The following is a 118781-nucleotide window of genomic DNA, read 5'->3' as shown; positions in this document are numbered from 1 at the left end:
ACCTTGGTGATTTTTTAGGCAGCATATAAATCAGTGGATGAACTTATAGAATATTTTCTCCAGTGTTGTCCAGAGCTATTAATAGAACCTTTATGAAGTGTTGAAAGCGGTATCAGAGAGGGCACCAGAATTGAAGCCTTCTATTTCTACTCTATTTGATGAGTGAAGGTTAGTCTTTCTAAAAGAACTCTTTATATGAGAATATTTTTGATTTTGCCACGCCATAATATCAAATATTTTAGCCGTAGAGATCAGACAATAGAATAATAAAGAATGAGTCGGAATTTATTATCACATAGTATCAAAGCTTGACGAGTCAAGACTAGTTAGAAGATTCGGCTTGTTGTGGACGAGAAAAGAGAATACTAAAACAGACTATTTAGCCAAACAGGGCATGAATGCAGTGGCGCAGTTTTTAATATCTTTTGTCATAACCAAAACTCATAGTACTTACCTTGGTAATTTTTTAAACAGCACATAAATCAGTAGATGAACTTATAAAATATTTTCTCTGGTGTTATCCAGAACTATTAATAGAACTTTTATGAAGTGTTGAACCGGTATCAGAGAGGACACCTGAATTGAAGCCTTATTTTTTACTCCATTTGATGAATGAATGTTAGTCTTTCTAGAGGAACTCTTTGTTGGATAGAATTTGAAGAATTCAAATTATGTATTTATCATTCGACAGTTGTTAATGTTAGCAGCATTTATAGAGGCAAATTTGATAATCTTCAAGTTTGTGTTAAATTAAATAAGACAAATGTGACAGGGGAAGGAAAAAATCTAAAATTATGCCAAAACATGGCCAATGTTATCTATCATACTGATATGCACGATAATTATAGAAACTAATATTTGGCTCTTAAACGTTACAACTATACCTTGGATTGTTTTGTCAAAGAAAGCAATCTGGAAGCTTTTTACTATGATGAAGATACCACGATATTAGCTTTAATGAGGCACGCATGAATTTTTTTATTATTTAAATATTGTAATTTGTGAAAAAATTAAATTTAAAGAGCATCTCATGTCTTGCGTCTGAGTACACTAACAAGTTCAAACAGCAATAAAAGAAAACTTTTTTAGCGTTAAATGAACTAGTCACCCCTAATTGAAGGTTAATCTGGAATTATCTCTTTTCAATTCGTATGTATAGTTAAGAACAAGTTATTCTGTTCACCTCTATTTTTTCTACCCAAAATATAGGCTAACAGAGAAACATTCTATCTCTAAAGAAAAGTAGCGAAAGATCAACATCTTGCCATCGTTTTCCTCATATCACATTTTTGTTAAATTGACATCACAATGTGTGTGTTAACTAATTTATTTTCAAAGACTTTGTAGGGTCACATATCATCTCCTATGAGTAGTTTAATGAAAGAGACACTAAGGAAAAGGATGAAGAGAATAAGAAGGAATGAGAGAAGTGGGGGGTAGTGGGTAGTGAGACCTAGAGCCGGGAAAACGGGCCGAGCCCGTCGGGCCGACCCGTTTAGGCCCTGAAATTACGAGGGCCGGGCTTAATATTTTTATCTGAAAATGAGAAATAAGCCTTGGAGGGCTGGCCCTGGAGGGCCAAGGGCTTAAAAGGGCCGACCCTGGAGGGCCGCGGGCCGGCCCTTTTAAGCCCTTTTATATTTTTTTTATTTTTTAAACTTTTTTATATAATATTAATGTTATTAATTTTTTATATTGTTAATAATATTTCAAATATGTAGTTATTATTATCATTTTAAAATTAAATTTAGTTTTAGACAATAATTTATCCAATTAAATTTTTAAAAAATGGGTTAATTTGAACTTTAATAATGATTTGATTTATATTATATGCGTTGATATTTTTAAACTATATATATATTTGATAATAGAATATTTTTATACTTATATAACTTGTGATTCTATAATTCGAATTAGACATTCATGAGTTTCAACAACAATGTTTTTCACATTAAAGTAAAATAATAGTTAAATTGCAAAATTTAAAAATAAAATTCTTATAAAGAAGAAAAAATTGATATTTTTGTGACAAAAGAAAAGCATACTTATGAAGAAAAGTAATTAATTATAGTGATGATGAAGTTTTAAAAGATTAATGATAGTGTTTATTTATTGCACAATTGCATTATAGATAAAACTTTTAGATGTTGTTATCTTGTTAATGAATGTTTTACATGTTCTTAGATGTTGATGAATATTTATATATGATGATATTTTATATTTGTGACTTAATTTTATTCATATTTATGTTTTTTATTAATAATTTCATTGGTTTATTTTTATATTTTTATAAAAAAATATGATAAATATAAAAAATAGTTTTTTTTTAAACAGGCCAAAAGCCCGCGGGCCGGCCCTGGCCCTGTAGCTTAAGGGCCGGGCCTAGCAAATTAGGGTATTTTTAAAATTTCAACCCTGGAGGGCCGGCCCTTTTAAGCCCGCCAGCCCTGAAGGGCCGGCCCTGGAGGGCCGGGCCGGCCCTGATTCCCAGCTCTAGTGAGACCCACAAGAAAAAAATTTAGAAAAGTAAAAGAACGCAGTGGAAAAAGAGTAGAGGATAGTGGGCGCTTTACTAAGAGTGGAGCTGTGATAGATCAAGCGTCTCACTTCACGATGTCTGATCCACTTCAACAAGCCACAACAAACAATAGGAGAGGATGTATGTTTGGGATGGTTTAACAGAAATTTTGATGGCGTTTATAAGTATTTAATAGATTAAAATTTCAAGAATTAACACATTTAATGATTGAATAAAAAGAAGGGGGAAAAAAAGCCCATGAAAAATTATAAGGACCTCCAAGTCAATTTTTCCCAATATATTTTATTTCATTTTTTTTCCCGTAGAAATTGTGACAAACTCTTATGACTGAAATTATAATATTTCATTTAAGCATTATTATAATAAACTTACAATAATTATTTTGTTTTAGCAAACAACACAAATTAAGGGAGAGGAAGTAAGCTAGCATTGTCATCTAGCATTGTCATCTTAAGTGATAAAAAGAAGAAAGATAGATGTAAACAATCAATGAATTAAAAGGTTGATTTCATGTATGAATTTTGTGGTGTGAAAATTGAGGTCAAGCCAAATTTAATATTTTTATAAATACTCCCTTCGCTTCAAAATACAAGTTAAACTTTGTTGGAGGGAGTTTTTTTAATAAGATAATATTTACTTTTGTCTAAACATTTAATGATTTTTTTTCAATTTTACCCCCATATATTCTCTTTCCTCTTTAATTCATTTATTATATTTTTTTTACTTATTCTCTTAATTAATAAAGGCATATTTAAAAATAAACAAATACATGTTTTATATATTTATTGTTTTAAACTGATTTTAACTAATTTTTTGATAAATGTAAATAGATAAAATTTATCTTATATTTTAAATAGGAGGGAGTAATTTATAAAATTAGAAAGAGACGATTGAAGTTATTGAAATCTATATACTTGTCATGTTGTATCGTTTGCTATACAGAGCTCTATGGTTAGCCAGTATTATTGTCCTACTAGTTCTTCGAGGGTCTGCAACTTCCCACTAGTTTTTTGAGGAGGGATGCATGGTCTACTGAGTGCTTTATGGTATTTGGCTGGTCTATATTACTCATGTGATGAGCTTATGAGAGTAGCCAGTCAAATGAAAAGAACTTAGCTCATGGGTCTCGTCAGCGGAAATGAGGAGCATATAAGGGTGGATTTGGGTTCATAGATTGCATAAGATATAGAATCTTTATTGATATTTATATCTTTTGAATAAATGAAATGTATGTTATCTGTTATGATATTATCGACTACATGAGACTAGTAGAAATATCTAACTTATATGATTATTGTGAGTTTAACTGTTAAATAAATATATATTAACTATTATTAACTCTGCGTATGAAACATCATTCATTAAACCCCTTTTAGTATGCGTATAGAAGTATTATGGTTCATGGGAAATGTTAAATAAGCCCGTGACTAAATTTTTGAAACTTGATTCTCAGGTTACTATTAACTAGTGAATTTTATATTTTTGGTTCAACTTTAAAAATTTATAACTAATTATAGAAAAATCATATTAAGGTAATCTAAGTCTCTATTTAAAGATCTTTTAATTCTCTACAAGAAAAAAATATAAATCAGGCCTTAGGCATTTTCAATTCTTACAATTAGTTCGTGAAATTTTACTATTTATTGGTAAAAACTGTATTTTTCAGTTTCTCTACCCTAACTTTAAAAAATAATAACTTTTAGCACACACATTTATTTTAAATAATCTACCACTTGTTTCAAAGCTCAGGATGTGTACTTTAAGCATCCCAAATTTTATAGGCCAATTCTATTGTTTGTCTCGCTTTTGCTTTGTCACAAATTTGTAGGTCATTTAGGAATAATTTATTCTTTTTACTTGTATTAATAATTCATATTCATTTATTTATTCCCATCTAATCATTCCAACATTACATAATTCATTCTCATATTTTAACATGTTCCATTATCTATGTCATCATCATCATTTTACTTTACATAATATTATTAGCACCATCCATATATACATTGACATAGAAATTATATAATGTAATATAATATATTTCCTAAATTCATTTCATTTCATTTTTTTTTTTTGCTTCTACTTTATGCATCCTATTGCTTGCTCATTAACACCTATTAGGGTTGGTTAATAGAGGATGGGATTTAAAAGAATCTCAATAGCAAACATTAACCACATATATGGAAGACAAATGCCAAGTAGATGACATACTTGGTCTCATACTTTCATGCTTATAAAATGATATGCTTTAATGTTCAATGTTTCATTTACACATGGCCATAAAACATGCAAGAATCTATCTAATTATGAATATTTAAGAAGGTTGTTTCAAGCACTAACTCTAAAAAAATCATTGCTTATATACTTTCTAAGCCTATGGCTATTTCCGAAATCAACTTCATTGTTTAAATCTTTCAAGAATTGTCATGAGTTTCTTCTCTATATATATTATTTAGAGTCAAGATGCAAATCTAATGATGGAGTTTTTTGCTAGGGGCACCAAACACCATAAGCTTTTCTTAGGTGTAAAAATATACATGAAGTTTTCAAAAAGATGTAAAAATACCATGGCCATTAACTTAACATTAAAAGGGTGCAAAAATACATATGAAAATTTTTAAATGGTTTAAAAATACACACGAAGTTTGCATTGTTTGTAGTATTTTTGCACCATTTTCTTGATCAATATGTTTGCTAAATAGTCAACATTAGTTAACTTAACAGCCACGGTATTTTTACTTCATTTTAAAAATTTCAGGTATACTTTTGCATCCAAAAAAGGCTTAAGGTGTTAGGTATATATGGCTAGATTTGCAATAGTAGGCAAAATACTTCATAGGTAGATTTACACAATAACCCTATTATTTACCATATTTTTCTGCTCTACTTCTGTGCTTATAAAAAGTACCAAACTATTGGAAAGAGTTGTTTATGTGGAAGAAATGGCGTTAGGGTTCTTGTAACAATAGTCTCTTAACTTTGATTACTTACCCAAATCATTCATTTTAACCAATATTATATAAGAAAGAGAAAATGTTGCACAAGGTCACTATAGTAGAAAAAGTTTTAACTCGCCATTTGAAAAGATTATTATGATCATAAAAGAACCTTTATTGATTCATCAAGATAATCATGATCAAGAAAAGATAAAAACTTAACTTCAAAGTGCCTATTATGGTTAAAAGAAATAAACTCCTTTTTAATTAACTTATCCATGATAGAAAGGAAAGCAACTAATATTTAAAAGCTATCATGGATAATAAAACCATTAAAAATCAATTGCATGTTAAATCATGATAGATAGAACAAAACTGATCTAACATAATTATAAAAATCAACCCCTATATAACGTTGTAATATAACATATGGGTTTTGGACTTCACAAAACCCAGAATATCAATTCATTAATAAGTCTAACTATATACTTGTTGAATAATACTCTATTATTACTCGAGAACAAAAGTAGTCAACATTTGAAAGATATCAAATCAAAATGTGGATCTACAAATACCCTACAGTCCTAATACCCTCCAGCCAACTATCATCATGCAATTCCAATATCGACTTTAGTTAGAAGTATTACAACACATCGGAGTGTGCAAAATAAACCCTAATATGGCGTCAAAGAAGTTTAGTTTGTCTACAATCTCAAAGGACATGTATAGTATCTTCCAACTCGCATCAAACGATGCAGAATTCTCATAATAGCATAAATTATATTTTTTAAAAAACGTTTTCTTCATAAATCTTTTTTTATTTTTACCTCTAGGGACAAGTAAATATTAAACACTAATGTTAAATTTTCGGATCGGATCTGCTCATTTTATTGAAAGCTTAAAAATATACTAATCAAATATTCAAAAATTATGATAAGTTGACTAGGTCAAATAACTTGAATAAGTAATCCAATCAGTTATGATATAAATTAAATAGATATTTTAATTTGTTTTATCTAAATTAAATATATATTTTGTTATATCTGAAATTAATTTTGGATTCAAAATTTAAATTCATAATAATGTTAAAAGGATATTTGAAAATTTAAATTTAAATTGATGGATATAGTGGATATCCTAGCCAAAACTATAAGTAGAAGCGTGAGTTTTCCTGGTAATTGAGTTGTTCAACTGTCTCTTCTCTCTTATGTTCTCTGAAGTAGTTACGGTGTGCATTTCTTATTTATTTGTATTACTATTCATCGAGAATAGCTATTTTTCTTCTATTATAAATATTGATATTGATAAACATTGATGCTACCATCTTATTTTGTCCTACATCCCAATTGATAATTTCATTGGCGATACTTAGAGAATGTTTAGATAAGATCAAAACTATAGTTTCAAAAGTATTTTTACCGTATACAAGATAAATATGTGGAGAAATTTGTCTCGATTTACAAAAAAATACTTCTGAATAGTGCTTATTAAGTTACCTAAACACCCCCTTAATTTATGTTCATGACAATGGTTGTGGGCAGAAGACAATGCTCATAACACTGGTGTATTTTGTTGGGCCAAAAAAAGAGAGGATTGCAATTAGGTCCCACATAAAGGAATTAAATACAAAAAAGTCCTTTAAAATCATGAAATTATTCTAAAGTCCCAAGAGATCTTTTTGCAATAAATTTCATTTGTTTAATTACTAAATTACTCTTCTTTTTTTAAAAAAAGTTTGTATTGACAACTGAAAGAGCAGTAATTGACAACTTAGGGTGCGGTGATTAACAACTATCGCAGCTGGTTTGATAACTTAGGGTGTGATATTATGAGAAAATGTACTGTCAAACTAGTCGCGATAGTTGTCAATCCCCGCACCCTAAATTGTCAACCACTGCTCTTTCAGTTGTCAATACAAACTTAAAAAAAAAAAAGATAATTTGGTAATTAAACATATAAAATTTATTACAAAAAAGTCTCTTGAGACTTCAAAATAATTTCATGATTTTAAGGGATCTTTTTGTGTTTAATTTTCTTGGGTGGGACCTAATTGCAATTTTCTCCCAAAAAAATGATTTTTGTATTTTATGTATTTGTTATAAAAATAAGGGAGTTAGAGAGTAAAAAGAGGATAGCAAGACAAGAATTGGGAGAGAAAACAAGGAGTACTTCTCATATACATATATGGGTACAAATGCCTTGTATGTGGCTTCTATTTATAAGCCCCTAACCATAAAAGTCTAATCCAAGAGTTACAAAGAAATGAATAAGGAAATAATGACAATAAACATGAAAAACTCCTCTAAAGTTATTCATTGGGGGGTTATGGGTTTAAGACATTCAAAGATCAAGAATCCTATGAAGAATCCTAAGAGTTGGGGGTTATGGACATCCACATATATACAATATTTATAACACTCCTCCTTAGATGTCCATAACAAATATTGTGCCTCATTAAAACCTTATTAGGAAAAACCCATTAGGACAAAAACCTAGTGAAGGAAAAAGAGTACACAATATATATTAGAGCTGTCTCGTTAAAACCCTTGCCAAGAAAAACCTTGTGGGACAAAATATTGGTTAAAGGAAAAGAGTACAACATGATCTTTACTCCCCCTAATGACAACATCACTTTTACTCTCCCTATCAACAACATCACTCTCTATCATTTTATCGTAATAGAGTATATTAATTTCTCAAGTTGTCCAATGCTTTTTCAAGCATATCTTCTTTTTAGCTGAACTATGCATAGTACGTCGTCATCAAATTATATTGAAATATATTCCTCTAACATATTTTCTAGATAAGTGGAATTATTAATATATTCTTTACTTGCACTAAGAAAACTGCAAAGAAAGCTTATTCTGAAAAATACTATAATATATCTTGTATCGGCATAATTAATTTAATTTGAATAAAATGATATCACGTAATAGTTTCATAAAACTACATATCCAATCTTAGTTTTGTTATTCACATGCATACCTGTAGAAACTTATCTTTACCATAATATTGACAATATATGTAAATACTATTATAGAATAAATATATAGGACTTCTAATCTATTTAGTTGAATATATTTTGCAAACAAAATTATCATAACGAAATCAATCATTTTGCAATCATTGATGCATTCAATAACTTGATCTACGGGTCAAGTAAGATACAAAATTATTTATTTTCTAATACATTTTTCTAAGCTAGATATGTATACTCAGATTATCTTATTTAACATAATATTTTAAGTATTGGATGATTTTCTTCTATATAAATGCTTCTGGCATTTTAAATCCCTCAAGAATTCTCATGTAAACTTCATTATTTAATAAGCCACATGTATAGGCTAAAACGATATCTTACAAACTCATATTTCATTTTTCATATACTACCAAACTAGTAATATATGCAAAAATTATTGCATCCACCACAAAATATTATGCCTAATCATAATAACTGGACCTTTGTGAAATTCTTTATTTTCACAAAAATATTCATATGTCACATAATAACTTTGTATTTGATGTGTTTGGACTGCAGGTTCATAATTTTCACATATTAAAATAATAATTATATTTCCATTACATCTTTTTTCTTTTCCTTTTGCTTTTGACCAAATTTCTATATTCATATAAGATCCTCTTTAAAATCACATGATATTATTATCAAAAATGTTGTCGACAACTTTATCTTTTCGGTTTCATTTTTCCTCTTGTGACATAACTTATTGAGATCTCTTTATTACTTTTCAGGTACCTGAACCTCTTTTGGGACTTTTTTTTTCAATAAGTTATATCTTGGCACTCTTCTAGAGCGCATGCCTTCTTAATATGACTTCTAAATTTCATGCTCCTTTTTATCCGATATAATTATATTAAAACCGATTAATCTCTTATGCTTCAGGCATGTCTCACTTTTATTTATACTAATTGGAGCATTTTCAGCTGGAATATGAGATTTAGTAATAGCATCTGGCACATATTTTGTAATATCTCATGAATGCATTCTTTGATGAACTTCTGGTTCATACTATCATATATCTGAGGATCTATACTTGATAATAATAACGCATTCTATATGTTATCATTTCCAGCTACTCAATTTCTCCCCCTCATGTTGGGAAAACTAGAACTACCCTCAACAGTTTGTGTAGCCATAAATCCTATTTTTTATTCATTGAGATCTGTTGACTTTGTATACCATTCCGCTGTCGTAGGTCCCTCACTTTCATTACATCGATGTGGATTGCCCCGTGAAATAGCAATAGAGCTTTTCCAGACATTTGTAATTCGCGGTCTTTGTTACTCGACCAACCATCAAGAGAAGCAAATACAACAGGTACACCAATCAGTAAAATTGATTAAGTATAGATAATAATAATGCATTCTATATGTTATCATTTCCAGCTACTCAATTTCTCCCCCTCATGTTGGGAAAACTTTGTTCTTGTTGAAAAACCTTTGTCAAATAACAATAAATTAATCATACAATATAAGTCTCTTAAATTCATTTGTTTCGTTTAGAAACATCCTTTCATTTCATTTAGAGACAAGAAGGAGATTCTTTCTCAACATATATCCCAATTTTTTTTTTAAATATCCATCTATGTGCATTGTGGTGGGTTGATAGTAATAAATATTGCACATTTAAACTTTTAAGATGGAAATATTTAGCTCCTGACCAAAAGCCAATTTTTATTGGGAGAATTTGTTAGCTTGATATGTATAAATGCTATAAAATGTCAAATCAAATATGCCAACACTGAAATGAAGATCTTGTTCGCAAAAGTATTGATCTAGCTACTTCTGAAGACTTTAATAAATTATTCTACTAGATCATTCTATTGAGTAGGCTTTTCAGCAATTTTCTAATAAATATTGGATAATCATTCAAAAGCTAAGATATAAATTCATTGGTGTTTGCTATAGAAATTTTCTGGATCATATTTTTCTGGAAATGTGCACTCAACATATAAAATGATCTACTCAATTAGTCTTGTAAACTTCAGGTTGCAACCTAATAATAACACATGTAACCATCTTATAGATGTATCTATCAAATTTATTGAATACTTGTATGGTTTACATGCTATCAGTATGGGCCCATATATCTGAATTTCATATATTTCCAGAAATGTAGAGATCTATTCCACATCATAACTAGTGATATCGACATAATCAATTTTTCTTTGAGAACAAGAACTATATGAACTCTTGAATCATATAATATGTTGTCTATTCATGTAGAATGTTCTGGTTCTTCAATGGATGTCAATAATAATCATTAATGATTTGTTACATCATATATATGATTCGTGATGATCAAACAAGGCATACCAACTATAAATCTAATTAAACAAGTAAACTTCTAGTTTACTATAATAAGTTTCTTATATAAATAAAACTCTATCTAACATCAACTCACACTTGTAGTAATTCAATTGGGCTATTGCATTTTAGATCCTTTATAGAATCAAAGTTCTGATGTAGATCAATGGGTCATATTTTTCACTATCAATTCTTTGTCTGCCCAAAAAAAAAATTTGCATTAGTTCTTCAGGAACTATATTAATATTTTTACACATAGTTCTTTAGGAACTATGTAATTTGAAGAGATTGAGGAGACAAATTTGTCTTAATAACATCGTAATACATAATAATGAATAGTTATAAATATCATAAATTTAATTTGCAATGTACACAGAGTTTACACATGCTATAAAAAAATGATTTTGCCTAACCAATCAAGATTAATATTAACTATTTATAATAATTTTTTTATAAAATTAAATAACTTTCTATTCTCTCAATTCAAATGTGACATATATCATTTTTATTTTTCTTCAAATTTCATAGTATATAAGACCAATGATACATCATTTCAAAAAAAAAAATTGAGGATTACCATACCTCTTAACGTTAGAATAGAGGAATATAAATATCTAATTTTTTATTATGTTATTTCAAAATGTTCAAAACTTTAAAGATTAAATGGTATTTGAACTAGTCTAACATTCACAAAATTATAATTATCATTTGCACATGCTTAATTTTTTTCTCATAAGCAAATTCACATAGTTGAAAGGAATATAAAACGTAAATGATCTTTTAAAATAAAATTTTTGAGAACAAAATGTAAAATTAAATGTATTGTTCAGAATTTTTCAACAATAATCAAGATACCATATATCATTTATTTAATTTGCAACACTCAAAATATGTCATTTGGAAAAAAATACTTACATACTATATGAATGCTTAATTTTTCTTTCTCAATTAATTTCTTATTTAGTTAAACTCAAAACAACTTCAAATGCTTATAATAAAATTTATTGTCAATAAACCACAATAAATCATTCAAACCAAGATCATACAAAAAGCATATAAATAAACAAAATATTAATAATATATCATCTCTTTAATTTGTACATAAATAGTACAATAAAATATCAATATCATAATATGACCTTTTTTTTTTGGTTATTCTATTGATATGAAAATAAATTATATTCATATTTCATATTCTTAAATATGCAAATAACTTGGCACAATCAATAAATATTTCAAAGTGACCAATAATTACTTTTTGGTATATTTTGTTTCATACCACTCTTGGAATATTTATCAATATCTTAATATTAAATACTTATAATAATATGTTTCTACCAATCAATCACAAAAAAAATTTAAAATAATGTCATATAGCCTTCTAGGCTTATAATTATATTTTTCAACTTTGACTAATTTGAGTATATTTCTTCACAAGATATTACTTTAGGCATCATAACTACGTTGCATACTTTTCATAATATCTCTTGATCTTTTGGTTTCATAACCAATTTTAACATTTACCTTCAATGGATATACTTGTCCGTATGACTTCTGATCATATTGTAATATTTGCCCATAATTGTTTTTAACTATAGAAGTATCACCACCTTCTCAATTATGGTTTAATATTTCAAATAAAATTGTTTTATGCCATTTCATGTTTGAATCATTAGCCTTCAGGGCTTTGATGTTTGTCACTATTAGATCATCAAAATACCATAGATTTTTCTTGTCATTCCATTTAAAGCCATCCATAGTGTTCTTTCACAAAAGAATAATTGCAAAAGTGATATGACTTCTGGTCATCTAATCACATATGGCTTTTAGCCATTCAATAAAATGAAATTAAATAATATTCTAATGAAATAAATTAAATAAATTCAAATTCATAATCAAATATAAATAACAAATAAACCCAAATATATATAATATTATATAATCATATATATATAATATTGTGTTAGATATAAAATCACATAATATAAACCAAACTAATATATGTAAACAAACAATGTAACAAGAAGTATTGGAAAATAAATATAATAAATAACATAATATCACAATGGGAGATAACAGAATTAAAATGTATAAAAAGAATAAATTAATAAATAAAAAAACAACATAATATATAGCAAATATAAAAAAAAATTAAAATTAGACATGATAATAAGATAAAAAGAATAATTGGGTAAGGAAAAATTAGTAGAAAGTATTATCATATACTATAAGAATATATTAATTTGTAAAAGACTCACACCTCAAATCTTCAGAGCAAACTCTTGCTGATAACGTGTTATAAAAATAAGGGAATTAGAGAGTAGAAAGAGGATAGCAAGACAAGATTTGGGAGAGAAAACAAGGAGTATTTCTCATATACATATATAAGTACAAATGCCTTGTATGTGGCCTCTATTTATAGGTCCCAACCATAAAAATCTAATCCAAGAGTTACAAAGAAATAAATAAGGAAATAATGACAATAAACATGAAAAACTCCTCTAAAGTCATTTATTGAGGGGTTATGGGTTTAAGACATTCAAAGATCAAGAATCCTATAAAGAATCCTAAGAGTTAGAGGTTATGGACATCCATATATATAATATTTATTACAGTACTTAAATAAACGAATTTAATAGATAAACTTCAAGAACGCCCATTGTTTGGGTTCGACAGCTTGAATCTCATGGATTGAGCAATCCAATCAACCCAAGCGAGCAACCCTCCCCGTCTTCCGTCTTACACTATGTTTGGTACGGGGTTTTCGGAGGGGAGGGGAGGGAAGTTGCTCCCCTCCCCTTGTTTGGCTGGTATAATTTTTTAGAAGGGGAGGGGAGCTCCTCCCTTCCCCTTGTTTGGTTAAGATGTTTTTTAAAGAGGGGAGGGGTTCTTCTCCCCTCCTCTTCCCTTCTAGCCTCCCCTCGAAAAGTGGGGTTTTTTGGAAGGGAGGTGAGAGATAATATTTTAATTCCTTATATGCCCTTTCCATTTGTTAACCTCTAATCAGTCATAAACATTTTTACATAAGAGAGTTCTTTTGAGTATCTAATAAGAGGTTATTAAGATAATTATCTCCAAAATTAGCGAGCATTTGTAAACTTTTTTTCTCCTCTTCTAATTCTAAGAGGCCGTTGGTATTTTCTTTCACCTTCAAGGTCTTTTCTCTGATTTAAATCTATCACTTGTGACTTTTTGTCTTGATATTCTATAAGTGTGTGACTGTATCTTGCAAATCAAAATTAGTGAATTGTATTATATATATATAGTTATATATTAACAAAATAAAAAGTGAGAAAATTCATTTAAATTTTATGAGGCTAAAATAGTCAATTTTTTATTAGAACAAAATAAGGTATTATTAAAATTGCTCCCTCCCCTCCCCTCCAATCAATCCAAACAGGAGATCATTAAAATCCCTCCCCTCCCTTCCCCCTCCCTCCCCTCCCCTTTATAGCTACCCTCCCCTTTCCTTCCCTCCCCTTTCCTTGATTAAAATCCCTCCCCTCCCTTTTCCTCCGTCGAGCCAAACATAGCATTAAAGCCCGGGGGCAGAGCCTTTCCCTTCTCATCCTTGTCTAGCCCTGTATCATTCTGTGTAGGAAAAAGAAAATGTATTCAGAATCTAAGGAGCCTCCTGTACCACCGCAATCGGAGCAACCAGACCACGGTGATGAAGAATCCCAGTCGCTAAGCAAAAAAGCTGCTAAAAAGGAAGCAGCTAAGCAGGAGAAGCTGCGCCGCCGCCAAGAAGCGGCCTTAGCCGCCGCCACGTCTTCTCTTTCCATCGATTCTGAGGAAGACCCTCTCGCTGCCAACTATGGCGACGTCCCACTTTTGGAGCTCCAGTCTAAGACGGCGGTCAACATCTCCGATTGGACTAAAGTCGAAGATCTTAACAATTCATTGGAGAACAAGTGGGTTCTGATTCGGGGCAGAGCGCAGGCGATCCGTGCCGTGGGGAAGAAAATGGCGTTTTTGGTTATCAGAGAGAACGGGTTCACTGTGCAATGTGTGGTGCAGGTCCAGCCCGATCAAGTAAGCTCTCAGATGGTGAAGTATACTACGGCGTTGAGCCGGGAATCTATTGTCGACGTCGAAGGGGTCGTCTCCGTGCCCGGGGCTGCCATCAAAGGCGCTTCACAGCAGGTTAAAATTATTCATTGTTGGGTGATAAATTTATCTTGACAAGAGTACTTATTTATCGACTGGAGATGGATATGTTTCGTAATAATGCCTTTTATGTATTTATCTTAGGTGTATATCGGCTAACCTCAAAAAGATATTTTTCATATAATTGAGCATCTTGCTAAGGTTACCGTTTGCAATGATGGGACGCTTCTATTGCTCTTTCAGGTGGAAATTCAAGTGAGGAAATTATATTGCGTGAACAGGGCTGTCCCAACTTTGCCTATTAATATTGAGGATGCTGCTCGAAGTGAAATTGAAATCGAGAAAGCTCTTCAGGTAGACTGTTCGGAGATCTGCTTATGCTTGTGATTTGCTTAATGTGAAACCTGTCTATTGTACGGCCACCATTCTTGTCAGATTCTGTTAGCTATCATTTCAACTTCTTTTGGCCCCACATTGACTGCGTTAATATTTTCCCCTTTTCATATATACTGAGTAGATCATTTGACGGGTGCAGGCCGGTGAACAACTTGTTCGTGTCAACCAGGATACACGTCTAAACTATAGGGTTCTTGACGTTCGGACACCGGCCAATCAAGGAATTTTCCGCATTCAATCTCAAGTTGTAAATGTAAAGCATATCATCATCGAGTGTTATTATGAAGTTTTCCTTTGTATATTTAATTTATTCTCTATATAATCTCAGTTTTCATTTTTTTAGAATGCTTTTCTTTATTGTTTATGTCAAGAGAAACAGACTAATCTACTTGTTCAAAACATTTTCATGGACATTATGCTATGCTAACTGATTTAATTTTCTTGTAAATGAATGCCTCTTCCGGTATTCAGGCAATTCTTATAATCTGAGGGCTTTGTTGAAATTCACACGCCAAAACTGATTGCTGGGTCTAGTGAAGGAGGTGCTGCCTTTTTCAGACTAGATTATAAGGGGCAACCCGCGTGCCTTGCCCAGTCACCTCAGCTGCACAAGCAAATGTCAATTTGTGGCGATTTTGGCCGTGTTTTTGAGATTGGTCCTGTTTTTAGAGCAGAAGATTCCTTCACTCATAGACATCTGTGTGAGTTCACCGGTCTTGATGTTGAAATGGAGATTAAGAGGCATTATTTTGAGGTAGGTTTGGCGGGAAGTAATATGATAAGCATTTACTTATGAAATTGTTTGATATGTATAGTCTAATGTACCATTTATTGGGCAGGTTACGGATATAGTTGATAGGCTATTTGTGGCCATGTTTGATAGTTTAAACAATAACTGCCAGAAGTATCTAGAAGCTGTGGGAAGGCAATACCCGTTTGAACCTTTAAAGGTATTTATGCATCATGCGTCAACATGCATAACAAATTTACAGTAACATGTGATGTAGTGATTCATTACATCGTTTACACAAGATGTTACTGTGTAATACCGATAACTAGATCAGTCATAGTTTGGCCTTATCTTTGATCTGATGAGAGTCTTGTGAATGTGCAGTACTTGCGGCAGACTCTGCGGCTTACATTTGAAGAAGGGGTTCAGATGCTCAAGGTATGCTTTAAATATTCTTTTAGACACTAATGACCATATAGAAACTGCAATGGGATAGACGTGGTTAGCTCAGCCCTTAAAAATTTGGCAGAACCCTCCTTTTCCCAAGATGTTAAAAAAAAAAAATCCAGATAGCACATGTTCTTATTTGTTGGAACTTGGAACTGGAGGATGATGTTGAAGTGGATTTCATATAGTGGAGTCAATCGCTTTGCTCACTGACCTGTTTAAGGGGCTGATGCGTGCATATGATGCACCGCTTTTAAATTAAATATTCATATTCTCAGTTTGTCTTGACCCTCTAAATGTAACAAGTCTAAATCAATCACGTGCACTCTTGTACCACATCTGTACATAATCAAGGCTGATGCTTAGAGATCATATTTGCTCAGAGAACATCATAAGCAGGATCGCAATTGTGAGATTCTCCTCACCTTGCTAACTCAGATGTATTTATGTCGTCAGCTGATTGGCAGTTTGATATGTGTATCTTGTACATGGAGCAATATTTAGTTACTATCTCCGGTTTTAATTATAAGATCTCGTTTGTAATCTATAAATGAGAAGTTATAATTAGGACCAAAGGTAGTACCTAGCACTGGCTCAGTTTCTTGCGTGTTATGACAGTAAATAAAGTGACAAATAAAAGAGGAAATGTATATGCAGTATGCATGTATTGTGATCAGGAACACACTACACCCTGTCATTTGAATCTGCAGGATGCTGGCGTGGACGTTGACCCTCTTGGTGACTTGAATACTGAATCTGAAAGGAAACTTGGCCAATTGGTTTTGGAGAAGTAATTCTGTTTTCTTTTTTTCTGTCTATTTTGATCTTTTTATCTGATATTTTATTTGATTTCTGTGATGAGGCATCATTTCAAAGATATTTAGCGGACTGTAATTCTCTTAATAGGTATGGCACGGAGTTTTACATCCTTCACCGTTGCCCACTGGCTGTGAGGCCATTTTATACAATGCCTTGCCATGACAATCCGGCATACAGTAATTCATTTGATGTCTTTATTCGAGGTAAGTTGAATCATTTGATGTGGCCTTGGTATGACAATCTGTCTTGCACGTCATTTTAGTTTCTATAATCTACATATCTTCCAAGGTTTTGGGTGATTGCTAGTTAACTAGAGCTCTGGTGGTATAACTTGTTTTAGGGGAGGAGATCATTTCAGGAGCTCAGCGTATCCATGTGCCAGAATTCTTGGAAAAACGTGCAGCTGCATGCGGAATTGATGTCTCTACGTACATTGATTCTTTCAGGTATTCATTACCACTTCTTACTACTCTTTCTCAGATCTGTTATAACCACTCCTTATTTTAGGTATTGGGACTGATATAGGTGGTGTTTTAGACTCTTGTACTCGGTGCGTCTCTTGTCGTCTTGCTTTTTTGTATAATGGAAGACTAAATATCTGTATGGTTGATCATTTTCAGGCATGGTGCACCCCCACACGGTGGATTTGGAGTGGGCTTGGAGCGTGTGGTGATGCTCTTCTGTGGCCTCAATAATATACGCAAGACATCTCTGTACCCGCGCGACCATCTCAGGATAGCCCCTTGATGACGCATTAACACATTCCAGTTTTCTTTATGTTACATGCAATTTTCTTTGGCGTGAATCCCGGCGACTATCTGTGGGTTTCGCAGCAGTGATCCTTATGACATCGCAAGACAATCGATATTTCTTGTTAAACTTAATTTGGCAAGCATATGCTTTTAAATTTCTTTAATCCTGGGGAATTATCGGCGTAAACGGGAACTAAGAAAATAATTAATCTCTTCGTGATTTTGCTTTTTGAATGCACAAAGCGCGAACAATGAAAAAATTTCATTGTCTTGTAATGCACGAAAAACGACTGTAATATTTTATATAATTAAGCGTTAAAATATGGGGCTTGTATTATGCACGGACCCTTGATACTTAATTTGTACATGGTTCCGGACGATTGTAGATTACAGATTACTTGGGGAGGATGAGGGGCAAGCCAGGCAATCCACTGCAACGGAATACGCACTGGCGTATCTTGTATCATCTTCGTAAATGAAGGGAAGCTTGTGCTTTCTGTGAAGCCACATCAAAAGAGATGGAGCCTATATTCCTTTGTCCCCCATTCACGTCCGTGTGGTTTGGTTTGCGTCAGTGTTAGGACTGGGGCCTGATCGTTCAATGCCATTGAGAAGCGAGCATGGCCAGCATTTTCTGGTGAACTCTGAAATTGCAACTTGTCAACAGCGATTTAACTCACTGATTATTTGACCCGCCAAGCTCATCAAATGCACGTTGAAGCTCTCATCATACATATTCCTTTAGATAAATTTCCTTTGAGCTGGCTGGTCCCCGCATATTTGTTTGCACCTTTATTCCCCAAAAAAAAAAAAAGCTCTTCATGAGCCTTTAAATATGAAAAAGGAACGATTGCAATCGCGGGTCGCAAGCAGTTATGCATAAATTGACCGTGTTTGGGACTATCTCAACTGACAAGCACCATTTTCAAACGGGAGCAGTAGCTGGCACTGTGTCTTTGGGTCCAGTTCAAGTCTTGCACGGCAATGGAAGTCTCAGTACATGAGCAGCACATGCTGGGCTCTCTTCTTTTACATCGTTATTGTGTTGAATCATATTCAACTTCTTTTCGATTTTAGTATACAATTTTTCAATTTCATTGTATGCTTTCTCTTATTTTAAATATAACTCATTTTTAACCATCTGAATACACCTGGAAAAAGAGAATTAAAAGTCAAAATATTAAAATTGTCATAAAGCTCGACTAAGTTTCAATATCATTTTTATTAATTACACTGGACTTTAATATTACAGTAATAAAAACATATACAGAAAAAATAATCGGTTCAAGCGGAAGTTTTCACCTAAAAGCGCTGGATATCCAAAAAAATTTTTAGATGTAAATTTATTCCAAAATTTTAAAATCATACTAATATGCCTCATACTGTTAAAAAACTTAATGTTAATCATTAAAATAATAACGTTAACTATAAATTTTGGGCTAAATTTGCACAAAAATTTGCACCTTAATTCAAAAATAATTAATGCTCTCAAACTATATACTCCTCTAGTCCTATTTATAAGGAGGGGTGATTTTTTTGACCTATTTACAGGTTATTTTATTAAATGTTTAACATAAATATATTATTTTGTATTTCATTTATTATAGTGTAGATATTTGTTTTCTTTTAAAGGTACATATAATAAATAAGGGTAGTTAGAAAGTTCTTATGTTTTAACGGAAACTTAATACAGTTTGCAAATTTTTTTTTGTGTAAAATATTTTAAAAATGCATTATAAATACAATAAGAAGAGCAACTTATAATTAAAATAAAAAATACCTTTTATATAGAACCAAGGGAGGTATTCAAAAAACCGTACAGTTCGCGCCAATCAAAACACAACTGTACCGACACACTTTCGTCGACGTAATGTTGTGCCTTGTGGAAGGTGAATATAATATGTAATAGATCTTACACTAAGAATACAATTTTTGAACTTCTCTACAAGTCATCATTAAAATTTAATGAAGACTCATTTTTTATAAGTAGACTCTGTTAAATTGATTTCGTTCTTAAATATAAAACCTATTTATCATATTAATTTTTTTAGATTACTCTGTTAAAATTCCATCAACCATAATCAAGTAGGAGAAAAAAAAATATTACAAAAAATAATCATACCATTTGATAAAAAAGTATTACTTCTAATCCTAATTTTAAAACTTTACTTACAATCTACAAACAAAATCTTATAATTAGAGTGAAAATAGTTTTTTTTTTATAATGAACTAATTTAACTTTGTTACAAGCGTATTTTGAATGAACATGCACGCACAAAAAATGAGCTCTTCCACAATTTCAATACGCATATGTGCAACCAGGTTCCAGAAATTGCAAGACTGCCATTTCCTAGATCAAGAAAAGTGTAGTTTCAAAGCGCTATACACAATTGCTGCCTCTTGTGATGTACACTAATGTTTTTAAGCCCAGGCGTAAATCATAGGATAACACATCAAAATTGAGGGGAGGAAAAAATGAAAATTCTATCGCCCTAAAATGAATTTAATTAGAGGGAAATAAACATTACAGCCTCCCAAGCCCACCAGAACAAATCTTTCCACTTAGAACACTGCTAATAACCAAAGCCATTACCAACAAAATCCTCTTCACCGCTACTTAAGGATTCAAGTACTTGACTATCATCATCATCATCCTCATCGCCTTCTGTCACAATCTCCAAAATTCCAGTTCCTCCATCAAAGTCTAAATCATCCATAATGAAATCCCCATCATCGTCGTCATTGTCAAGATCTGTTATACTATCATCATCTTCATCGTTGCTCAAGTCATCAGCATCACTCTCACTTTCCCCACCAAGTCCAGGGCCAAGTAAAGGATCCACATTTGCATCGTCGTCATCGTCGTCATCATCGTCTTCCTCCTCACTTTCAGCATCATCAGGATCAGAATCATCGTCAGTAGGTCTCCTCCTGCCAATTTCATAGATCCTGGCAGATGCAAACATCTCATCTTGATCATCCATTGTAATCAACCCAACAAATGAATCAGTTGGCTCAGTTGCAAAATCAAGCACGCAGCGATCCACTTGAATGGTAGCAATATCAGAATAATTGACCGCATCCACAGTGCGGAAAGCTGAAAAAAGATTATGTTTGACCCGACGCGTATGGACTGCTGACATTACATCCTCAATATTTCGCCTTAGGATTGCATAAATTACATCACCACGTCCATTGAATGTTATTGCCGTTTGATCTAAAGAAGGCACACTTCGTAGCAATCTGAATTTACGCAAATCCCAGACTTCTGAGTTTATAATAACCTGGTTAAAACAATTTTTGACAAGCATTGGTTAGATTACCACCATGCAGATAAAAACAAATACAAATCTGATGTTATAATTTAACAAATATTAAGATCACTAGATACCTTAGACACAAACAACAAAAACAACCTAGCATTAGTTGTATCAGGTAAGCACCCTTTGAATGAAAGAGAAAGGGCAAGAACACACTACTATTTCTATATTCCTCATCCAGTTTAGCCTCCAAAAATTCTACACTAAGAATCAATTTTATCTGCCCTTCCTACAATCTATTGTAAGATAGATAATCAATTCAGCATACCTCATTTCCAGCAGGATGAAAGCCCCCGCCCCCATAGTCTGTGAACTGATCAAAGCGATGAACAGGCCCAGGGGCCCGCCGATCCCATAAGACACCATTCCAAAGCAGCATTGAGTCAGAAGGACTAAAATGTATCATGGAATAGACATGACCCCTTCCTGTTGAATTTGCGAATGTATCTGATAGCTTTGACTCTAATTGAGCAGTTTGAATATCATACAAGAGGATTTCCCGTCGAGCAGACTCTGATGACAAGGCAGCAAAAACATTGCCACTATTGCTAAACCTGGCAGCTTTGCACCCATCAAATGAATGGGTAGGATCCATTGCTATTGCTGATGCATCCCACAGCCTCACATCTTGGGAGCTTGAAGAAAGCAATAGTTGAGTCTCTCCCGAAACAAAAGATTGGACAAGTGTCAAAGGAGACTGATGAGATGTAAAGGTCTCCACCACATTATTATTGTTGGAGTCAAATATTTTGAGCTCACCATTGTGGCTCCCAACAGCAATCCGTGATGAGTCCCCAATAAAAGTAATGCATGTCAATAATGCACCAGCATCATCCCGACATGTACGCCATGGCCTAAACCTGCTATAAACAAATTGTCGGTCCCTACGATTCCCATGCACTCCTCCATACGTATGCTTCAATTCACGCGTAGCAAGCCGAGCAGTCACATTAGATGGGGCATCAAGGCTTCGCTTTGGTTCAGGACAGACATGTGGATGCAAAAGAGATAGTGGAGGAAGAGTGGTAATAGGAGCTGGGCATTGGCGATGCTGATGTTTCAAATACTGAACTACTAGAGAGTCTAATGTTAAACGCTCTTGATTGTTAGGCTGGTCACTTGATATTTGGGAGGATGGTGTTACTTGACCAGGATTTGAGCTGTTTAATTGGCCTTCATCCACATACTCACCTATGCATCGCCCTTGTTGGCTTCTCAGGGTGGAACTTGGAGTAAAAAACCCAACAGCATCATTCTGCAGGCTGCTTTTACGGGTCGTACTTGGAGTTGGACAAATAGGTGATCGAAGTCCTTGATCCCCAGCATTTAGTCGCTTTCCAGATGATGACAATACTCCTATATCCTTCAAATCAGGTAACTTGCGTTTCATAGGCAAGATTATCGGGGTCTTATACTGAGACTCTCCATCAATGTTATGTTTCATTGAAGGTTCTGAGGGAGTTTCTAATGAACTTGAAGATTCAGAAAGCTCCTTCCCAGTAGTCAATCCTCTTCTTACTAGTGACTGCTGAGAATCAACAGATTGATGTCTTGAATGTAGGCCAAAAGAAGATGAGAAAGTCAGTGTCTTTTTCTTAGAAGAGATGGCTGAATCTTGCTTCATGCTGGAATCCTCATCCTTTGCATTATGCTTTAATTTGCTAGTGAGAAATCCAGACTGAGTCCGGCCAGAGGGCCAACTAAGTTGTATTGAAGTAGCTTCCTGTGAGGTGGCTGCTTGTGCAAGAGATGACGGAGCAACCAACGATGGCAAAGGATTCAACTGAGCCTCTTTAAGCAATGTAGAGGCAGTTAGGGACAACCCAGATGCTTGCAGGTGCTCATGAATTAGGAGCAAAAGTTCCCTAAATTTCCAAGGAAAAGCAGAATACAAAAAAAACGTCAGAACAGAGGAAGAGGGAACTGCACAACTATAGGAAAATTTGATGACCAAAAAAACAAAAAGAAGAATGATTCAAAATCAATGAAAAGCGACCAAATACCTAGAATGGTAAGTAATAGGAGTGGCAGCAGCTATTGCTGCTCTTTCAATACGCCTTAATGTAGGAGTAGCTGCATCAGTAGCTGCTAACGTACTAGCACGACCTGAGTTGGTCACAATCTACTCCCAAAAAAAAAAAAAAAGAGTTAAAAATCAATAGCATCCCTTATGCAGCGGGGCTCTGAATATTGATCAACATGGTCAACACCTAACATTCTCACTTTTCAAATGCCAGCAAAATAGATCTCAACTCAATGCTAAAAACCTCAACTGGATTTTCTTCAATTTCCTTAATCTCAATTTTTTTTTTTTCAGAAGCATACAGAAATCTCCCAAAGCGTGAAAAGATAAAAGTACAACATCAACTGCAGGTTTATGCATGTTTCCAAGGCAGGTCAACCTAGGTTTTCAACATTTCAGCACAGGTTCATGATAAATCAGGACAATTCAATATCTGTATATCAATATCTAATGTAAAATCTATAGGGAGTCACATTATTCATAAGTCATGAATAATGTGGCTCACTCAAATTTCATGCGAAGTATGAGCCCCCAATCTAGTTTTACTAAAATGACAAAGAAAGCATGGGCCTGACATGAACTGAAAGTCACCCCCGGAGTGTTTCTCCAAATATTTTCAGCTATCCTGAATCATAATCAAATTTCTATAAAAACAAAACGCTTCTCCCAACATTTTTTAATGTGACAAACAGTGAAAGTTATACTGAAATCAGTGATTACTGCAAAGATATAGAGCAGATAACACATAATTTTTATTTTAAAAAATTTAAATTTAATTGGGAAAAAAGGCGCACCTACAGACTTGCCAATATATGCTAAAGGTGTTTAAGAATTAGCAGTTTTCTTAGGATCGAACGGCAGGGCAAAGGAGAGACTCCAGAGCCCTCCTCGCCATCTAAAGCCCAAATTATCTTGTCCTTCAAAATGGGTAGATTTGGGATGGAACAGACAAGTGGTAGAAATGCAATCATAATCTCTGGCTTAAAACTTCCTAGCATTACATTCTAGTTCTAAGGGTTAACGTTGGAGAAAATAATTTACAAGCCATCCTGTGTTATAAACAACTCTCTCCCTTCATTGAACTCAAACAATGGAATTGCACATGACCATCCATTCCACTCTTTGCCTTTCCATTTCATAGCCTCAAAACCTCCCAAACATAGCTAAAACAAATGAACAGGACAAGATACTGAGAAGTAAGAAATAGAAGAATAAATATAAGTGAAAAGCCAGCGACAAGCACAACATGGCTCAAGATGGCTCACCCCAATTAGCTCAATTGCAGCCTGGGAAAGTTCAGTTTGCCACCTTCCCTGTTCTGTACCAGGTGTCTGACTGCCTGAATCTCTTATCAGTTCAGATAGCTTTTTCCCTACCTAAAAACACAAAACCAATTAATGCCAGAATAAAGGATAAAACAAAACTTTGGAAAACCAAGACATTCTTTTCAAATATAAATGGCTATAAGCTTGTAGCAAAGTCACCTCCAATTCTATACTTGACACAAAGTTTAACCCCATGTCAACAGGATAATATAAAGCATGTTGAGATGAGAACAGTTTAAGTGATAATGTTTCAATTAGAATGGGCAAGATAGTTACCTGAAGCTTCGTCAATATGTGTGCAATAGTATCATCTCTGGCTAAACCAAGTAGGACTCGACATGCTAGAGCACGGAGGCAGTCTAAAGCAGCAGGAGGTGAATATATACGTGGTTGGAGGAGATGCAGCAGGACTTTAATTCCATTATTAGAGCGGACAGCCTCTCTGGCTTGACGATATCCTTGTTCCAGTTGGGCAGCCAGACCAGCACAGCCTGCTCCAGCACCCAGAGATATTCTACGGTCGCCAACCAATCCTGAAGTTGCAGTGGCACCAGGAGTTTGTGGGGTGGTGTTAGCAATCTGTGTAGTAGCTGTGGCAGCACTAACTCGATCCATAACACCAGATTCTCCATTCTGCTCCCTTTGATCAGTCTGGTTAGAAATATGAACAGCTCTGTCTGAGATGTTACGCTCATTGTTTCTGTCTCTTGTCTCCGTAGGAGGACCACTTGTGGTCTGGGTAGAAGCTGACTGCTGACCTTGTGCAATTAGAGGTGGCTTATTGCTGATTGATGGTGGAGGACAAACAAGATTAACTAACACACTCAATGCAGGCTGAATAATCTGAAATGTAAACATAAATAGTTAATCTGAGACACAATATATAGGCATAATTGCCATGTCCACAGTTGAAAGATTTAACTTTTCCACCCCCCAAAGAATTGGGAGTAAAGACTATAACTGATAGAATATAATCTTTTACCTCAGGGTCCACATGACTAGTAGCAATGTTTGCTGCATCCAAAATGACTGCTATGCCAACACGATTATTGCTTAATGTTGTGTTCACAATCATCTTGCGACTGCTGGGTACCAGTGTAACGATGTGCAGGACACCCAATGCATATTGAAGCAAATCATGCAAATATCGTTCCACAGGTGGAGCCTACAAATGACCAAAGTAAATACTAACCAAATTGAAAACAGCAGAAGTGTAAAATTAAATGTCATACCTGACACAACTCCAGCATCGTAGCATGCCCATTATATGCCAAGAACTTCTCAACCGCAGGCCAACGTGTTCTAACAAATGCAGGACCTAGCTTCCGATCTTTCTGTAGTTGCAGGAATACTGCATCAATTGCCTCATTACTAATGTCCAGTGGCTTGTATGCTGCTCTTGCACTTGGAATATTCCTAGCACCACTACGATTGCTTTTGTTTGGGCGAATGGAATCCACCAGTAAAAGAAGATGTGCTCTAAAATATTGCCGCAAAGCAACACAAGTGTGATAAGCTATCTGCTTCTCAGATGATGTCAGGACTTCTGCAGGTGATCGATCATTTCGAAATGATCCACTTGAGAGGCTCAAGGCCCCAGAATTTACGCCTGATCTTACAGCAGCAGCATCATTTAGAAGGCCCAGTAACTTCTGCAATCCATCCTGAGCATCAAAAGCATCAAGAACTGCTCTAAAGACAAATGCAGCAGCAAAAAACAATGCTGCATTCTTCCGGGCTTGGTCTTGGGAGCAGTCAACTAGTTGGAGAGCCAATTCAACCACATGATAGACCACGTCTGATGGAAGAGCACAGACCCGTTCCATAATTCCCTTAAGTAACAAAATAGACATCAGAGACGCATTCAAAAAAAGACATGTAGATATCAGAGAAAGGAGTATGAAAAATACTAACTATTAGGCATGAAAAATATAAAGAAATATACAGAGGTATGAAGGATAAACATTAGGCATCTTACTTCACAATAATAACTATTATATTTAAGTACCTGCAAAGAACCAATAGTAAATAGGCAGGAAGAAAGTCCAAAATAAGTTTGAGCCATTCTTGGAACTGCAAGCAATTTTTGCATGCCCCCACGGTCCACAAACAGAGCAGCAAATTTCCGATGAGCCGCCAAAGCACAGATCAGTTTCATGATATCAGGCAACAGCAGGGCAACCTTAGATGCCTCCCGAAGTTTAGAATTCTGATGAAGAAGTGCAAGACACACATCCACCCCCTTCTCATGCAATACAGGTCCAAGAACTTCAACATATTCTCCAAGCATTTCAAGGCACTGAATGCAATATTTTTCCCTCAGCAATGCAAGCGATTGACTATCTGGGATGAAGTAATCCTCAAGCTCCTCACCAGATTCAGTTTCTCTGCTACATGCATTCTCTGTTTCATCATTGACGCTGGAATTCCTGCCATCAACCAAAGAGGAACATTATTTCTGGGACCAGAAGTACGATGCAGACTATTCACATCAGAACTCAAGTTGATGCAGCTCCTAAATATATATTCTTACATACCTTGAAACTTCAATTGCAGAAGCAGCATCAATGACAGTTGATGCAGCTCTGGAAGCAGCCAGAACAGCAGCTTCTTCATCATTAGTGGAGTTAAGTTCCTGAATTAATAGAGCAAAAAATCTTACCATTAGACATTCGTGACATAGAATGCTTATATATATAAATAAATAAATAATATATTACACAATCTTCAACATACATCTGAAGCCGCAGTCCTAACCAGTTCCGCAGCAGCATCACCAGCTGCTTTTACAGCTTCTTCTGGTGCATTGGCAGCTCGCGCTTCAGCTTCAGCTGCTCGGACTGCTTTCCTAACAAGATCAGAAATATCTTTGCTTCCAATATGGCAACCCTGAAAACAATCATCATTATCCTCTCTTTCCAAAGCAGAAGCTTCAGAATTGATCCTGGCAAAGGTCTTCCTGGAATCAGTCACCCTTCTAGCATCAGCATTCCTTATTATGCTCCTATCTCTGACATTCCTTCCCTGTCCTAATTGACTAACAGAACCCGGAGATGACAGAATAGGTTCACTTTCTACAGTCCCATCACTGAACCTTCCCTTTCCTCTGGGTCTAAACCATGCACGGTTTGCACGCCGCTGTGAAGAGTCATCTCTTGTGTTGTCATCATGATCACCAAATTTTATCCTTCCATCACGTGCATCTCTACCATGCCATCTATCACCCCCGTCAGCATCAGCACCTTCACCCAATCCATCAGGTATCTCACCATCAACCCAAGACTCTTCTAGGCAAGTTTGTACAGTAATGCCTCTATCTTGATCCATTTCAAGAGTTCGGTCATCTAAGGCCCTCTCATCAGCCATCCTTGTATCATCTAAATGACTTGATTCCAGGGCCTGACGAAATCTACCACGACCATCATCTCTACCTTTTGTTGAAGTATTTGTAGAAGCATGCTTAGTCTCAGTTAAATGACCAGTATCCTTCTGGCTGCTACTTGTTTCTCCCAGCACACAAAAACGAAGATATCGCATAAGCTTAGCTGACAAGCCAGATGTCAATACATCTTCAACTACTGAACCTCCACTGAAATCAATCCAAAAGTGAATTGAAAATTAAAAATGGAAATGGAAACTTAAAAAAATACATTTCAAGCGTGATAAACACCAACATGCTGTAAAAAAGTGAAAGCACACAAAAATTTGCGTGAAACTTCTAAATACAAAAACTATACATGCATACCCGGCCAAACACACAGCAAGGAGTCCAGTTGAATAGGTTTTCAACATTTCGGAATCTGAGGCTTCCCTTTGCCCTGGGTTATGCTTCAAGTTCTGTTCTTCCACAGAAGATCTGATATTTTCATCCATGACCCACTCTTTAATGTTATCCCGAACAGGATCTTCAAAATCATGAGGATACTGCACATTTAAACTTATCAGATTAATAGGACAGAATATGCAGAAAAAGAAGTGTAGAAGAAGAGATGATTTCATTAAAAAAGAAATTCAGGAAAATTAAAATGAAGATCTTACAATCCAAGTCAACGAACAGCTCAGAAGAAGCCTAGTAGCAGCAGCCTGAATGGAAGTAGTGTACCTTGTCTCTGACAAAAACTTAGACGATATCAACTCAAAGAATTCATCATTTTCCTGTAGATAATGAAAGAGATAAGGGTGGTTGTGAGTGAACAGCAACCAGGATAATCATCTCAGAACTTTACCTCACCAAAAGAAAAATGTGACTTGGGTCATAAAAAGACTATGGACTTGAAAAATTACCCTGATTAAGCTCCCGAGGCGCCCAACATTATGAGAGGCACGAGCATTACTAGAGGAGGAATGACCATTCTCTTCCATGTATCTGCATTGCACAAATAAATAACATTGACTGGCCCAAAGAATACAGTAATGGATAAGAAATAGGAAAGCAAGAAGAAAAATCATCAGCACATCATAAAAATGCCAACTAAAGCCAGTATACATTTGCTGCCCAAAAATGGGCACGCATTTAACAAGTGATCAGGATGTCAAATACTAGTATCATGTTATTTGTCAAGAAAACCAAATGAGAAATAAGACCAAAACGATGTAAAACAAAAAATATGCAGAAAATAAGTCACAATTTAGTCGAATTCTATAATTGCAAGTGACAGGACGAAATTAGCAGAGAAGATATTGCCCATGGAAAAGGATAAATAACTAAATAAGCATACCGGAACTCTTGGGTTTCAAGAATGGAGGCAAGGGCATGAAGCACAGCAGGTTTAGGGTTATCAGGCGCAGAGGTGATCTTCTCCATCAAGCTTTGAGCCTTCGACACCAACTCGTCCTCCTCCTTCTTGGACGCGTCTTCTTCCTCCCCCACCCCTTCCTCTAGTTGAGGTTGAGACTGAGGCTCTGCAACTGGGGGAGGCGGAGGAGCTTGGTTCTGATTGTCCTGCTCATCCATGGTTTCCTCTAGATACCAAGGAACAAAAAACCAGACCGGGAATTAAACCGATCGAGACAGTGAGTCAAGGGTTACTGGTCGGACCGAGATCAGACCAGGGTCGAACCAATCATATTAAAATAATATAATTTAATTCACAATATTACAATAAAACGGAATTCATAAATAAAATTAAGTTCAATTGAGCTCAACTGAATAAAACGCTTGGCTTTTAGTTTACAACTAGACGTTGCAAAGAATCTTCTTCAGCCACCCAAATATCCGGCATTGCTACCTCTCGGAAAGGAAACAAAATCCATATAAAATCAATTTAATCCAGTATTAATTTATCTACCGTATAGCAATATGTCAATCATGATAAAATGCTTCAAGCTACAAACATGAATATATAAAAGAGATAACATCATAATAGCCAGGAGTTAACAGGAACAGCCCCAACCATATACCGTATGTATCTATGGATATGGTCTGGAATTTTCAAATCAAAAAATATCATATTGATTATTAATCAATACTTTTTTCTTTGACCAGAACATTACCAATCAATACTTGAAACATACAGTTTTGGAGGTTCTTCGGTTTCAAGCTCAAGAGCGTTCATACTTTTTATATCCAGAATCAATTCAATTCAATCCAATCGAAACAAAATCTATATTATTTCAGCCAAAAAAAAATTCATCAACTACTTTCCTCTCCTGCTCCAAGTGTTCAGAAATCAAAATAAAATTTTCATCTTCTCCCTTCCCAAACCGTTCGACAGCCAGAAAGATAGAAGGAACAAAGGCACCTCTTTAATCCTAAAAACACAATATACCTGAAAGAGAACAGTTTCGAGCTTACCCAAAAATGAAAACTCAATGCATCGAAGGGTGAAGCGACAACGTTGACTGGGATTTGAGGGAGACCTGCGACTTTCGATTCTGCCTTCTGCGAACTGCGAATGTGAGAGGCGAGAGACTTGCGAGCTCAGAGCCTTAGACTTTCGGTTCTACCATCTGCGATGCGAGTGGCGAAGGCGAAGCAGGAGGTGGTGACTGGTGAGGTTGAGGGAGACTCAGGCTTGCGACGACTGGTGGCGAGAACGACCGAACAAGGAGCTCTGCTGTAGACCGTGCCGTCAGCGACGCTAGGAAGCAGGGATTTTGGAGGAGGCGATCGCGATTTTGGTTTGAGGGAGGGAGGACAGCGGCGCGAGCAGAGGGGAATCAAGGGCTTTTTGTTTTTTTAATAAAACGGTGTCGTTTGGGCGTTCTGGCAGGCCCAAAAAAAACAAACTGGCCAACCCAATGAACCGGGGATACCGGTTTAATACTAGTTTTTTTCTGATTAAACTGGTTTTTTACCGGTTCAGTAGATCACTGGTTCAATAATCAAACCAAAAATTTTTAAAAAAATAATCATCTAAATGAGGAATAGATTTAAATATTTTTAGATTTTATTCAGCACATGAAATTTATATCTAGTTAATTCTCAATCATAGATGGAGTAAAGCATTAGGGTTGTGATGGACCCGTTAAGTTACTTGGTTTGGATAGTTATATTTTTGAGAAAATAATTTGTTACCAAGTCTGTTTTAACTAACTTCCAGAAAGATTATACATTTTTTATGTGTTTGATGTTCTGTTTTTTGGAAAATTAAAAGTAATTTTTAAATAAATATATTAACTGTTAATCCTCTGCCCGCATCAAGCATTTCTTTCCTCATTCTGATTTTTATTTTAAAGCATCTGATGCACACTCACATTTTAAATGCTACAGTATTTCACTAATCTATTTCAATGATATATTCCTTCGGAAGTTTGTTTCGTTGATAATTTCATTTTGGCTTGTTTTGATATTCGTCAAAGTAGTACTCTTCTGATTCTATTTATAAGATATTTCTAGCATATTTCACACAAATAAAAAAAAATCTTAAATTTTATTAATTTTCATTTAAAATTTAACAACTTTTAACTTTATCTATATTTAATATATATATCATATTTCATGTAAACAAAATTAACACAATAATAAATGAGGTATAAAATTGTACATCTATATAAAAATTTTCTCTCAGTATCTTATAAATAGAATAAAAAAATATCTTCCTTCTATCTTATAAATAGGAGGAGAGGAGTATTCTTTATCAGTTGATCATATCTTAACGGCGTATCACTCTTCGTATGCAGCGGAAAATAATGAAAAAAGCTACTTTTATATAAGGATTCTTTTAATAAAAATGTCGACATATTAATTTGAATTATGCCATAAAAATATTTTCTTTTTGTCGTCCACGAATTCATGTAAAAACCTTCAGTGTATTATTTAAATATTATGTTAACAAAGTCCCGAGTAATGCTGCGAGTAAGAATGCAGGGACCTTGGCTGAAATTTTAGCTTCTAATTAATTGTGATTTGGCATGTACTGGTAAGGTTTAACTATGGACTTTTTTGTGCGGGCTAAAAAAAAAAAAAAGGATGGACTTTTTTGGTTTAGAAAAACTCGACCTTTTGGTAAACGTGGCAACGTGCGGGTTAAACATGTGTCAAAAGAAAAGGGAACAAAATAAAAAATTTAAAGGGGGACTGAGACGGAGGGCACAGAATCAATCCCTTTTCTTCCCCCCGGGGGGTTCATAAAACGACAAAACCAAGACCGTATGAGTGACTTCAAAGTTAAAAACTGAAAAATCACAGAAGTGTGAGCAAAATTACTCATGTTTTAAAATTAAAATATTTATATATCAGATAACAATGTGTTTATTCATTTTTTCAACATTTATAATGGCGTCAAACCTTTCCTAAAAAATTATCTTCCTATTATTCATGAAAGAGGAACATTTTTATTTTATTACGTGGAACATAAATAATATTTATTGTATTTTAATGTTATTGTTGGCGATGGCAAGTGGCAACGCAATAATTTTTGTAGATATGATCCCTTTTAATGTCTTCTTAACAAAATAATCTGTAAATATATTAATACTCCTTTAATCTTTAATATAATACCTATTTAATTAATTTGATTAAATTAAGAAAGTTAGGTAAGTTAGTTAATTATAAAAAATATGACATATTTTTCTAAAACACCTCAATCATTTTTCTTAATATTATCTCTCCTTCTTTTACTTGATTATGATTGAAAGAGTATTCATAGAGATAATTTAAAAAATTAATAAATATAAAAAATAAGTCTTATATTTAATATCAAAATTAACTCAATAATTAAATCATATATTAAGAACATGGAGGGTAATAGATAAGTCATGTGATTTTTCAAAAGGTGTTGGTTGCGCTCCCTTGGCTGAGTAAACAACGCCACCTGCCCAGCTCATGACTCATCTCTCAGTCTTTAAACTGTTCTTTTTCCTCCCCGAATTACTCATTACACGTCTCCCCTCGCAAACTTCCTTTATTTGTAATCTTTGCTATCTTTTGTAAAAGTGAAGGGCCAACATAGTCACGCTAGTTTTTGACCCGTGTGAGGGGGTGTGTTTAATCATATGATTACTAGCGAGTCTAATTAAAGATTAGTGGCGATAAATGGATGGCGTTGCGTAGGACAGAGTAATAGGCTGGTTGGGCAGCCTATGTTTTAACCTGTAGCCCGCCTGTTTAAAGTTACACGGGTACAAATTTGCCCATACATGAACCCATTTAAGCCCGTAATAAACGGGTTAAGAATAAATGGGCGGGTTAAATGGGTTACAGGCGACCTGTCGAACTGTCTTTCTTTTTTCTTTTTTTCTTTTTTTTTAAAGGAGCTGGAAATCTGATGTCGCCCTTCACGTGGTCGAGATCGGAGGTCAATGGCTGAGGTAGCTTAGCAGCAACGGAGGAGAGATGGTGACAGTGATGTGAGAGAGTAGAGAAAGAAGAGAGAAGCAGGTGAAGGAGGAAGGCAACGGGAAAAAAAAAAACGGTGATAAGTAAAAATTGGAAACTGGAAAGGATTCTGGGAAGAGGAAAATAGCGATGGCCTAGCAATGAGAAAGGATTTGAAAGAATTTGGGGAATAGCCGAATAGCGAAACTGAGCAATGAGAGGCGGAGAGCCGGAGAGGGTTTCTTTCGTTCTATTTTAGTTGTTTAGTTCTAAAATTTAAATGTTATATAAAAAATTGACAAAAGCACTTTTGTCAATATATATTTTGAGAGTGTGCCCGTAGCCTGCCCGTTTATTCTACTAGTTGGTCCATTTGAGCCCATCCATTTTGAGAGTGTTTAGGAGACATGAAAGAAATTGTATTCCAAAATTATGTTATAAAATTACAAAATAGCTATATATATTTTGTATAGAGAATATGGAGCATTGATGGATATTTTATTATATTTATATTTGATTTACTTTTTATTTTTGAATGATTATTTTTTATGAGATTAGATATATAATTTATTTATGACCAATGCAATTACAATTGGACTAGTTAACTCTAAGCATGTGCTTGGTACGAGGGAAATGGAGGAAAGGAGAGCTGAGAGAAAATTTTAATGAGCTTGATTTAGAAAATTAGAAAAGTGGAGTTTTAAAATTTTAACAAAAAGTATAAAATAAAAGAAAAATAAAAATTAATTAAAAATTTTTAACCCTATTTTTTAAATTTCTTAAATCAAATTTATTAAAATTTTCTTTTCCCTCTCCTCCCCTCTCTTCTATTATTTCTTTCATACCAAAATAGATCCTAAATTAGGTTTTGGTTGGGTCACTTATGAGTCCGATTTTAGTAACATGAGTTAGGAGATATCTACATTTTACTTACACTGTTGTGAGAGAAGGCCTTGTAGCGTTTGATGCATGGTAATATGACATCTTCACATCAATCCACGGGTCATATCTTGAAAACAACGTCTCTATGTGTTTTTTTTAGTGGAGTAGAGAATCCACGTCTATTTCTATAAGTGAATGAGAGATATTTGAAAAACGAAAAAAAGTCATATTTTTGGGGAAGTAACTTTCTTGAACATGCTCTCAAACACAAAGGTATGGCCAGTTAAGTGATTGTTTGTAATGGTAATAAAATTATTTCAAAATAATTCTTTAATTATAATTTATGAAACACAAGTGATTATTCAAGTAAAATTTTATCTCAATTTTATAGAGACATCTCTGTGATATTATTTCCCTGAAAAACCAAACTTATTTTGAATCCGAATAATAAAAATTTTCCGAAATGTGCAAAAAAAAAAAAAAAAAACTACACCAAAGCGAATAAATCGGGGGAAAAATTATTGAACGAAATAATAACATAAAAACTTTGAGCGGGAGAGGCATTAGCCCTCTGCATCTTTCTGCCTAAATTCCCCCTTTCCTCCGTTCGGCTTCACCGAGAGGGACGTCCTTGGCAGTCTACGCTACGGTTACGATGGTTGCTTCAAAGTCTAGCAGTGGCTATCTCTGCACCTACTTCAGATTCCTAGCGACACTTTTCTACAGATATCTACGGTGAGTCCTTAGCTGTTTGTTCTTCTTCATCAAACCTTCCCGCTATTACTGTAACTACTGCTTCGGTTCCATTACAAAATTTTCTTGCGATCTTGCTCTCGAGTTCAGGAGATTGATAAGTAATTAAATGGTTAAATAATTGCTCATGCTACTGTATGCAGGGAAGTTGTTTCATCTTCTTTTCTGAAATACAAATGTCTCATTATTTCAATATCATGTGATGCGGTGTTCTTTCAATGGACTACAGTTAACTGACTATGCTGAATCTTTGATGTGGATATTACCTGAACAAACGGACAGTAATTCCTTGTTTTCATAAGTTCCGATGGTTCTGCTAGGCCACGCAGCCATATCAAATGAAGTCCAAGGTGTAATGGAGAACATGCTTAAGATAACCAAGAGTTAGCTGATCATTATTAACTTTACTCGATATTCAATTTTTATCGACGAATATCTAATTACCTTTTAGGCATTGTTTCTCTCAATATAACGTAGTATAATTATCGTGTTGCCTGTCAACTATCAAGTATCAGGTACATTGCCAAAACTTGCGGTCTTGGTATCGTCACTTAAAATAGCAACATAGCAAAGAGATCAGCCCCTGGTCACTTCTTTATTTTACGTTTAGAAGATATACAACTCATCTTTCTCTCTTAAGACGCTCAATTTTTCTACTTCTGAGCCATCAGCCATAAGAACCTTGCTTCCTCTTTTCCCAAACTTCTCTGCGCTCACAGTTCAACAATTCATCTTGTCATTGCATTCTGCTGCACCACACTATGTTTGATTCTAAGATCTATGATCAGAAGAATAGAGCTTAAGCGTGGCCTTTGAATTTTCATCAAACTAACTTGGTGCTTAACCTTTGATTTGCTCTGTGAAGTAGCTTATATCAAGTCCGACTCGTTGCCTTAAAAAGGCTCTAAAAAATTGCAACCCGGCTTTTTATGAAACTTCAAACTAATCTCTAATCATGGAATGAAATCAAAGAAGTCTTTCATATTCATACTTACCTTTTTATGTTTTATTTGACGCTAACTAGATGGACCCCCTACATTGCAGAGTTTGAAAAATAAGTTGTACTATTGTGAATAATGTGCCTTTCTATGGATTTTTATATTTTATATTGATATTGTTTTGGGTGTTTTTAATTTCATTTTGTATTAAACTCCCCCCTGCACACATTGCAATCATATGTAATCTTCTTCTAGAGTCAATCATATATAAAGTTCCGCGAATGTAAATATACCTGCTAATATGAATAGTTCTTCCATTGTATCTGGGAGAAGTATGAGTTTTGGGGGGTTTGATTTTCCGTTTTGTTCTCTTTAGGATGATGTCCGTGGATTTTCACTCTAAGTGGGACTAGGCTGGCGCTGGATTAGAATTTCCTCCCCTTCCTGCAAAACAGTGGCAGAGTTTTACCAATAACGTGCAAAGGTTCATCTACTAATACTAATTATCATTTTCATTCTAATACTATATCTGGTTTTAATATAAGAGCTAGTTGACTAATTTGAGTAGATTAAGGAAGTTTATTAAGTTAGTTATTTGTAATAAATAGGTGTTATCTTCCTTAAAATACCCTTACTAATCATGTGTATTAGCTAGAACTACCTTGATGAAATATTTAACATGTGCAATTGCTATATAGACTACTTTGGAAAAAATGGTTAAATATGATAGACAAAATAGGGTATTATATTTAGAACCAAATTAAAAGTCAAATCAGTTCTTGTATTAAGGACCCGAGCAGTAATATCTCTACAAAATATTAACCTAAATCTTCTAAATGCAGCCTGGCGGTTTAGATTTGAAGTGATCCTCCACTGCAGTTTTTTTTTTTTTTTTTGGGGGGGGGGGGTTTACTAATGTGCGGGGGGTGCACACACAGGTGCATATCAATGTTTCTGGAGTGCTGTTTTGCTGAACCCTTAGGCGTCCATTGGTTCTGGTCTCAATGGCCCTGCACGTTGTCTGCTCACTGTAGACTCTAAGATTAACATGTCTTGTGGTCTTCAATGTACAAAATTAAGGTAACCTTGTTTATATGGCTTATCCTCATGATAATTTGAACCTTCATCATATACGCCTTGTTCTAGTGTCACCTGCTGCAAGAAATGCGAAGTGATCATCATAGGCTTGTATTATGCTAAATCAGATAATGTATGACCTGATTCATTTACGTCTATACGATATCATCATCATTCTATGATACTTTTCTGCACCATAGAACAATACATTCATGTGCAGGGGGTCTGAAATTGATTATCGATGCGGTAAAAAATGTAGATATACCTCAACATGAAGGCCACTCAACAATTCTGTCAGGTAAGGAATTTCGTCTTGCACCCTCCTTTTTAAGCCCTTCAAGTACTGAGGTATGAACCCGCAAAAATAAACAGATGAGTTGGGAATTGAGATAGAATCTTTGACATAGGAGATACCTGTTCTATCACCGACACTTAAGATCCATACATAAGTAAATGTTCCTTCACTAAGGTGAGGGGATATGGGTTATTTCTACTTTCATGCTTGAATAGATGCATACAGCCTTCGTACAAAACTACGGCAAACTTGAAGAATGCATATGGCATCTATGATGAGTATAATGGTAAGCTTGAGTGATAAATGACACGTGCAAAATACTAAAAGAAAAAGAAACATATGATGTGTCTGAATTGTGAAACCTGATTGAAGTTGGTGATAATTGCTTTCCCGTCATCACTGTGTGGTTGCACCATTTGCTTGAAATGATCATGGCTAATTCGGATGACTTGGGAAAGCCTCCTACATCTCACTGTGAAAGGCTGGGGGATATTAAACATGACCCCTATTTCTCCTGCCATCCCTTCGTATCCTAGCTTCAACAATAGCTGCAATAACATGACAAGTTCAGTCAAACGGGGGGAGAATATTTCAGCTTGAAAATAAGGATGCCAGTTTTGAATTCTCTCAGAGACCTTTTTTAGGCTCATATGTCACTATTGCGACGTCACTAGAAGCAGGAGTACACGTTGTGACCATAACTACGGATAAGAGTGTTCCTTTGAGGAAAACAATTGTCCTTGAGATTCCGTCTTACCTGTTCAGTTCCATTCTTGTTGATTATTACATCCTGCAGTTAAAGACAGCCAAGCATTGCATGTTAGACTTAAGTAAAAGGCGAAAGAATAGTTCGCTCTGTGCTCACCACACGGCTCCGTGGTTAGTATTCCATTTTAGACTACTACAGGACTGAACTGTAAGAGAGAGATAACTGTTTTACCACTGCTCCAGATGCCAAAATATAGAAATATGACGGCATTTCGTTTTGCAAGATAATGTCAACCTTAGGTGGGTAATATTCTACTTTGATTTCTGACACCTGAGTTATTAAGTGCCGCCGTCAATTAGTTGCTTTTGACATAATTAGACTCCTTTTTATTATTGGCTATAAGAGGAGAAAAACTTTTTACCAGTTGGGTGATAAAATTATCAGACTCCTTTAAATAAATATGCACTTTCAACCATTTCCCGGAAAAGATGCTGAGCAATACTCGGCCTAATAGCCTTGGGCAGTTCCTGGAGTACTTCTTCTTGCTGTACCTCTTCTGTTTTAAACTTCAAATGAATGTGTGATAGCATTTGCTCTTTCAAGTCTTTTGGGAGTTTGCTTGCGTATTTTCGTGCTTGATTGATGCATCCCTCTACAAAGCAGGGGGATAAAGAATGTTAGTTTTGGTATGGCCTCTCATAAATTTCAAGACCCAAGTGAGAGTTTATGTTGCCTATTAAGGCAACAACTAGAAATTACTGGTCAGAATATGAGTCATTGCGAATCGTATGGGTGACATGCAAAGTAAGTTGGTTGGCCTGTTTTTATGTCGGTTGGAATTTTACAAACCCAGCCCAGATAGTGTGGGTTGCTAGTTAGACGAACCAATCCACCAACTCTAATGTTTTTTTCAGGCCCAAAATAATTTCTAAAACCTATCTAACCCACATAAACCTTTTTTTTTTTTTTTTACCTCCATATTATGTAATTCACATAATCGAATCTTAACACCACATAAACCACATTTAAGAAAAACGAGACAGAGACATTCAAGAAACACGAGACGGACGTTCAGGTTCATCTGTGATCCGTCACTTGTGCACCTTAACATATTGTACGCTGAAATTCACACATACAATAACAATCACATAATATGACTCTCATTCATCAATTATAAGATATAATACTCCTCCAGTCTTTAATTAGAACTTACATTTTAGAGTTAATATTTGTTCTATATATAAGATTTATTTCACATATCTATCATTTTTTACTATATTTTACACTTCAGAGTCAATTTTTACTTATTTCATACTCCTCTAGTCCTAAATATAAGATTCTTATATACACTAGTATAAGGATTTATATTTAAGATCAAATGAGTATTATATAATTCACATTATTTAATCTTACCATCACATAAACCACATTCAAGAAACACGAGATACTGAGATAGAGACATTCATGTTTCGTCTGTGATCTGTCACTTGTGCTCTGTGACACATTGTACGCTGAAATTCACACATACAATAACAATCACATAATATGACTCTCATTCATCAATCATAAGATATAATACTCCTACGGTTGTGCACTGTGACACACTGTACGCTGAAATTCACACATACAATAACAATCACATAATATGACTCTCATTCATCAATCATAAGACATAATACTCCTACGGTCTTTAATTAGGACATACATTTCAGAGTTAATATTGATCTTATAATTTTACATGTCTATTAATTTTTGTTAAATTAACTTAATTAATATTCTCTCAACAATAACCAAGTAGAAAGGCGAGGAAAGAAATTAAAAAAGATGATTAGAGTATTTTAGAAAAAAAATATATCAAATTAACTAATTTAAATAATATTTTAACTCTATTCAAATTAGTTAATTAGGTCTTACATTAAAAATTGAAGGAGTGATATTTAGATCAACGTACCATGGTATAAGTTCGGACAGTGCCCCGGACGACCAGAGTTGTCATGTTTCCAATTATATATGCACTGATCATGAAGCCGATGTTAAATAGCATATATAAAATAGTGAATATTTTCTCGCCCATATTCACAGCGGTAAGAGTGACCATAGACCAATATACGGAATACGTGTATCTTAGCCAGACGCTCCTGTTTTCAAAAAGGTGCACCGGCTTCCCAATCCACGTGTTCTCAGGTGTTTTGTTGTGGGCAGCCATCCAATAATACATGCAGCCCGCGAAGTGCACTACAAATAGCGTTGTCTGTGGATAAAACAACGAAAACTGAAGCATTAGTAAACTTGTATAATGAGGCAGCTTGGTGATCATTAAGATCAAAGATGGTGTAGAAGATACTACACTCACGCATTTAAGTTTGCAAAATCTTGTGGCCGAGTAACTAATTCGTATGTCTTTCTCTAGCCTGCAGAAAAAATTTGTTTCGATTACGTTTGCGAAAATAGGTACCGATAGTCACCCTGAGAGCCTGTCCGGTTTTCGTTACTTTCAAGAGCTCGTTCAGTTGAGCGATTTCTCTGTACTTCCCGGGTAAATTTGTTCAGAAATGCTTCTGAAGTCCCCCCCCCCTCTCACAGACACGCGCATACACTAATAATTCGGCCATCGATTAAGGTTAGCTTGAGGAGACAGTAACTGGTTCTAGTTTTAATGAATTGATTTGTTTAGAAGTAGAGAAGGGGTAGAGGATCGACTTGGTCATCTGTTAGGGAGATCTTTTCCTCGCACGCGCGCGTGCACACCCCACTCAGTGCTCCGGAAATACTTCTGATGCTTTGTAGGGACAAATGGATCCTGATCACTTGTAATTTAGCTGTCAAAGCATCAAACTGATAATATTCTTAACTTCGGTTTTAGGAATGTACCTTACAAAAAGTTGGCTGACACGCCTTAATCGCCAAAGCCTGAGCATGTTTAGGAAGCCAAAGACTTCGCCTTCATATGTTCTGCCCTTTTGGATTTGGCATATCTGCAGAAAAGGCAGAGTTGCTGCCACGTTCATGGGAAAATGAAACTTTCTCATGTACCTGTTGAAGTGAAGACGCCACAATCTTGTGAGTACTAACAATACAATCAAGTGTATCTGTCACTGCTTTTTGGTGTGTCATTTGAAGGCTCAATTACAAACTTGCCCCATGCAGGCCTTCGCATCATATTTTAATAGATTGTCAAAGCGCGCGCGCCCGCACACATGCATACGCACACCTGATGGCGATCTTCTCGTGGTCATCAACGAGGAGATAGGTTGATTTGTCCAAGTAAGCTACAAAGAAAGTTAGGACCATATCAACGACGAAAAAGGCATCGACGAGTAGATCAACAGGCCACAATGACCCAACAGCAACTTCTGTGGAAGCCAGCTCGAACCGAGATGCCCATGCAGAGTATGCCACCAATGCCACAAGGAATGTCTGCCACAGCCTTCATTAAAGAAGGAAAAAGCTTCAGTTCTGCCCTCGTATAGGAAAGGACACAGAGAACGGCCAAGTCAATGCGAAGGAGTTTATTTTACCGATATCAATGATCAGAGGGAGCGATAACATATTTTCTTGGGTTTAGGCGATTATCATCAACAATGTTGGAGCCAAATGCTGGCAAGAGGTCGCTTGAGACTGAGGCCAAGGCCAAGTTTCTGATTTCATCACCAGCAGTCCTTCTAACTAGCAACGGTAGTGGTTCCTTACTGTGAATCATTGACTTCTAAGTTCTAACCAAAACCCCTTCTGTTCTTGTTTAGTAAAGGATCGAGAAATCAGAATAGCCAAGTCTATGTTTAGAAGCTGAATTTGCCGATATCTACGATCAAAGGAAGCTATAACGTATATTTTTTAGGGCTTCGGTAACTGTGATCAAGAATGTTGGCGCCAAATGCTGGTTTCAGGCTGCCTCAAACTGATGCCCACTTTCTGATTCCATCACTCGAACGCCGTCTTACTGGCATTGGTAATGGTGCCTTGTTATGCATTATTGACGTAATTGAGAGATTGTTATTGTTGAAGGCTTTGGCAATAACGATGATAAGGAGCTTGGGAGGGATTTTCGTAATAGAATGAGTTCTACGCAGTTTATATCGTAACTGGACAAAAAGATAACCTCGTTTGGCAGGTTCATAATCTACGAAAAGCTAGAAAAGGCTGATTATTGGAGTCATGTTTAATTGTTTACTTGTTTCCTTCTTGGGATGATTTACAATGACTTCAAGATTGACAATACTAATATCCTCTTTTATTTTTCATCTTTTATCCCTTTTTAATGGGTTTATCTTTTTTTTATTTTTTTTGCCAATTAGCCTATTTTTAATTGTTCAGATACTTTTTCAACTTTTATTATGAATTTGTAAATTGGTGCATAAGTGCATTAATGTACTCGGGTGCCGATGTAATATCCGATAGGATGGTCATGCTCACGTTACCTATCACAATCCCTTGTAGGGCTTGTACTCCTTTTCAATTATTATAAATAGTTATAAAAAAAATCAGTTAATACCTTCAAATTTTAAGATTATTTTCAGCGAGTTTACTAATTAAAGGAGATTGTTTAGTTAGAAAATATCAAAACAAAAGACATTTAGGAATAAAATTTATATGACTAGAGAGGTCATTTTAACGATATGGTCCATATTTTATGGTCCTGGGAAAACATGTTCCATGCTGAAAAATAGAAGTCCGACAATCATTTTTAATTTACAATACAAATTTGATACACACATGGAAAGTAATGATCGGGATCAACATCAGAAGGATGACCAAAAGCACAAAGCCATATTGATATTAGCAGCAGGACCAAAAATGACAATTCTCAAATATTATCAATGTAACTTCCTGCTTTGAGCTTAAAGAGGTAAAATAATTATTGAGGAAATCAATTTAGAATTGTTCTCCACCTATCACTTCTCTTCATGGAACCTTTTCCCAGAACCCTTTCTATTTGAAATCTCCAACAACCCGAATCACTCACCATTTCTCTTCATTAAAATAAATGCTTGTAAGGCTCACCTAAGCAAATAAGCTTGTCTCTGTCCATGCACGGAGGACAATGCTCATGCCATATTTGAGCTTTCTTCATGCTCTCCTGCCTCTATTTTGGTTCAGAGTATTCCAATAATGGTATGGGGTGTCGAACTATATGTAATAAGGCCAAAGAGAGTGATTGAATGTAAGGAAAGAGAACGAGGGGGAGAAAATACTTTTTTTGGGCAATTAATTGTACTTTATTCCGGATATATACTGTTTCTATTTTGGCATCTTGTATTCAAAAGTTCGTTTGCCATAATGCGCTATTTAAGATAATTTTTTTATCATGGTTTACAAATCTAATTATTTCCTAATTTATTTTCACCTATCCAGATTCATTTTCTAATCTGCAATTAATCCCACAACAATTGCGCTATCTCTAAGCTTAAAGCAGGATATTAAAAATGTCAGCTTATACATATATTTAAAGCAATAAAATTCATGCATTGTCCTTAAAAAACACGCAATTCGAACCTTCATTGATCAGTTTCCAGGTGTGAAAAGAAATACACAGAAGCATCGATAGCAGAAATTTTATCTTGCTTCTATATTTAAATGAATACAGGATGAAAAAGAAAAATTACCTGAAACCTGTATAAATAATTGAAGTGCTTGTGGGTTTCACAGTAGATGCAAATACGGGCAAGGGTTGTCGCTGTATACTGATCCACTACTAAATCTTGTGGTTTAGTTAATGATGTTCTTGTTGAAATGACTTCCTCTAAAACAGGCATAGCACCATAACTTAAAATATTTTCAAAGAATCACCTAATAAAAGATGATGAAAATAACCAACTTTCATTCCATTCCAAGATTAAAAAACATCTCAAATTAATTCTGGAATGTTCCAATGAGCATATCAATTCTTAAAACTTCGTCAAATAACTTTCCTTTCAAATTATAGCAGAAAACTAAATTGCAATGAAACACTATTTTAAGTTTGGAGCGCCTGTCTACAATAATTTTCAACATCATCAAACAGAAAACTAAAGATTACTGTATTGTTGAATGGCACTTGATCAAGTACTTGTTCTTCGTAGTTTTTTTTTTTTTTTTTTGGGGGAGCTGATGATAACCTTAATCACCAGGCCAGAGTTTAAGGCTAGCGCCAAAATTAAAATGGATTGGAACCTTACCATTTTAGTACAAAAAGGTCAACATAAATGGATGGAACTGAATAATTCTAATATCATAGGGCAATAAATAAAGCCTCCTCGCTGTGAGTGGCTTCTTAGTAGACTCTCTCTCTTGTCTTTTCTTATAAACCTGGCTCATATGTCCATTGGAACCATCATTATATAAGTGTTTACAATTAGTATCACTTCTATTTTATGAAGAAACTGAGGACAGGCTACCCCAGAAACGCTGCTTTCTATAGCACTGTTCATGATGATGAACAAAAAGATCCATTCATTAAAGCATATTGTTGGAAGAACATATTAAGGGAGAAGAGTAATACAGAGACAAATATTATAAGCCATTCACGTCATTCATTATTGATAAGCAATGGCAACCCTTCAAAATGAAGATAATCTAGAAATTCAAGCTTGCAGATCACAATGCTGTATATATGGTATATTATACTCGCAGAGGACTTTGGACAGAAAGTCTTTCCAACACGAAGTTCTCAACGAAAGGGTCAGAATAGGCTTCTTCATCTCCCAATGCCATTTGTCCTTTTCCAGATAGTGTTAATGAGAATTTTGAATTCCAAGATCGGCCAGAATTGACAAAGGCAACAAAGGAGGCGAGATCAAGCTGATAACATAAAGTGTCACAAAGTTGTTCCACACAGGACATCTGTCGAAGTAAAAAATATTTATCAATAACTTTACCCCTAAAAATACCCAGTACCTCAAAGCAAACCTGAAATATAAAAATGAAAAATACCTCATCTGATTTATAACCATAAAAAGAAGATTTGATTCCTCAAGCTGAATTACTTGTGACTTACTTTTCCAGAGCAGCTGCATTAATTTCCTCCGTGCTGCTACTTTACCAGCCAGTAAATCCCACCCCATGGCAGCTACCAATGGCTGTAGCTGGGGAAACAACTGGAGAGCCTGCAGTATACATTAAGTACGCATATTTTATAGTTTATACTTGAATATATAGCAGTTTAGGAGAACTTAAATTGGTAGTTCATCTATTTAAAACTGAAGTGGAGGGGTGCCTGCTTAACAGACTAGTGTATTAACAAAAATGGACACATACATTGTTGGCTTCTTCAAGTTGCTCTCTCTTCACAGCAGACAAGGCAGTATCCATGATACACTCAAGTACATGTAGTCCAGAAACACGAGCATAATGGTACATTTCTGCCTTGCAAGAATTGACTACTTTATTCAGGGAAAATGTCTTATCATCTACATCCTGATGAAGCTTCACCTCAGCGCAATATCTCAGAAACCGTATGAGAGGAGGTGGGACGAAGTTGTCAGTTTGAGCTCTATAAACTTCAATCTCTTCAGGCAGCAGCTCATCATGAATGGTCTGAGGAAAGGATTGATATCTGATAAAGCTTTTTTTATTTAAAAATTAAAAAAAGAACTCATACATGCAAGAGACAGATTTTCCTTATAAGATGAAAACATGATTAATTCCAGAAAAGGCTGGTATGTTATAAACTCATTGGTCAAAATGTATATTGTTAAAACACCGGCTTAGGATCATTTTGATCAAGACACTACAAGAATTTCTCGAGTTTACAGAACATCTCTTGAAACTCAAGAAGTTTTCAGTCTGCTTGAACAACAAATTAACAACATAATATAATTTGTCTGAGAGTTAGGTTAAATGATGTGTATAAACAACTATTGGGCTGGGCTTATACTAGTTATACTACCATTGTAGACGACTTACTTTTGTTATTGTAAAGTGAAACGGAAAACTTGACAATGAAAGTTGACAATCACATTGACACCTCTCTTTTCCCTCCCTTTCTTACTCATTGACTGATCTAAACACAGTTCAACCTGAATTCAATTGAATGGATCTCATATTTTGCATGCTCTAACTCTAGGTTTTTTATGACACTGCTTCAGTTGTTCTTGAGTCTCTCTTTTATGCGATGGCTTTTCATACATGAATTCTACGTGTTTAATAGTGCCACTTTGACTCTTTCTGCAAGCTACTATGATAAGCAAATCAGCAAAAGATGTCAACAAGGTATATTTCTCATGCAATTAAAAAATGCCATGATGCAATTTAGCAAGATAAAGCAATAAAGCATGTTACCTGCAGACAACTTTAAAAACAACATAAAGAAGATTTATGCCAAAGAAACCCTCTATGCATCTGTATCATTTGAATAATATCTCCGCAATCTGATGAAAGGGCTTCTCCATAAATCATTAGCAGTTGGTCACGCATGGCATTCCAAGAATCACCAAAATTCTCACTTCTTGATAAAACACTCTTGAAGAGGTCTTTCAAAACTATGCTACAAAAAACATTAAAGAACATGCAGATATAAAAATCTAGGAATAGAACTATGCAGCATGAAGACAATAAATGGAGAAGAGAGTTCCCCAACTGCAATAGAAATTCAGATCAAGAATAGTCCATGATCACTTATTCAAATATGTAGCAAGTGCTCATAACAAAATACAGCAAAGAACAATAAAAGAACATTAGAAGAGTACATAGACACATGCGCACATACAAGACAAACACACAAAACTCGAGACAGAGGGCATAAATCAAATCTTATAACTAAACTTATAGCATCGAATACACATTGACTGTAATAGAGGTACCGTGCTTCAACTTCCATATTGCCAGTCCTTTTGACTTTATTTAATATGTTTCAAAACTTTTGAAATACCATTGTATGTTTTGAAACAGCTCAAAAACCTGAAAATTTTTAGTGAAGTAAATAGAAATGAGGAACGACATCTAATTTGAGTTGAAAACTTCAGTTTAAATTTTATTTGTGTTTTTATGCCACTTTTCCTGTTTATAGATATCCTATCATTTTTTTTAATTTTTCATGCATTAATTTAATTTATATATGTCCTGCATTCGTATCTTCAAATTGTAAAAATTGTCATATCAGATATATCTTGTCGTGGTCTCATCATAATATGCCTCCATCTTGGTGCAACCTAGAGCAGGGGCGATCAAAATGAAAGAGAAAATACTTGGCAAAACAGAGAAGTTTTTCAAATTACGTGAATGGTTCATCCACTAAAGATTTAGTCAAATAATACTCTAGTTACGTGAAAATCGCCAGTATTTCAACACGCAATTCATTCATTCAGTCCCCATAAAAAGACTTCATAACTTATAATTGGAATAAATTTATAATATGGACAACTTATCAAATAAAAGGAATCAATATCAGACAAAGATGTGCGAAATGAATGCCGACCAAGCAGGGCAATAGAAAATAGACGCACCGGTACTCAGACACCTCGACTCCTTGATCAAAATGAAGAAATCTAATGTGTGAAACTGCTTCTTCTGGATCACCCGCTTTCATAACTTGCTTCATCGCATCCAGATGAACCACCTGAACGGTCTTTAGTATTAAACCGAGAATTCTAACACCCTCTTCTTCCGACAACTCTACCTGGGCATCGCCACTTTCTCCCACTGTTGTTGCCAAGCCAGGATCGTAACACTCCCACAGTCTAATTTGCTTATGTATATTCCCACAGAGCGCATAAAAAATATCTGCATGATTCAAAATCACCCTCCTCAGACATATCAACTCTCCTTCTTCGACAGGAGCAACACTGGCAGAAACCGAAGACGCAGCCCTATCCATTTCTACATCCTCTTCTGGCCTCAGCCTCTTCATTCCCAGCTCCAAAATCCTATCCAAAATTCTCATACAGCGGCCCTAGTCACCTTTTCCATCTCTTAATTCTTCCCCTTCATCCAATTTACAACGTTGGTCCTCCGAACTTCCTGCGCCCTTCAAATTATCTTTTTCTTTTTCTGTGCTTATGCTCTTCCTTGTGCTTCCTGACAACAGGTCAATCAAATTTTGAACTAACAACAAGAACTCCACGCGTAACCGCAGTGTTTCTGAGTCGAAGTTCCATGCAGAAGAAGCATTATCGAATTGTGACAATTCAATCGTCGCTAAGTGGGTGAGAAGAGCAGGAGACGAACAAGAGGGTGACCATAAAGTATTCTGGAATCGACCCGAGTGAGCAACAATGGTCTGTAAAATAGAGCGAGCTAGGTCACGGTTCCGACTACAAAGAGCAAGAAGAATAGCTCCCAGGGGTTCGAATTGAGCAAGGTAGAGGTGGTTAGCAGCCAGACGAGCGAGGAATTGCGTTTCTTTGGCCATCGTGCGTTCGAGAAAAAATTTCCGATGTTCGTGATCTCACCGCATCAAAAGAAACTCAGAGAGTTCGTTTTATCAAATTATTGAATTTGGTGTGTTTGAGACTGATTGCCTAGTTTTTGCGGCCTGCGAATTGGACGATGACCAGTCTGGCTTGCGAGAAAATAATGAAAGAAAAGTAGCCCGAGTGTTTCTCACGTATACATAAGAAATGGCGGTACGCCCAGTTAGGCGCCCGGTCGAGGTGCAAAGATTAGACGCGAACCGGATATCAGCTCGTCCAAATCTGAGCTTTCCTAGTTCGCCCACGAGTTAAAGTAACAGACATGAGACACGGGATTAAAGATTAGACGCGTGCCCCAGGTTTCTTACCTTTATTCACCTGAAATATTACACTACTTTGCTTTTTGAAAAAATCATTACATGTCTGCAGTTTTTCTTCTTTTTAAGTAAAACGGCCAATTATAATACACTATGCTTAATATAAAAAATAATTTAATTTTTAATTTGATTTTAAATATAAGATCCCAATTTATTTTGTCTTTCACATTTAACTATTTTTTCAAAATAATCATTGTAGTAGTTGCACATGTTAAAAATTTTATTAAATAATAATTCTAACTAATATACGTAACTGATAAGAGTATTTTATAAAAAACAATGCCTAATTATTACAAGTAACTAACTTCAACTAATTTTTACATTAAAAACCAAAAGTAATATAAAATAAGAGGAGTAGGGATAAATAACCGCGCAAAGGACAACAGCATGCACCAGTAGGCTGAGCAAGTAACCCACAATCCATTGGACCCGCACGGACCCAGTAAAAATTTGTCTATTTAAGCCCGCCCAAAAAAAACCCGCAACAAACGGGCTTAAACGGGAGGGCTTATACATTATATGGGCGAGCTATGGGCACAACCCTGGGCTGCCCGTGCCCGCTTGTGTATAGTATTTATTTTTTTACTTAAACATTTCTTTATAAAATAATGATATTCTATTTCGCATCATGTCATCTCCTCTTGATCTCCTGGCAAATGCAGTGGTTTTTAAATGCACTGATTTCGGTTTGAATCCTACCTACTCCAAGTTAAGGTGCACCCAGCACCCCGAACTATTTTTCCAGGTGCACCCAGTGTCCTAAAGTAATCTTCGGTGCATCCAGTGTTCCAAACTAATTAAAACGGTGCATCCATATCCCGAGCTAACAGAAAAGTTAAGTTTGACCGTTATTTGCTGACTCAGCCGAAGGTTGACCGACATGGCGGACATGTAGGCGTCTGATGTGTATTATTTTGACGGGCCAAGGTGCAAACTATTTTTTCAAGTGCGCCCAGTGTCCTAAAGTAATTTTTTGTGTATCTAGTGTCCCAAACTAATTAAAACGGTGTGTCCACATCTCAGGCTAACAAAAAAATCTCGTTTGACCGTTACCTTATTGACTAAGCTGAAGATTGACACAAAAATCCTAAATGGGGAACACAGACGTCTGATGTGTATTATTTCGATTAAAGCTCCCAAGACGAGCTGGTAGCAGCGGGTGTTTTTTCCGGAAGGTGACGACAATGTCGACGAAGTGACCAGGGGAAAGTTTACTGTGTTCTAGGAGGAGAAAAACAAACGTGAGTTGGATGAGGAGTTGATAGAGAAGGAGATGGATGTGTGTGGTGGAAGAAATGGGATAAAATCTTAAAGACGAGGATGGGATTGAATGGGTGGTACATATACCAAGATTTAAGAGGGCGGATCGGTGGTCTTTCTTTTTTTGAGTTTTAAAACTGGCAGAAGATAAATGTTAGAAGAGGGGAAATAAATTAAATTTTTAGTCAAAACAATACACATTAGATGCTTGTGTGTTCGTCATCTAGGATTTTTCGGTCAACCTTCAGCTGAGTCAGTAAGGTAACAGTCAAACCAGACTTTTCTGTTAGCCTGGGATGTGGACGTACCGTTTTAATTAGTTTGGGACATTGGATACATAAAAAATTATTTTAGGACACTGGACGCACCTGAAAAAATAGTTTAGGGTGCTGGGGGCACCTTGGCCCGTCAAAATAATACACATAAGATACCTACGTGTCCGCCACGTCGGTCAACCGTCAGCTGAGTCAGCAAATAACAGTCAAACATAACTTTTCTGTTAGCTCGGGATATGGATGAACTGTTTTAATTAGTTTGGGACACTGGATGCACCGAAAATTACTTTAGGACACTAGGTGCATTTGGGAAAATAGTTTGGGGTACTGGGCGCACCTTAACCCAAAAAAAAAAAAGAAACCCTAATGATTTATAAGTAATGAAGAAGCTCCAGCCTCCAAACTCCTCTCCCTTTTGCGGCACGCCTCATTTTTTCCATAAACACCACACAAAAAAAGAAACCCTAATGATTTATTAGTAATGAAGAAGCTCCAGCTTCCAAACTCCTCTCCTTTTTGCTGCACGACTCTTCTCTCTAGGCTCCTTGGAGCAACAATATCACGATCAGTCAGTCACCACTCCCTAGTTCCTCTAATCCTTTCTTCACCCATGTCATGTTTTTTTTTGCTGCCTTCCTCCTTCCCCCTGCTATTTTTTTATGCCGCTTTTCTTTTCTTCTTCTTTCTCTCTTATCTCAACATTGCTGTCACCGTCTCCTTCCCTACCATCGAGCCTCCTCATCGGCTCACCCTCTGTAAGACTCAACTCTCCTCCACCCTTACTCACTCAGTTTTCTCTGTTCTCCCACTCTCTCACTAGTCGAGCCCTAACTTGACTCTCTCTCAGTCTCAAATCTCAGGTTTTCAGGCTGTCGGAGAACGACTAGAGACAAAGACCAAATAAGAACTGAATCTAAAAATGGTTACTGTGGACTTGTTATTTGTTTATGCTTAGATCATAACTTCTCTTCTTGGCTATCTATCTGCTTCATTTTAACACATATCTTAAGGGGGGCAAAAAAAAAAGGAGCAGTGTCTAAACAGGTTCCCATGACCCGTTTTAACCCGCCCATCTATTTCTGCCCATTTACAAGGGCCAAAACAGGTTTATTATGGGTATGGGCTATCTTGCACCAATATAACTTTAAACGGGCAAGTTACGGGTTAGGGGACGGGCTGCCCAACCCGCCTGTTGCTCTGTCCGACACCAGGCACGAACTTAAAAGGAAAGGTGTTAACAACACATGAAAATTCCATCATATATTATTATATCCATATAAAATCCACTTAAATAATTCAAAAAAATTTATTAAATTACTTAATTGTAATATATATTATATAATTTTTTAAAATACTTATTGATTATTATATTATATATCAATTTATAAATAAGATAAATTAGTTTTAAAAATAAATAATATAAATAGTTTATAATAATTTTTTTTAGTTTTTTTAATTTTTTAAAATTATTTAGCTAAATCTTATATTAATATCAATGAGTATAGACGTTCTGCCAAATTCCGTAATTCACAGTCAAGATAACGCCTCATTTAATTTTATGCTACATGTAACATGCTAGATTCGCACACTTATATAGTGTGTGTTTGGTAAGGCCTTTCAGGGGAGGAAAAAATACAACCAGTTTTTAATATTAATTTTTTCATTTTTTATTTTAATCTTAAATATAAGATTTTAATTTATTTTAATTTTCAAAATTATTTTTTAAAGATAATTTTTGTAATAATGGTAGTTCTAATCAATACACTTGATTAGCAAGGGTATTTTAGGAAAGACAACACATATTTATTACAAATAACTAATTTAATTAGTTTTCGTAATCTACTCAAATTAATTAATTAGTTTTTATATTACAAACTGAATGTAGTAGTTTATAAGGGTGATAAATCAGTTTGTAAATTTGAGAGCTATTTATTTAAGCTTTTGGCCAATATTACTTATAGGTCAAAAGCTGTTTTTTAAGCATGATTACAAAAGAGCTTTTGAAATTAAAAGACATTTTTATCTTTATATTTATATTAGTCTTATGCTTCTCTCTATGTAGTCATTGTGCTTTCTGATATGTTTTTAGTTATTTATTTTTGATATTCTTTTAACTAAAAATATTTTTTAACAGTTTTTATAATATTTTTTATTTTTAATATTATTTTTAATTTTTTATTTATATAAAATTATGCAGAGAATTAATATTATTTAGTTTAAAAATTTTCACGTTACTATTAATCTAGTTTAAATATATTTTATCCATTAAATATAACTTTTTTTCTATTATAATAATTTAAAATTATTATATTTTATAAATTCATAATCTTAATCATTTTTTATTATTTAATAAATTTCATAAGTATTTTGATTATTCTACAAACTAAATTATTTATTTAATCATAATCCAAACAAATTTTTTTAAAACTAATTTTAAAAAAAATTAATTCAAATATAAATCATGTTATCTGATTTAATTTTCATCCAATGGCAACACTGTCTGTAACTTCCCATGCGGGCAGCATAGTTGCACTTGCCGTCCACAACGTAACTCGATTACGATGCTCGTCCCGCATGTATTTTTTCAAAAGCTAAATTAAAAATAAGTTATTTTTTTTATTACCAATCAACCGACCCAATAGAATGCAGTGCGCGCGATTGCAGAATCAAGACATAACAAGATTAGTCGCCTAAAACTGGGGAGTACAGATTGCTTCCATGACAAGTTTACATAATCAAATAAAGATACTCTCAAGATATGCAAGATATTAAACATTTTCTTCACAACTCTTTTTTAATTTTTACCTTTAGGGACAAGTAAATCTTAAAAACTTATACTAAATTTTTGGATCGGATCTGCTCATTTTATTGAAAGTGTAAAAACATTCTGATCAAATGTTCAAAGATTATGATCAGTTGACTAGGTCAAATAATTTAAATAAGTAATCAATCACTTATAATATAAATTAAATAAATAAATTTATATTATCTAAATTAAATATATATCTTGTTATATCTGAAGTTAATTTTGGATTCAAAATTTAAATTCAAAATGTTAAAAATATATTTGAAAATTTAAATTTAAATTGATGAATATGATAGATATTTTGTCTTTTCAGAATATCCTAACCAAAGCTATAAGTAGAAGCTTCGAGTTTTCTCAGTAATTAAATTGTTCAACTATCTCTTCTCTATTATATTCTCTCCAGTCGTGGAGTTACAGTATGCATTTCTTGTTTATTTTTAGGGTTAAGGTACGCCTAGCATCCTGAACTATTTTTCCAGGTGTGCCCAGTGTTCTAAAGTAATTTTCGGTTCATCTAGTGTCCCAAACTAATTAAAACGCTGCGTCCATATCTCAAGCTAACAAAAAAGTTAAGTTTGACCGTTAACTTACTGACTCAGCCGAAGGTTGACTAAAAAATCCTACATGGCGGGCATGCAGGTGTCTGATGTGTATTATTTTGACTGGCTAAGGTGCGTCCAGCACCCCAAACTATTTTTCCAAGTTCGTCCAGTGTCCTAAAGTAATTTTTGGTGCATCTAATGTCCCAAATTAATTAAAACGGTGCGTCCATATTCCAGGCAAAAAAGTTAAGTTTGATTGTTACTTTACTAACTCAGCTCAAAGTTGACTGAAAAATCCTACATGATGGACAAGCAGGCTTCTAATGTGTATTATTTTGACTGAAGCTCTCGAGACAAGCCAGATGGCAGCGGGTGTTTTCTCAGGAGGCGATAGCGACGTTGATGGAGTGACTAAGGGGAAGTTTATTGTGTTCTACTAGGAGGAAAGCAAATACAAGTCGGATGAGGAGTTGACAGAGACGGAGATGGAAGTGTGTTGTGACGGTAGTTGCGGTTTCAAATCGGAGTGGTGGAAGAAATGGGATAAAATGTTAAAGACGAAGATGGGATTGAATGGGTGGTACATATACCAGGATTTAAGAGGATAGATCGGTGGTCTTTCTTTTGTTCAAGTTTAAAAATTGGCAAAAGATAAATGTTAGAAGAGGAGGAAATAAATTGAATTTTCAGTCAAAATAATATACATTAGATGCCTGCGTGTCCTCAATATAGGATTTTTCGGTCAACCTTCAGCTGAATCAGCAAGGTAATAGTCAAACTTAACTTTTCTATTAGCTTGGGATATGGACACACTGTTTTAGTTAGTTTGGGACACTGAATGTACCAAAAATTACTCTAGGACACTAGGTGCACTCGGAAAAATAGTTTGGGGTGCTGGGTGTATCTTAATTTGTCAAAATAATACACATCAGACGCCTACATGTCCACCATGTAGGATTTTTCAGTCAACCTTCGGTTGAGTCAACATGGTAATGGTCGAGCTTAGCTTTTCTGTTAGCCTGAGATATGAACGTATCGTTTTAATTAGTTTAGGACACTGAATGCACTGAAAATTACTTTAGGACACTGAGCACACCTGGAAAAATAGTTCGGGGTACTAGGTGCACCTTAACCTCAATTTCAATCAATATAAGATGCATATGGATGAGTTCACTATTGTCTCCCTAATCATAGACAAATTTCCTTCTTTATGAAAAGACTTCAAAAAGAGTCTCAAACATAAAAAAGAAGATATTTCTCTTAAACAATTAGAAAATCATCCTCGTTTAAAAGAAGAATATAGAAAGCAAGATGCTGAAAAGGAAACTAATGCTCAAGAGAAAGTGCATGTGGTGGAGCAAGGACAATCTAACAAGACCTTAAAGAAAAGAGGAAAGGATAAAGATAAATCCCAAGCACAGGATGGTCATAGAAATAAGAAAAAGAAAAGTAATTGCTTCTTTTGTAAAAAGGTGGTCATTTCAAGAAAGATGGTCATTTCTTCAAAAAGAAGAAACAGAAAGAAAGTTATCTGCAAAAGACGACAATTTTATGGTAGTAATTTCTGAGATCCACCTATTTGATAATGATGAATCATGGTAGGTAGACTTTGGTACCACACATGATGTCTGCAAAAAGAAGAACTTCTTCAAAACATTGAAGGAGCAAGATGGAGATGTACATTATATGAAAAATGCTTCAACTATCCAAGTCAAGGACAAAGGGATGATAGAAATTAAATTCATTTCTAGAAAAACTCTTACTTTAAGAGATGTCTACTATGTACCAAAAGTTAGGAAGAATTTAATTTCTCTACCTTTACTTAATAAATCTGGGTTTAAATCTATATTTGAGGTAGACAAGTTTGTTCTTATTGAGGGTAGAATATTTGTGGGCCAACATAATTTTTGTGACAACATGTTTAAATATAATGTTGCTAAAGTTAATAATAGTATTTATAGTTTTGCTTATATTGTTGACTCTTGTGATTTGTGGCATTATCATTTGGGTCATATTAATATTGTTGATTTCTGTGATGAAACTTGACTTGATTCCAAGGCTACTATTAATCGTGACTCTTACACTAGTTGCATATTGAGTAAAATAACAAGAAAACCCTTTCCTCGAGTAGAAAAAAGTTCTAAAATATTAGAAATGATTCATTATGACATTTGTGATTTGCATGTTTGGCCTATTTTGGGTGTTAAAAAGTATTTTGTGACTCTTATTGATGATTGCACTAGATACTGTTATATCTACTTATTGTACTCAAAAGAAGAAATCTTGGACAAATTTAAGACCTTTAAAACTAAAGTAGAACTCCAATGTGAAACCTTTATTAAATGTTTAAGAACTAATAGAGGAGGAGAATATTTTGATCCAAAATAGTTTGAGTCTATTAGGATAATACATCATGTAATTTCCCCTTATTTCCCACAATAAAATAGTATAGCTAAAAAAAAAAAAGGGGTTCCAATTGAAATAGTGAATGCCATGTCATCTAACTGCATATCATACATTAAATAGAGTTCCTAATATAACCCTATGTGAATTATGGAAGAAAACAAAACATAATCTCAATTGTTTTAGAGTTTGGAGATGTAGGGCAATAGTTAAAGTTTTAGAACCCAAAAAGAAAAAATTGGGTGAAAAGGGAGTTGAATGTATCTTTTTAAGATATACTAAAAATAGTAAGGCATATCAGTTCTTGGTTATTAAACCAAATGATTCAGACCATATTAACAAAGTCATTGAATGAAGGGATGCAATGTTTCAATAAGAAAGGTCTAATCCAATCCTTAAACCCAATGGCGTTTCTCATTCCGTTGAGAAAACAAATTAAGAGGAGAATGTTTCTAATGGCGCTAACTTAGAAGAAATAGAACTTAGAAGAAGTAAAAGGGCTAGAAAAGCAAAAACCTATGGTTCAAATTTCTTCATATTAACAAAGTCATTGAATGAAGGGATACAATGTTTCAATAAGAAAGGTTCAATCCAATCCTTAAACCCAATGGCGTTTCTCATTCCGTTGAGAAAACAAATTAAGAGGAGAATGTTTCTAATGGCACTAACTTAGAAGAAATAGAACTTAGAAGAAGTAAAAGGGTTAGAAAAGCAAAAACCTATGGTTCAAATTTCTTCATGTTTCTTGTTGAGGGGTTGAAGGAAGAAATAGAAAATTATTCATCTGTTTGTTTTAATTTAAAAAATGATATTGAAATATCTAAGAAGGCTATGAAGTCTCAAGATGCAATTTTTTTGGAAAAAGGCTATATAAGATGAAATAGATAATATAACTTGGAAATTAGTTGATCTCCCACCTAGTTCTAAATCTATTGGTTGTAAATGCATTTTCAAAAAGAATTTGAAAGTAGATAGATTTATAGATAAGTTTAATGCACGGTTGGTTGCTAAGTGCATTACACAAAACGAAAGAATAAACTATTTTGATATATATGTACTAGTTACAAAGGTTTCCACAATCGGAGCACTAATAGCACTCACTTCCACATACAATCTTGTTATCCATCAAATGTATATTAAAACAGTTTTTCTTAATGGAGAGTTGGAAGACGAGGTGTGTATGATACAACCAGAAAGATTTGTGGTCCTTGGTTAAGAACATAAGGTGTGTTAGTTAATTAAGTCTCTTTATAGACTTAAGCAAGCCATTGAGCAATGGTATAAAAAATTTAATGAGGTAGTTCTAGCAAATACATACAAAATCAATAAACCTGACAAATGTGTTTATAGTAAGTTTGGTAATGGGAAAGGTGTCATGATTTTTTTTTGTATGTAGATGGCATGTTAATTTTTGGCATAATTTGAATAAAGTAAATAAAACAAAGAAATTCTTGTCTGCAAGTTTAACATGAAAGATATGGGAAAAGAAGATGTCATATTAGGAATTAATAGGGATAATAATTGTTTTGGTTTTTTCCAATCTCATTACATTGAGAAAATATTAAAGAAGTTTAATTGTCTTGATTGTTGTCCTCTTTTGCTCCATGTGATTTTAGTATAAAATTAGTACCAAACAAAGGTTATCCTGTGAAACAACATGATTATTTAAAGATAATTGGATGCTTGATGTATGCCATGACATGTACAAGACCAGGTATAGCATATGTTGTAGGAAGGTTAAGTAGATACACAAGCAATCCAAGTTAAAATCCTTGGCATGCTATGGATAGAGTACTAAGGTACTCAAAAGAAACAGTCAACTATAGTTTAACCTATAGTGGTAATCCTTCAATTTTGCAAGGTTATATAGATTCCAGTTGGATAAGTTATTCAAAAGATCATGCTTCCACAAGTGGATGAGTCTTTACTTTAGATGGGGTGCTGTTTCTTGGGGATCTAAGAAATGAACTTGTATTATAGACTCTACCACAGATTCTGAGTTTATAGCATTGGCTGCAAGTAGCAAGGAAGTAGAGTGGCTTAGAAACTTGTTACTTGGAATTCCTATATTGCTCAAGCCAATTGCATCATTATTATCCATTGTGATAGTCAGTTTACTCTTTTAAGGGCTTATAGCCAAATTTATAATGGAAATCATGACATATTGGATTGAGACATAGTTCTGTGAAATATTTATTTATGATGTAGTAATCTCCATAATTTATATAAGATCAGAATTAAATCTTGCAGATCCTTTGATGAAAGGTCTACTGAAAACATCAAAGGGGATGGGATTGAAACCCTATAAATCCTGATCACCGATAGTGGAAACCCAACTCACACTTGATCATCATATCAAATCTTGAGTTCAATGGTGAAAGTATGTTGTTAGAGTGATTGCAAGTACTTGACATGTTTATACATCCCAAGGTTGAAAAGTACTTGGTAATCATGAGATTTAAAAGGGAAAGGTTTAGCTTTAATTTGTCTCTTAATAGACCTGTAAGCATATATTTACTGGAACATTAATCATGATGGTGCTCTTAACAGAGTCTACATATGTAAGAGTGAAGTGAGGCCGCTTTTAGGAGTTTAAGGGCTTGACTCTGAAAACTCTTCATGAAAAGGGCAGGGACACATGACCATAAAAGTGTCATTTTAAGTGGCATACAATTATTCGAGATCCCATACGTGAGTCATGCACACGTGTTCATATGGGATAAATAGTTCAAAGCTTAGCCTACTATATTATTTTAGATGGGTGAAATCATGTCTTATTTAGGCAAAGATTTAAATACTTGAGATATCTTTACTGAGAACATAAGATTTCTAAAGTGATAAGAGTTTGGGTTCATTTTAAAAATGGTGGAGATTGTTGAAATATTTTTAAAATGAAGAGATGCGTTTTTGAAAAGTCATGTCCTTATGTAAATTTATTAAATTAATAAATTTATATGAGGGGTTATGTCTTCATATAAATTAATAAAGTTATTTAAATGGTTGTGTTTCCATATAAATAAATATATTTATATGAGGGATTGTGTCTTCATACAAATTAATATATGTATATGAAGGGTTACGTAAGAAGTTACAATACTAAAAGACCCTGCTTATTGAATATATTTTATTTATTTAAATTATGTCAGTTCATGAACCAATATATTGTTATAACTTTTTATTTAATAAGATATTATTTCAAAAGATATCTCTTGAAGGTATTATTCCGTGATCTATATAAACCCCTTACCATCACTTCATTTGAACACAAACACAAAGATCAAACTCATTGTCTCTGTCTTTGAGTGCAAATAGTGATAGAGTCAAATCATCACTTTGTAAAAGCCATTGTTGTCTTCACTTGAATTTTAGAAGTCCAATCCATATTCAATAATCTTTATTATATCTTGAAGAAAATTTTCTAGTCAATCCAACTTGCATCATATAAGATACAAATAGATAGGGGTGAATTAAGCCTAAAGAAAAGTGTTGCCTATGCCTTGAAAATATTGTGCACCACTTTCTTCTTAATCTCTTACTCTTATACTCTTCGGAGAACTATTCTTGCTAACATGTTTTAAGACTTTAATTTTCCTAGGTCTGAATTGTTAATAAAAATTGTTGTTAAAGAATCAACTTTTGTTAATTCTTATTCGTTTTACGTAATATCTAAAGAATTATTATCATCCACTTCAAGTTTTAGGACTTTAATTTTATACAAATGTGAACTATTAATAGAAGTTGTTATTGAGAAATCAATTTTTGTTAATAACTTATTTATTTTAGGTAATACTTAAAAAATTGTCATCATTCACTTTTATATTTTAAGGAAACAGTGTCTTTTACTAATATTTTAATAATCTAAATTAGTCACCCACCTTGATATGATATTATGCAAATTCAGTTTCCTAATTTGTCGTTTATATATTTTGAAGGTCGTTTGTGGGATTTTTCCTTAATTTTTTCATCAGACAAAAATTAAAAATTAATTTACACATGTGATATATATAATTTATTCCACTATATATGCATAGACAAGGTAGATTGAAGAGGAGCGTCGCACACTGATGTTTCTTTTTTCTTTTTTGGGAATACAATAATCCGTTGCTAAAAAATGCTTTTTGCTCACTCATTTTTCCTTTCTCCAACATTCACGATAATCAGCTCTTGTCTTGGCTTATAATCTGGATGGATGATATTTGGCTAATAAATTAGTTTCCATTTGCAAAAATTCTTGGCTTTTAGTTCTCGTATGGATAAATGCTAATGGTCAAGTGTGAGTATAAAGTAAGAATAAAAGTTTTTCCTGATCCTATTTGTAAATTATCTCATTAAATTTTTAATATGAATGTACTATTTTATTATTTACTTATTATATAGTGAAGATAATTATTTTTTTTAAAATTTATATATTAAATGGAAGTAAAATTGAAAAGTTGTTATATTTTAAGGAAGAGTTTATGTATTTTAGTATTTTTCTTAATTTATGTAAACATGTTGGAAACGCCTTATAAATAATATTAGAGGGGTATGTTCTTTTCATTGTCTTGGTCACAATTCGTTGGAACATACTACTCTCTTCATTCTCTTTTATAATTTTCTTTTATAAAAAACAATTATCGCATATGATTTTTTTTTTCTATTTAAGTATTTATAAGAAACATAGATAGTTTGGACCTTCATCTCTCAAAACAAAGATTACTAGCTTCTTAGATAAAAAGCCAATTAACTAGTTTAAATATAGAGAAATTAGTTTTTTGCCATTATTGTCCGTATTGGTTGCCTTTAAATGCCTCTCAGTCTAATCATCTATATTGAAAAATACCATTGCGCAATTTAAAAAATGTCAGTACGTGCGTGGTAAGATTATACATATTGTCAATTCAAAATTATATAAGAATATAACACTAACCATGAGAATTAGTAAATTTTATTTATATTAATAATAAAAGGAACATGTTACTCTTACATAGTTATGTATTTTGTAGCTCAAACCTTACATGGAAATAAAGGACAAAAATAAATAATTTACAACAAAAACATAAAAAGCGAATTGATGTAATTACAAAATTTAGTTAGAGATATTCTGATATTAATTTTTTCTTTAAACATTTGAATCGTTTTTGGTTATACCTTTGTCCCCCCTCCCCCGAGGTTCAGAAGGCTGTTCAACTTTACCAATAAAGGCTAGGACTCTGACTTGATAATTTATTGGTCCCTATCAAAAATTAAACCCCTGAAATTAAGCTCATTTGCCAAACCCTTTTCGAACTTGATTAAATTACAGCTAGGACCAACACAAGTAAAAGAGACTTGAGCACTTTAAACATCATGTCTCGGGTTCGATTATCAGAATGGTATATATGGAAAAAAACATTATTGGGAGGGGTTTCCCCTACGGCCTTTAACAGTATCCCAAAATATTAGTTTCTCATCATTTAGGTGAAAGGATACTCTGAACAACCAAAAAAACAAATTACAGCGAGGATTCCAAAATCTTATCCGCTCCTCATTTTCAGCATGTTTTCCTCATGCTGCAATGATGATCAAGGCTTTCAACCATACATCATGCTTGCGTTTGAACTTTGAACAGTTCCCAAAAAGTGCTATGGCCTGTGGTCATTAAAATGGAAAAGAATGCTTTGATTTTGAATTTTAAAACTTGAAAAATGTAGGGAAAGAAAAAGAAAGCAATACGCAGTCCGAGATAGGGCAAACAGTGTTCATAGAGCTTGAATGAAGCCGGGGCTACAGCAGAATGTATTCTAAAGGTTATATTGATTCCCAATGGCATTCATCACCTTTTCCACCAGAGAAACTTGAAAATTGCAAATCCATTGCTACAGCTCCCAAACGAGAGGGTATATAAAAATTTAGCCCTTGCTTTGCATGCAGAATAAAAAGGACAAGAGATTCTCATTGGATCCTACTCATGCCTGGCTATATGCATTTTGCTTCTACTTTCCATCAGTTACCAATAGTCTTTGCAAGAACAATAACCATCCTTGAAGTGATGAAATCTATTAGCATCCCTCAAAATAATCTCCCTTCCAGTTACTTTTGCAATTAATTTGATTGCAGAATGGCAATCACCACAAACCCGTAAATTTTTCATTACCCGGATCCGCATTCCTTGGGGCACTTTTAAAAGTCCATATGCTACGGCCAATTTTTCACTATGATAACCTAAGCTATGAGCCTTCTCTTCCTCATCCACATCATGAAGCACAAAGCTACGATCGGGACAGTAGCCAGCTTCCATTATCAATCCACCTAACCTTTCCAACATTTTCATTATAGAATGTTGCTCGGGGTGGCCTTTGCTATCTCCCCCAGTGAACATATGCACCTTCTTCTCCACCTCAATCCAACTACAGCCAGGTGATTTGCTGACATTCATAGCTCTAATTTTTTTCCTGAGGATCTCAACATGCCCCCATCTTCCTCTAGATGCATAGAGATTGGAAAGCAAGACATAAGGCCCAGAATTTTTGGGTTCAAGCTCTGTTAGTTTCTGCACGGCAACTTCAGCCACATCAATATCCATATGGATTTTGCATGCACCGAGCAATGCACCCCAAATAATAGCATCTGCTTCCATTGGCATGCTTTCTATTAGCTTCATTGCATCATTTACCTTGCCTGCTCTGCCAAGTAAATCAACCATGCAAGCATAATGTTCTATTCCTGGCTCCACTTGATATATGCTTTTCATTGTTTCAAAGAATTCAAGTCCTTGTTTCACCTTTCCACAATAACCACAAGCTGAAAGAACCCCAACAAAGGTTACATTATCTGGTGAAACTCCAGAGGAACACATTTCATTGAAAACATCTAAAGCTTCTTCTCCCAAACCATGTTGAGCATAACCTGTGATCATAGAGTTCCACATGACAACATCCTTAAAAGCAAACATTTTGAATATAAGGTTTGCTTTCATAAGATCACCACATTTAACATACATCGTAATCAAAACTGAGGCAACATATAAATCATGATCAAATTGGGATTTGACCAACTGAGCATGAACCTCTCTACCATAATCAAGACTAGCAAGACTGGCACAAACAGAAAGAACACTGATCAAAGACGGGAAGCTCAGCCCAACCCCTTCTCTTTGCATCCGTATAAACATGTTTAGGGCTTTCAACTCAAATCCTTTTCGCTCATAAACTTTAATTATTGCACTCCATGTTCCATCGTCCCTCTCCCTCATTTGTTCAAAAACCTGTCTTGCTTTGGCCACCTCCCCACTGAGACCAAAAGCCATGATCATTTCATTACAAGCAACAATTGACTTTAGTGGCATAGCATCAAAAAGCTCTGAAGCCTCTTCAATCCGCCCACAGTGAGTGTAACCCATTATCATAACTGTCCAAGACACCTCATTTTTTTCAGGCATCACTTCAAAGAGCTTCCGACCAATGTCCACCTGCTGATAACGACCATACCCCGAAATCATTGTCGTCCAAGTAATGATATTCCTTTTTGGCATTTCATCAAACAGTTGGCGAGCTTCAGCCAACCGGCCTTGTTCACAATATCCTCCAATCATATTAGTTATAGCCACTACATCTTTTACAGGCATGGTGTCAAACAACTTGCGTGCATCTTTAAGCCGACCTCCTTGTAGCAATCCACCCAACATTACTGTCCATGACACCACATTCTTTTCAGGCATATGCCAGAAAAGTGATTCTGCCTCTACAATCATACCTTGTTGCACGTAGCCCCTAACCATTGCAGTCCACGAAACAACATTTCTCTCAGGCATCATATTAAATATTTCCCTTGCTTCATTAATCATCCCATTTTTTACGTATCCAGAAATCATACCATTCCAAGAAATTTTATTCTTCTCGGGCATCCTTTCAAATAGAAATTTGGCTTCATGAGGCTGATTGTTCTGGAAGTACCCAGAAATGATGGCATTCCAAGAAGCAATGCTTCTTTCATGCATTTGATCAAACACCCTTCGAGCATTCTCAATTTGGCCAGTGCGAGAGTACCTCGCTATCAAGGAATTCAATGAAATTGCCGCACCAGTGCAGTATAATCTGCAAGCGCTGAAGATTACGCGCATAGATGAACGCCACAAGGTTGCAGAACTAATGCGAATATCATGCCACAAAGGATTGGTCTTTTGTGGTCCAACTTCTTTACTAACGAGCTATCAAATGTTAAGCTTTATACTAAGAAAAGATGGTCTACAAATTAAAGATTCAACCAAGAGATGTTTCACGAAGCTTAGATGACGAAGAAAACCTTTGGAAAATCTGCGACGCCCCTTTCCTCTTCTTCTAGCTCCGTTCCGAGGCTCTCCTCTTGTTCCTTTCGCTTAGCGTAGTCCCAACTCCAATGTTCGTATACCAAGCAAAAGGCGAGAGATAGATCGAGTGTAACCTCCCCACCCCCCCCCCCCCAAAAAAAAAACACTCTGTTTCGTTATAAGCGGGGCTTGGCACGTTGTTGGCTTGCTGAGCTCCGGAAGACCGAAACGCCGAGTCGCCGACCGAGGAAGGAGCAAAACGAAGGGAGAAATTCTCAAATACACTACGTGTACCTTTGACTAATAAAATTATAACACGTGATGTATTTTATCCTATGTGTAATCCTACCTGTAACTGCTCCCTCTCTCTACCATTTTAATTATTTTTTTAGGAAACTGTGCTTCTTTTATCTCTCTCTTCTGCAATAACTTTCTGAAAATTCCTCTCCTTCTTACTACCCGCTCCTTCCATCTCTCTTTCGTCTTTCCCTCAACCTCCACACTCCCATTCCCCCTTCGTTTTCATACATCACATCTCTAACAGGCCACAAGTTTCTCTCCCTTTATGATATTTTTAGATCGGATGCAAAGTCGCATCCTATTCCTCTACTTTATTTTCGGATCAAAGAAACTCTCACGAGCAAAAGCCACCGGCGACATGCGGCTACCTATGGAGGGCCTCTTGCTGAGACAAGAGCCAACACAGCCAGTGGAGATGTTCAGGACACAGCAAAAGGTCAACAAAATGTGTTTGCAAAAGAATGAGAGGGATGGAAAGAAAGGGGTAAAGGAAAAGGAGAGAGGGATGTGGAGGTTGGGGTTGGGGGGAAGGCGGAAGAGATAGAAGGAGCGGGTAGTAAGAGGAAGGAGGAGTATTGCCCGCGGGGAGGAAAAAGAAGCACATTTTTTTATTTTCCAAAAAATAATTGAAATAATAGAGGAAGGGAGGAGTTACACACAGGCTTACACATAAGATAAAAATACTCCATCTGTCATAATTTTATTAGTCAAAGCATAGATGAGGTGGTGCACCCAGTATATGTAAGAATTTCTCGAAGGAAGGAGGAAAACTATGAATCAATTTTTTTCTGTCAATTTTCTTAATTTTATTTTTAGTTCCTTGAAAATTAATCTACAAATTTAAATGTGACCCCTTATACAAGGATATATTTTGTTATTATTTATTTTGAGTAAAGATACATTCAAAAGATATTTTTTTAAATGCATCTAATATTCCAAAGTATATATTGATGCGTCCAACACCTTGAGGTATTTTTTTAAATGCATCTAGAACTCTAAAATATTTTTTGTGCAATCTTACACTTGGCAATTCGGGCTATTAGATGCATAAAAAAATCAAGATACTAAATGCATTTAAAAAATATTTTGGACTGTTAGATGCACCAAAATATAATTTACAGTGTTAAATGCATATAAAAAAATTCAGGGATAGACAAAAGTTTCGTCTTTGGTTTCTTCACCATGTGATTAATCATATCACTCGTGCAAACCCACCCATTGAGGAGAGAGAAGAGGATAAATTTTTTCTAGAGGCCATCCACTGATGGTCACTTTATTGTTAAATCTGCATATCATTTTCTCTTTACAAACACTCAAGGGATAGGGAAGTATTAGAGAAAATCAAATCTTAACTCACGGACGACCGCACACAACTTTGTTGAGGGTACAAAGAGGCATTGCATATGATGTGACGTGCCTGTTTGGTTGTACAAATGAGGAAGATTCTATGCATCTAATTAGGGATGGCTCGAATGCTCATCACCAATGACAATTAGTCGTGCCCCATGATGTACGCAAACGTTTTTGTTCTAAACAAGAAAGCTTTGGAATGGATCAAATGGAACCTAAACATGAAGTTGGTCAACCTTTCACCAAGAAGATCCAAGGGGCAACCTCATTTGGCTCCCTTTGTTAGGATATCTGGGTCTTAATATGTAAGAGATTGTTTGATCCTACTGATATGATGATTTGTAGTAATGCTCATGATAGTTTTTTTTTTAGGGCTTGTTGGGATAAGAACTTAATGTCCTCCTACAATTTTTACTCAAGATCTTCTTCTAGTTTTGTAAACACCAATTACATCCATGATGATCATGCGAAGTGTTTGTGGAGGAGTAGTGTGGGATAAAGAAAGAAGTTGGCTTCAAGGTTTTAGTTGCAAATTAACTTGTGTTCACTAGCGATTGAGAAGTTAATTAGATTCATACATGGACTCCAATTATGTTGGTTAAAAGGCTATAGGCATATTGTTCTTCACAGTAATTGTATTGAAGCTCCATCCCTTTTCTGTAGAGCTTGTGACATCAGCAACTCATTCAGAAACATTATAGATGAAGCTAGGTTATTATTACATAAGGATTGGCATAATATGGTTCTTCAACATTTTCATTGCTGAGGATAACTTTTGTATCTTAGATTAACCTCTTTCCAACTTACAAGGAGGGCTTGATAGAGGCGACTAGGTTCTTTTGTTGTTTTTGTGTGTTACTCCTTTGTTTAATGTAATTCAGTTTTTTATTCAAAAAAAATATTTTAAGGTGTTGAATGCAATACAAAATAATTTAAGATTTTAAATGCAGCTAAAGATATGGATGCTCATTACCTTAACCATGTATTTTTGTTTCATTTTTGAAGACTAAAAGTAAAACCATGTAAATGATAATTTGTGAGAGAAATAGTAAGGAATAAAATGATTAAGATTTGCCCAAAAACTCTTTAAGACAAATACGGTCACACAAAAAAATTCTCACTCTACGCCATTTCCTCTCTCTCTATCCCTTCTTAGCATTGTTAACATTTATCAAGGAAAAAAAAAAATTGGACCTGACCGACCGGTTCAACTAACCTATGATCCGATATGGGTTCAGGGTTAAACTAGCCAAGGATTAAACCAATATCAACCCAGTTAAACTAGTAAAAACTAATATAAACTGGTTTTAATGATTATGTTACTATAGGTTCTATTTTTTCCCCTCATTTAGCTCTCAGTATCTCAATCATTATAGATATGAATAAACTTTAATGATAATTTTGGTATCAATGACTATTAATTTTAGTTATTGAGAAATCATAAAGATGAAAATTCTCTATATTGTTGTATTTTCTTATATTATATTATTAGTGATTATTAATGTTATTGTATTTTATTATTTTTAATTAAATTATACTATTTTAATATGACTGATTTGACCTGAACTGACCTTGTTGTCATTTTTACAGTGGTCCATGTTGGCACTGGCACATATTGGCTGCTCAGTGAAGAAGAATTGCTACAATAATATAACTGTGGAATTGAAACATTACCACTCACAGTGTCCTCAATGGCCAAAATAAGCTAAGCAAAATGGTACCTCTATCGTACATCATTTCCTCTTTTTCAAGCACTTCATTGTTGTCGGTCAATCACGCAGACACAAAATAGAGAGGGAGAGAGAATGTGAGGGAAACAAGATAAGAACTCTAACTCAGCATAGTTCCAAATCGTAGCTTTTGAATTTTGTAGTTTCAAAAGAACTTATCCTTTGTTCAGCGATTTAAGTTCTAATTAACGTCATTAAGTATTAGGCTAGATGAATCTTGATTTTGATTCTCATACTTTTACTACATCTGGTTCTAATTATAAGACCTTATTTATAAACTATAAATTAAATGAGATCTTATAATTAATACCGAAGATAGTAATAAATTTTGATTTTGATATCTATATTTAACGGCATTAACTTAGTATCGAAGACCGATTGCCTTATCATGTTGATCATGACAATTTTAACACTATCATCTTTAATGATCTACCTCCGAGATGTAGAGATTTTTGTCAACAAACATAACCTGACTTGTGTCTTATTGCACGGTTTTCACCCTCGTTTTTGTGTTAGAAAAACAAAAAATAGATGCATTGTAATTTTTTCTTAAAAAACAAAAATATGTTGAGCAGTTTTATTTCTAGCTCAATTTAAATTAATGACGTCCTTTTTATTTTTGGTCAAATTTTATGATCCAATTATCACACTACAAAAAAATATGTATTTTCTAACAGTTAAATTATGACGTTTCTAGTAATTTTAACCGCAATAAATGACATTTGTAGCAGTTACACAAGCCGCTAGAAAATCAAGTGTAAGAAACAGTTTTTTAATGGTTAAGGAAACCACTACATAGTATGGTTAAAATGTCAAAAAATTTCTAGCAGTTATACTAACTGCTTAAAAAAACAAACAGGTGCAAGAGAATGTGAGACATTTGTAACGGTTTAAAATCGTTAGAAACTTTGTCAAAATACTTGAACTGCTAGAAAGTTGTGGATGAAATTACATTTTGTCAGGAAACGAAATTTTCATATTGGTGCAAAAAATTTCTAACGGTTGCTAACTACTAGAAAGTTTTGGATGAAATTACATTTTGCCGGGAAATGAAATTTTCAAATTGGCAGCAAAACTTTCTAGCGGTTTTTAACCACTAGAAATTTGATGCCAGGTAAGACCAAATTTAAATTTTGTGAAAATTTTTCCTCTTTTTTTAATTTTTCTAGCCATTTCTGAATTGCTACAAAGTTCATTCTAGGCAAAAAATAAAATAAAATTTAAATGTTTCATTATTAAAAAATATAATATTATAAATTAAAAAACCATTAAATAGATTATATTAGAGAATTTATGTTAATATGTATATTTACCAATGTACTACATGTTATAGATTTGAATTTTGTGATAAATAAAAGTAATTAAATTATAATTGTGTCAAATAAATTTAATTTAATTTAATTTAATACGATAGTTGAATTGGAGATGAGATAGTTTATAATATTGAACCTTAACTCTTATGTTGAAAAGTGGTTAAATCAGTTGAGGAGAGCATGATAAATGTGAAAAAAAATATGAAAGAAAAATATAAATAAATATGTTAGTAAATTATAAATAAAGATAAATAGAAGAAATTAAGATTTATAAAATGAATACCATCTTACTATATAAAGAAGAGGAAAAAAATCACCATATGAGAGAGTAAGAAGAAAAGAGAGAATTATAAAGAAGAGGAGAAGAAGGAAAAGAGATGGAATAAATAAATGAGGAAGTGATATAGTATTTATAGACATCAGCGAGACGTTTCTAGTGGATGTTTACTATTTGCAGTAGTTTTATTAATTTTGTAGCGGTCGTACAGTTTCTAGCGATTCTATAACAGCTACAAATTGCAATTTTTTAAATTTTAAAAAACTGAACCAATTTTAATTTGTACATATTTATTTATGAAAAACAAATTATTTGAATGATAAAATTTTTTGAAATTGCTATTCTTGATCATCATCCTGCCTTAAAAAAATTATTGTTAGAATTATAATATTTTTAGAAAAAATTAGTAATTAGTGGTTAATTATTTAAATAATTTAAGAGAAGACATATACCTGACAATGGCCAAATTATCATCTTCTTGATGAAAGAAGTTTTCAAAATTTGTGAGTTGGAAGGATTTGCTGTCGTAAGTAATGTCACCATCACCCATATCATAAAGATCTCATGGCTTGAGGTGAACGACTATATTCCAGTCTTTATGTCTCTCGTCCTTGACATAATAAACTTGGTGTGCCTCAAAGGCAAGAATATATGGCTCATCATCTTCAAATTTCCCCGTATGAATAAGTCTAGAGAAATTAACAGAGGTGATACCCAAGTGGTCAGTAGTGAGTTCCCGTGAAGTTGTCATATTTGCCCAGGAGCACTTGAACAAAGTTATGGTGAAAAGTTGGTAACTTAACTCAATGATGTCAATTAGCTTTCCATAATAAGTGACGCCTCCAAAGCATATATCGCCTTCACTACTGCTAGCATAACATCTCGTCCCGAATGTCCCGCAAACTTCAGAGTTTTGTGTGAGCAATCCCTAATCACGTCAAACCGTACAAAACTTGAACTCCTTGACATTATACGCAGTAAACCTTCGTGCATGGTCTAACAGATAGACGGAAAGAGTTTTGAATTCATTTGTGTATGGACAATTGTCATTATGTATTCGACGTGCAAACCAATCGGGAAACTCTCTACGGACTCTTTTATCAATGTCAGTGAAACGTGCATGCCCTCATAGCTGCCGCCTGAGGTAATTTCTAAACTCACTACAATGAATTATAATTTGTTAGAAGAGTCAGTAAGAAACAAATATACAATGTAAAAGTTAGTGAGCTTATATAATACTTATTGCATGAAGGGTTCAACTTGGTTGTAGTTTATCAAAACATGTCTGTGTGCCTGCAGTTTCTCTGTGAGAGTGAGTCTGAAGAATTCATATCCTCCAACTGGTTTTCTGATAGGACGAAATAAAGTTGACGTGGAAGGATTAGGAGGAGAATCATCTACACGATGTGGGCGGTTAAAATACGTCTCCATGTCATCAAAGTACCTTGAACAGAAAGTTAGGACCTCATATATGGAATAGCCTTCTGCTATTGACCTCTCAAGCCACGCCTTATTCCTAACATATGATTTTAATTTTTCCAAATACCTGTCGGTTAATATTCCATTAATAATTGTGAGCAATTGAAATAACAATGTCAAATTTAAAGAGGCAGGGATAAAAGATAATCTAGTACCTCTTTATAGGATACATCCATTGATATTGAACTGGGCCAGCAACCTTTGCTTTTCGAACAAGGTGAACAGTCAAGTGAACCATGACAATGAAGAATGATGGAGGAAATATCATCTTCAAGTGACAAAGTGTAAGAATTATTTTATTTTGCAGCTAGTCGAACTCTTCCGGTATCAAGACCTTCACACACAACTTTTGAAAAATGAATACAATTCCACCAAGACCATTGATACATAAGAAGGAAGTGTGTCTCTCAAAGTTACTGGAAGTAACTGTTGCATAAGAACATGGAAGTCATAAATTTTTCACCTAGTAACCTTTCGAGCCAGCAGATCGATGCATCTTGAGATGTTGCTAGAATATCTATCAGGTACTTTTATGTTCTTCAGTGTCGAAAGGAAGATATCCTTGTTTTGCTTCGTCAAGGTGAATTTAGCTGGTTGAAACTTGTCATTTTCATCAGGCCAAGCCTTTTCACGAATTCCGTAGGTCCGTAAATCTTTTCTAGCTGCTAGATAGTCTTTGGACTTTCTAGCTTCATTAAGCAATGTATATAACACATTATCGCACACATTTTTTTTATGTGCATAACATCTAAATTGTGTCGTAGCAAATTAGAATCCCAATAATGAAGAGTGAAAAATATGCTTCTCTTCTGCCATTGCATAGGTTGCGCATCATATGTCTCAGGAGACCGTTGTCCCAATCATTCAGGATCCATGTTCTTGCCAAACTTGATATCAACATCTTCTAACTGCCGCAAATATCCACACCAGACAAAGTAACAGGAGAATCTCTCTTTTCTTGTTTTCCATCAAAGCAAATCAGTTGCAATCTAAATCTGTGTTTGGAATCGAGGAACCGTCGATGTCCTATGAAGCATTACTTGCGACTATGTGGAAGGTGACATGATACGACATCAAAATTGCACTCAGGATAGGTCAACCGATAAGCACGTTCCAGCCAAAGAAAGTTCCCAAACTGGGAAAATTAATTATTGTCCACATCAAAGCTGCACGAAAATTGATTAGTCACTTGTCGTAAGTCATATATCTCAACACCATTCGTCTATAGGTCGATCAATGGTGTATCAATAGTTGGAGGTACACGTCTATATCATTTCATAGTGCTTTCTTGCCAAGAATGATCATGGAAAGCAAAAAGAAGCTCTGTTTCATGCACATCCAAAGTGGGAGATTATATAGAATTAACACCACTAGCCAGATACTGTAGTTTGTGCTCATATTTCTAAAGGGATTAAAACCATCAGTTGCCAATGCAAGACGTACATTTCTAGGATCACCGGCAAAGTCTGGAAATTTCACATCAAACATTTTCCACGTCTTTGAATCTCATGGGTGTCTTAACCTACCATCTGGATTTTCCTCAGTCACATGCCACCTCATCTGCTTAACCACTTTTGATGACATATACATTCTTTGCAACCATGGTTTCAAAGGAAAGTATCTAACAAAATAATATATTGAGAATCTCAAATATTGAACATTTAGAGACAGAACAAGTAACACATTATAATGAATTGTACCTGGGAATTTTGGCTAGTTTCTTCTTCTGCTTTTTCCCCTTCCATACCAACTTATAGCGAGATGTCTTACATCTCATACAAATCTCCTTGTTTGCATCATCTCCCCAGTACAACATATAGTCATTTGGGCATGCATCTATCTTCTCGTAGTTCAAGCCAAGCTTGTTAATAATCTTCTTTGCTTCATAAAAAGATGGAGGGAATTCAGCTTGAGGGAAAGCATCTCCCAATAATTCCAAAAGCATAAACATCACGTTGTCAGTCATACCACACAAGCATTTGATATGATAAAGTTTCAATAAGAATGACAACTTAGAATACTTTGTGTACCCAGAATCAAGAGGCTTATCAGCTTCGCTCATGAGGTCAAAAAATTCCTGGGCAATTTCGTTTCTAAGGACCTCTAGTTGAGGCCTCTCTTCATCTTTATTGGGATCCTCACTTTTGTGAACACCAAAAGCATTATGCACAGCATCGTTCACGGCATTAACTTCTTCCACTTGAGCTCCCATCCGTGAAACTGCTGAAACTGACTCAGCAATCATTTCTGGTAGTTCTCCATGTAGTTGCCAAAATACATACTCTCGCGGGAAGGGCTTAAATATCAAATGTTCTCTAACAATATCTCTTGGATGCCACTTCTTGAAATTACATTTAGGACATGGACACTAAATCTTACTGTTTACGACAGCATTGGCAAAAGAAAAATCCAAGAAATAGTTTAGACCAACCAAGTATTATGGAGTCGACCGGTGCAAGTTGATCCACGACCTATACATCACTAATATTGCTCAAATTTCATGAACATATGAGATGAAAAGCTCAAAGAGAAGTTAAAATAAATTTCAGATGAAGTTCTTCAGCTTATGAAGGAAGCTTCCAATGGATAGATAATGGTCAACATTTTGTAGCGGTTCTAAATCACTAGAAATTTCTAGCATTTATATACATTTTCTAGCCGTTACAACCACTAGAAATTTGAATTTCAAAGAATTTTTTAGCGGTTTATAACTGCTAGAAATGTTGAGGTGGGAAGGAAATTTGAATTTGGTAACGACAAGAATTTTCTAGCAGTTAATAACCGCTAGAAATGTTGAGGTCGGAAGAAAATTTGAATTTGGTAATAGTCTACCAGTTAATAGTGGCTAGAAATGTTGAGATGGGAGAGAACTTTGAATTTGGTAACGGCAAGAATTTTTTAGAGGTTAATAACCGCTAGAAATATTGAGGTAGGAGAGAAATTTGAATTTCAGAGTGTAACGATAAGAAATTTCTAGCGGTTAGTAACAACTAGAAATTGTCAGTTAGGATTCAAAATTTCTTGCAATCTTTGTAGCAGTTTGTAACCACTAAAAATTTCATTTGCGTAAAAAAAAGTAACAAATAAAAAAAAAGAAAGGAGTGGCTAATAATAAAATTAAATAACTATGGTTTTAAATAAATAAACATAAAATTTAAATAAATATCCACAAAAGCATAACATAATAAAATCCAAATTATTAAAAGTTAATACAAGGGAAGGGTGTAAATCAAGGGTGAGGGGCAGAAATAGCATCATCCTGATCATCAGGCGTTGGATGCTCCTGCTAGTTTGTGCAGGGGCTGGGCTAGCTGCTAGTCGTGCAGGGGTTGGGCTGGTGTCAGGCATATGTTAAGGAACTCAGAAAATGGGATGTTTGGAGCGAAACTAATCATCATATCACACATAGCCATAGCAGTTGCCTTGAAGTGGTCAAGTTGTAACTGCAATTGACGATCACGCTCCTCCATCCTGGCCTCCACCTCTCACCTGATCCCCTCTCACAACTCATCTGAGGATGAGGAACTCGGCCGCTTTGCTCCTGTGCTTGCCTGATGGGATGCCGCTGCTGACTGAGAGCTCCTTGCAGTGTATGAAGGGCCAACATCGCCTGAGCGGGGCAGCCTACTAGGTGTGGATCCAAGACCGAGCCCGCTAACTCGACCGGGGTGTTGCGCTCAGCCACGAACCGCTAAAGTGAGGCGGTGGGATCCAAGGCAAATCCCTGAGACTCCCGCAGCTCGGTATCAACCTGAGTCATCCGTGCCTATCAAAATTATAAAAATATTAGTATGGGATATTTATATTGTGATATTAATATTTAATTAATTAATTACTTATCGTCATCTCCTCAACCTCATTAATGCAGGAGACCTATCTCGAGACATGTACAGACTCGGCCACATCTTGCTATAGGTGGGCACGTATCCCCGCTCCTGAAGCATCTTTTTCCTTTGTAAATGAAATGAAAAAAATTAGTGATTACAAATTAAATACATAAACACAACATATAAATTCTTTTTATGTACTTACAATCTCATCATAGGTGATAGCAAAACTCCTGGATCCAGCCTTATGACATATTGTCTATTACCTGATGTTTCTAGTATTTCTTTTGGAAAGAGCTTGAAGCAAAATGTATAAAAATTAAATTAGTTAAATTGGACAAAAAATAAAATTTTTTTATAATTAATGCAATAATATCATACCATTTGCTCAACCGACATCCTAAAATACACAAACCTTGACTAGTCTTGCTCTGAGACTCCACCAAGTATATCTGTCAATATCTCCTGCAAGGGCCTCGTCCTGTCACCTTTCTTCTGCCATCACAAGTCAACCCTCTTATTCTTCCATGCTACCCCAAGTGTCTTGATAGTATCTGCCCTCAACTCCTCTCCCAATATAAATTTACTCTGTAATTGAATAAATGAAAAATTATATTCATTTCACTAATTTAAATAAAAAGTAAATTAAAAAATATATATTCATTTAACAAATTTAAAAAATTATAAATAAAAAATTAATTAAATAAATAAAAAAATTATAATCAAACAATTAACTGATTTGAATAAAAAATATATATTTATTTCACTAATTTAAAAAATTATAAATAAAAAATTAATAACATAAATAGCAAATTATAATAAAAAAATTAAGTAATTTAAATAAAAAATATATATCCATTTAACTAATTTAAAAAATTATAAATAACAAATTAATCAAATAAATAAAAAATTATAATTAAGAAATTAAATGATTTAAATAAAAATATATATATTCTTTTCACTAATTTTAAAAAATTATAAATAAAAAATTAATTACATAAACAACAAATTAAAATCAAACAATTAAGTAATTTAAATAAAAAATATATATTCATTTAAATAATTTCAAAAAATTATATAAAAAAATTAATTAAATAAATAACAAATTATAGTCAAAAAATTAAGTGATTTAAATAAAAAATATATATTCATTTCACTAATTTAGCCTCCTCAATAGGCTGGATACCATCATACTCTATGAAATCCAAAATGTCCTCCTTGTTCAGATCATAGTCATGAATGTTTGGAAATGGCTCACCAGTATCATCACCCTAGCATCATGATCCTTGCTAGGTCCTCCTCTATCAGGATCGATCGGCTCCTTCCTTGGTCGAGGAGTTATCCTAATAATAGCAAATAGCAATTGTGATGAAAAATATATTTTACAACTAACAATTATTAAAAATAAACGATTATATCAATTAATAATTATTTCTATTAATTCTAAATAATATCAAATAATAATAATTAAAAATAGATATTTGTGCATTTAAATTTGCCATCAACTCATTAAAAAAATAATTATTTCTATTAAATCTAACTAAACTAATCTATTATAAAAAAATTTCTATTAACTCTAACTAAACTAGTCTATTAAACTCAACATAAAAAATATAATGAAATAAATAAAATAAAAAATGAAAATGAAAATAATTTATAAATAAATTTCTATTCTTACCTGAAAATGTGGAATACTATATGGATCTGGATCTGGATATACTTTGTGAAGAGAAGTCGGCAGAGTTTCACTTCACAATTCACCAAAAGTGTGCAACTGAAGCAAGTGATATATATATAGGCTGTGATTTTCTAGCAGTTTTTTGAAAACCACTAGAAATTTGTAGTGCTGCCCCTCTGCCACCACCTGCATGCAACCACGTGTTAGGACTTCTTAGAAAAAATAAAAAAATTTCTAATAGTTTCAATGAAAACCGCTAGAAATTCGTTGACATTTCTAGCGGTTAAATAACCACTAGAAAATGCAACGATGATTTGCATTCTCTAGAGGTTCTAGCAACAAAACCGCTAAAAACTAAATGCTACAAATATGGCGCCAACTTTACACCAAATGGCAGCAACAGTTGTGGTGGTCACTTCCTAGCTGTTGGGTCAAAACAGCTAGCAATGTGTGGGTCCTACACACTTTCTTACTCTCAGTTGCCAATCTGCCATAATAGGTTTTTTATAAATAATGTTATACTTTTCTTTGACATATGATCGGTGTCTTTTTTTTTCCAAATAAAAGTTTACGTGAGTTGGGTTCTTAAGCTCATTAGAGCTGAGACATACCTTTAAGCTCAAGCAGTATTTATAGATGTATTTATAGATTAGTTACAAGATCGTCACATTGACAGGGGGATTCAAACTCACAACCTTGTGAGTTATGAACCGATTTCTAACCAATTGGATCAATTCTTATTGGCAAATCAATGTCGATCTTTTATATTTTATACTTTTATTCTCAAGTTAGTTTCATATTCTTTTAAAAAGCAATAAAAACCTGTGTAGTTATTCTTAGGGTTAAGATGTGAAAATACTCATGAAATATTCCCCTTTTGCACATCTGACATCATAAAATTTACCCATACATTAAAGTATACATGAACCTCCAAGATAGAGCAAATTCCCATTTTTGTTAATTGTAGTTATGGTAACCATTTGCAGAAGGAGAGAGAAAACCAATTGATGTTAACCAAGATGAGAGTTTTGCTCCATTTTGAAAGGTTATATGTGCTTTTGACGCATAGGTAAACCCTATGACGCCATGCATCTACACATGGGATATATTTCATTGGTATTTTTACTTGGGAGTTGACGTGTAAATATGCCTATAAGCTTATACAAAATGTACGCCTAACACCATACATGCAAAACTATACAAGAAGATTTCAAAAAGTTACAAAAATGTCATGACCGTTACCCATTATAATGTTGACAATTTGTTTGCCCGAAAATGATAACATGGACGTTGATGTGGCTTAGAAAGTCTGATAAAAAATAGTAAAGGTTTAATATATCTATAAACTTTTGCCTAATATTTACCTGACACTAAAAACAAATCTTGGGTGCAAAAATATCTATAATCATTCCAAAAATCCCTAAAAGCCACAGTTGTTTAATCCATTAAAGATGATCATTTAATTCAAAGTTTTGACCAAATAAGATAACACAAATGCTAAGTTGGCATTTCTGCCTTCCTCTTCAAGTGTAACTCCCTCCTCCTTGGAAACAATCACTTTTCAGTCTCTTTCAAAGAGAAGAAGAGAAGTCGAAACCCTCCATGGCACTCACTCCTTCATTTTATCCTTCTCAACCTCTCTTGTTCTAAGAAGAATAATGTTACTCTTTTAGCTCCATTTTAGTCTTTATTAATAAGTTACTAAAGCAGGTATGACAAGAGTAACTGAGAGAGAGTAGCATTATTCTTCATAAAAAAAGAAAAAGAGAGAGAGACTTAGACAAATGAAATGAAGGAGCAAGTTTAGCGGAGAGTTTCAGCTTGTCTTCACATCAATGAAGGTGCAACAATGAGGAGACAACATTGTTGGGATTGAAGGGAGACTAAAACATGATTATTTGAAAGGGGGAGGGAGTTGCACTTGAAGGAAGGAGATTGAAATGCCAACGTAGTATCCATGTCATTTTATTTGGTCAAAAATTTGAATTAGAAGGTCAACTTTGATTAATTAAATGACTGTAATATTTTAGGATTTTTTTTTGGAATGATTACAAATATTTTTACACTCAAGATTTGTTTATAGTGTCAAACACACTTTGAGAAAAGTTCATAAGTATATCTACACCTTCACTCTTTTTGATTAGATTCTCTAATGCATATATGTGTATTTTTGCATCTAAGATTTGTTTGTGATGACAATTTGGTATGACTTTATTAGTATATTTGCACTTTAACCCAAATTTTAATTTTAGTTTTGGTGGCTTAGATAAAAATTGAGCACAATGTGCTCATGATGATCCATATTCCATGAGTAATATGTGTGTGTGTGTGTGTACACATATAATATTTCGCCAATCTGTAATAACATAATAATTAGAACAATTAAGTTCAATCCAATGTACAAGCTATACTACAAGGCATCATCGTATGCATTGAGGGAATGCATTAACAAACATACATATCATCAAACAGCTAATTCTTGTTGCTGTTGCTGCTTTTGATGATGAGAATTATTAGATTCTTCATCACTGGAACATAATAAATGGGCCTTTAGGGATGATGAAGAAGAAGAAGATGATATTGCTAGTAAGCTTAATGAAGAATTGGGAAAATCCAAAGGAGGTTGCATGAGCAACATTTCTCCGTGGAGATGTACACAGTAAGCTCGGAAGGTGTTTGGTGTGACGTTTAAGTGAAAACTCATCCCGAATAGGAAATCCAGCTCCAGAAAATTCATCTCCATTGTGCTTATCCCCCCCACTTTTGCATAGTATGCATTATTATAGTACCTGCCCATTTGCAAAATCACATGCAAGACATTAGTATAAAACATTAGTAGCCTCTTTTTTTTTTTAAAAAAAAAGTATCATTTATGGTGAAAAAATATTAGGGTCATACAAATTCAGTATTAGCAAGCACAATATGGCAGGCTACTTAGCACATTTAAAGCAAGATTTTGAGTTTGAACAACGTATATATTAAATAGAAACCATGCTGCAGGAGTTTTTACTTTTTGAAGATCGACTCAACTGAAATCCAAATTAGTGATTTCTTGACCTTGCAAATTCAAACTAGTTGATGATTTATGCTCCTAAATAATAGAATTTTACCTGTATTTCCATCCCACCTTTATAGACTGAGCTGGTCTCAAGTGGTTAGACCATGACTGATAATTTTTATGAAACACAACAATAGTAAGTTATTATTTATAATTTTTGAAGAAATGACCTTAAAATTTTTTAAAAAAATTTTAGTATCATTAATACAAATATAGTAATTTGTTACTATCCCTGCTCTCAAATGTAAGAGTTAATTAGGTGGTTACTTTAGTTTTAAATATATTACCTACCTTTATTTTATTTTTTAAATTTATAATTTCTTAAAAGTACTCCTATTATTGCACATGTTTAAAAAAAATTTTCTACCAAGACAATAGTTTTTAGTACAAATGATCAAATGGATATATTTTTAAAAAATCAACATATATTTTTTACACATAACTAATTTATTGGAACTAGTTTTGGTACTCATCACTTTGATGAGCACCTTAAATTCATCAGATCTGCAGCATTCACATTTGATTTAGATAGTCCAGATTTTATTTTTTATTCTTATTTATTTAAAATAATTATTTTAATAGATATAGAATCTAAAATAGAGATAATCTCTTAACTATCATTCTTTCAAAAAATAGTTTTTATTTAAAAACAATTAATTAAAAATTTTAAATCTAGATCATTTAAATCAGATAGAAATCGTTCAGATCTGATAAGCTTAGAGTGCTCATCAAGGTGATGCGCACTGAAACTAGTTTCCTAATTTGTTTTATTAATCTTTTAAATTAGTTAATCAAAGGGATTTTGATATTTCTTTTGACATTTTATCTTTATGATAGTACTAAAATACATTACTAAAATGGATGGATGCAAATTCTCGGACATTTCATGATTATGTGTGCAAAATGTTAGCTGGCTAGTGTCACATGGTTGGGTTGTCTCTGTCTCATGGAAAAGCCAGCCTGGATTTGGTATCCTTCCCAAGCAAAACCATCTTTATACATTCCCATTCTTCCAACGAAGAAGAACTTCCCATCTCCAAACTCAAATACAGTTTAAATTCACACCACAAATCGGAACAATGAATATAATAAAAGAAACCTAATTAGTCAATCAATTAATTAAGCCATCCAGTGTTCATTAATGAATATAATAGTAATGCACCACCAAGAAGATCCAACATGTTTCTTTGAAGCAATCACAGATCTGTTCTCTGAAAACCAACTTCCTAAGTTAAAAAAACAAGAGACCAAAAGCCATAATTCAACATTGATTTGAGCATAAGAAAGCCTCGGAATTCACACCCACACACACAATTCAACACTGACTAAGAACAAGAAATTAAAACTTAGAAACACACAAACACATTGACCAGAGAAGGATACATCAAACCCGGAATTCAGCACAGATTAAGTACAAGAAAACACAAACACATCCTTATCAGAAGAGATCGAAACCCAGAATTAAACAGTAATTGAGCATAAGAAAACAGAGATACCCAAATACACATATTCCCAATGAGACAAAAATCCCAGAATTCAACTCTGATGAGCATAAGAAACTTAAAAACAGAGACAGAGACTTACATGTCGTCCATGAATTTTGCAGCAACCATGACGCTGGTAATGAGGAGGCGATGAACATTGAAGGAATTGATGGGTAAAGAAGGTTGTCTCTGAGTGAAACGATCGAGATAGACATAAGCGACAATGAAGCAAGAGGGACTACAATTAGCGTACTTGAAGATTCTTTCCAGATAGCTGTGAATGGAGATCGTGGGTCTTGATAAGCCATGGAAGACAGAGATTCTCTGAGGTTGAAGATTAAGGTTAGCGTCGTTTGATTCAGAGACCCTTTTCAGCAGAGAAGAAAGGAAAGTGATGAGATTCGTCATCACATTAGGGTGCTCAAACTCTGCCATCTCCACCAAACCAAACAGCCTCTTTAATCAAATTCTCAATATGTTTCTGCAGAAATGTCTGCGTTCTATATAAACACATGAAAGATTTGTTCTGTTGTACGCACAAGGACAGGGGGCCCGGGAGGCTGGTGTGTTATGACGAAAATGCCCCTGGGAATTTAAATTTTGACGGACAAGTTGGCATTTGTTGTGGGGCTTTTGTCCTTTTCGGCTTGAAAATAGTGGGGGTGTGTTTTTTGAGTTGGGTGTCATCATTTTTTTTTCCTTTTATTTCAAAAATTGACTTGTTAAAGAGGGAAGGGAAAAAGGAAGAGACTGTTCATGGTTTTTGAAAAAAAAAAAATGTCTTGTCTAAAATTGGGTCATTATCATGGCAAGTTCTAAATGATTATGTTCATTGTGCGTAATTGGTCAATTTCATATATACAAAAAGATGTTTTAATTTAAATAAAACATTATTAGTAGCATTCATTATTCACCTTACCACAAACTGTCATTGTCTATGAAATAAAATTTTTTTTGTTAAGAAAGTTTTTGTGACTTAATTAGTGTCATAAAAGCCTACTTAAAAAATATATGCCTCAAAATTATTAAAAAAAACTCTCATGAATTTATATTTATAATTTGTGAACCATGTAATTTTGTATACTTTTTTTACTTTATATTGATATTGATAATTTTTTATTGGCATATTTTTTAAATATTTTTCTATATATTTGATTTAATTTGACATCATTAGGTATAGTTTTACTAGTTTTTTTAATATATTGTACATATTCAAAGTATTAAGATAGTGCATAATCATTGATATCAACAACATTATTTGATAATAATACTTACAAAATTTTGATAATGTAATAATAAATTAAAAATGTAATACGTAGATTACAAAGGCTCAATCCAAAATTTTAAATTATGAACACCAAATTAATTAATAAATAAAATTATAAAGTTGAAAAACATGATGTTGTTTTTCGATGTTATTGGGGAGTTTGGCATCCTTTCAGAAGCATTTTAAAAAAATATTTTTATATAAGTTTAAATAATTTTTTTTATATATTTACCTAGTATATTGTAAAATTACTTCTAAGTTAATCCAAACACCTCAATTTTTAAAACCATTGTATTCTACTGAATTTAGGGTTAGGTTTAATGGATTGAACTAATAACTTATAATAACGTGAAAAATTTGAAATTGCACATCTCTGCTTGATTTAAAACAAACGAGCATATTGTTTGACATTGAAATCCAAGTCCATGACATGGAAAAGAGAGGACGACCTAAGGAGGTGTGCTAAAGGAGGAAAAGGATGAAGTGTAGACACGCATAAAACGACATGTCGTTTTCAGGGGATTAATTAGTGAAAACGGTGATGGGGCTATCCATACGCATCATGTGAACACATGTGAGAGATTTGTGACTCTAAACCGGTGGGCCCCACGTGGCATGTGTTTTGATTCTACGCAGCGCAACTTGTGGGGGTGACATTACATGGATTTGCTATGTTGGTCCAAGGCATTACTAAATGCTCTTTCTTGTTCCTATTTCCCTGCATACCCCAAAAAACAAATATCTAAGCCATTTGGGTTTGAGATCGCTTCATGTGACCTAAATCCATTTCTGGGTTTGAATAATAGCTTAATTTTAATATTATCAGTCAAAATGTGTATGCTTTTCTTTAAATAATGCTACCTCTTATTTTTAATATAAGAATTAAATAACTAATTAGTATATATTAAGAAAATTAGTTAAGTTGGTTATTTGTAGTAAATAGATGTTATGTTTCCTAATATACCTATATTAGTCATTTACATTGAAACTACTCTTGATGGAGACTTGTTAACATGTGCAATCACTATAATTATTACTTGACGGCAAAATTATTAAATATTAAAGACAAAATAGATTAAGGTCGTATATTTAAGATCAAATTGAATCTCCAGCTAACTATCATGTTAAGAGCCAAAGGTAGTAATATAATGAGGATAGACTTTAATTACGAAATTATACTCCCTCCCTCGGATACTTTTACCTACCTAGGTAGAATAAATAGCATAAAATGAAGATAATTAAATCCATAATTATTATAAATATTGTATGTGGATGTCTATAACTCTCAACTCTTAGGCTTCTTTTATCTTTGAATGTCCTAAATCATAATCTCCCCAGTGAATGATTTGGGAAGATTCTTCATGTTTAATGTCATTATACCCTTCTTCATTTTTTGTAATCGTAGGATTAAATTTTAATAGTTAGAAGTCTATAAATAGAGACCATGTATAAGGCATCATTATTTATAAGGAAATAAGAAATACTCTTATTTTTTTTCTCCCAACTCTTGTCTTCTTCTCTTTTTTTCTTTTTGACTTTCTCATTTTCAAAACAATAAGATGGTTTGAAAATAAAATAACTTTTAAAAAAATTTTCCTCTTAAAATATGAATTTTTTTCAAAATTTTTTAGGAAGTTGTAGATGTAAACAGGGAAATTTTGGAAAATGCTAATTAATATCCCCACTTGTTTATGCAAAACTACCACTTAATACTTATTATTTTAAATGTAAGAGTTAGTTAAAATGTTTATTTTTATTTTAAATATATTATGTAATTTCTAACGCAAATCATTGAAATCTAATTAGGTATTTTAAGAAAACCATGACACGATTTTACAATTAATTAATTTAACTAATTTTTCAGTATCTATGAATTGATTAACTATTTAGTCCCATATTTAAGATCTGAGATCGAAAGGAGTAATATATAGCATTATTAATTGATGAGAAGATCATGAATGAAAGGTGAGGCATATGACTGGACGAATCCAGGGATGTTCATTTAATCCATTGGTCTAGTCTTTCTTAGTTACATGAGGTGATTTGGTCGACACAAAAAGGGAAAAAGCCTCAATTAAAAATTTTATTAGTCGAAATGATCTAAATCAGAGTATTGATATTTCACAAATTTATATGTATAAAATTTACAAAGCATCAATACTTTTTGTATGTAAAAAAAATTTTATGTGATTCTCATCACCAAAATTTTCAATGGGGACTTTTCCCCCAGTTTTCCCATATATATATATTTTTTCATTTTTTTTGTTGAAAAAAAATTATGTTTATTAACATAGATCCGCTAAGTTATGCATTTCTTGTTCCTAGTTCCCTTCATATGCTATAAAACAAATCCACAGACCATTTGGGTTCAAGATCTATTCATGTGATCCAAATCCCTTCCTGGGTTTAATTGACAAAATTATTAGAGTGAAACATGGAGAAAATTAGTGATAATATAATAAAAATAGGACCTACTTATCATGTAATTAAATCAGAGTTTGAATAGTAGTAATATTAATCAACCACAAGAGGATAACCTTTTTTTAAAATGATAATAATGTCATAAGGATATAATATAAGTAAAAAATAATTATGGAATAGTTTGCTATACATCACATCCTTATATATGCTACCAGGTACTTTTTCCTTCACTTACTCATATTAGGTTTTAACATTTTAACAATACTTTTATAAACTATTAAATGTGAAGCATTTAAATTTTATCTGAATCATTCAAATAAAAAGAAAAGAAAAGAAAAGTCATGAACTGAATCTTATTGGGGTTCACCTTTCTTTTATTCAATAAATATTTTTTATTATAATTGAGAATTTGGGGGGTGACTCATAAATAATATGTTCAATCACACAAATCAATTCCTGAATTTAAATAACACAATGAGAACATGTTACAAAAAGACTTAAAAATCAATTCTTTACATCTTCATTATCAATTTGTCAGATTAGAATTAAAATATGAACATACAGAAGGATAGTTACTCATAAATAATATGTTAACAAACATGTGAAGTAATTTTAAAACTACGATTGTTTGCAAAGTCAGTCACATTTACACTAATTACGTTATATATTGTTGAAAATCTAGACACTTGTCATGTTTGAACTAGAGAATCAAAAGAGTATCATAAAGTATATCCAAATTTGACTAGATATTCATAGATTTAGAATCAAACAGGTAAGTATATGAATGTGTCCTTTGAGTCAAGCAATGAGAACAAGTATAATGTACTGGAAAGTAGCTGGGCACTATGGAGATACAGCTAGAATGAGATGGACTTTGCTTCAATATGAATACAAGTCAAGTAAAACCAGCTGGGGGATTGTTGGCTGTAATTGTATCCACTTCAAATTTTCTTGGTAACATGAATTTTTTTCTCTCTCTTTGTTTTAAACAAAGAGAAGTCTTATTCAGTGTCCCATTCTATCCTAAATATGGTAGCTAGCTAATTACTGTCTCAGCTTCTTAATATAACAGCTATTTTGATTTTTAATTTTATTCTAAATATAAAACCTCAATTTACTTTATTTTCATATTTATTTCTTTTTTTTCTTAGAATAGTCTTTGTAATAGTTGTACATGTTAAAGATTTCATCAAATAGTGATTTTAGCTAATACATTTTATTAGCAAGGGTATTTTAGAAAAAACACATATTTATTAAAAATAACTAGCATAACTAATTTTTTTAATCTACTCAAATTAGTTAACTAATATTATATTAAAGACCGGAGGCAGTAATTTGCAAAAATTAAAAAAATAATTAAATTAATTATTTGCTAAATAGCATTGATTCTATTGGCAACCCATAACCTTTCTTATTAAGGAGGTTATGGGATCTATCCTCGTGTAGTTACGAGGACTATGTGTGTTGTGTTGGGTGTGTGGGTAGGTCTCTCTATTGGATGGGTTAAGATAGGCAGATTAAAAAATTATTATTATTATTATTATTATTATTATTATTATTATTATTATTATTATTATTATTTATAAAAAAGGTATTAATTTTTGGGTTAATTAATCCGCAAGTCTTTATAGTTTCAATCAATTTTGAATTAAGTTCTTATAGTTTTTTTTCTTTTTATCAAGTCCTTATACTTTCATTTATTTTTAATTAGGTCCTCGCATTTATTTTTCTTTTTATTAAGTCCTTATAATTTCACTAAAATTTTAATCAGGTCCATCTAGTTTTAATTTTTATTTATTAATTAAATATAAACTTAATTAAATAAATTAATACTGAAATATAAAATATTAATAATTATATAATAAAAGATAAGTAATATAATTAATTAATTAAGGAAATTTTTTTAAAACAATTAATTTTTTTTCCAAAAAAATAAAATTATTATAATAATTCATTATTTTTAGAATATTATTGTTTATAAACTAATATTACATAATATATACTATTTTATGTTTATAGAATAGTACTATTAGAATTTATAAAATAACGAATAAAAAATTCAGGGACTTACTTAAAAATAAGGTGATCTTATAAGGACTTGATAAAAAGAAAAATAAATGCAAGGAGCTAATTAAAAACAGGTGAAAGTATAAGGAGCTGATAAAAAGAAAAAAATTATAGGGACCTGATTCAAAATTGGTTGAAACTATAAGGACTTGCAGATTAATTATCTCTTAATTTTTTTAAAATATTTATTTTAATTATTTGTATTAGCAGGTATCACTCAGTTGATAGAAAATATTTCTTTAATGTTATGTGTAATCAATAGGGAGTGTTTAGATTGACCAAAAAAATGAGTGTTTGGGAAAAAAATTATAAATTTAAGAAATAAAATAGATTGAGATCTTACATATATAACAGAAACAAACGTCTATACTAAGTTTTACATTTAAAAGAGGAAGTACAATTTATTCAAGGGCTAATATATAAATTTGTCTTGAAAGTTTTCATTTAAGAGCGATAGGTATACATAATTTGTAAGTGCAAATTTTTCACAAGAGCTTAAAATTGTAGCAATATTACCCATTACTATTAAAAAAAATAACATTAACCATTAAAATAATGTGATTGATTGTTAATATTTTTAATAGTAGAGGGCAATATTACTGCTATTTTAAACTTTTGAGATAAATTTCATTAAAACATTTTTTTTAGGTATTTGACGCTTTTAAATAAAATTACCAGAGCAAATTTGCCCCTTAATCTTTTGTTCAAACATAATATTTTGTTCATTTTGTTATGGGTTTTCCATTATAGAGTGCCCCTAATATATGTTTACATTATCTTGGGTGTGTGTATAGGCAACACTATCTAGAAATCGGTACTATTAAATTAAATTTATGAATTATTGAATGATTTTACTAAAAATATTGTTATGGCGTGAAAGTTGAGGACAAAGGCACGTTTTTCAAGGCATGAATAATGCATTTCATTAAAAAAAAAATTTAGGATGAATGCGCAAAAATACTTATAAACTTGTATCGAAAATACACTAACCAACATGTGCTTTTCTGAGGAAAGTCCTTATAAACTTGCAAGATCAGAGCAAAACGATACTGTCATTAACTTTGTCTACCAGCCATTACTTTTTGCAATGAAACCCATATTAATATTATGAAAGTATCAAAATACTCATAATTTGAAAAACCAAAAAAAGAAAAAGATGCAAAAATACCTATAAATTTTTAGCTAAAGTACATCAAACATTACACGATTTTTTTAGAGGTGTAAAAGTACCAATAACTCTGTGACTAAATTAATTCATTTAGTTGTAGCAATAACAAATCTATTAAATTTTATCATATTATTATAGCATTAATAATTTTATGGTCAATATAGACGCTTAATTTTCTAAGTTCATCAAGTTTTAACTTAGTTTCTTAAATTCTTAAATATATAAGTATATTTCTAGTTACTAAATGTTAAGACTATTGGTCTCATTAATAGAAAATACTAATTCAAAAAATTTAAACGATGACTCTGCAAAAGTACCCATGAATGCGTAAATAAATTAATTATTTTAATTTTTCAAAAAAAAGTATTAAGGGGCTAAATTAATTTTTTTAATTACAGAGTTACTATTTAAATGTGCTAAATCAATTTTTTGTGTTAATGAGAGTAATAGTGTTAACATTAAGGGAATTAAAAATACATTTTATAGATTTAAGGAGCTAAATTAAAACTTAATATATAAATTTAGAAGACTAAACATATACATATTAATCATAAAATTATTAGTATTACAATAACATAATAAAATTTAATTTTGCTAAGACTAAAATAATTAAATTATTTGTATGGTCACAAGTACTTTTGCACATGCAAAAAAAAAAAACACATGGTGTTTAGCATTTTGAGTAAAAGTTTATGAATATTTTTTTACCTTCATCCTTTTGTTTTTTTTTTTGGTTGCCCGGAGTATCGTTCCACCTGAACGGTAAGAAACTAATATCTGAAGGTACTGTCAAGCATCATAGCAGAGACCCCTTCCAATAATGTTTTTCTATACAAATTGCCCTAATGATCGAATTTAGGACATGATATTTAAAGTGTCTAAGTCTCTTCTACTTAGACCAACACTTGTTGGTACCTTGGTCTTTTTTATGTTTTAGGTTAGGACCATTTCGGTACTTTTATAAAATTGGCATGGGCCTTGCTACAAAAAGTAGGTCTATTAGGCAAATTTAAAGGTAATGTCATTTTTGCTTTATACTCTGTTTGGTTTGAGAGAAAATAAGAGAGGAAGAAAAAGTAGAGTGAAAAATGACAGAGGAATGGAGTTTTGCCCTACTTGGATGTGAAAGAAAATAGGAGAGAAAGAAAAAAAAAAATAGAGTGGGTTTCATAACCCATTTTCCTCTCAAAGTTTCTCTCCACAAATGGAGAGATTTTCACTAAAAAAATTCATTCCCCTCACTGCCCTCTCCTATGCCAAGCTCCCATTAGTCCTTAACCTTTCTAGTGCCAAAATGCTCTCACGATCATTGGTCCAATGGTCGCCGTCCGTCTAGTTGGCCACATCTTCTCCATGTATAATTTATTTATTTTCTTTTATTTTAATTAACTTAAAAAATTATTCCCTTTTTATTTTTACACAAAAAATAATTTTTTGGCTAAATTACTTAGTTTCCTTGCCAATTGATTATAATAAGGATATTTTAGTAATTCTGACATTTATATATTTTCTTGCCTTTCTGTTTTTTCTCACCCATCCTAGCAGGATGAGTGATAATATTTTCTTTTTAGTTTTCTTTTCTCTCTATTTCTTTTCTCTCATTTTCTTTTCTTTCAACTTTTCTTCTCATCTAAGCAGGGGGTTAGTTTCACAAGTTTGCAGATACTTTTGTACCTTGAAAAAACTTATGATGATAGGTGCACTTTAAGTAAAAAATTTTAGGCATTTTCGCACCTTCAAATTTATCATGATATCATCTTGCTCTCTCCATATGATACTATAAAACTGTAGGAAATCACACTTTTTATAAGTTGTAAACAATGTAACTCATTTATTATTTATTAAATTTATTTAATTCACAAGGCACGCATTTAGTTATATATTGATCTGCTGGTGTTTCAATTTTGCTTTTTCCTTTTTTAAAAATTAAATTTATTTTTAATTCTCTTGAGGACAATAAATAATGAATGAAGATGATCGTTCATATCCTACCAATCAATTAGCCCCTTTGAGAGTAGTTGAAATGGTAATCTCTATTTCGTATTTCTTTTTCTCAAAATAATAAATGTTAGAAAAAATATAAACCATCTAAATCAGATTTGAACAATTTAGGTGCTCCGAAAAAATGTAGGATATAGTTTTAGAGATGATGATAATATGAAAGATCAGGGATTGGCCAAGAAATTAGTGGGATGAGTACTGCAATAAATAGATTCAAAATGTGATGGCAAAACAAAGTTAGTAATAGAGTTAAAATGATCATAAAAAAATAATGAGTTCACATTTTTTTAATTAATCATTTTTATCGTGCCAGCAAAAATTGTTTTTAGCCATATTCAATATTTAAGAGATTAAATCGAAATAAAATAAAATTAGAAGCCAAAGTCAAAATAATATAAAATTAAGGACAAAAAATGCGATCAAAAGTATCAAGGGAAAATCTCATTAAAAATTGGAAAAATCCTAAAAAAAAAAGTTTGAAATGACTAAATTTCAAAATAGGTTTAGTAACAATATTAAACTCACAAATAATAACACATATTTATAGAAATTTTTTATTTGGGATTTAGTAATTTTAAACTTTTATTTTTTTGGGGATATCCCTTAAAAGTTAAGTGAAATAAGGAAATCTAAAATCAAGTTAATAAATTTCTCAAATTCTTAATCGGTTTGAGGAACCAGCTTGAGATTTGTAAATTTAGACATGGGAGAATCCTTTAAAAAAAAAAAATGAAATTACTAAAGTTCCAACTAAAAAATTCCTACAAAATGCATTGTTATTTGTGAGTAGAGTGTTGTTAAAACTTATTAAAATGTTGTTATCAAACTTGATTTGAGATTTATTAATTTCAATTTTTTTTTGTAACATTATCCTTTAGAGATTTGTATCACATTATTTCTAATGCTTTTATTCAAAGCCACTTCTCGCTTCTTTTTTTTTTTTTTTTTTAATTTACAAAGGAACCTTTGCTTGCAGCTGAAAACAACTTTGTTGCAGGATTTTTGTTATGACTAGTTAATAAGGATTTATCAATTATTAAATTATTAATTTCTAAAGTTATCTTGTGACTGAATAACATTATTATTACAAAATTGCAAAAATTTTATTGTTAACAGCTAATGGAGACTTATGAATTGACAAGCTAAACTTGTTAATTGCTAAGATTATATTACGATTTACCCAAAAAAAAAAGATTGTATCATGATTGAATAACGAGAAATGTTTATTGAAAAGAACAATTTTATTGGAAAATTTTTGTATAAATAATAAGGGTTAAAAAGTTTTTATTTGTAACAAATCTTGCAATATCTTAACAAGTACTCATCCTTTCAAAGTTTAAAGAATTAAGAATAAAAACTAAAATCTAAATTAGCACACAAAATGTCAATACAAAATTCAAATCCTAAATGCTGGTCGTCCAACTGGTACGACCGTATCTTTCATACACACACACACATACATAAAATTCAAGTTGATTAATCAGGAAAATACATTGTGATGTGAAGATTGAACTAGATGCTTTAGAGTTTTGATGAACAAAATTTAAAAAAAAAAAAATCAAATTCTGGTGCCCGAACAGAGCTTATCTTTTTGTGGAAGCTATCTGCATGTAATCATTTGAAAGTTTTTTTTTTTTGCCCCCCATATGAAAGTTAAATTACAACTATGAAATCTTATGTTGATATCTTTAACTAATAATCTAATCGGGCCATTAATGTTAATACTTGACAAGTTAAATCAAAGGCGGTAATGGATAAACATGGGATATGGTTCCATAAATGCCCCCACTTTATTTACTGATGAAGAAGGAAGATTAGAATAACAACGTGTGTGTCTGCAAGGGAGGTAAAAATATAAGTAATGTAATTAGATACCTATAATTATTTGTGTTAGTTATAAATGTATCTTTTTAAATACTCTATCAAATACTTTTTTTAAAAAAAAATTTTTTGCCAAAAAATGTCTTTTTAAGGAAAAATTCAGCCAAAAAAAATCTTTAGCTTGAATTTCAAAATTTTAAAAAAAATTATTACAAAAATATGTTGTCATTTACTTTTCAAATGTAATCAATTACTAGTAAAATGTAATAAATAAGACTAATATAGAATTTTGAAATTCAAGATGTATTTTTTTTAGGAATTTCCCCTTTCTTGAATAATTATAGATTTAGTTAGAAATGATTTATTCTGTCTCATATTTCAAGAGAAGGTTAGTCTGTATTTTCGACAAAGGATACTTTGATCTTAAAAAAGAAGAATACATATATATATATAATTTTGTAAAGTATTCAGAAAATGTATTTTGATCCTTTGTCTTATTTGAAGTTTTATTTGCATGACTTGAAGTTGGAAACTAAAAATAATTGTGATTTTTATATGAAATATTTTGGTAAAAATGCCGAATAAAAAGCGGGGCCTACATAAAGGGTAAAAATTACTTCATTATTTAATGTAAATAGTAAAATATTCTAGAACTTTGGTATATATTGATGATTCATGATGCTAATGGGAGAATAGTATAAAAATTCTAAAATTAAATGTAACTATTTTGAAAGATAATAGTAATTGATAAAATTCTAAAAAGATAACAATAAATCTAAAATTACAATTTAAATTAATTTTTAAAATTTCCAAAATCTTCAATTATTTGTTAAAAATTAATATTAATTGTTAAAATAACAAATTTTTTAATGATTGGAGGCAAACTTGTTATCTTAAATTTCCTATTTAATATTGAACTAAAACAATTTTCGGGTATCCAGAGTGTTTCTGAGTAAACACTTTCTGAACAAATTTACACATTAATATTTATTTAACCATTTATCTTGAAAATTATTCTTATTAATTACATGCGTGGTAGAATTAGTTTGAAAGAAAAAAAAAATAACTATGAGAAATATTTATGACGTTTCCTTCTCCCTATTGCACGGTATATAATGAGCACAAACTATCAATCTGAACTTTTTTCTAGACTTTTCTGGTTTGATAAGTCCGCTTTCAATCAATTGGTCACCTTGTATTTTCACAAGAGACATTAGTCATTTACTCTAGTTAGCATTTATTTCAAATAATTTTTTTAAAAATAAAATGTTACTATTTTGTATTGGGTGAAAGCATCCAAATGTTGTATTTGGGCTCTTCCCACGAGCCCAGCCGATTTAATGGCCTCACTATGCATGTTGGATTTAATTTATCTATTCATGGGAAGGCTTCATTCAATAATGTATGGGTTCCTGGCCAGCAACACCAATTTGGCTGTTTCTCATTTCATGCAGAGATTTTTTTTTTTTTTTTAAGGCCAAACACGCAGCGATTTTTAGCTAGTGAGTGTGTTCTCTGGGTTGTGCGCCAATTTATATGATGACTGATTAGACTTGATTTAAATTGTTTAGCCAAGTCAAACAGATTATAATCTTACTTGAATATTTGATTGAAATATTTTTTTAATATACATCAAATAATTTGGTCCATCAAAAGCGGATTCAAGCCTAAAACCAACAAATCTCATATTACTTTTTTTTTTTTTTACTTTTTCATAAACTAAAGTACTTACAAACAATATATTACCATATATAATAAGTGAAAAGTAGCTGCTCTCACTCAAGCAAGAAAGACAATTACTACAAAGTCAACCATGTGCTTGAGCCAACAATCACACAATCTCACAATTATATAACTATACATTAATACAAGAGCTAATTGAGCGGTTAACAACAATACAATTAGAGGCACTAACCTTCTAAGTGTCCAAATCTCACTCTAGCCATAATTCTATTAATCAAACATAGAACTTAGAGTCTACTTAACCAACTCATTTAATCCAATCATTGACGTCAAATTACTCCAATCAATCCAAAGCCTCGATTTCATAACTTGGAGTTCAACTCAAAAATATCCATTTGTAAAATTCAAGCTTAACAAATGATCTAAACTGATTAAACCTCAAATCTCTATTACATAAATATAACCCAATCATTAAACTTCCACTTAGACCATTAGAACATCAAATTCTATCATAAACCCCAATCCAACAATTAAACCTTAGGTTCAATCTTCACCAAACTTAAAATCTAGCAAAACTAAACTTGGTTAGACATCTTATCTAATTCATATAAGTTATTTAAATCCAAAAACTTTGGTAGGAAGGTCACTCAATTCAAAATCACCCCAAAGTCCAACTTTTCAACTATATCAAATTTTGAAAAATCTAATAGAAAATGGTAGAAATCAAGTCTAGAGTACTTACTTGAGTGTTAGGAAGCTTGAATCTACTCCCAAATGAATGAAATCAAAGCCCTAGCAAGTCCAAGTCGTTTCTCTTTCATTCCCCTTTGGAAAATCATGTTTTGACACAATTTTATGAACCAAAACCCAATGCATTTGTTGTGCTTTCAACAAGGTGAACTCACAGTGAATGGCACACAAAAAGTGCCAGTTTTGTTGTTTTGTTCGCTGTGGCATTTTTTATGACGAACTCACAAAAAATATTACACAATAAGTAAAGACCCAATTTTAAAAATTTGTAACTAACTCTAAAAATCTCCAGAAATTAAAATTAGAGCTATTTAAGAAGTTTGAGATGTATATTTTCTAATGAAAAAACGTAATAAAAATAAGATTGTTTGACGCTCTAAAACTGTTGATTTTCAAGACAACTGGGAAACATTTAGAGATATAATCTCCAATCATTAATCTTATTGTTTCTAAGTTTTAAACATCTAAAATCAACTACTCAACATCTCAGTTTTCTTGCTAATCAAAACTTAATTAATTCTGAATTTTAATATTAGAGTCTAGGATATTACAACCAGCCATCACCCCTCTAGCCGCCACCCCACCTGTGGACGGAGCTTTAGTGAAAATTTTATTGCAAAAGTTTTGTTTTAAATAGTTAACGAGAACTTTGAATTGTTAAAATGTATTTGTTAATTTCTAAATTCTAAATCTATCTGGTAATTGAATAAGAACAAAAGTTTATTAAAGAATTAAATTTTTTTTTTATCATAAATAGCTAATAAGAACTTGTGAATTACTAAATTAAATTTATTAATTTTTTATATTGTTTTATGATTGAATAATAAAAAAAGTCTATTAAAGAATACAATTTTACCGCGAAAACTTTGATGGGAAATATTACTATGATGCATACGCTATGGAAGAGAAAAACTGAGATTGTCATCTTTAATTTCTTTGCTAAAAGAAAACCTCTCACTCATGCACTTCTAAACAAACAAACAAACAGCTCTCGCAGTTAAAATACGATGTTCCCCGTTCTTAATATAATATCTATTTTATAATATAAATTATATTATAAAATATACTATCTTAGCAAGGACGAGTAATATTTTAGTAAAAGAATGTCTTCTGTGTCCTGGTTTGTCATTTTCACACAGACGTGCTTCACTTGTCTTTGAATCAGGCACGGGCAAGATTTGTCGTCAGCGACCTACAACGGATGGACCAAGTGAGGCAAACAAAACAGAATTATTATTATTATTATTATTATTATTATTATTATTATTATTATATTACCCGGTCCTTAATATAAGACTCTATTTGACTTTTATTTTGGTTCTAAATATAAGACCCCAATCTACTTTTTCTCTCATATTTATACACTTTTTTTCAAAGTAGTCCTTTTAACAATGATAGTTCTAGTCAATACACTTGATTAGTAAGGATATTTTAGGAAAGACAACACCTATTTAGGACAAATAACTAACTCAACTTACTTTCTTAATCTCTTCAAATTAGTCAACTGTCTTTTATAATCAGGACCAGAGGTAGTAATATATTTTTGTTTGGAAAATTTAACTCATCGCACTAACTAGTCCATGCTCCATTTACTCCCATTTGGACTACTACGAGCCTTTGAAATTTTATTTGCTGTTTATTCTTAAAAACAATTATTTCCTGTCATCTTCTTCTAAAGATGGCCACTGCTTTCATAAAATATGGCATCCATTATTGAAGTGGGTCAAAGTTCTAACTACATACGTTGCTCTTAAATATTCCTGGCCGATCTCAAATGATGGATATAGGTTGATCATCCCATAACGAAGACCATTGAATTAAAATGATTAAGTTACAAATTTACTCCGAATAGGAGTATTGGGCACCAAAAGTTTATTCTGAAAGTTTAAAATCATAATAATGTAGCCTCCTGTGATTAAAAATACTAAATGATCAACATTACTCTTTTAATGATCAATGTTAGTTTTTTAACTGTAAGTAGTAATATTGCTATGATTTTAAACTTTCGGGATAGGTTTGCACCCAAGAAAAATCCCTAATGCCTAGCATTTTTGACAAAAAAAATTTTAACTGTTGTTTTAATTTTTGAAGCGCAGTTGTGGTTTTTCTTTTTCTTTTTAAAAAGTAAAATAAAGCATAACATTTTTCCAGTGAAAAAAAATAATGGATCGAACCAGTAGTCTGTTTTGATTTAAGCAATGAACTCGTCAAAAACCGAACCAGCATCAACTGAGTGCAAACTGGCAAAAAATTAGAGTAAACTGATGATGAATCTATTTGAATGATTATTTTGCTATTAATCCTATTTTTTTCTCATTCAACTTCTAATATTTCAGTCACTAAATATTTAAATAAATTTTGATGACGATTTTGATATTAATGATTATTAATTTTAGTTATCGAGAAATTACAAAGATCAAAATTTTTAATGTTATTGCATTTTATTAATCAAATTTCATTGTATTTTCTGATATTTTGTTATTAGTTATTATTAATGTTGTTATATTTTATTATTTTTAATCAAATTATATTATTTTAATGTGAACAGTTTAATCCGGGTTGATTCCGATTTGATCCACTCATCCTTGAATTATTAGCTCAACCGTTTTAGGGTCTGATTTGGTTTTTCCCTCCTTGCATTTTTCTAGGAGGGTCATGGATCCCAATCATCCGGGGGCAAGCTTGAAATTCTAAGCGTTCCGAGATACCAATGAAAACATTTTGCTCACGGGTATCCCAAAGGTACAAGATCAATCAGATAGTGAATGTGACCGAAAGGAAATCATATTTTTTAATTTATTTATATCTATTTGTGACAAGTAGATTTGATTTCAAAGGCGGACAACATTCCAAGAAAGCGAGTAAAAAGTGATTGTTGTTCTGATCTTTCGTTATCAGCGACTTGGGGCTCACGTTTTCTGAATGTACGATTGCATTTAAAACAACACAGAGGACCAGCGTGTTTATTCCGTCTCTTTTCCTTCTCCGATAAAAGCAATGGAGAGAGAGAACCAAACGACATCTCTAAGTTCTCCTTTGATTCAAATCTCCGGCGAAGACGGATTCTCCAAAGTTGGCACAGAGCTAAACAAGCAAAAAGAGTAGAAACAAGTGAGGTTTGTGAAGAAGTGAAGAAGCAAATATGGCTTGCAGGGCCATTAATATCTGTGAATCTACTAAATTTCTGCTTACAAGTTATATCCGTCATGTTCGTTGGGCATCTAGGCGAACTTGCTCTCTCTGGTTCTTCTATGGCCACATCTTTTGCAACAGTGACTGGTTTTAGCTTATTGGTGAGTTTAATCACTCCTAGCTAGCCTCAATTTGTTTTTCACTCCTTTTTACATAATTCAATTCGGGGCCTCCTAATGCATCAGTTATGACAAGTATAGCTAAACCTTTTCTCTTGTCTACTAGTATGTATATATAGCCATATGAAGTCAAAAACTTATGTCGATACACAAAATATGCCTCTGCCTGTTAAAATCCTCGCGAATGGAAGTACTCTGTTATGATCATAAAGTTCAAAGGAAGAGCTCAATTTTAAAAGAGTAGCCTATTAAATGGAAGAGCTCTTGAACTGAGAAAGCACACTTCGGTTGTAAGCCTTTACGATGGTGACACAATAATGATTTCAAATCCAGAATAACTAATCAGTAATAACTAACAAATAATACCTTGATCTCAAACCAGAAGACTTTTATTTCCATATATGCCAAATAGTTATATCTTTGTCTCTAAGATTTTTTTTTTTTTTGGTGTGGTTCAAATAGCAAGGAATGGCCTGCGCATTGGAGACCTTATGTGGCCAATCATATGGAGCAAAACAACACCGCATGTTGGGGATACATATGCAAAGAGCCATGCTAGTTCTTATGACAGTTAGCATTCCACTTGCCATTGTTTGGGCCAACACAAGTTCCATTCTAATGGCCCTAGGACAAGATCCTGAAATATCTGTAGAAGCAGGACTTTATGCTCAGTTCATGATTCCAAGTCTTTTTGCTTATGGTCTTCTCCAATGCCTCAACAGATTCTTACAGACACAAAATCTTGTGTTTCCGATGGTGTTCAGTTCTGGAATTACCACTTTACTGCATATTCTTCTATGTTATATTATGGTATTCAAATCTGGACTAGGAAATAGAGGCGCTGCCTTGGCAAATTCCATATCTTATTGGGTTAACGTTTTGATACTGTCATTGTATGTGAAGTTTTCTCCTTCTTGTGCTAAAGCTTGGTCAGGCTTTTCAAAAGAAGCTCTGCATAATATTCCCACTTTTCTGAGACTTGCCATTCCTTCTGCCGTTATGGTTTGGTAATTTAATTTTCTTTTATGATTTAGTATTGTCAATCATTTTATACTGATTTAGTATATAGTTTGTGATATTAATTGATGTTTTGTTCGATCAAAATCATTATTACGTTGCATCATGCACAGCTTGGAAATGTGGTCGTTTGAAATGATGGTTCTCTTATCTGGTTTGCTCCCAAATCCAAAGTTGGAAACATCAGTGCTATCTATCTGGTCAGTTTCATCCAATTTTTCTGATGCACACTTGACCTTGTTTATGTTTGAATCATCCTAATTTTTGTCTTTTCAGCCTTAACACAGCATCGGTTGTATGGATGATTCCCTTTGGTCTTAGTGGAGCTGTAAGGTAAGTAGAGCTTATTATGATGTTTCAGAATTATAGGGTAAAGTAAAGGATCAGGATCCTCTCATAAACCTCTTTTTCCCTTTTTCCTCAGACGCCCTTGTCCACCCCTTATTAAAAAGAATTGATGATTCAAATGTAACATTTCATTATTAAAATGTTGTATAAATGAAAAAAAAAAATTTATACTACAGTTGTAAAATGTCTAGATTAAATTCCAATATTTTAACTTTATTTATTTATTTATGCATATTTGAATTAATATTATAATAACATTTTATAAAAGATTACATCTAAACCATCTATTTTATTATGGGTTAAGGTGCAAATTTATCTTATAAGTTTTCACTCAAGGGCGCTGGGCATCTGAAAGTTTTTGAGTGCAAATATGTCCCAAAAGATTAAAATCGTAGTAATATTGTCTCTTACCGTTCAAATTGTTAATTGATGAAATTATTATTTTAATAGTCAATACTAGTTTTTTAATGGTAAGAGATAATATAGCTACGATTTTAAATTTTCAAGACAAACATGCACCCTAAAAAAAATTTCGGGTGCCTAGCACTCCTAAATGAAAACTTTGAGGACAAATTTATATCTTAATCCTTTTTTAATCTAAGGGTGGAGATGGGATTCTGAGAGGAAAGGGAGAAAGAAGATTTTGAGAGGATCTGCATCTATTAAGTGTATGCTAAAGATTATATGTTATTATTTGCAGCACTCGAGTCTCAAATGAACTGGGAGCCGGTCATCCACTTACTGCTCGATTAGCAGTGTGTGTCGTGGTAGTAATGGCCATTATTGAGGGAATCTTAGTTGGAACAGTGTTGATATTAATACGCAATGTTTGGGGAAAAGCTTACAGTAATGAAGAAGCAGTAACTAAATATGTAGCAACCATGTTGCCAATTCTTGCAGTATCCAACTTTCTGGATGGACTCCAATGTGTTCTTTCAGGTTCTTCTTCCTCCTCCTCAATTCTTTTGTGTGTTTAGTGAGACTTTATTATTCTAAAATTTGATCATCAAGTCTTGATATGGATTATTGATTAATTAGGCACCGCAAGAGGATGCGGTTGGCAGAAAATTGGAGCTTTTGTCAACCTTGGGTCATATTATCTAGTCGGGATTCCATCAGCTGTTTTGCTTGCTTTTTTCTTGCACATTGGTGGCAAGGTGAAGTCTCTTCTTTCGTATCATATTAATTTTGGTCATTTTATCAAATTACACTACAAGAAAACAAGACATTTGTGATGGACTTTATCAAAATCTGTCGCAAAAAATTTGTATTAAGTCTCCTTTAAAGGCCTAAATCCATTGCCAATTTGTTGCCAAGTCGGGGGTCTCGCAAATTCATCCTTCTCCTCCTTCCATCCTTCGATCTAATTGTAAGAGTTTAGTTAGAGGATTTTTTGTTTTTTGGGTCAATACAACTTTTAGCCCATCAAATTTACCTTTATTTCAGTTTTGGTCTCTTAAATTTCTTTCTGTCGAAAACATTAATTCCTATAATTTAATAAAAATTTAGATCATTTTACTCTTTCAAGGACCAAAATTCATACTACAAAATTTAAGAGACCAACATCAAAATAAAGACAAATTTTAGAGACTACCTATTGTATTAACTATTTTTTTAAATCTAAACGTAAAACCTCAATCCACCCTAATTTTTAATTTTATTATTTTTCTTAACGTGTACAGTTACTTGGTTCATATATTTAGGAGTGGAGGCAATAATTTCTTACTTGGCAATGAGAAAGAATGCAATAGTCCGATTTCTTGTTATTATATGTTTGTTCCAACTTAAATATGGTGCAGGGACTTTGGCTGGGGATCATATGCGCACTCGTCGTTCAAGTGTTATCCTTCTCAATAATCACTATTCGTACTAACTGGGACCAAGAGGTGAACTTTGATCTTGATGTTTATTCTTTTGAATTCATTGGCTATATATGCTCACGTTTTTCCCCTTTAAATACCCCCTTCCTTTTCAGGCAATGAAAGCTAAAGATAGAGTGTATGGCTCAACAACCATAGAGGGAATAGTCTCCTAAAATCGTCAGGTCATTACATATGCTGACACTTTTGTGAAGGAAAAGTCTTTCACCATCCTTTTGGCATAAAAAATGCCACAGAGAGCATGCGAGGAATTATAGGAAATGTTTGGCCTCAAAGATAATAATCTCTGCGCTCACTTTTAGTTTCAACACGACTTAATTGAAAAATCTGGTTTTGTTCTAGTTTAATGTATTGAGAGAACAAAAGAGAGAAGATTTTTAGATGTCATACCTCACTCTTGCTCTAAGGTCACCTAGTTGCGTAATCATTTTAAAACCCCTTGAAACCCATTTGATTCCCTCACAAGACTAAACCCTTTTTTCCTTGTTCAAAAAAGAAAACTCATTCCCCAACATAGGTACTTCCACCTTTTGTTAGAATAAGATTTTCTGAAAAATTCTAAAAATTCAAACTAATTTAATATAGCTCCAAATTTAGTAGTCCAAAACTCTATTTGGGATTCCTGAAAAGTTCTTTGATAGGGGGGAAAAAAAGAGAATTACAATAACATCTTCAAAAAAAAAATAATTACAAACCAAATGCCTTTACAAACTGCTTAAGTCGTTATTAGAATTTTTAAATCGTTATTAAATTTTTTTAGTAATTATTTTTCTTTCTTAAGACTTCCCTGTAATTCTCTCAAAGAATATACTATCAAATCAAAACTGTAGAGGGGAAATCACGCATAAATTCTGGAATTCTAACCGAACTTTGAAAAACCATGTCTTCTGAACTACACATCCAAACAATCAAGACATAGGGCTCCTTTTTAAAGGTCAGAATGTGTACTATAATACTGGAAAATTTCAGAATTTCTCTCCCATGGCTTCCAAAATAACGACTCAGGATGAGTAACATCTAGCTATCAGTAACAACACCATTATCTTTGAGCTATGCTCAGCATGGCACTTATCCTGCCATGTGCTCAGCGCTGGTGCTCCTTATGGAGGGTATTTACATACCAACATATAAAATAAACTCGAGTAAATATTAGCTAAGCACTTACACAAACACATACACAATCATCCGCAAGCATAAATAACCACGAAAATATAATAATTAGAGGCTTCTTGAAGCCTCCACCTTAGTTATTCCTCCACAAACCTGCCCTTTTCCTTTGGAAGAAGATTGAGATTCAGAGGAATCTCAGTAGCAAAAATCATATTTCAAGATGTAAAATGCAAAACAAACCATCGAGAACAACACCTTTCATCTAACAGAAATAAATACCAATTGACGCAGATAACCATGACAATAACTGGGGTAAGGAACTTTACTTATTCTCATGCTTAATTACAGTATGTATGGCACAAGTAGACATGCAACCAATACAAATAAGAAATCGTGATTCTGCTACTTGCTTCTTTCTCCTCTTCAAGAGCAACATTTTCTTGATTTCTTTCTTTGCGTGTCCTTAGTAGACTTGGTTAGAAATCAAAACCTATATAACTGGGAGGTTGGTTCACAGGTACAACCTTTGTAACTCCATGGTATACTCATGGATTGGCAAGCTCAACACACACGGAGGACAAGTTAATTTACATATATTAATACGCATCAATAGCATATATAATTTCTCTCACAGCACCAAACTCTAAACTTCTCAATAAGCCCTCTAGCTTGGTTATTTTTCTACTTACGTGTACTTTGTTCTTAGAAATGAGTTTAGAGTTGCCTTAGATATGAGTTTACACGTTGCGACACTTGCTTTATATTTTAATTCATTAACTTAGCCCTTTAACTTCAGGCCCTTCTAGCATATGGCCGAAAGAGTGCGTGTGTGTGTACTTGGATGCAGTTTGACACTCAATAATCCCAGTCATCAGTTTAGAGCCTTTAACATCATTCAACTATCCTTCAAAATTGATTAATAGCCAAGGCATAACAACAACTTTCACATGCTGTTCAGTTCCCACAAATCCAATTCATTAGGCCCCAGCGTCACTCACTTAACTGCATATTTATATCCATTTAGTGTCAGCAGTATCACTGCTGTAAATTGTGAAATTTCAGCTTCAAAAGTACCATCTTTATTAGCATGTTAGAGCCTTAATTCTTATTTAGTAATCTGAAATATTATTAGAATATTAACTCAACAACACCTAGGTCATCCTTTGACACACATACCGTTGCTATTCCTTCTCTCCTCGTCTTCTTCTTCTTCTTCTTTTTTCAAATTTATTTCTTCTCAGTTTCGGACAGCGCAAAAGTACGTACACACACGTCACAGCTGCTGCCATATTATAAATTTCATCTCCGTTGAAACGCAACGGCCGCAACTATTCTTAATAAACTCCAAAAATTTCTAACCTCCATTCGCTAACCAAACCACACAGACAGCATCAACCCAACGGACAAATATACATGTATATATTGTAACATCTTATCAGCACAGCAAACCAGAGGAATTCTTTTCGGTTAACTGACCAAAATTTAGAGAAAGAAGAACAATTTGAGCAGCACAAGCACCCATTCACGTACACACACACACACACACACTCTCTCTCTCCCCCCCCCCCAAGTATTCGAGCGTTTTGTACAACCAACAAATCGAAATCCCAAACAGATTTCTCTGTTCCAAATTTCGATCGCATCTTCCTCTCAAATGTATACCCAATCAGCGAAACAGAGGATAGAGGAAAAATCAGAGAGCTTATCTCAGTCCAGATCGTCGCTTGCAGGCGAAATTTTCCAGTTGTTCTTCCTCCGTCTTCAGCTCGCGCGTCCCTTGGCTCCTCCAGCTCCCAGTCCCCAGCAGTGTTTCTCACTTCGTCTGAGAGGCACGATCCGACCGTGCAAGTGAGGAGAAGGGGCAGCTGAATTTAATAATCTCCTCGTGACAATTTTGCCCTTCAGCCAGCTTTTGTTCTTAACGTCATCCCTTGTTTAATATAGGGTAAAATATCATCAACACCCTTGTCATATTTTTCACCTATATCAAACACCCGATCTTATTTATAGTACATCTAACATTCTGAAATTATTTTACTAGTACATCCAATATCTTAATATTAATTTTTTAGTTGCATCTAGTATCCTAATATTCAGGGTGCTACATACAACATGAATAATATTATGGTATTGGATGCCTCAGGAAAATAATACAAGGATACTTTATGCATCATAAATAAAATTAGAGTCCTAAATATATTTAAAAAGTAAGATCAGGGTGTTGAATATTACTTTACCTTTTATTACACCAAAAAAAAACACTAGATAATTTTCTAAAATTGCCAGTTCATTACAAATGGTGACACTTTGTAAGGCAAAATATTTCACCATCCCTTTGGCATAAAAAATGCCACAAAAAGCGTACGTGGAATTACAGGAAATGTTTGGCCTCAGAGATGATCTCGTGCTCACTTAACATGATGTAATCGATAAGTCTGGTGTTGTTCTATTTTAACGTATTGCAGAGAATAAAAGAGAGAATATTTTTAAGTGTCATATAACATCTCCTTTATTATCCCAGTATACATTAATTGGAACCATTATGACGTGTTTCCCAATGTTGCCGGATGAAAAATTTCAACTTCAAAATTTTACATTTAATTATGTTCGTACACTATTTATCCGAAATTGAACCAACTTTAAAAATTCATATTTAATTGTAGAAAAATCGAAACGAGGTGGTTCTAATTTTGACGTTAAGCTTGCTAAAAGTTCTATAGAGGAAAAATATTCATTGGACTTAATTCTATCCAGAACAGCACCAGAAAATTTAACAAGTTACACTATTCATATGGTAAATTTTTGAATTTCTAGTATTTTTGTCCAACTTTAAAAAGACATAACTCTTAGCACAAAATTCCAAATTTGATGGTTTACCACTTGATTTAAAGCTAAAAATGAGATCCATTTGCCTCCAAAATCTCAAGTCCAAATTCCAACAATGGCTTATTATTTTATATATCACAAGTTTAGCCTCTTTTTAGGGTATTTTTATCCCCTAACTCTATTTTCTTGAATTTATTTTCCTTTTTCCTCTTTCCACATCCTTTTGGCATTATACCATTCAAATTTTCAACATTAGGGCATGTCATATAGATCTAAATTACATCATGTTGCCCTTCATAATTCATTACAAACTTAACATAAAGTTTGATGTCACATTACATAATAGTCCAAGTCAATATAATATTCACAATACTCTTTCATCCTAGCACCAATTCCTTGCCTTGATCTATGAATGAGCCATTTCCTATTTGAGACATAATTTAACATAGGAGGAATGAGATTTCTATGAAATCTCTGTAGCATTTAAATTACAATCATCATGCAAATCAAGCAAGTTACAATGTGACATGTTATAGAACTTCAAAACATCCTCAAGTCACATAAAATCATGCTTAGTCTCATGCTAAGAGAGAAACATCAACACTTTCACATTAACACAATTCAATACATTTGGCCAAAGCATAAACTAAGGTTATTCAACCAACCAAAATCACAACTCAAGTTCCTCAATCTAAGTAAACAACAAATCAGATTAAACATGCAAGATATACAATCAAATTATAATTCAAAATTACCTTTTAATACTTGTCTAATTTAGTCACCTCAAGGGATAATAATTCTCCTCATCTCCTCCTCACAAAGCCTTAATGATGTAATTTGGATGATTCCTTGCCTAAAACACTTGAGAATTTCAGCCAAATGGAGTTGGAGCTACAGTGACAGAGTCTCTCCTTATTTTTTCCAATTTTTCAACATTTATTTGTATTTTCCAAAGGAGTCTACATAGAAAAATCCGATCTGCCTTCCCTCTCCCTATTTGGCTGAAATTTGTCACCTCATGGGGGTTATGTGGCAGTCATCAAATGCTAGAAGAAGTCAAATTTCAACAAGTGGTCAATTTCTAGATTTTTCCAAGCATTTATCCCTTACTTTTGCATTTATTTTAATTAATGCTTGGAGTAGCCAGCAAGCAACAAAATTAGGCCCTTATTGGGCTCAATTTGAGCCCCACAAATGGTTTGGGCTGATCCAAAAAGTTGGCCCACAATCCAAAACAAAATCCCAAACCAATTTGAAACTTTATCGATTACTATTCACTAGTAACATTTTATAATTTTTTCAGACCTCCAAAAATTTATTTCTCTCCATGATAATTCATATTTTAATATCAGAACATGATCTGAAAATTTTCAGAATTTCTTTCCACCTCTAGGTATTTATTATGAATTTTTTCTGATTAGATATTTATCGGTGTCGATGGGGGAAAATAAATTCTCTAAAATTAATTTCTGAACTTTCAAAGCCTAAAACTAATTTTATAAATTCAAATAAATATTTAAATAATTTATCCATATTTATTCAAATTTATTGAGACCTCTAACTAATTAAAATAATTATTTTTATCTGATTTTTCAATATTTTCCCGAAAAACCTTTGTTTATGAAAAATTCCATAACAATTAATCTTCACTATAATTTCACCTTTTGGGCCTCAAATGGGTTCCAAAACCTTTAATTTATACTTTTTCTATTTTTCAGGAATTTTCTATAATTTTTCTCAAATTTTTCCGTTTTGCCCTTCATAAGACTGATAATTACGTAAATGCCAACCTAGACCTTATCGGGGTTTTATATCATAAATTGTTTCATCTCTCCGTCTAGTATCTATATTGACCCTCATCCCAATTTTTAATTTTCTATATCCAGGAGAAAATTTCCAGGATGTGACAACACATTACTCTTACTCTAAGATCACTTAGTTGTGTAATCATTTTAATGCCTCTTGAAACCCATTTGATTCCCTTACAAGATGAAAACTTCTTGTTTTTCAAAAAAGAAAACTCATTCTTGAACATAGGTATTTCCCATCTTTGTTAGAATTAGATTTTCTAAAAAATTTTAAAAATTCAAACTCATTTAATATAGCTCCAAATTTAGAAGTTCAAAGCTCTATTTGCAATTCCTAAAAACTCTTTGATTTTTTTTTTGTGGGGGGGGGTGTTACCTATCCCACCTGTGGATTGCGCTCGAGCGAAAACTTTATTCCAAAAGTTTTGTTTTAAATAGTTAATGAGAACTTTGAATTGACAACATGTATTTGTTAATTTCTAGATCTATCTTGTAATTAAATAAGAACAAAAGTTTATTAAGGAATTACAAAATTTTTGTCATAAATAGCTAATAAGAACTTGGGAATTGCTAAATTAAATTTATTAATTTTTGATATTGTTTTATGATTAAATAATAAAAAAGGCTTATTAAAGAATACAATTTTATTGTGAAAAATTTGATGGGAAATATTACTATGATGCATGCTATGGAAGAGAAAAATTGAGATTGTCATCTTTAATTTCTTTTCTAAAAGAAAACCTCCCATTCATGCACTTCTAAACAAACAAACAGCTCTCATAGTCAAAATATCATATTCCCCGACCTTAATATAAAAATTATTTTATAGTACAAATTACACTATGTAAATATTTTGAAAGATAATAGTAAATGATAAAATTCTAAAAAGATAACAATAAATCTAAAAAAATATAAATTTAAATTAATTTTTAAAATTTCCAAAATCTTCAATTATGTGTTAAAAATTAATGTTGATTGTTAAAATAATAACTTCTTTAACGATAGGAGGCAAAATTTTTATCTTAAACTTCTGGTGTAATATTAAACTAAAAAACTTTCAAGTATCCTGTGCTCTTGAGTAAAAAATTTTTAAACAAATTTACACATTAATATTTATTTTAACCATTTATTTTAAAAGTTACTCCTATTAATTGCATGCATAGAAGAATTAGCTTGAGAAAAAGTAATAAATATGAGAAATATTTATGATGTTTCCTTCTCCATATAATGAGCAAAAACTATCAACTTCAACGTTTTTCTACAATTTTCTGATTTGATAAGTGCGCTTTCAATCAATTGTTCACCTTGTATTTTCACGAGAGACATTACCCATTTACTCTAGTTAGTATTTATTTCAAATACATAAAATGTTGCTATTTTGTTTTGGGTCAAAGCATCCAAATGATGCACCTGGGCTCCTTTGCATGAGCCCCGCCCATTTAATGGCCTCACTATATATGTTGGATTTAATTTGGGAAAAATGATCCCAAAAAAAAAAACTGAAAATTACTAAATACTAAACATGGAATGTCAACAAAAATTTATTGTCATCTACAAATTTAGTGCTATCAATACCAAATAAAGTATTATTACCAAACTTGATTTGAAATCTAATAATTTTTAGCTTCCTGTTTTTTTATCATTTTTTTCTTCATTTTATCTATTCATGAAGACTTCATTCAGTAATGCATGGATTCCTTGTCAGCAACAGTTATCCAATTTGGCTGTTTCTCATTTCATGCGGCGATTGTCAAACCCTGCTTTTTTTTTTTTTTTTGGTTCATCTAAATGATTTGAATGTTCCTATGCTTACAAGTGACCATATCTCATATTTGTTAACGCCTTTGAACATGGAGGAATTTGAGAGGGCAATTAATGAATCAAGTAAACCGAATGGAACTCTTGGTCCGGATGGTTTCAATCCCAGATTTTGCCAAAAGTATTGGTCTGTGGCCAGTGAGGATGTTCTCTTGGGTTGTGCCCCAATTTATATGATAACTAATTGCATTTAATTCAAATTGTTTCACCAAGACAAACACATCATAATCTTGCTTGAATATTTGATTAAAATATTTTTTTTAATATACATAAACTAATTCGGCCCATCAAAGGGGGATTCAAGCTTGAATCCAACAAATTTCATGTTACTTTTTTTTATTTTTTATAAAGCAAAGTACTCACAAAATAACATATTAGCATATATAATAAATGAAAAGTGGTTGTCTCTCACTCAAGCAAGAAACAAAATTACTATAAAGTCAACCATGTGCTCGAGCCAACAATCACACAATCTCATAATTATATAACCATACAGTAATACAAGAACTAATTGAATGGTTAACAACAATACAAATAGAGGGACTAACCTTCTACGTGTCCAAATCTCACTATAGCCATAATTCTATTAATCAAACATTGAACTTAGAGTCTACTTAACCAACTCATTTAACCCAATTATTAACATCAAATACTCCGATCAATCCAAAGCCTCAATTTCATAACTTGGAGTTCAACCCAAAAGTATCCATTTGTGAAATTCAAGCTTAACAAACAATCTAAACTTATTAAACCTCAAATCTATATTACATAAGTATAACCCAATCATTAAACTTCCACTTAGACCATTACAACATCAAATTCTTTCATAGACCCCAATCCAACAATCAAACCCTAGGTTCAATTTTTATCAAACTTAAAATCTAACAAAACTAAACCTGGTTGGACATCCTATCTAATTCATATAAATCCAAAAAATTCAGTAGAAAGGTCATTCAATTCGAAATCACCCAAAAGTCCAATTTTTCAACTATCTCAAATCTTGAAAAACCTAAGAAAAAATGGTAGAAATCAAGTGTAGAGTACTTACTCAAATGTTAGGAAGCTTGAATCTTCTCCCAAATGAATGAAAACCAAAACTCTAGCAGAGTCCAAGTCTCCCTTTTATTCCCTTTTAGAAAATCACGTTTTGATGTGATTTTATAAGCCAAAACCCAGTACATTTGTTTTGCATTCCACAAGGTGAACTCACGGTGAATGGCACATAAAAAGTGCCCATTTTGTTGTTCGGTTTGCTATGCCATTCACCATGACAAAGTCACAAAAAATGTTACACAACAAGTAAACACCCAATTTTTAAAAATTCATAACTAACTCTAAAAATATCTAGAAATTACAAATTAGAGCTATTTAAAAATCTTGAGATATATATTTTCTAATGCAAAAAAATTACTCTTCTGGTCTTTAATATAAGACATATTTAACTAATTTGATTAGATTAAGGAAGTTAGGTAAATTAGTTAATTATAAAAAATATGACATGTTTTTCTTAAAACACCATAATCATCTTCCTTAATATCTTCTCTTCCTTTTCTATTTGATTATAGTTAAGGGAGTATTCATAAGAATATTTTAGAAAAATTGATAAATATGATAAATATGTCTTATATTTAACACCAAAATCAATTTAACAATTAGATCATATATTAAGAACCGGATGAGTAATAAAAGGTAAGATTCTTTGATACTCTAAAACTCCTGATTTTCAAGACTACTCGAAAACATTAAGAAATATAATCTCCAATCATCAATCTCAGTGTTTCTAAGTCTTAAACATCTAAACTTAACGACTCAACATCTCAATTTTTTCGCTAACTAAACTTAATTGATTCTAAATTTTGATATTAGATTCTAGGATATTACAACTAGCCGCCACCCCGCCTCTGGAAGGAGCTCTAGCGAAAACTTTATTGCAAAAGTTTTGTTATAAATAGTTAATGAGAACTTTGAAATGTTAAAATGTATTTGTTATTTTTTAAACCCATCTTGTAATTAAATAAGAAAAAAAGTTTATTAAAGAATTACAAATTTTTTTATCATAAATAGCTAATAGGAACTTGTGAATTACTCTTTCGGTCCTTAATATAGAACCTAATTATTGAGTTAATTTTAGTTCTAAATATAAGATCTATTTTTCATATTTACCAGTTTTTTCTAAATTACCTTTATTGATATTCTCTTCACTATAATCAAATAAAAGAGTGAGAAAGGATATTAAAGAAGATGATTATGGTGTTTTAAGAAAAACATGTAATATTTTTTATAATTAACCAGCTTATCTAACTTTATTAATCTAATCAAATTAGTTAAATAGGTCTTAAAGATAGGAGGAATACTAAATTAAATTTATTAATTTTTCTCTACCATAGCGTATGCATCATAGTGATATTTCCCATAAAAGTTTTCGCAGTAAAATTGTCTTCTTTAATAAGCCTTTTTAACTTTTTTTTGACCAGCATAATAAGCTTTTTTAATTAAAGTAATATATTTTTGTGCGTAGTATCTCCAAAAATAATCCTGGGATTACAGCTAGCAGATGCGACATAAAAGAAAACCTCCCATTCGTGCACCTCTAAACAGACAAACGGCGTTCACAGTCAAAATATCACCCTCCCCGATTTTAATACAGCCTTCTATGTTAATATATAATCTCATTTTATTTTTATTTTAATTCTAAATATAAAATTTTAATTTATTTTATTGTTTATATTTTTTTAAGTAATCCTCACAATAATGATAATTCTAATCAATACTCTTGATTAATAAGGATATTTTAAGAAAAATAACATCTATTTATTATAAATAACTAATTTAACTAGTTTTTTTTAATCTATTTAAATTAGTCAACTAGCTTTTATATTAAAAATTATAAATAGTATAAGATTTATTTTATAGTATAAATTATACCATAAAATATACGTTATATTAAGGATGAGCAACATTTTAGTGAAAGAATGTCTCCTGTGTAGCCTGTGTCCTGGTTTGCAGTTTCACACGGACGTGCTTCACGTGTCTTCGAATCAGGCACGGACAAGAGTTGTCGTCAGCGATCCACAACGGACGGACCAAGATGACGCAAAACAGAATTATGATTATATATATCTTTCTTTGGAAAATTTAACTCGTCTCACCACCGACCCCATGCTCTATTTACTGCCATTTGGACTACTACGAGCCGTTGAAATTTTATTTGTTGTTTATTCTAAAAAAAGATATTTGCTGTCATTTTTTTCTAAAGATGGCCACTGGTATCATAAGATATGGCATCCACTGCCCCATCTCAAATGGGTTGATCATCCCATAACGAAGACCATTGAATTGAACTGAATTAAGTTACAAATTTACTCTAAATAGGAGTATTAGATACCCAAAAGTTTTTTAAGTATAAATTTATTTTGAAAGCTTAAAATCGTAGTAATTTAGCCTCTTGTGATTAAAAATACTAACAATCAGTGTCACTATTTTAATGATCAATATTAGTTTGTTTTAACAGTAAGCAGTAATATTATTACAGTTTTAAATTTTCAAGATAAATTTTTACAAAAAAAACTCAAATAAAGCTTAACATTCTTCCAAAAAAAAAAAGAACCGAACCGGTCAGTTTAACCGGAAAATTGATGAACCAACCAGTGGTCTGGTTTGGTTTAAACAATGAACCGGTATCAACCCGATAGTAAAAATCAATGTAAACATGTGACAAACCAATTTGAATAATTATTTTACTATTAGTCTTATTTTTTTTATTTAACTCTTAATATTTGAGTTACTATACATTTAAATAAATTTTAATGATGATTTAGATATTAATAATTATTAATTTTAGTTATTGAGGAATTACAAAAATCAAAATTCTCAATGTTATTGTATTTTGTTATTGTTACAGTCAAATTATCATTGTATTTTTTTAGGAAAAATCCCAAAAAAGGTCATTGGAATATGGGAAATGCCAGATTGGGACCTTAAATTTCGAAAATGACAGAATGGGTCATTCACCCAATCTGTCATTTGTGAAATTCAGGCGAATTGACAATTTTGCCCTTATTTATTCATTCACTACAATGATTCAAGGAATCACTATAAGAGTTTAAGTGTTACCTAGATTCGTGTAGCGAATAACTACTCACTTTTTCAAAGTCAGGTATCTTGTTACTAACTACAACTAATTCTGTAATAACTAGAACAATGTAAGCATTACTTAGATTTGTGTAAAGAATAACTACTCATTTTTTCATAGTCAGGTATCTTATTATTGTCAGGTACCTTATTATTAATTACAATGAATCTTATAATCACTAGAACAGAATAAGCGTTACCTAGATTTGTTTAGAGAATAACTACTCACTTTTGCTCAGGGCAAAAATGTCAATTTGCCTGAATTTCATAAATGACAGATTGGGTCAATGACCCATTCTGTCATTTTCGAAATTTAAGGACCCAATTTGGGATTTGGTATATTCCAGGGGTTTTTTCTGGGATTTTCCCTTTTTTTTAATATTTTGCTATATTTTATTATTTTTAATTAAATTCTATTATTTTAATGCAAACTATTTGGTTTTAAAGGAGTGTTTAAATAGAAATCAAATCATAATTTTAAAAGTGATTTTACGATTTACGAAATAAATATGTAGGTGGGTTTATTTCAATTTACAAAAAATACTTTTAAAAACACTTTTCAGAACATCCAAACACTTTTTATAAGTTGATCCTGATTTGAGTGGCTGAACTTGAACTATTTTCTCTGCCAGTTTAGTGACCGGTTTGATCTTTCGCTTCTTGTACTTTTCTAGGAGGTTCATGGATCCCAATCATCCGGGGCAAGCTTGAAATTCTAAGCGTTCCGAGATACTAGTGAAACACGGATATCTCAAAGGTACGAGATCAATCAGATTGTGAATGTGACTGAAAGGAAATCATTTTTTTAAAAATTTATTTATATCTATTTGTGACGAGTAGATTTGATTTCACAGGCGCACAACTTCCCAACAAAGAGAGAAAAAAGTGACTGTTGTTCTGATCTTTCGTTATCAGCGACCTGGGGCTCACCTTTTCTGAAATTAAGCATTTAAAGCAACACAGAGGGCCAGCGTGTTTATTCTGTCTCTTCTCCTTCTCCGATAAAAGCAATGGAGAGAGAGAACCAAACGACATCTCTAAGTTCTCCTTTGATTCAAATCTCATTCGAAGATGGATTGTCCAAAGTTGGCACAGAGCTAAACAAGCATAAAAGAGGAGAAACAAGTGAGGTTTGTGAAGAAGTGAAGAAGCAAATACGGCTTGCCGGGCCATTAATATCTGTGAATCTACTAAATTTCTGCTTACAAGTTATATCTGTCATGTTCGTTGGGCATCTAGGCGAACTTGCTCTCTCTGGTTCTTCTATGGCCACATCTTTTGCAACAGTGACTGGTTTTAGCTTATTGGTGAGTTTAATCACTCCTAGCTAGCCTCATTTTTTTTTTAACATAGTTTAATTCATTGCCTCCTAATGCATCAGTTATGACAAGTATAGCTAAACCTTTTCTCTTGTCTACTAGTATGTGTATATAGCCATATGAAGTCAAAAACTTTTGTTGATATACAAAATATGCCACTGCCTGTTCGAATCATCGCTAATGAAAGTACTCTGTTATGATCATAAGGGAGAGCTCGATTTTGAAAGCGTAGCCTGTTAAATGGGAGAGCTCTTGAATTGATAAAGCACACTCATAAGCCTTTCCGATGCGAGACTCGTAACACAATAATGATTACAAATCCGAGTAAATATCTAATCGGTAATAACCAACAAATAATATCTTGATCTCAAACCAGAAGACTTTTATTTGCATGTATGCCAAATAGTTATATCTTTGTCTCTAAGATGTTTTTTCTCTTTTTTCTTTCGTGGTTCAAATAGAAAGGAATGGCCTGTGCATTGGAGACCTTATGTGGCCAATCATATGGAGCAAAACAACACCCCATGTTGGGGATACTCCTGCAAAGAGCGATGCTAGTTCTTATGATGGTTAGCATTCCACTTGCCATTGTTTGGGCCAACACAAGTTCCATTCTAATGGCCTTAGGACAAGATCCTGAAATATCTGCAGAAGCAGGATTATATGCTCAGTTCATGATTCCAAGTCTTTTTGCTTTTGGTCTTCTCCAATGCCTCAACATATTCTTGCAGACACAAAAATCTTGTGTTTCCAATGATGTTCAGTTCTGGAATTACCACCTTACTGCATATTCTTATATGTTACATTATGGTATTCATAGCTGGACTGGGAAATAGAGGGGCTGCCTTGGCAAATGCCATATCTTATTGGGTTAACGTTTCCATACTGCCATTGTATGTGAAGTTTTCTTCTTCATGTGCTAAAACTTGGTCAGGCTTTTCAAAAGAGGCTCTGCAAAATATACCCTCTTTTGCTGAGACTTGCCATTCCTTCAGCAGTTATGGTTTGGTACGTAATTTCATTTTCTTTTATGATTTAGTATTGTTAATCATTTTATACTGATTTAATATATAGTTCGTGATATTAATTGATGTTTTGTTCGATCAACATTATATTATATTGCATCATGCACAGCTTGGAAATGGGATAATTTGAAATGATGGTTCTCTTGTCTGGTTTGCTTCCAAACCCAAAGTTGGAAACATCAGTACTCTCTATCTGCTAAGTCTCGTACAATTCTAATTATCATTTGACATTTTTAACGTTTGAATCATCCTAATTTTGGTCTTCTCAGCCTTAACACGGCATCAATTGTATGGATGATTCCCTTTGGTCTCAGCGGATCTGTAAGGTAAGTAGTGCTTTCTATGATATTTCAAAATTATAGGGTAAAGTAATGGATTATAGGATCTTCTCAGAATACTCTCTCTGCTTTTCTTTTCAGAATTCTTTCTTTGCCTTTATTTAAAATAATGGAAGGTTCAGATGTAATAGTTTACAGAACTATTATCAAAATATTTTATAAATTAATTTTTCCGTACTACAGGTGTGAACTGTCCAGATTAAATTTTAACATTTTAAGATTATTTATCTATATTTTAATCATATTATAATAATGTTTTATAAGATATTACTTCTAAACCAACAATTTTCCTTTTTTTAATCTGAAGACGGAGAAGGAATTTTGAGAGGAAAAGGAAAAAGAAGATTTTTAGAGGATCGAAATCCGTTAAGTAACACAAACAAGTGTTAAAGATTATATGTTAGTATTTGCAGCACTCGGGTCTCAAATGAACTAGGAGCTGGTCATCCACTTACTGCTCGATTGGCAGTGTGTGTTGTGGTAGTAATGGCCATTATTGAGGGAATCTTAGTTGGAATGTTGTTGATACTAATACGCAATGTTTGGGGAAAAGCTTACAGTAATGAGGAAAAAGTAATTAAATATGTAGCAATCATGTTGCCAATTATTGCAGTATCCAACTTTCTGGATGGACTCCAATGTGTGCTTTCAGGTTCTTCTTCGTCCTCCTCAATTATTTTGTGTGTTTAGTGAGACTTATTATTCTAAAATTTGATCATCAGGTATTCATATGGATTATTAATTAATTAGGCACTGCAAGAGGATGTGGTTGGCAGAAAATTGTAGCTTTTGTCAACCTTGGGTCATATTATCTAGTTGGGATTCCATCAGCTGTCTGTCTTGCTTTTTTCTTGCACATTGGTGGCAGGGTGAAGTCTCTTCTTTCGTATCATATTAATTTTGGTCATTTTATCAAATTACACTACAAGAAAGCAAGAAATTTGTGATCTAAAGGCCTAAATCCATTGCAAATTTCTTGCCAATTCTGTGGTCTCACAAATTCATCCTTCTACTCCTTCCGTCCTTTGATCTAATTGTAAGAGTTTAGTTAGAGGATTTTTTTTTTGGGTCAATACAACTTTTGGTACATCAAATTTGCTTTCACTTCGGTTTTGGTCTCTTAAGCTTCTTTCTGTCTAAAACATTAATTCTTATAATTTAATAAAAACTTGAATCATAATTTAAAATTTAAGAGACTAAAATCAAAATGAAAGCAAATTTAAGAGAGTATATATTGTATTAACCCATTTTGTAATCCTAAATGTAATACCCTGAATCCACCCTAATTCTCAATTTTATTATTTTTCTAAAAATATCCATGTTGATTACACATAATTTCCAATAAAAATAACTAAAGGGGATATTTTAAAAAAATTGATATACATATTTTATGAATAACTAATTAAACTAATTTTTTTAACATGTACAATTGCTTGCTTAGTTCATATAGATATAGGAGGGAAGGAAATAATTTGTTACTTGGTAGTGAGAAAGAATGCAATAGTCTGATTTCTTGTTATTATACGTTTGCTCCAACTTAAATATGGTGTAGGGACTTTGGTTGGGGATCATATGTGCACTCCTCGTTCAAGTGTTATCCTTCTGAATAATCACTATTCGTGCTAATTGGGACCTAAGAGGTGAACTTTGATCTTGATGCTTATTCTTTTGAATTTATTGGTCATATGCTTACTTTTTTCCCCTTTAAATACCCCCTCCTTTTTCGGGCAGTGAAAGCTAAAGATAGAGTGTATGGTTCAACGACCACAGTCTCCTAAAATTGTCAGGTCATTACAAATGTTGACACTTTGTGAAGGCAAAACATTTAACCATCCTTTTGGCATAAAAAATGCCCACCAAAAGCATACGTGGAATTATTGGAAAAGTTGGCCTCAAGATAATCTCGTGCTCACCTAACATGATGTAATTGATAAACCTGGTTTTGTTCTAGTTTAATGTATTGAAGAGAATGCTCTTACTTTTAAGGTCACTTGGTTGTGTAATCATTTTAAAATCCCTCGAAACCCATTTGATATAATTCCAAACTTAGTAGTTCAAAGCTCTATTTGCAATTCCTGAAAAGTTCTTTGAAGGGGGAGGGGATACTATCCCATTTGCTCAAGAAACCCGATTAAATCAAAACTGTACAGTGAAAACCACGCATGAATTCCAGAATTCTAACCCATCTTTGAAAGTAATATATTCTAAACTACACATCAATTTGGGACGTCGAATCGATGGCGCTCGTTCCTACTGGGAAAAACTTGGCACGCTCTCCTCTTTCTACTGAGGAAAATGATCTACTTGTGAGAAGCTCAGAGAAGATTAAAAATACTGCAATGGAACAGGACGGCTGCTCAAATGGGAACAAATGGCCAAAGCTCAGGTCTACTCAGTTTCCTGTTAAAAAAACAGGATTGACATTTTTTGAGAAACTGAAAGGTGTTAATAACCAGGATGATCACTATGATAATGACAGGGATGAGAATGACGACCTCTCTGATGATAATATGACTGATAACTCTCAGTCGGAGACTGAAACTGAAAAGAGAGAGCCTCTAGTGAGAATCAGGGAAGACCCTAAGAGAAATTTCCCCACCTTCCGTTTCTCTGGTAGGCTGAGGAAAAGACTCTATAGGGCATGGAAAAAGGCAGTAATTGTGAAGCTTCTGGGTCACAACATTGGCTACAAAGCTTTGGAAACTAGACTACAAGCTTTATGGGATAAATGGGGAATCATCAATTTGATTAACATTGGCTATGGTTATTTTGTAGTCAAGTTATCAAATAGAGAGGTTTATTTCAATGCTTTAACAAGAGGCCCATGGATGATTTATGACCATTATTTAAAAGTAAGACCGTGGGAGCCTAAGTTCAATCCAACTAGAGCTAAAATAGATAAGGTGGCTGTCTGGGTTCGTTTGCCAAGGGTGTTATTAGAGTACCATGATGAGGAGGCTCTCACCATTACGGGAAACAGGATAGGGGAAACCATTAAAGTTGACGTTAATATGTCGTCTTAGCTTAAAGGGCATTATGCATGGATATGTGTAATGGTTGATTTGGGTAAACAACTAATGTTAGGCTTTTCAATCGATGGTGAGGATTTCTATTTAGAATATGAAGGGCTCCAAGCTCTTTGTCGGAACTATGGAGTATATGGGCATCGTAATGAAACATGTCCATCGAGGAAACAAAATACAGAGCAAAATGACAGCAACCAGAATGGTGGCGTTTTGGGTGCACAGAAATCTGGGATGGATATCGAGGGAATTGAGAATAACGGGCAGGAAGTTTAGAAGGTTGTGGAGAAACCTCAATGACAGAGGAGGGGAAAAGAAAAGACAGGTGGAGTTTTTTCGGCAACCAAGCTTAGGGACAAGGTTCAAAGTTTTAGCTGATGTGGAAAATAATCAATTTGATTTAACTAAAGAAATAAAGGATAATGCAATTCCAGCAACATCGAACCTAGAGAACGTACCATTCGCAAATGCTACGGCCACTAACGTACGTTTGGTACGAGGGATAAAGGATGTGCAGAGCAGGAGACACAACAAGCAAAATGATGTGTCTGCAGAGGTGGTCCCGGCAATAATGACAGAAACCGTTAAACGAGTAGAGGAGGGGAAGAGAGAAAAGAGATCTCGTGAGATGTTCGTGAATCATAGGGGATCAAACAAGCTGTTGATGTTAACGTTGGACGAAACTGTAGATGAAACATCAATTCAGAGGAATCTCGGTGAAGGCAAGAACAATATCTCGCATGAGAACATTGGGGAAGAACAAAT

At 33.1% G+C, this 118781-nt stretch overlaps 5 protein-coding genes, 1 long non-coding RNA gene and 3 pseudogenes across 9 annotated transcripts; 3 read left to right on the top strand and 6 right to left on the bottom strand.

Annotated features, from left to right (window-relative positions):
- The first annotated feature begins 12881 nt into the window (after positions 1-12881).
- LOC114759596 (aspartate--tRNA ligase 2, cytoplasmic-like) lies at positions 12882-18218 on the top strand (annotated as a pseudogene).
- Positions 18219-20377: 2159 nt separating this feature from the next.
- Positions 20378-30853, bottom strand: LOC114759611 (DDB1- and CUL4-associated factor homolog 1). 3 transcript variants are annotated; one of them, XM_028948819.1, is made up of 16 exons: positions 30517-30853; positions 29869-29952; positions 29441-29691; positions 29007-29088; positions 28761-28877; positions 28468-28646; positions 27459-28311; positions 27260-27357; positions 26731-27151; positions 25955-26554; positions 25705-25887; positions 24999-25565; positions 24663-24773; positions 23378-23496; positions 21643-23239; positions 20378-21338 (listed from the first exon to the last, which is right to left on the bottom strand). In XM_028948819.1, the coding sequence occupies exons 3-16, from the start codon at positions 29674-29676 to the stop codon at positions 20628-20630; spliced, it is 5874 nt and encodes a 1957-aa protein (XP_028804652.1). In that variant the 5' UTR covers positions 29677-29691; positions 29869-29952; positions 30517-30853; the 3' UTR covers positions 20378-20627. The 3 variants fall into 3 exon arrangements, with proteins under 3 accessions (XP_028804652.1, XP_028804654.1, XP_028804653.1); XM_028948821.1 differs by having other exon boundaries at positions 29869-29946; XM_028948820.1 differs by lacking the exon at positions 29869-29952.
- Positions 30854-35721: 4868 nt separating this feature from the next.
- LOC114759627 (potassium channel KAT3-like) lies at positions 35722-41834 on the bottom strand (annotated as a pseudogene).
- A 2897-nt stretch (positions 41835-44731) lies between these two features.
- On the bottom strand, positions 44732-47990 carry LOC114759626 (uncharacterized). The gene is made up of 5 exons (XM_028948834.1): positions 47554-47990; positions 46451-46595; positions 45368-45646; positions 45061-45216; positions 44732-44911 (listed from the first exon to the last, which is right to left on the bottom strand). The coding sequence occupies exons 1-5, from the start codon at positions 47988-47990 to the stop codon at positions 44732-44734; spliced, it is 1197 nt and encodes a 398-aa protein (XP_028804667.1).
- A 13617-nt stretch (positions 47991-61607) lies between these two features.
- On the bottom strand, positions 61608-64494 carry LOC114759607 (pentatricopeptide repeat-containing protein At1g56690, mitochondrial-like). Its single transcript, XM_028948815.1, has one exon. The coding sequence runs from the start codon at positions 64200-64202 to the stop codon at positions 62091-62093; it is 2112 nt and encodes a 703-aa protein (XP_028804648.1). The 5' UTR covers positions 64203-64494; the 3' UTR covers positions 61608-62090.
- A 14198-nt stretch (positions 64495-78692) lies between these two features.
- Positions 78693-81355, bottom strand: LOC114759659 (cyclin-U4-1). The gene is made up of 2 exons (XM_028948876.1): positions 80985-81355; positions 78693-79131 (listed from the first exon to the last, which is right to left on the bottom strand). Exons 1-2 carry the CDS (start codon positions 81317-81319, stop codon positions 78807-78809), a joined length of 660 nt encoding a protein of 219 aa, XP_028804709.1. The 5' UTR covers positions 81320-81355; the 3' UTR covers positions 78693-78806.
- A 15666-nt stretch (positions 81356-97021) lies between these two features.
- On the top strand, positions 97022-116964 carry LOC114759639 (protein DETOXIFICATION 16). Of its 2 annotated transcripts, XM_028948846.1 has the most exons (9): positions 97100-97355; positions 97836-98380; positions 98504-98590; positions 98667-98723; positions 99439-99677; positions 99777-99895; positions 100538-100624; positions 100714-100774; positions 116773-116964. In XM_028948846.1, the coding sequence occupies exons 1-8, from the start codon at positions 97269-97271 to the stop codon at positions 100771-100773; spliced, it is 1281 nt and encodes a 426-aa protein (XP_028804679.1). In that variant the 5' UTR covers positions 97100-97268; the 3' UTR covers position 100774; positions 116773-116964. The 2 variants fall into 2 exon arrangements, with proteins under 2 accessions (XP_028804680.1, XP_028804679.1); XM_028948847.1 differs by lacking the exon at positions 116773-116964 and having other exon boundaries at positions 97022-97355; positions 100714-101005.
- On the bottom strand, positions 101894-103598 carry LOC114759640 (uncharacterized). The gene is made up of 2 exons (XR_003741934.1): positions 102905-103598; positions 101894-102218 (listed from the first exon to the last, which is right to left on the bottom strand). It is a non-coding gene; the product is annotated as an uncharacterized LOC114759640 (long non-coding RNA).
- Positions 113322-116702, top strand: LOC114759625 (protein DETOXIFICATION 16-like; annotated as a pseudogene).
- Positions 116965-118781: the final 1817 nt, after the last annotated feature.

Source organism: Neltuma alba, unplaced genomic scaffold, assembly GCF_004799145.2.
Source record: "Neltuma alba isolate B1F8T4 unplaced genomic scaffold, ASM479914v2 tig00010875_pilon, whole genome shotgun sequence".
NCBI lineage: Eukaryota > Viridiplantae > Streptophyta > Magnoliopsida > Fabales > Fabaceae > Neltuma > Neltuma alba.
The sequence above is the reverse complement of the archived record's forward strand: the minus strand, read 5'-3'. Positions and strand labels throughout refer to the sequence as shown.

Excerpts from the sequence above, each read along its gene's own strand:
- LOC114759611 (XM_028948819.1), bottom strand. The coding sequence starts at position 29,676 with ATGGATGAGCAGGACAATCAGAACCAAGCTCCTCCGCCTCCCCCAGTT. Across the intron at positions 29,089-29,440 it reads CTTGAAACCCAAGAGTTCCG|ATACATGGAAGAGAATGGTC; the intron begins GTATGCTTATTT and ends TGTGCAATGCAG. Across the intron at positions 25,566-25,704 it reads CTAGTCATGTGGACCCTGAG|ATTATTCAGCCTGCATTGAG; the intron begins GTAAAAGATTAT and ends TTTACATTTCAG.
- LOC114759626 (XM_028948834.1), bottom strand. The coding sequence starts at position 47,990 with ATGAGAATTTTGGATAGGATTTTGGAGCTGGGAATGAAGAGGCTGAGG. Across the intron at positions 46,596-47,553 it reads GTCGAGGTGTCTGAGTACCG|CATAGTTTTGAAAGACCTCT; the intron begins GTGCGTCTATTT and ends TGTTTTTTGTAG. Across the intron at positions 45,647-46,450 it reads ATATTATTCAAATGATACAG|ACCATTCATGATGAGCTGCT; the intron begins ATGCATAGAGGG and ends TCCTTTCCTCAG.
- LOC114759607 (XM_028948815.1), bottom strand. The coding sequence starts at position 64,202 with ATGCGCGTAATCTTCAGCGCTTGCAGATTATACTGCACTGGTGCGGCA.
- LOC114759659 (XM_028948876.1), bottom strand. The coding sequence starts at position 81,319 with ATGGCAGAGTTTGAGCACCCTAATGTGATGACGAATCTCATCACTTTC. Across the intron at positions 79,132-80,984 it reads GCAAAATTCATGGACGACAT|GTACTATAATAATGCATACT; the intron begins GTAAGTCTCTGT and ends GCAAATGGGCAG.
- LOC114759639 (XM_028948846.1), top strand. The coding sequence starts at position 97,269 with ATGTTCGTTGGGCATCTAGGCGAACTTGCTCTCTCTGGTTCTTCTATG. Across the intron at positions 97,356-97,835 it reads TGACTGGTTTTAGCTTATTG|CAAGGAATGGCCTGCGCATT; the intron begins GTGAGTTTAATC and ends TGGTTCAAATAG. Across the intron at positions 99,678-99,776 it reads ACTCCAATGTGTTCTTTCAG|GCACCGCAAGAGGATGCGGT; the intron begins GTTCTTCTTCCT and ends TTGATTAATTAG.